The sequence below is a fragment of the Saccostrea echinata genome, unplaced genomic scaffold (assembly GCF_033153115.1).
Source record: "Saccostrea echinata isolate AGI-Se365-2 ecotype Australia unplaced genomic scaffold, CSIRO_AGI_Sech_v1 ptg000056l, whole genome shotgun sequence".
Taxonomy (NCBI): Eukaryota; Metazoa; Mollusca; class Bivalvia; order Ostreida; family Ostreidae; genus Saccostrea; species Saccostrea echinata.
In genome coordinates, this window is record NW_026889805.1 from 8,433,779 (window position 1) to 8,565,000 (window position 131,222).

General features: G+C 34.3%; 8 protein-coding genes, 2 long non-coding RNA genes and 1 pseudogene across 10 annotated transcripts in view; 6 read left to right on the forward strand and 5 right to left on the reverse strand.

Moving 5' to 3' along the window:
- The first annotated feature begins 2,984 nt into the window (after positions 1-2,984).
- On the forward strand, positions 2,985-8,732 carry LOC133173354 (uncharacterized). The gene is made up of 4 exons (XR_009719029.1): positions 2,985-3,190; positions 3,378-3,535; positions 4,919-5,100; positions 8,697-8,732. It is a non-coding gene; the product is annotated as an uncharacterized LOC133173354 (long non-coding RNA).
- Positions 8,733-8,740: 8 nt separating this feature from the next.
- LOC133173355 (uncharacterized) lies at positions 8,741-11,505 on the forward strand. The gene is made up of 4 exons (XR_009719030.1): positions 8,741-8,804; positions 9,102-9,156; positions 10,072-10,131; positions 11,407-11,505. It is a non-coding gene; the product is annotated as an uncharacterized LOC133173355 (long non-coding RNA).
- A 685-nt stretch (positions 11,506-12,190) lies between these two features.
- LOC133173585 (uncharacterized) lies at positions 12,191-15,504 on the forward strand. Its single transcript, XM_061308564.1, has 6 exons — positions 12,191-12,223; positions 12,830-12,891; positions 13,112-13,232; positions 13,756-13,820; positions 14,371-14,451; positions 14,669-15,504. Exons 1-6 carry the CDS (start codon positions 12,191-12,193, stop codon positions 14,802-14,804), a joined length of 498 nt encoding a protein of 165 aa, XP_061164548.1. The 3' UTR covers positions 14,805-15,504.
- Positions 15,505-19,086: 3,582 nt separating this feature from the next.
- On the forward strand, positions 19,087-19,790 carry LOC133173421 (nanos homolog 3-like). Its single transcript, XM_061308403.1, has one exon. It carries the CDS (start codon positions 19,200-19,202, stop codon positions 19,641-19,643), a length of 444 nt encoding a protein of 147 aa, XP_061164387.1. The 5' UTR covers positions 19,087-19,199; the 3' UTR covers positions 19,644-19,790.
- A 3,890-nt stretch (positions 19,791-23,680) lies between these two features.
- On the reverse strand, positions 23,681-33,732 carry LOC133173253 (E3 ubiquitin-protein ligase RNF14-like). The gene is made up of 7 exons (XM_061308233.1): positions 33,630-33,732; positions 31,148-31,331; positions 30,021-30,157; positions 29,466-29,915; positions 28,697-28,925; positions 28,169-28,341; positions 23,681-25,839 (listed from the first exon to the last, which is right to left on the reverse strand). Exons 2-7 carry the CDS (start codon positions 31,317-31,319, stop codon positions 25,651-25,653), a joined length of 1,350 nt encoding a protein of 449 aa, XP_061164217.1. The 5' UTR covers positions 31,320-31,331; positions 33,630-33,732; the 3' UTR covers positions 23,681-25,650.
- A 321-nt stretch (positions 33,733-34,053) lies between these two features.
- LOC133173755 (protein unc-50 homolog) lies at positions 34,054-40,674 on the forward strand. Its single transcript, XM_061308778.1, has 8 exons — positions 34,054-34,150; positions 34,334-34,584; positions 35,648-35,673; positions 37,972-38,037; positions 38,591-38,711; positions 39,528-39,667; positions 39,829-39,927; positions 40,061-40,674. The coding sequence occupies exons 2-8, from the start codon at positions 34,376-34,378 to the stop codon at positions 40,195-40,197; spliced, it is 798 nt and encodes a 265-aa protein (XP_061164762.1). The 5' UTR covers positions 34,054-34,150; positions 34,334-34,375; the 3' UTR covers positions 40,198-40,674.
- Positions 40,675-44,413: 3,739 nt separating this feature from the next.
- Positions 44,414-55,709, reverse strand: LOC133173970 (protein mono-ADP-ribosyltransferase PARP15-like). Its single transcript, XM_061309029.1, has 11 exons — positions 55,634-55,709; positions 53,713-53,813; positions 49,260-49,487; positions 48,659-48,880; positions 48,501-48,546; positions 48,134-48,216; positions 47,551-47,787; positions 46,546-46,770; positions 46,326-46,469; positions 45,646-46,159; positions 44,414-45,164 (listed from the first exon to the last, which is right to left on the reverse strand). The coding sequence occupies exons 1-11, from the start codon at positions 55,707-55,709 to the stop codon at positions 44,896-44,898; spliced, it is 2,145 nt and encodes a 714-aa protein (XP_061165013.1). The 3' UTR covers positions 44,414-44,895.
- A 6,444-nt stretch (positions 55,710-62,153) lies between these two features.
- LOC133173586 (uncharacterized) lies at positions 62,154-63,693 on the reverse strand. Its single transcript, XM_061308565.1, has 2 exons — positions 63,174-63,693; positions 62,154-62,510 (listed from the first exon to the last, which is right to left on the reverse strand). Exons 1-2 carry the CDS (start codon positions 63,691-63,693, stop codon positions 62,242-62,244), a joined length of 789 nt encoding a protein of 262 aa, XP_061164549.1. The 3' UTR covers positions 62,154-62,241.
- An 11,267-nt stretch (positions 63,694-74,960) lies between these two features.
- On the reverse strand, positions 74,961-81,873 carry LOC133173969 (protein mono-ADP-ribosyltransferase PARP15-like). The gene is made up of 8 exons (XM_061309028.1): positions 81,735-81,873; positions 78,566-78,896; positions 78,189-78,471; positions 77,959-78,047; positions 77,633-77,872; positions 77,281-77,511; positions 76,407-77,115; positions 74,961-75,287 (listed from the first exon to the last, which is right to left on the reverse strand). The coding sequence occupies exons 1-8, from the start codon at positions 81,869-81,871 to the stop codon at positions 75,025-75,027; spliced, it is 2,283 nt and encodes a 760-aa protein (XP_061165012.1). The 5' UTR covers positions 81,872-81,873; the 3' UTR covers positions 74,961-75,024.
- Positions 81,874-93,082: 11,209 nt separating this feature from the next.
- Positions 93,083-105,104, reverse strand: LOC133173967 (protein mono-ADP-ribosyltransferase PARP15-like; annotated as a pseudogene).
- A 14,535-nt stretch (positions 105,105-119,639) lies between these two features.
- LOC133173587 (uncharacterized) overlaps positions 119,640-131,222 on the forward strand; it is a 39,356-nt gene continuing 27,773 nt past the window's right edge. Inside the window, exons 1-7 of the mRNA XM_061308567.1 lie at positions 119,640-119,838; positions 123,227-123,281; positions 123,429-123,496; positions 126,445-126,608; positions 127,608-127,805; positions 128,144-128,416; positions 130,834-131,097. Coding sequence (XP_061164551.1) covers positions 119,813-119,838; positions 123,227-123,281; positions 123,429-123,496; positions 126,445-126,608; positions 127,608-127,805; positions 128,144-128,416; positions 130,834-131,097 — 1,048 coding nt within the window. The 5' untranslated portion in view covers positions 119,640-119,812. The remainder of the gene's footprint in view (positions 119,839-123,226; positions 123,282-123,428; positions 123,497-126,444; positions 126,609-127,607; positions 127,806-128,143; positions 128,417-130,833; positions 131,098-131,222) is intronic.

A 131,222-nucleotide genomic window follows, 5' to 3' on the forward strand; every position in this document is an offset into this window, starting at 1 on the left:
GCCGATGGTAGAGTGTATGGACCGAAGGTAGAGAGTGTATGAGCCGATGGTAGAGAGTACGTGTTCAATGAGGATTCTAAAGGCACATATACATGATATATACAGCAATGATTTACATCAGACTGCATGAGTTAACAAGAGACTGGGTCGATCACGTGGTAAATATGGTCTGGGAACAGAAAATATCACATTGTTGATTGTTAAAAAAAAATCTGTTGACTGTCAATCTGTATTTTTTTTAAACCTCAATTAAAGAGTGATAGCGCATTTGATAGGCATTTCGCCTACTCTAATAGTGATTTCTGAATCACATTTTTTTAACCAAAAGTTTGCCATACAATCTTAGTTTATTTAAACAATAAAATGCTTTCTATGGTTGATAGTACGGAAATAAATGTTGCAGCCATTGCAGAAAAAAATGCATAACCCGCGTGAACTACTAACAAACAAAGTAAGACATTTTATTGTTTATATTTATATTTGTACCAATAATCATTTTAAGTAGGATTTATTACATGAAATATTGTACTATTAATTTGTACGGCATTGTATGTTTCATAGATGGAAGAACCACTGCTTAAGAATTATGCAGAAGTGACGCGCTTAGCTGTGTTCACTGCCTGGTAAACGGCAATGATTTTCTTAAGAAATAAAGGATAAAATATTCAGGGGATATAAATATACATGTGTTAACTCAAATTACACAATAATGATTTGTAAATGTAAATAGCTCCCGTATATAATAAATATGAAAATCATCGAGTTTGTATGGAGTATATAGTAAATACTGAGGCATCTACCTAAACGATGACAAACTGTGACCCCCCCCCCCCCCAAAAAAAAAAAAAAATTAATTATTTTATTTGGGTATGACTGCACTTCATTACATTAAGATAATTTTGGTTAGAGATGGTCTTCATATTCAAAATGATGAAAATCTATGTTCAATTTTCCTTCTCGTTTTATTTTAAGACTTACCAATCTGTCTTAAATTTCTCATCTAGACATAAATGATCTCGGGCGTAGTGGTATGTTTGCTGGAATGTAAATGTGATGATTCAGAGTTCGAGCCCAATATTTTCATTAATGCCTTTTTAGATTTTTTTCTTTGTGTGTCTTTTCTACGTCTTTTTTATTATATTTAATAATGAACATAATTTCAAAGAAGTTTTGATATACAGGATAAATTAACACTTTGAAAATATCTCGGAAAAAGACAATTCTATACTATTTCATTAAACTTAGCAAATTCATAATTACTTGTTTTATTTTCAATGATTTTCTAAGCCTTTTGTCTCGAAATTAGAGTAATTAGTTCATCATGTAAAATGAATGTTATAATTAGACATAGTTGCACCTATGAAGATGTAACACTCGTCCATAAATTAGTTGATCCTGAATGGAAAAAGCATATCTATAAATAGAAACGGATGATTTTCTTTTAAATTTTTGAGTCTGCCGTGTGCTATGGCTCTTTGCTGAGCTATTAGCCGTAAGCTGCTAACAGGCTCTACCCCCTGCATTTCAAAAGTAGAGACTCCAGAGTCAGCTTTTTACACTAAACCTGCTCGTGAGAATATTTGTGTATCCTTAGTTGAAGGGGGATTCAAATTTGTTCAAAACTATGTTGGATGTAATAAAAACACTTCTTCTTAAGAACCACGGGGCCAAAAGAGATGAAACTTAAGTGAACGCTTCATGACGTAGTGTAGATCAAGTTTATTTAAATTACGCCCCCGGGGATAGGATAGGGCCACAACAGGATCAAATTCTAGCATGGAAATAATTATGTAGAAAATGTCTTTAAATTGGAATTTCCTCCGGAGCAGCGGGACCATGATTAGTAATATTTTGAAATATGCAAACATCCCCAGGTAGTGAAAATTCAAGCTTGATTAAATTATGCCTGCTGGGGTTAGGGTGGGGCCACAATAGAGGATCAAAATTTTACATGGGAAATATATATGAAAAATTGCTGTAAATCTTCTTCTCAAGAACAGTAGGACCATGATTATATAGTGATATTAATATATGCAAGCATTCCCAGGTAGGCCTATTGCAGATTTAAGTGTACTCGAGTCATGCCCCCCCCCCCCCCCATCAAAGTTCTATACTGGAGTAATAGAAAAAGATCGTTTTAATGATTTCTTTTACAGAACAGGAGGACGGTAATTATAGTCATATTACTACAAAAAGATTTTTAAATTGTGTAGATTTTCAGTTTGTTCAAATCATGGCCCAGGGGGTAGGATGGCATCTAGCTGCAATAATGTAGCCCTCTCCGATTTTTTTTTAATCTGATATTTTCAGGAGAGGGCTACAATTCCACTGCATCTCCGTAATGGTGCAAATATATTTTTTAGATACGGGCGACTGCAGGCAAAATAAATTGTTTTTGCATTCAACTTACTTCCAATGAGACGGAATTTTTATTCACTATCAACATCATAGCCCTTTATACGCGAAAACCAAGTAAAATAAATCTGCGTGTATACCAGTCGTTCTCCTCAGCTGCCATGACAGTTCTCGCGTGATGCACTGAGACTTGCGCTTGAAATTTAGAATCACTTGATAAAGTAAATGTCGGTGTTGATAAATGTTTGTGTTGTATGATATCACTAAACATCGATAAATAATAGCATTCCATGGGATATTTTTTCATAAACAGTGATATTTATGCTTAAAATAAGGGAAATCCTCAACTATCCGCTCCCCTAGATCCCGTATTCTCATTGGTTGTCCCAAAATAAAATCGATCAAGGTCAGTAAACATGGCGGATAAATTCAAGTTGTGATGTTGACATACACGAAAAATAACCGATATACGGATTGTTCTGTATATTTTTGGATCAGTTCATGTCTTGCATAACTACATTTTATGAGTTCAGGTAAGATATGTTAATAAAATACCCACTTACTGATAATTTGAGCCGAAATCTGTGCGGTAGTGAATCACTCCCGCACTTGCACCATTACGGAGATCCTAAGGGTAGAGTCTATAACATAACCCAGTCACGGATTCCGGGAAAATTATTTCCGGTATGGTTTTCAAATGTACAATTTGCTTTAACACCGAACCCGATTGTATTTTTCGTGACACTGTTTGGAAATCCAAGTAAGGAAAGTTCGAGGTATTGAATGCCGTTATCCTTTCATCTCAGCAACTGTATGAAATGGATGAAGAAACAAGGTAGGAATGTTGTATGAAGATAATTATGATATAGTGAATATGCGGTATTCAAGAAATTCTCAACACCTGGATAAAGTTTTGTTAAGGTATAATCACTGATAATAACAGGATTCAAAGAGAGAGGGTGCCAAATTTAGTCTAGTGTTAACATTTTTTTATTATTATTATTATTTTTTCTTATCCATAGTGACACTTGGAAAGATCTGTTCGATGTAAGATCAACATCACTATCTGGGTATGTGACATCTTCCACAAAATTGGACAAGTTGTTATAGGAGTATGATTATGCAACTTCCTCTAGGTTCCGTTGTTTAAAAAGTTCCAAACAATTTGGAAAGGATGTTGGTAAGGTCTTGTTGCGATATTTTATTTTTAAATGCAACTTTAGCAAAATAATTGGGTAGACTTTACTTTACCGGTCCCCAGATCCGCAAGATCCGTGTGCTCATTGCACTATGACATAAGATTTACGTCACTCAACTGATTAGGGTTGTTTTTGCACATTTTTCGACTGGTTAGGGTTAGTCTTGCACCCACCTGAAAAATTAGGGTTAGTCCTTGCATAAGTTTTCGACTGATTAGAGTTAGTCTCGCATCCATCCGAGAGATTAGGGTTAGTCCTTGCACATGGGATAGTCTAGCATGGTTTAGCATCCGCCTTGGAGATTTGGGGTAGTCCTCGCATACCATCAGAGAGATTAGGGTCAGTGTCTTGTTCTTTTAGATTAATTAAGAAATTCAGTTGCATCTGTATTTTTTGCAAGATCTTTATTCAGCTTCAACGACATCTTGTTGGTTTGTTTACATGAAAAAAAATGGCTAAGTAAGAAAGAAATGGCACTAAGCATGCGCCGCACGCGCTTCGTTCACAATTATTTTTTTGTCTCCTTTTCACTGAATAAATAATATTTATTACTTTTTTCAGAGAACGAGGTTAAAAACTTCGTTTAAAAACGAAGTTTTAAACTAAACTTTTAACCGTAGAATTCGATTTTGGGGTCAAAAAGGCTTAAAACCTCATATTTTATTTTTTTTTCAATCGCTCACGCGATCTCATATATACTGAAGTCGCCTACGGTGACACTATAGTTTAGCACGTTTTTCTGGGGACCGGTAAAGTCGTTCCAAATAATTTCTTGAATCTTCTCATTATTGTAACCATTTTAAGCTCACCTGAACCATAGACTCATGGTGTCGGGTGGTTACATTTTGATTCCATGTTTGACCTGCATGGTTACGACCTATCAAGTGGTTTTGATCTGCTCACAGGTAAGTACATGGGTAGCTGTATATTGATAACGTAATAGCTTTTAAATTAATAATTAAAATATCCATTGTCGATAAAAAAAATCCTATGTAGACAAAAACAAAATGTGAAACTGTTGCAAGTGTTAATTAATTGCTTCAGAACGAAACCACTTGTGTCGAACATGGATTTATGTCGAAACCACGCGGGTCGAACAAGTAATAGGAAGGTAACCATCCCCATTCTAGGCTTAGTTGAGCTTATGTGATTGAAATTTGTCCATTGTCTATGTTGTTGGTGTTTTGGATGTTGTAAACATTTTAAAAACTTCTCAACTTATTCTCCAGAAAAGTTGTCATGAGAAGTTGAACTTAGAAACTTTTTTATGTATTTGTTCAAAGTAACACCCCCCCCTCCCCCCTTATCAGATTCACATTTGTTAATATCAATTTACACTGAAAATTCTTTTGCGATTACTGTAGATGTAGGAGAGATTGATAAATCCCATATCAGATTTGTGGACACACAGGAAAATGCTGAACCCCATATAGAATATGATGCTATCCCTTTCATTATTATGGGCAAAAAAATCTTGGAATGTCACCAGGGATATGACAGAGACAAACGAAACAACCAAAAGAAACAAAACAAAGCAAGAAAAGATGTAAGTATGCATTATTTATTCTACTTCTAATAAACTAATAATGAGGCAAAGATGAGGACTGAGAAGGATAACCCACTGTCTAGGGTTTCACATTACATTTTATGAGAACTAGACCAGTTGGGCTACGGTATATCCATTCTCTGGGGAACAACATAACCCAGTCACTGAGGAACATAACCAGTCACTGTTTAACATAACCCAGTCACTGAACAACATAACCCAGTCACTGAACAACATAACCCAGTCACTGTTTAACATAACCCAGTCACTGTTTAACATAACCCGTCACTGTTTAACAACCCAGTCACTGAGGAACATAACCCAGTCACTATACAACATAACCCAGTCACTGTTTAACATTACCCAGTCACTGTTTAACATAACCCAGTCACTGTTCAACATAACCCAGTCACTGTTCAACATAACCCAGTCACTGTTTAACATAACCCAGTCACTGTTTAATATAACCCAGTCACTGAACAACATAACCTAGTCACTGTTTAACATAACCCAGTCACTGAACAACATAACTTAGTCACTGTTTAACATAACCCAGTCACTGAACAACATAACCTAGTCACTGTTTAACATAACCCAGTCACTGAACAACATAACCTAGTCACTGTTTAACATAACCCAGTCACTGTTCAACATAACCCAGTCACTGAACAACATAACCCAGTCACTAAGGAACATAACCCAGTCACTGTTCAACATAACCCAGTCACTGTTTAACATAACCAAGTCACTGAACATCATAACCATGTCACTGAACAGCATAACCCAGTCGTAGAGGAACATAACAAAGTCACCGAACAACATAACCCAGTCACTGTTTAACATAACCCAGTCACTGTTTAACATAACCCAGTCACTGAGGAACATAACCCAGTCACTGTTTAATATAACCCAGTCACTGAGGAACATAACCCAGTCACTATACAACATAACCCAGTCATCCTTTAACATAACCCAGTCACTGAACAACATAACCCAGTCACTAAGGAACATAACCCAGTCACTGTTCAACATAACCCAGTCACTGTTTAACATTACCCAGTCACTGAGGAACATAACCCAGTCACTATACAACATAACCAAGTCATCTTTTAACATAACCCACTCACTAAACAACATAACTCAGTCACTGTTTAACCTAACCCAGTCACAGAGGAACATAACAAAGTCACGGAACAACATAACCAAGTCACCAAACAACATAACCCAGTCACTGTTTAACATAACCAAGTCACTGTTCAACATAACCTAGTCACTGAACAACATACCCAGTCACTGAACATCATAACCATGTCACTGAACAGCATAACCCAGTCACAGAGGAACATAACAAAGTCACCGAACAACATAACCAAGTCACCGAACAACATAACCTAGTCACTGTTTAACATAACCCAGTCATCGTTCAACATAACCCAGTCACTGTTCAACATAACTCAGTCACTGTTTAACCTAACCCAGTCACTGAGGAACATAACCCAGTCACTGGGGAACATAACCCAGTCACTGAACAACATAACCCAGTCACTGTTTAACATAACCCAGTCACTGTTCAACATAACCCAGTCACTGAACAACATAACCCAGTCACTGAGGATCATAACCCAGTCACTGTTCAACATTAGCCAGTCACTTAACAACATAACCCAGTCACTGAGGAACATAACCCAGTCACTGAGGAACATAACCCAGTCACTGTTCAACATAACCCAGTCAATGAACAACATAACCCAGTCACTGAACAACATAACCCAGTCACTGAACAACATAACCCAGTCACTGTTCAACATAACCCAGTCACTGTTTAACATTACCCAGTCACTGTTTAACATAACCCAGTCACTGTTTAACATTACCCAGTCACTGTTTAACATAACCCAGTCACTGTTCAACATAACCCAGTCACTGTTCAACATAACCCAGTCACTGTTTAACATAACCAAGTCACTGTTTAATATAACCCAGTCACTGAACAACATAACCTAGTCACTGTTTAACATAACCCAGTCACTGAACAACATAACCTAGTCACTGTTTAACATAACCCAGTCACTGAACAACATAACCCAGTCACTAAGGAACATAACTCAGTCACTGTTCAACATAACCCAATCACTGTTTAACATAACCAAGTCACTGAATATCATAACCATGTCACTGAACAGCATAACCCAGTCACAGAGGAACATAACAAAGTCACCGAACAACATAACCAAGTCACCAAACAACATAACCCAGTCACTGTTTAACATAACCCAGTCACTGAGGAACATAACCCAGTCACTGTTCAACATAACCCAGTCATCCTTTAACATAACCCAGTCACTGAACAACATAACTCAGTCAATAAACAACATAACCCAGTCACTGTTCAACATAACCCAGTCACTGTTTAACATTACCCAGTCACTGAGGAACATAACCCAGTCACTGTTCAACATAACCCAGTCACTGTTCAACATAACTCAGTCACTGTTTAACCTAACCCAGTCACTGAGGAACATAACCCAGTCACTGGGGAACATAACCCAGTCACTGAACAACATAACCCAGTCACTGTTTAACATAACCCAGTCACTGTTCAACATAACCCAGTCACTGAACAACATAACCCAGTCACTGAGGATCATAACCCAGTCACTGTTTAACATAACCCAGTCACTGTTCAACATAACCCAGTCACTGAGGATCATAACCCAGTCACTGTTTAATATAACCCAATCACTGTTTAACATAACCAAGTCACTGAATATCATAACCATGTCACTGAACAGCATAACCCAGTCACAGAGGAACATAACAAAGTCACCGAACAACATAACCAAGTCACCAAACAACATAACCCAGTCACTGTTTAACATAACCCAGTCACTGAGGAACATAACCCAGTCACTGTTCAACATAACCCAGTCATTCTTTAACATAACCCAGTCACTGAACAACATAACTCAGTCAATAAACAACATAACCCAGTCACTGTTCAACATAACCCAGTCACTGTTTAACATTACCCAGTCACTGAGGAACATAACCCAGTCACTGTTCAACATAACCCAGTCACTGTTCAACATAACTCAGTCACTGTTTAACCTAACCCAGTCACTGAGGAACATAACCCAGTCACTGGGGAACATAACCCAGTCACTGAACAACATAACCCAGTCACTGTTTAACATAACCCAGTCACTGTTCAACATAACCCAGTCACTGAACAACATAACCCAGTCACTGAGGATCATAACCCAGTCACTGTTTAACATAACCCAGTCACTGTTCAACATAACCCAGTCACTGAGGATCATAACCCAGTCACTGTTTAATATAACCCAGTCACTGAGGAACATAACCCAGTCACTGTTCAACATAACCCAGTCACTGTTCAACATAACCCAGTCACTGAACAACAAAACCCAGTCACTGTTTAACATAACCCAGTCACTAAACAACATAACCCAGTCACTGAACAACATAACCCAGTCACTGAACAACATAACCCAGTCACTGTTTAACATAACCCAGTCACTGAACAACATAACCCAGTCACTGCACCTTTATCTCAGCTTAGCTCTTTTTTGTAGTCTGACCACACATATAGACAAAAGCGTAGATTGGTGCTAAACAGCAAGAAGAAAGCTTGTCCTGTTCGAATAAAGATTCGTCATGTTGTGAAGTTTTCAAGTTATTTGGTATGTATTAATTTGTATTATAGACTCACTAAAAATTGTATCGATAAATGTAATATGTAAATATGTTCAGTGTTTATGTGTTGATGTACGTTATGCTGTTTAATATTTTAAATAAATACAAGACACAATTTACTTTTATATAATTTAAAGCTTTCAAGTAAAGAAAACACACCTCATCATCAAAGGAAACTGGTTAAGAATCTTATTATTATTAGATAATTATTAGAAGCATGTGTACATACAGTTTTATTTTGTCATTTCATTTTTGTAGGTAAATATGTTTTTCTTTTATTTTAGATATATGCCTTGTTCAAAGGTGAGGCATTTGGGAGAGAGTTCTACAGTTCTTACAGTAAGTATACACAGTTATAAGAGAAAGCAATTCCCTTTGATTATGTAGAGCTAGGTTTAATAAATTTTTTTTTAATTGATAAACAAATCTGTGTTTTAGGAGGGAAATGAGGTTTACCCATTATAATATCTTTCATCCAAATATTTTTTTTTCATCAAAAGCTGACAAATAGAAAACTGCCAAAAATATTTTCTTCAGACCTTTTAACAATATAAGCAGAGGGGGAAAAAAATAGAATATTATTTGATCTTTGATATAAAAATGGCCTATGAACTTTTTAAGCAGAACTTTGGACTTATAGTCACAGAACAAAACATATACGAGTAAACAGTTGTAGTAACTCAGGCAGTAATGAAAGATGCTGTCAACACATACTATCAGAAAACAGCCGGTTTGTCAGATTGCTTCTTTAGTTAAATTTTGTAAGTACCTCGATAACAGGCTAATGCAAAACTTCAAGAGAGATTAATCCCTTGTATATTTAATGAATGAAAATCCAGTGTATCGATGCAAGCAGATCCACTTTTATTTTTTTAGCAGATTATCAAAATTAATGAAACTTGAGATTGTTAAGACATTTTGACGATATGATCCATATTCTGTAAGGTGATACCATATATATAACATATAATGCCATATTTACACATATATCTATATAAAAATTGCTACAGCTGTATATGTACATTTAGAAAATTATTGTGTTAATGAGTGTAGTGTAAATTTAAGAGTGCAGTGCTGTTTTTTTTGTTGTTTTTTTTTGCTTTTGTTTTTGTTTTTTTTTTTTTTTACATCTAGTCATTTTATAATTTTACTGGACAACCCTTGTATTTTGGTCATAGCAATATAGATGATACAAATGAAAATTCTTATTAAATGTACTAGTCATTAATTCATCATATTTTTTCCACTAAACAGAAAGCTTCAGAACAGATATCAGAATGCAATGCCTGGTTGCACAAGAGTGTAAAAGCTGAAGTGAGTATAATAATAATAATTAATATACATGCAATTCACACCTTTAGTATATAAACGCATTCCAATGTCTTTCTGGTTACTTTCCATGTCACCTGACCCATTAAATATCTGATGAAACAAATTCTTCTGGTGTCCATCATACTATTTTTAAACTATTTACATTATAAAAATAAAACATTATTATGATGTTTTAGGGTAACACATTAAATTGATATCCTGTGAAAACCATTGTTGTCTGATGCAAAGCTGAGGTCGGTCATCAATGGTTTTCAAGGGATAACAATCTCACATGTTACCCTAAAAACATATTATTAGCTCACCTGAGCTGAAAGCTCAAGTGAGCTCTTCTGATCACCCGTTGTCCGTCTGTTAATTTTTCACATTTTCATCTTCTTCTCAAGAACCACTGGGCCAATTTTAACCAAAGTTGGTACAAAGCATCCTTTGGTGAAGGGGAAATTAAATTGTTAAAATCAGGGGCAAACCCCCTTACAAGGGGAGATAATCAAGAAAAGGCAAAAATAGGATGGGGTCATTAAAAAATCTTCTTAAGAACCACTGGGCCAGAAAAGCTTAAACTCATGTGGAATCATGCTGGAGTAGTGTAGATTCTAAATTGTTAAAATCATGATCCCCGGGGTAAGAGTTGGGCCACAATAGGAATCAAATTTTTACATTGAAATATATATGAAAAAATCCTTGGAGATCTCCTTTTCAAGAACCACTGGGCCAGATATGCTGAAATTTATGTGGAAGCATCCTGGAGTAGTGAAGATTACAAATTGTTAAAATCATACTCCTGGGGGTAGGGTGTGGCCACAATAGGTATAACATTGGGGAAAGTCTGGTGAAGAACAGCAGGGCCAAAGTTACTCAGGTGAGTGTTGTGGTCCATGGGCCTCCAGTTTTTATAATGTAAATAGTTTAAAGATATCATGATGGACACCAGGCAGTAATGGTTTTCAAGGGATAACCTTAAAAATTTAAATATTTTCCTTTGTTATACCAAATCTATTTAGAATAAAGCATTTAAAAAAAGAACCCACAGTAAACCGTACGGGTATACATTCTGCCCAATTTTGCACTGTTACCCGTCGTCATGCAATGTCACCGTTGCTATGTAATGTTACGTGGAGGGCATAGTTTACACATGCGGTAGGGTAGCAGTACTTTTTAACAAATGTTTTTAAACCAATCAAATTTGACTTAACATAAAAGTATAACAATAAGGTTTGTCTATATTGTTCATGAAAAATTAACATTTTTTGTTTATAGACTGAACAGTCCATGAAACTGGTTAACATTTTGTGCGAATGGCCAAGGATGGATCTTCCCATAAACAAGGGAACAGGAAACATACAAGGCTACAATATAGCAACGATGGTAATTTTTAGTATCTGTTGCATGCATGGTTATCTAACAGCCCTGGGTTCAGAATTTAATTCTGTCTTATTTATCACTCAATTTTACTGTTTATTTCACACAATTATATGGTGTGATCTGACTTCATACATGTGACAGAACTGAAAAATCACAACTGGAGATTTGAAAATTTTCAGCTGGAGTTTGGGTCTCAAAGCTGGAGATTTTTTATCGACATTTTTTCAAATCGCAAAAGACCATCCAACCCCCAAAATTCAGGAAAAAATACCTTCTCCCCGTTTATTACTTTACAAATTTTATTTTATAAAGTTGTTGTCAAGTTTTAAGAAAAATATGGTAAAGTTTTTATTCAAATGAAGTGAAATTGAGTATTCAAAATGAAATCAACTCATTTCCTAGTAAATTAATTAAGAGTTAACAGCATCATTAAAACATTGGATAAAATTTTATTTTTGATTTAGTAATTGATATATCAACTAGTAAGTGAAGTAAAACATAGCTAGGTTTTATGTAACAAATTCTATGTCAGTAATTTGTTTTTAAATAGAATATGTACAGATGAAAAAAAAGTACCCTCTAAAAAAATAAACAAATTAGAGTCAGGTATATTTTAGCAACACCCTGTAGTGTGATCTATTTTTAACTAGAGTGTGACCTACATTATAACTATCTTTTAATGACCAAAGCAGCATTAGAAGATGGCAACTGGGTATTTTAGCAACTAATTACAATGTTTTGCATTCAGTAATAAACATCAATGGTCTTTTATCAAGTTGATATATCACTAATTTTTACAACATAATTATACGACCTCATGTTGATTCCAACGAAGCCTACCGCTGTGAAAATTTAATGCACTGGCGTTGTTATCTCAATTTCTTTTCATTCTGAGCAATTAAATGAAACACGATCAAAAAAATATTGCAAATAATACTTAATTTGAAGAATTTTAAAACACGGAAGATTTAAAAATTAATCGGGAGGGGCGGAAGGGGGGTGAAATATCGGGAGATTTTGTCTCCCGCCGGAAGAATCACATGTATGTGACTTTCTGATCAGTTTTCTGAATCCATATCAACACTTTCTGAAACTGACTCAATCTTCAGGTCAAGTTAGAGAAATTTATTAAGAATTGATGTTTAGATATATAAACAGCATGATATATAAATAAGAGCTCAACAATGAAGATTATAGTTAAAAAGGGGATAGTATAGCCTGCTCTAAGTGATTAGTAATAGTTCTATAACACTACCTGTTTATGGCAGAGAGATTTTCAGGAGAAAAATTGCCTATAATTATTTAAAAATTTTAACAGTTTGCAAAAGACATCAAAACAAAGCTGAAGGAAATATTGGAAATAGAAGAGGGTGATAAGAGGTAAATAATAAACATTGAAAGCAGCCTATTTACTTTTAAATTGTCTTCATTAAATTTATGGGCAATAAAATGATATTCCATTTATTGGAAATTAAAGAGATTTTATGGTATGTCTTTCATAGTTTAACACTGTTTCATGCACTTTGGTTTACAAGATGTACCGTAACAACTGGTTAAAATTAAATTAACTTGATCGAGTGTTATAATATTCCTTTTACAGGTGTTATGAACCACACTGGGGACATCTGCGATGGATTGACAGGAATGACTTGACCAACCATAATGTGATGAATAACTCTGTGAAAGGAATGGAAGAAAGAAATAAACTTTTTCATAAAGAGGTAACATCCATATGTACTCTCTCTAGATTTTAATGTATAAGCATACAATGTATTTTACAAGGCTAGTCCTGCATATTCTTGCTCATGTGCAGGTGTTGTTACGGATATTGATTTATAACATGATTGTTTTCTTTTTTCTTTCTCTACTCATGATATATATATATATATATATATATATATATATATATATATACATGTATTTATATATATATATATATATATATATATATATATATATATATATATATATATATACAGTTGAACTTTGGTATCTCGAACACGGATATCTCGAATCTTATGGATATGTCGAAGTGTGATTTGGAAGTCCCAAACACTTAATATTTTAAGTATTTTACCCCCAATATCTCGAACCCTCAGATATCTCGAAGTTTATTCTCGGTCCCATTGAGTTGGAGATAATGAGGTTTGACTGTATATATATATGCGTGAGTGTGTGGGTGTGTATGTGTGTGTGTTAGAGAAGGAAACAAGTTTATTTGCCTATTTTTTTCCCTCCCAATAGAGATGGGCTGAAATGAGTGCTCTTGTTTTAGAAGAATTTGGCTTGTTTAAACCAAAAACAATCATGTAAATTTATACCTCAATTTAATTTGCTATTCTATATTATATAGCTATATAAACTTACCACGGAAGATGAATCTTAACCTGTCACCTTTAGAGTTTTGTGAATATTTAACTCTTGGAGTGAAGTAAATTGTCATCAAGACTTCATATAAGTCCGACTAAGATTTATAAATAAATTTCTAGACATACATCATCAGTACATCTGCTTACTAAGGATTGATTTCAAGAGGTAGACATAATGTACCCATTAAAGAATATTGTATGTACTGTAAAAAAAATTTTTTTTTTTGGTGATAACTTTATTTTTGCATATTAGCGAGACTGTTTGTAGGGGAAAATTTCATTCACACATAATATTCCTCTTATAAAGATTATATAGGGCAGACACCAAAAGTTGTGAAAATTTTGTTTTGCTTGTAAATATCAAATAAAAGAAGCACACATTTTGCACCAAGCTAATTCCACTCACCCTTTTCAACAAATTAAAGACGACTTAGTCATGTTCAGCATTCTTCATTGTACTTTTTTAATAAAAAAAATTTGTCGATTTTAGTGGTCTCTTCAGTCCTCCAGGATATTACCTTAGTTTGAAAAACTGCAATAATGGAAAGCTTATGGCAACACTGGAAGATGAGTATGATATTTTTTTATTCATCCTTGTTGAAGAAAATGGAGAGGCATATTGTGTAATGTCAGTCAGGGGTTATTTTTGTAACTAAATTGTTAACTTTTAAAGTAAACCATATGTCTCTTCATATCCATAATTTAATCATAATTCACGTCTGATTTTTTCTTGATTTGATTGATCTCCATAGACAACTTTATTCTTAATTATTTTCATTCTCTTTTAGGACAGGACAGAGATTGAATGAAGGAGTTAGATACTTTAAGGATGTATTGCTTGTAGAAGCAAGAATCATTATCGCTTCTGTTGTCAAGAACATAACATATAGAGAAGCTGAAGAACTTCTCTATCCATTGAAATAACAAATTTATGTTCCGGTTGATTGAGTTTGCAAATTTGATATATATTGGAATATTTCAATTGTGATAGCATTGCAAAAGATGTTCTACATCAATTGCTATATGACATGTTGAACAATATTTGTTTGCAGATTCTTTACAGTTATTATATATCACCATCTGATGAAATATTGTTATAATGTAAAATGGACTCTGTCAGGGCTCATGATCAATTGTACTTGTTTACTCTAGATGAACTCATAAACTCTAATAATTGTGATTTCATTCAAATCAAATCCACACCAGACCAAGCTGTTTTATCATTAATTCCTACTAGAAACATTAGTTTAAATGTAGGAAAAATTTGATAAAATTTGATGTAATTTGACTTTGAAAATATCTATTAAAGTTTTGTTTTTCTGACAAGTGAAATGAATTTCACATGCAGAATTCATACCATTGGATTTGGGTGTAATTTAAAAGGAACACTTGTGCAGCCACGCATTATTTCTTAAATAGTGCCTGTAATACATTTGTATGGTCTTAATATTGTGTGGCCATTTTTTTCCCCTAGGATTAATTGATCTACGTTATTTTTATCTTTAAGTTCCTCAGTGACTAAACCCAATTTGTATAAAAATTGGGAGCAGAGCTCTAGTAAAAGGCTTAACATTAGTTTATGTTTCAAATAATGATTGTGTCAAATAAATTATTTTCCTTACCACTTTCGTATATATGCCTTATATATGGTCCAAATTATGCACATTAATTCATATTCAATGCTTGGGTTATGTTTCTCAGTGACTGGGTTATGTTGTTCAGTGACTGGGTTATGTTCCTCAGTGACTGGGTTATGTTGTTGAGTGACTGGGTTATGCTGTTGAGAGACTGGGTTATGTTGAACAGTGACTGGGTTATGTTGAACAGTGACTGGGTTATGTTGTCCTGTGACTTGGTTATGTTGTTCTGTGACTGGGTTATGTTGTTCTGTGACCGGGTTATGCTGTTCTGTGACTGGGTTATGTTTCTCTGTGACTGGGTATGTTCCTCAGTGACATGGTTATGTTGTTCAGTGACTGGGTTATGTTGTACAGTGACTGGGTTATGTTATACAGTGACTGGCTTATGTTAAACAGTGACTGGGTTATGTTGTATAGTGACTGGGTTATGTTGTATAGTGACTGGGTTATGTTCCTCGGTGACTGGCTTATGTTAAACAGTGACATGGTTATGTTGTTCAGTGACTGGGTTATGTTAAACAGTGGCTGGGTTATGTGGAACGGTGACTGGGTTATGTTGTTCAGTGACTGGGTTATGTTAAACAGTGACTGGGTTATGTTGTTCAGTGACTGGGTTATGTGCCTCGGTGACTGGCTTATGTTAAACAGTGACATGGTTATGTTGTTCAGTGACTGGGTTATGTTAAACTGTGGCTGGGTTATGTGGAACAGTGACTGGGTTATGTTAAACAGTGACTGGGTTATGTTGTTCAGTGACATGGTTATGTTGAACAGTGACTGGGTTATGTTGTCCTGTGACTTGGTTATGTTGTTCTGTGACTGGGTTATGTTGTTCTGTGACCGGGTTATGCTGTTCTGTGACTGGGTTATGTTTCTCTGTGACTGGGTATGTTCCTCAGTGACATGGTTATGTTGTTCAGTGACTGGGTTATGTTGTACAGTGACTGGGTTATGTTATACAGTGACTGGCTTATGTTAAACAGTGACTGGGTTATGTTGTATAGTGACTGGGTTATGTTGTATAGTGACTGGGTTATGTTAAACAGTGACTGGGTTATGTTGTTCAGTGACAGGGTTATGTTTAACAGTGACTGGGTTATGTTAAACAGTGACTGTGTTATGTTCCTCAGTGACTGGGTTATGTTCCTCAGTGACTGGGTTATGTTGAACAGTGACTGGGTTTTGTTGTTCAGTGACTGGGTTATGTTTCTCTGTGACTAGGTTATGTTCTCTGTGACTAGGTTATGTTGAACTGTGATTTGGTTTTGTTGTACAGTAAATGGGTTATGTTTCTCAGTGACTGGGTAATGTTGTTCAAAAACTAAGTTATGTTTTTCAGTGTCTGGGTTATGTTGTACAGTGACTGGGTTATGTTTCTCTCTGGGTTATGTTGTTGAGAGACTGGGTTATGATGTTGAGAGACTGGGTTATGTTGCTCGGTGACTTGGTAATGATTTTCAGTGACTGGGTTATGTTATTCACGGACTGGGATTTGGTTCTCAGTAACTGGGTTATATTTTTCAGTGACCCGGTTATGCTGTTGAGAGACTGGGTTATGTTGAACTGTGACTGGGTTTTGTTGTACAGTGACTGGGTTATGTTGTTCAGTGACTGGGTTATGTTAAACAGTGACTGGGTTTTGTTGTACAGTGACTGGGTAATGTTGTTCAGTGACTGGGTTTTGTTAAACAGTGACTTGGTTTTGTTAAACAGTGACTGGGTTATGCTGTTTCATTTAAACTTGCAATTGAGAAAGAAAAAGAAAAAAAGAGAAAGAAAAGCTAGAACAGTGCAGTTTAGAGGGATTCACTTGTAACATATTGAAGTGATTGCCCCCCCCCCCCCCCCAAAAAAAAATTAAAATATAACAACCCATTTTTGCCAGAAAGTTTTATAGTCAGTAAGTTTTTTATCATCTTTTACAGTGTATTTCAAAGCTAAAATGGGATTTAAATAAATATAGAAAACCATGAATATCTACTAAATTATGTGTGTTCATTATCTCACAGTTGAACAGTGAATTGGTTATGTTATTGATTGGGTATAATATGTTGAACAGTGACTAGGTTAGGCTTTCCAATGACTGAGTAAAGTTTCGCAGTGACTAGGTTATGTTGTTCAAAGACTAGATAAAATTGGTTTGTAACTGGGAAATTTTTTTCTGTGACCTAATGGCTATAAACCAGGGTCATATTAAAGAATCATCACTTCTTGTAAAACTGCAAGTCAACAAATTAGGGATTTTTGTTTTTTCACTGTATGTGATTGTCTTTATGGGCGGGATTCCTTTTACCCTCGGAAGATTAGCGTAAGAAATAATTATTGAGAAAGACAAGTCTTTTCTGCTGTGCATACACTAGATGGCATACACACATGCTAACTAGGTCACTAGTTCTACCAGTGGCTAAACGCAATCTATTAATTTATCATGTTATAACTATTAAATACCCTAACCTTCGTGAAAGTCGTTCATTCGCCTGAATGTCTTAATATTAAGACTCCGATTATGGCTATTGATCGTATTATTTACCACACACCATAGTGTTTACAAAACTATATTGCATCGGGATCGAATATGCGTTATATTACAAAAAACCATACCGGAAATAATTTTCCCGAAAACCGTGACTGGGTTATGTTATAGACTCTACCGATCCTAAGGAGTTGTAGCCCTCCCCCCCCCCCCCCCCCCAAAAAAAAAAAAGAAAAGAAAAAAATCGGAGAGGGCTACATTATTGCAGCTAGATGGCATCATAATAGGGATAGTTTGTGAGTAGGCTACTGTGTTGAAATTGACACATGAATATCTACTTCCCTATTATACTCCATTTTGAAGCCTTTATCGTCAGCATTTTGGTCTACCAACCGACAGAAACAAAACGTCTCTTTGCCTTTATTGTAAAAAATATAATGTTGACCTACTTAACATGTCTAAGTTGACTGATAGTTTTTTGCCTACTCTTTTCAACAGGCTTCGTAAAACTGAGATGAGCTCAATTTTGATCTCAGTCTCACCTTTACCAAAGGAATTAATAGTAGAAAAGTGAGACCGAGATCAAATGTGAGCTCGTCTAAGTTTTCTTGCCCCGGAGCCTGGTCTCACATTGTGAAAGCTAGATTGGATTCTAGACGTGATTTAACCATATTTACGTTGGCAGCACATTTTATAAGGGTTTATTATCAATGTAAGGCAATGGCTTAACACCTTTGTAGTTTGTTTCGGAGCATAAATCATTATAACTGTCTTGAATTTTGTTTAACTTCATATCCCTTTCAAATGGAGTCCCTGAACCAACCTCAATCATCAAACTAATTAATCTTTGACTGATAAAAGAAATGAATATAGAAGTAACATTCTGTTGTTGTTGTTTGTTTGTTTGTTATTGTTGTTTTTTTTTAAATTAAACATTAAAATTTAATTATGACTCGCTGAAATTAACTTATCCATTGCTCGCGAGAGTATTTGTCCCCTCCTTGAAACGTTATACAATCGGTCTGCTGCTGAAGTCAACATCTATATTTGGAATCAAGGGCAACAGGTCACAGCGATTTTGTCAGCTAACATCAAAGACCTATGTTTTGGTTCCCACGATCAAGCTAGAATGAAACTGAAGAAATCGGTCTGTGGTAGGGGGATTCGCTCAACATTCAAGGTAAAGGCACGAACCCGGATGGTAAAATGGATAATCAAGTCAGTACCGAAAATGTCAATCGCTTGATTGAACTCATGAATGCTTCGACTTTTTGTGTAGGAACAAGTCAGACGCCAACAGTGGAAAATGAACCTATTAAGGATGTCCCTGAGAGCAGCGCTTGGAACTATCTACCACGACTTCGAGGTAGTCATGTGTATTTTAAAGGCTGTAATTTTTGTAAGAAGAACGGAGAACCTCGTCAAGTTTATTATGGTCATCAACTACGGGATGAGTTTGGACGTGTGACATGTCCGGTGTTATTCCGTTACGTCTGTCCATGGTGCGGTGCCACAGGAGAATACGCCCACACAGTGAGTTACTGCCCCTCCAATCCGTACCGTAGGTCTACGGTACTGACGTCACGTACTCCACGGAAAAGCTGTGGTTGTTTAAGAAACTGTCAACATCACTACAACCGGAAACACTAGGAGGAATAGCAACAACGAAGGAAAAAAGTGAACAAATTTTAGTGAGCGCATGTTGCCGATAGTAATTCTTGTATCATGGAAGAGAAACGACAATCCAGTACATGTACTTTGCTTGGTATTTTTTTTTTTTTTACAGTAGTCGAATTTTTGTAGTGTTACGTATTTTTTTCATCAGTAGTGTATTTATTGTTGAAAATTTGGCTTTATTTATAATGATCTATTCTAAAATTGAATTAAATGTAATATCGTCCGCTAGTTTGGTGTTAAATATATTTTATTAAATTTATTTTGTCTATTGCTCTTTCAAACACAGACACAGGTGCTTGGGGACGGGACCCCTCTCCCACCCCCGACAATTGAAAAATCCAAAATATAACCGAAAACTAACCTTTTATAACAAATTCACACTCTCTGATACTAGTTCTCTTTTAGTATCAGATTGTATCAATATTGTAAAGCTTTGTGAATGTGTCATAGAAAAATATTTTATATTAAAAAGTTGAAGAACCCTGTGATAAACAGAGGAGGGGGGGGGGGTCCCAAGCACCTGTGAAAGCAGATGGTGTAATATTAAAAGACTGGAAATTATGAAGCTGAGGAATGAGATGTTGAAAGTAGAAAAGAAGTAAAACCCACTAAAAGAACTTTTAAGAAGTTTGCTTTGTGCAACGTTTGTCTCTCTCGTCTTCTGGCTCCAGGGCCAAAAAACTTAGACGAGCCCACTTTTGATCTCGGTCTCACTTTTACAAAAGGAATATGTAGTGAAAAAGTGAGACTGAGATCACAAGTAAGCTCATCTAAGTTTTATGTTCCCGGGGCCCGATGCAAACTCACCTGACCACATTGGCTAGGAAAAAGCAGAAATCAATATGGGAAAGATTGAATATATGTGATCATAAGTACCCCCCCCCCCAACACACACCCACCCTTGTGGAAAGGGGGCATGATTTGTTCACACTTGAATCTACATTGATTGAGAATGAAGTCCATATTTCTTTGACAAATAATGGCTTTTCGAAGATTTTTTCTCTATTGTAGCCCTGCCCTACCCCCGGGGAACATGGTATGAACAAACTTGAATCTACATTACCTGAGGATGCTTCTGAATTAATATGTCTACTTATGGATTTGCTTTTATGAAGAATTTTTTTTAAAGAAATTTCCTATATATTTCCATGTAAAACTTTGATTACCAATTGTGTCCCCACCCTATCCCAAAAGGGGAGGGTCATGATTCAAAAAATTTAAATCAACATTATCTGAGGATGCTTCCATATAAATATATAACACAGCCACTTATTTCGATAATAAATTTTTTAACCCATAGTATATACATGTAATAATCACACAAGGTATCCAGCTCCGAATTACATGGAGTACCCCCTCCCGAGAATCGGACTCATTTACACTTTCAGAGGAAAAGTATTGGCAAACTGTTTATTACCATTGTCTTCTACGATAATTTATCTACACAACCATGCATGGCATGCTGTCTTTATTTTCTTCCATCTCCGTAAACCTAAAACGTAAAACAAGAGGGGGGGGGGGGTCAAATTTAAGTCGTCTGTAAGATTTCTTCGGGGAGATTTTCTTATGGAAACTATTGGTTTAAATAAACATTGAAATAACATACGTTCATCAGTAAAATACATGTATATGGGAGATGCACAAACTTCAATAAATGAACGATCCCGGATCTTTTCAATTTCATTTTTTCATTTTAGACGAGATTAGAAAATCATACCAAGTAAAAATTGATAAAAATATTATAAAATGTTAATTAAACCTCCTCCCCGTTTGTTGGGGAGAAGTTTTCAAATTAGGCTAACGGAGAAAGTTGCAAAATTTCTTTTGGGTCTTAGTCGTTAAGTCCAGTTAGGGAAGAGGTCCTTTCCACAAGCACCTGTGATTACTGCCACTAAATTGCCTCTCAATATTTCTGGAAGTGATTGGAGAGTGTTAAATAGCATATTTACGCACTTTATAATATTGCTATAGCAGTAGTACTTGCTTGAATGATTACCGATATCTTCAAATCTTTAAAGAGATGTCACTCAAGACAAAATATTAGCTAAATACGAAACCCAATTAGGATCAATCTATGGAGGGAAAAATTAAAAGGCGTTAAAACGCCTTTCGAAAAAGGCGTAATAACGCAAACAACAGGCCCAGGGGCCACATCGCTCACCTAAGCACTCTGGCTAGGAAAAAGCAGAAAGCAGTTCAGTCTTGAAAAGCTTGTTCTCGTGGGGGTTCATGATTTGAACAAAATTTGAATCGTACATTACCTGAAGATGCTTCCAGTTAAATTATGGCTTTGCTGTTCTAGAAAAGAAAATTCTTAAAGATTTTTTCCTATGTATTCCTATGTAAAACTTTGATAGCCCATTGTGGCCCCTCCCTACCCCAGGGGGTCATGATTTGAAAAAAATGAATCTACACTATCTGAGGATGCTTCCATATTAAATATGACCAATCATGGATTTACTGTTCTTGAGAGGAAGTTTTTTAAAGATTTTTCCTGTATATTTCTATGTAAAACTTTGATCACCCATTGTGGCCCCACCCTAACCCCGGGGGTCATGATTTGAACAAATTGGAATCTACACTACCTGAGGATGCTTCCACATAAGTTTCATATTTTCAAGCCCAGTGGTTCTTGAGAAGAAGATTTTTAAATGATGCCATTAATTTTTCACGAATTCATAATTATCTCCCCTTGGAAGAAGGCTTGGCCCTTCATTTGAACAAACTTGAATCCCCTTTACCCAAGGACATTGGCTTAGTGGTTCTTGAGAAGAAGATGATAATGTGAAAAGTTGACAGCAACGATGACAGACACCGGACAAATTTCGATCAGAAAAGCTCACTTGAGCCTTTGGCTCAGGTGAGCTAAAAAGGCGTAATAATGCAAAGAAAGGCAAAATAATGCAAAAAAGGCGTAATCACCTTTCCAAAATGCTTTATGACGCCTTTTATTTTCAATACATGACAAACTTAGCCCATCCCAGTGGCTGAAATCTTACCCTTTGGGACATGAATTTCACAACTTATTATAGGGCTAACTTTTCAAAAAATTATTTAAACAGCTCATGATTAGATTTCTTGGAAAAAAAGATTTTTAAAATGCGTAATATATTTTCAATGTTCGGTAAAACTTTTTTTAAACACAATAATTTGCCAAAGTTTCACCATACTGCAACAAAATGTTCACAGACCAACCAGTCAATAAATGAATTTTTATATTTAAGCTATAGCAAGACTATTCTCCCAAAAAGTGGGGTGGGGCCTGTTTGAAAAGGTCTTATATCCAAAAATGAAAAGGTGTTATTTTAAAATAATAAATATATGAAAGGTTGAATCAAAGCCATCTTTATTTATGCAATATTGAAAAGTATTTTCTATTTTCCTGTACATTTCGCAGACAACTGTTTGCATGGCCATTGGGTAGGCAAACTATTTGCATGGGTATAATGAGCAATTAGCCTTCAACCAAATTTGTGAAATCTATGACAGTTGGTAGAGGTGTCTGGCATCAGAGAAGGACTAAGTTTTTTAACATTAAAAATATATTACATATTTAAAAACCTTTTTTCCTGAAAATCTAATTACAATATGTTTAAATTATTTTTTGAGAAATTAGCCCTATATCTAATTGTGAAATTCATGTCCCAAGGATAAGATTTCAGCCCCCAGGGTGGGCTACGTTAGTTATGTATTGAGAATAAAAGGCGTAATAACGCAAGATCTTGTCTCAAAGGTCAAAGTCGCTGTTGCTAAATCTCTCCTTATGCAATATAGCTTTAAGTTCAAGGTCATCATGTATTTTGAGCTTAACAATGGAATGACTAATGCTTTTTCCAAATTGTAATGCATTTTTTCTGCTTTGTGTGTGCGTTTTTTTTTAAAATAGAAACTTTGAGCCTATATTGTTTTCCCAGAAGATGTCTGTCACGCTTTCTTTTCATTGCTTCCCCTTCCATTTTTAAAGGCATGTGGTGCAATGTAAATATAACAATAGCCATGACTTCCTTTTGATCACATATGGATTTAATGGAACAAAATTTGTAAACAACATATAATTAAATACTCTATTCATGTCATGATTTTCATAAAATCACACAAAATTGATTGATTGATTACAAGTTATATAGGACTTTATACTGAAACAGCAGTATTTCTGCCATCTTCGGCAAGAAATCACAAAATTAACGTGTAATTAGAAACATGACGGCAGAGATAACAGATACTCCTACTTGTATTTTCAAATATGGAAAAGAGGAAAAATTCAGAAATTAAAATAATTTAAAAATGATAAATCCATACTGTAAATTCATTCTCAATCAATAAATATACAATATTTTAATCACAGAGACACAAGTTGATTTCAATAAGATTATTGCTAAGTATCTTTTTTTTTATATCTATACATAACATACATGTATACATAGTATTCACTCTGGATTATCAATAACACACACATTCGGCAGTATAATGGCATTTTCAAAAACAAAACTAGGAATTCATCACAGAGATAATGGTAGGCTGGTAGTCACTGGTTGTCACATTTTGATAATTCATTCTTCTTTATAAAAAAAAGAAGAAAAAAAGCCATGACACAAAGAAAATGAAAGGCATTGATTTTGTGCTTGTAAAGGAAGGCAACAACCATAAACTTCACATATCACAAAACACAGCATTCCCTCCCATAGTATGATTTAAAAATTATGAACTATCTAATATAACATTGATATAATAATGTTAGGAACAATAAAGGCTTGTTTATACCTTTGATCTTGACATTTTACTTGCCACTTAAAATCTCTGTACCCAATAAACTAACATATTAAAATTAAATGGCAATGCATTTTTTCTCCAGTTGCATCAAATTCTATCACCCATAAATTCTCAGCTTTCTAAATTTGGCCACCTAGCATTTCTGCATAAAGTATATGAATGATTAGTTCAAATATTAAAGTACATAATTAAATTGTGTCCAAAGTATTTAATTAATCTATCACTGTCTCTGATCTTAAAACTTTTGATTTTATCTTTACTATGATCGATCATCTGACCTCTCTTCAAATCTCTACTGAAAGAAAAGGGTTGAAAAGTCAAAAAGGATCTTTTAATAACTGTCCTAAATAAAGCTGAAACTTTTCAATGTCTGTGACCTTCACCTTTGACCGTAAAATCCATAGAATTCCTCCCCTAGCTACTCTCCATCTTAGACTGGAAGGTCGCATAGGACTCTAAAATTGTGTTGACAACATTTTTGAAACTTTCTTTTGTCTTTGACCTTAAAGTCTTCTTTCTCTGGATATTCCTAGCACCTCAGTGCTGAGACAGGCAAGTCATATGGTATTTTCTGTTCCATCCAATTACTCTGTCAAGGTTCACACATAATGTGCACAAACAGGCCAGTCCTATGATAATTTTGGTTGTAATGCACCATTTGATTGGACAGAAAAATTTGTTTCTATCTCATAACCTGTTTTTCCTACATCACAATAATTTATATCAAAAATATATCAATCCGCTTGATGTTACAGTTAAAATTTATACAACATGTAGGCATTTTTGAAGGGAAAATTTTCTTATTCTTTACACTTAATGATAGAAAACTGAATTATAAGGAATCAATTTCATAGCTTCCCAAGTTATACTTGTATAACCTTGGTTGGAGCAGTTTATGCTTTTTTTTAAAACCCCTTTGTGGTTTATAAAGCGTAAACTGCCCCAACCCAGGTTATACAGTATAACTTGGGTAGCTATTAAATTTATTCCTTAATTGTTTTGTGCTTTGTTGTGATGTCATATTAAGAGTACTATATAACAAAATTCAGCTACACATTGACAGATAAACTAGGCTGGTCAGTTGATATGAACTCTAGGAAGCCGAACAACCAATTGTTACTTAGCACTGTTAATCATGGCTAGTGGCAATCTGATAAATATTCTTATGATTTCTTCTCATTTCTGCTTTTACATCTATCAACAATCATTACTACAGCCACATTAGGTCATCATCATCATCACCAAAATCATTCATTCCCTCAAATAATTTGTTTCTACAAGGGCTATCCGCTGTGTTATAGTGTCTGTATGGATTGGTTCGGGGCAGTGATTGTTCACACAACCAGCAAAAATAGGCTCGACACTTCATACACGTCATCTTGTTACAGCCATCAATTTTCTACAAAACAAAATACATTTAATAGTACAATTCTCTTTTCTGCTTGAACTTTCAGTAAGGCGTGACATTCTTGGCGATACATAATTAGCGTCTCTCAAATGGTAACCTAGATTCTCATTGGTTAAGAAATTAATAACATTAGCAAGTTTAGACTGTTGTTAACAAACGACAAGGTGACATAAGCCACACCTCTTTACTGTAAGAAATGATGTCATTGGTACTTTACGTCACGTGTTGATGTCTAACCCATTTTTATCCCATTTGTATTTCTCCCGTGAATGAAAAACTGTGTAAATTTCAGTATTGATGAGCTAATCTGGCAACCAATGAGAATCTATAAGGTCACTATCTGAGAGAAGGTAATTATCTATAGCCGAGAATGACACGCCTTACTGAAAGTTCAAGCAGAAAAGAGAATTGTACTAATTTGCTGACCAGTCTTTAATATAACCTCAGGTACTTGTAAAACTAGACCTTTATATATGTACAAAACAGTATAATGATTAAAATACCTATAGATACTACATGTACCTATAGTATTTTACCACACAATATGAGGTAGAAAAACAGGTAATCAAAGGTTACGAAGCTCACCTCGACGAATGTTATCTATAAGTAAGGCAAATCTCACATCATAATTTTTTTCTAGTTAGTGTGCATCCCAAGATCAATATCCATGCAAGTTTGGTTTAAGTAGGACTTATAGTTACTTGGAAATAGACCTGCTCAAAAAACTTATAACCTGTTTACTACCCAAAAAATTTTGGAAGTCTGGAAGTTTTCATCCTTAGATGCACCATCTATGCAAGTTTAATCATAACAGGCCATAATATTATATAGCTACTCCAAAAACATTACCCTGGTCACTCATCTGGAAAATGTATGTCAGATTTAGAATCCAGAGCAAGTCTTGAAGTGTCCATCCCTAGATACATCACCCATGCTAATTTGGTTAAAATATGGCTGAATTCCACTCTTGTGGAAAATCTAGGTCAGATCCAGGATCCAAAGAGGTTTGTTAGTGTACATCCCTAGATGCATCATCCATGCAAGTTTGGTACAGGTAGGGCTTATAGTTACTTGGGAATGGACCTGCTCCAAAAACTTTAACCTGGTCACTCATCTGGAAAATCTGATCCAGGATCTGAAGCAGGTTTGTTAGTGTACATCCCTAGATGCATCATCCATGCAAGTTTGGTCCAGGTAGGGCTTATAGTTACTTGGGAATGGACCTGCTCCAAAAACTTTAACCTGGTCACTCATCTGAAAAATGTAGGTCAGATCCAGCAGAGGTTAGCTAAAAATGTGTGGAGTTGAGTACAGTAAAACACACTTATAGTGAACATCATCGTCTCAAGCCACGATCCAGAGTACGCGTATATATCTCTCACCTACCTGTGACTGCTTGATCATAAAAGTGCCGTAATCTTGAATATTTATGCCTCTATGTTGTGACGTCATGTTCAGCCAATGACATTATTTGTTTCCATCACAATTGAAATCAACAATTGACATCAACAGTATACAAGAAATGTTTCGTATACTGCGATTGGGTACTGAAAAGTCGCGTCAAAGTTCATCATCCGACTTTGCTTTACTCGCATTGGCCAATATTCTAATGAGCTGCGAAATATTCTCTTCTGATTCGACTTAGGCCAGAATGGGAGAGGATCGTACATTTTGGTCGTGGTTTGCGACAATGAGTGAAAATGCTTATAATGAAATGAGGATTACAGTGAAGTGATTTTCATTCCCCACTACTTGTATATTGTACACTAAATAGATATAATGAATTACACTCATAATGAAGCAAAATCATCCCTCCCTGGCACTTTGTTATAAGCGTGTTTTACTGTACCTTGTTCCTTATGCAGAAAAGAATCTAGTATACTATGGACCTATTTATGTTTCCTTACAAAAAGTAAATAGATTGATAGTCAGGATGTGACAATTATGCTGCTTTTCTCATTTTTGATTCTTTATATCATATTTGCCTTCCCAACATGTAGCCCTTCAATATTTTGGATCTTGGATCTCATTGCAGAAACATTTTGATTTGACAAAATATAGCTCTAATATTCCTGACACTTCATGATTTTTCCTTCTGTGTAAAGCTTGAGACCCCATTTCTTGTCCACAATATCTCAAAATTCTTCCATACACTTTGAACCCCATTTACCAAGAATTACTCTTTTTTCTAAGTTTGACTGAAATGTCAACTGAGAAGACTTAAATGAGCAGTTAAAATTTTTAAAAATAAACAAAAGAAAACTGATAAGCTTAACTGATAGTTGGTTAAAAAGGTCCCAAACCATAAACTAGAGCTCACCTGAATATTTGCTCCACAGCTTGGACAGTTCTTAGAGAACTCGTCCAACCATTCCTTTGTCAAACTTTCTGCTATCGCTGCCTCTATCGTCTTCTTCCCATATCGCTTCTCCAGTAACTTTTTGGTTTCTTCATCAGCATTTGTGTACTCATCTCTCAGTTTTCGCAATCCATCTGTGAAATCAGTGCAGGTTAAAATGTTTTTTAAAGTAAATAATCTTAATACAAATTGTTTGATAAATTAAAAGTACATACATGTATGTCACAATTCAAACTGAAGAATCATATTACATGACAACTGCTTAGTACTTGTGTTTATGATATTAGAAATCATGCAAGAATTCTCAACTACATTTCTTCTATACAATCAAATGCAACAATTTCCTACTCTGATGGTATATCTTGCCCTAGGGCCATAAAACTTAGACGAACTCACTTTTGATTTCAGTCTCATTTTTCCACTATAAATTCCTTTGATAAAAGTTTGACTGAGAACAAAAGTGAGCCTTGTATCCATCAATATAAATACCTGATTTGACTTTACAGGGAGACAATCCATGATAAACTAGCTGACAAAGGACACAGAAGACATATCCGCAGGAGGGGCAGTTACCAAAGTTACTCTCCTTGTCCACTGATACTGGATATTGACATGAGGGGCGGGGGCAGTACATCAAATCCACCATCTGGTCCAGGCTGGTCATCAACAACAACTCATCATATTTAGCAAACACCTGTTTAGTAACCAGCTCCTGTACCTTGAAACAAGATTTACATCTACTGCAACGGTTACCTGTTCCTTGTTATGACTTGGATTTACAAAATTTGGATTCATATAAGATTTACATATAACCATATCAAGATCATTTAATTGATTCATGAAAGAATTTCTCTTCCCACTTTCTTTGCCATTATATCATTATCAGGGCTCTCACATCACTTTTTGGGACTGGGGCCGGGACCGTAAAAATTGGGAAAATTAGCGACCTTTTGGGTAATTTTGGGAAAATCATAACTAGACATTATGCATTAAATTCATGATATATTGAGTTTCTGGTGGTGGTTATCAACTAAATTTCTGTTTCGTAATGCAGAGAAATATGAATTACAAGTTCAGTAACTATATATCTTACTAAATGTTCTTTAATATTTGGGGAAGTGACAGATTGGGAAAATAAACACATTCAATTTGGAAAAAATGTGCCTTTTTTGATTGGGAATGGGGCCTTTGAACGGCCCCAAATATAGAGAATCGAGAGCCCTGAATTATTGTATTCATGATTCAAATTTATTCTTACCTGACAAGGATGGGCTTGTGACTCACATTTATCATACGGACAGTTCAAACCCTTAACATTGCCATCACTTATCTGCACAGTGAAGTACTCCCTCATACAAGTCTTACAGAAAACATGCCCGCACTCAATAAATTTTATACACTGGGAACCTAATTTCTCTCCAAAGCATACTTGGCAAGAAAAGAAGGATTTATCAAACTCCAGCTGTAATGCTTGTTTATTGTAATCCAGTATCACAGGAAGAAGGCGATCAAAGGAAGCAATGTCCTGAATGGCTCTAGCGTCTAAACTAGAGTCTCGTCGACTTGTGTCATTGGAAATAATCAGTGGATTTTCTAGTCCTAAAAAACTGAAGGAATCGTCTAAGAGGAAGCTTGTCCAAGTGAACAGAACAACTGATCCCTTGTTTTCCTGCCATAGTTCATCAAGCTTTGAACACAATGAAGATAACTACAATGCAAAATAGGTACATGTATTCTTTTGGAAGAAAACTTGTCTCATACCTTAAGAGTTTACAGAGAGGTATATGTAATTAAAGTTGTAGTAAAATCTGACCTGTTTCCTGTTGAGCCACTTGCAGGACAGAGAAAACTGAGGTGGGCTATCACTGGGGTAGTCAGCAGATAGCTGAAAGTCTAATATCAGGGGAGGTAGGTGCTGTACTCTGTGGAATTCCTCAGCTTTAATTTCATCTGAAATTTTAAAATAAAACCTTTGAGATGAGATTGAGTGTATCTGGGGGATATGATTTGTTACATAAAGAGTGAATTAAACACCAGAATGGTTTTTGAAGATCTACACATAGTTTTTCTTAAATGATATGGAGCATGTCATTTACTAGAGACACAGTGCTTCTTTTAATCATTGTTCTCCAAGGGGAATACCAGACCTTTATTTGACAGATCTTTAAAGTAAACATGTTAAAATGCTGGTGATCAATGCAAAATATAAATACTGTTATCTAGTAAAACATGTCAAGAATCAGTTATAAATGTTTTATTTTATTTCAAGTTCAAAAAAATATTTATGAAAATAAAACAAATATTTCAAATAATAATTTTTCAAAATGTATGGATAAAATATTTTAATTGCAGGCTTGTACCCTTTGCCTTTGTTTGCCTAATAAAGAGACAATATGTCATTATTTCAGTTATTGCAGCAAAAATCCTGTCCCTTGACCTTGGACCATTTACCCCCAAAAATATACTTCTTTCCTGGCCCTCCCCCCCCCCCCCCCCCCCCCATTTATACACTACATATGAAACCTGTAGATTAAAAAAAATGTCCATGCTATTGCAACTCACTGGTAATATAAATAATATAAGCTTTACTTGAGTAAGTGATCCTAAACCAAATGTATTCCACTTGCCTTTCTCCACCTATGTAGTATGAACTCAATGTCAGAGATTAAAAAAATTTGCAAGTTTTCATATAAAAGTATATGATACTGATAATTATTTTGACTACTGACCTTGACTTTTGACCAAGTGACCTTAAAAACTATAGATATTTTCTTACGGCCATCCCCTACTTATCTAGTAAATATTCTGTAGACTGAAATGTATTCAAGTCACCAAGTCACGATGAAGTGTTGATGGACGGACAGACAGAAAGACTAAGTGATTACTATATGACACCCATATCATGAGGCTTGGCTTTAATGTGTATCCACTCTTACATACCATTTGTTTTATCAATGATCACAGCCAACTGAAAGTTTTCTGGAAGGTGTAAACTTGCAGAAAACTGGCCCCCACAATCACTGTCATCTTGTACTAGTGAAATCACTGTCTCATCAAATATGCTGGATAGAGCAAGGAGTTCATCTTCCTGTTGTTCTTTATTGTCTGTCATTACACATCAACTCTATAGATAAGAAAACATTTAATATAAAAAGAAAACAAGAAATATTTAAGAAACATTACAAAAAGGGTCAACTTTAAAATTCAAAATGTTTGCACAGAAAAAAAAAAGAGTTCACCTAGTCAGGGGCAAACATAATTCTAAGTTTGATCTCTATCAGACCTTGATATTATTAGGGGTAATTTACTTCTTAGAGGGTACCAGTGTACCAAGTTTGATGCTTGTCAAGCAAATGGTTCTCAAAATACTCAGATTTTAGCATCTTCCAATTCTATGACCTTTACCTTTGATCTTGTGGCCAGAAAATCAACAGGGGACATCTAATCCTTAGGTGGAACCAGTGTAGAAAGTTTTATGTTTGTCAAGCAAGAGGTTCTTAAGATAATATTGGCAATCAATATCTTCTTATGTTTAGTTTGACCCTTAATCTTTGACCTTGTGACCTCATAATTAATCGGGCTTTTCTATTCCCTATGGAGAATAAATGTACGAAGTTTGAAGTCAGTTAATCAAAGGCTTCTCAAATATTTAATGGAGAATATCTCCTAATGGAAAAACAGTGTATAAAGTTTAATGTCTGTCAAGCAAAAGGCTCTCAAGATATTGAGCAGTCAATATCTTTGTATGTCTTGTTTGACCCTTGACTTTAACTTAGTGACTCAGAGTCAATATTAAGGTCATCTACTGCTAGAGGGGAACCAATGTACCAAGTCTGATGTCAATCAAGCAAAGAGATCTGAAGATACTAGTATTACCAGAGACATATAAAAACCTATTACAATGGACACTATGTTCTTATGTCAATTTGACCTTGACCTTTTTTGCTAACTCAAAATTAGTAGGGGTCATGCATTTACTCCTTTGGCTGAACCAGTGTATTAAGTTTGATGTCTGTCAATCAAAGGGTTCCCAAGATACTGAGCAATCATTTACTCCTTTGGCTGAACTAGTGTATTAAGTTTGATGTCTGTCAACCAAAGGGTCCCCAAGATATTGAGCAATCAATATATTTGTATGTCTAGTTTGAACATTGACCTTTGATTTTGTGACCTCAGAATCAAAATGGCTTATCTATTTTCTTTAGGGGAAACGAGTGTACTAAGTTTGATGTCAATCAAGCAAATGAATCTGAAGATATTGAGTGGACAATATCTTTCTATGTCTTGAATGGTTTGACCCTTGATATTTGACCTTCTGATCAAACAAAAGGCCCATGGGCCTTAACAGTCACCTGAGTATCATGAGTTTTTCAAGATATATGACCAATTTAGGTCCACCTGGAACTGGCTTAAACATATCACATACATTTTACGGTTTCATGAGAACTATCTAATCATTTCTCAAATTTATGCAGCTTGCCCCCTGTAAATTCAAGAGTAAATGAAATAATAGATTTTAATGTATAACACCCCTCAAACAACTTTTGAAGATTTTTTCCTATTCCTACATAAGACTAGATTCCCAGTTGTGGCCCACTCTCCCCACTACCATGATTAGAACAAACTTAAATCTGCATTGCCAGAGGTAGTCTGAAATATCTGATGTTTCCTGGCTTTTTTACGATTTGATATTTTACGTGCCAGGAAAACGTCAGAACCGGCGCCATTATGAAAACTGGAAATTTTGCCATCTGCAACCAGAGTTCATTTTCGATACTTGCGAACAGAATTAAATGCCGAACTCACAATTTATCAACAGCACAATGCTTCAAGTACTCACCAATATCGATGAAAAGAAAACATTACATCACATTTTGACACAGGAATTGCAAAATTTTAAAATGAACGAAATGAAAACAAATCTCGACTGTCAGAAAAAATGTTTTCATCGGATTGTGTATTTTATATACGAACCATAAAAACAATGTTGGTGAGTACTAAAAGTACTAAAGGTACTGTACTATTGATAAGTTGTGGGTTTGACATTTAATTCGGTTCGCAAGTTTCGAAAATCAACACGAGAATGCCATATTCCCAGTTTTCATAATGGCACCAGTTCTGACGTTTTCCTGGCACGTAAAATATCAAATCGTTTAAAAAGCCAGGAAAACGTCAGATATTTCGGACTATGCCAGAGGATGATGGCATATCATGAGCGTGTTGTTCTCAAGAAGAGGAATTTTAAAGATTTTTCCTATATATATGCCAGTGTAAATATCAATATATCAAACCCTCACATGGTGTTAAAGTATAAACTTTGAACTTCATCTCATAAACTCTAATATGATATAACTTCTGATACCAATGGCCTTAATGGGCTTCCATAGTATACATTTCATAACATTATGGTATAAATACATACCTGAAGGCTGATAAGAGTAGATCTTCTGAATCTTATTTCGTTGTTTTCTTTATTTTTCCTGGAAAAATTACAAGGGAATCTTGTAGTAATTAGAAATCAAAAAATAATCGTGTTTCTAAAAGTTTCGGAGATGTTCTGCAATAGTTCAAACACTGAAGTAATCCAGACTATTCTAATCTGCAAATATATGTGGAAGTTATAATTCCGAAATGAAAAGTTGTCATTTTTTGTTTGTCTATAATTATCAAAAAATAAATAAAAAAAGGAATGCAATCCAAAGTAAGGCATTTGGATAACCAGTCCTTACTCCCCCCCCCCCCCCCCCAAAAAAAAAACAAAGTTCATTCAACAAAATTTACAATTCAAACACCTTATCAACGTAGATCATATTGACACATGCGCAGGTTTGACGCTTCCGAGACTGCAGAGAAAAATGATAAAAGCTGACAGATTTATACAGTTACGCTAGGATAATCTTTGGCACTTAACCACTAAGAAACATTTGTAAACAAAATTTACAGGTATGCTTTTACACAATATTGATAAAATTAAATAGCTTAAATGTCTTCCTTCATTTTTTCGAGCCCTACAATTCTAATTTCTAGTTCAGTTTTTCGATCAACAATCAAACTCTTAAAGAAAAACTTATGTGCATTATAAAGTATTTAGAATCAGTGATGTTCATTGTTTCTGCTTGATTGTAGAGCCACGGATAAAAAATTTCAGGATACTTGATCATCATAGCAATGAGTAACTACACAAGAATGTCTCCCCCAAGCTCCCCAACATCATCCACGTTCAGAAATGGAGACCCAGCACAGAGCAAACAAGAAGCCAGACTGACAGCTACAGCCAAACGACACAAATATCTCCGACGGATATTGAAATTTAAACAGATGGATTTTGAATATGCAGTGTGGCAAATGATTTATCTCTTCATATCACCCCAGAAAGTGTACATAATTTTATTATTTAATTATTTTTCATTATCATTGCAAGTTATCTAATTGGCTTAAACTAGATCACATGTTCAAGTATACAACATCTTAATATATTGATGGTGTGACCGTTGGGGAGAGAGAAGTGTGTATTCATTACTAGACGCTGATTCATTTTTAACTTAGATCTGCTCATGAAGAGCATAAACTGCGAGGTCAATATTCTTTCTCCAAGGTCTATATATATCTGTGGATTGTACCAAATCAAAAGGCTATATTTGATACTACTGTTTTACTAGACATGTAAGGAAACCTGAGTTTAACTTTTTGAATAGTTTTTATACTTTGACATGACATGATAAGACTAAATGCACTGCAGACAGAGTACTTTGCCATAATTTGAATGGTTTCCAGTAATGAAAAGAAAAGGATGGTTATACACTTAATGTGGGTATATTTAGTTATATAAGATTATTACTGTGATTGAATCAAATATACCTGGTAAGTTCAGGTCTTGAGACTCTGAAAAAAATCAGATTGCAATGAATGTTGTTTCCAAGTGTAAGTTTTCTTAATTATAGGGAAAAAAAAAAAAAGGAAATAATTTACCCGCCTTTGAATTGAACGTACATATATCTACTGTATTCAGGGTTATTTTCGCCCTTTCACACTTACAAAAAATTTTACCCTGTTTTAAATTTGACCAGTAGCAATTCTGTTTAAGAAATTATACTGTGTTCTTTGAATTCGTCCCATTTTAAATTTGCCCAACTGTGAGTAGGGCGAAAATAAAACGGGGGCAAAAATTTCCCTGTATACAGTATATGCACGTTGAATCAAAATACTTGAATATTTAGTTGTGTTTTCCTTATTTTATTTTTAGCAATGATTTGAATTTGCAAAATTTAGAAATATAAAAATTAACACCATTTTGTCCAAAATTTGTAAAAATAAATTGATGTAAAATTTCCAAATTTACGATAGTTACCAGTTAATATCTAATACAGCTAATGTTTGTATAGAGGTACATTTCTATATTTATATACATGTACTATAATTGTTGAAAATTCTTTATTTTAGATACAGAAATTTCCAATACAGAAAATGTAAGTCAATTTCTTGTTAGTAAATATTCAGAATAAAAGTTAACAATATGTGGAAAAAGATTAAACAACGTTTAAAATCTTCATATTTGCAAGTACACTTAGTGCACATTCAAGTTTTAGGAAGTTATGGGTTCTAAGGTCAAGCGGTTGCAAGAACATATTATAATTGAAAGTTTTTAAAAGGAAAATTAAAAAAAAAAAATGAAGAACACCAAGATTCTTATGCTGTCAGATGGAATCGTCATTATATAATTTTGTGAGTCCTCTGACATACATGTAGTTTGATGTTATAAAAAGACATTTCTTTAGAGAGATGGATTCATTTGTCAGCTCAAGAGAAAGAGAGAGCTACATGGCATAGGTGAGCTTTGTTGCTCATGGAATCATGTTTAGGTTCCCCAGCATTTGAGGACATACTGTTTTGGCATGCTGTCTGGTCACCTACCGATAGTTGTCTGTCAAAGATTTGTGTCAGGTTCCTAACTTCAGAACCTGTTTTTGGAATGTTTTCAGATTGTCTTAGTTCACTTAAACCAAGAGCTCAAGTGAGCTTTTTTGATCGAAGGGTGTCCAATGTCCACCTGTCATGTTTGTAAACTTTTCATATTTTCAGCAACTTCTCAAGAACCATTGGACCAATTTCAAACAAATTTGCCACAACATATCCTTGTGTAAATGGGTTTTAAGTAGTTTCAAATGAAGGGCTACACCCTCTTTCAAGGGAAGATAATTAAAAATTAGTGAAAATTTAATGGCATCTTTTAAAATCTTCTTCTCAATAACAACTGTGCCAGAAAAGGTGAAACTTATGTGTTAGCTTCATTACAATGTGTAAATTCAATTTTTTTTTTAGATCAAGACCTATGGGGGTAGGGTGGGAACACAATAGGTGATCAAAGTTTTACATAGGAATATATAGGGAAAATCTTCAAAATAATCTTCTTCTCAAGAACAGCAAAGTCATGATTATTCATATTTATATGGAAGGATCCTCAGATATTGTAGATTCAAGTTTGTTCAAATCATGAACCTGTGGGGTAGGGTGGAGCCACAATGGGCAATCAAAGTTTTACATAGGCATATATAATATAGGAATCATCTTTAAAAATCTGCTTTTCAAGAACAGCAAAGCCATGATAAGTCATATTTATATGGAAGCATCCTCAGGTTGTGTAGATTCAAGTTTCTTCAAACCACAACTGACGGGGGAAAAGTGAAGCCACAACTGGAGATCAAAGTTTTACATCAGAATATATAGGAAAAAAATCTTTAAAAAACTATCTTCTGAAAAGCATCAAAGCCCTGATAAGTCATATTTATATGGAAGCATCCTCAGAATGTAGATGGAAGTTTGTTCAAATCATGACCCTTGGGAATGGAAGGGCCACAATGAATGAATGGCCAATCAAAGTTTTACATACCCCAGTAGTAATATTAGGGAAGAATCTTTAAAAAATCATCTTCTCAAAAACAGCAAAGCCATGGTTAGTCATATTTATATAGAAGAAGGTAGTGTGGATTCAAATTTTGTTCAATTCATGACCTCAAGAGGTAGGGTGGGGCCATAATATCTAATCAAAGTTTTATAGGAATGATAGGGGGAAAATCTGCCAATGGAGAAGAGAAGGGTCATAGTAACTCGGGTGAGCAATGTGACCGATGGACCTCTCTTGTTAAAATAGTTTCAAGCTTGTGTATTATATTGTTGCTCATGACTTGGAGTATGTCTATCTTGTTTCAAAATCAAAACTTGAGTACAGTGTTGCTGACGGCCAGGTGTCACACGATTTTTTCCCAACATTCTATCTTCTAGGTCAATACAAGGAAATACTGAATATGGCCAGGTCATAACTCTTGAACCCTTAATTGGATTAAATTCAAACAAGTATATTGTTACAGATGGTCTAAAGGTATTTCATGATCTTTATTCAATTTTCATGGCCATCCCTTGAAGTTCAAGGTCAGGTCTTCAAAGAAATGTAGTGCTTTCTGGGATCCAGCATTGAAATAGGAAAAACATCTATTCTTGTAAGATTAGAAAAAAATTTAGTTTAAACTTGAATATGTTGTTGTTAAAATACAAAGGTGTGCCATGACTATAATTCTAGGACATATCGCAAATGTTAAGGTTACTTTATATTCATTGGTTGTATAATGCTAATCAGGGAATGGGATATGACAGAAGAGGGGGTGTCAATTTTTGACCTGAAAGATTATGTATTGTTTAATTTGATATCATACCAGTATTCCTATCCTATATATTTACAAGTATGTGTTTTGAACACATGTATTTGATAGATACAAAAGATCAGTGGGCCAGAGATGATCCAGCATTTTTAGTGCTACTTAGTTTTTGGCTGGTGGGTAAGTTACTTTCATGGACATGCATGAATGTTATTCCATTTTTGATATCAATATGTGTTTATATTACTGATAGCAAAATATAAAAGAAACATAAACTTTGTCCAAACACTTCAATTAATTTCCTACTTCTGTGTTAGTAAATGATAGATGAGTATTTCTAGGGAAGGCAATTCTTTTTTTTTCTTTAATAATAATGGATGAATTTAAAAGTAGTTTGGTTGTGAAAATAATTTACTAAATTAATTGTAAATTTAAATCTTGCATCTTAAAAACTCATCCATAAGCAATGAAAAAAAAATCATAGTTTGTTTCATTCAAATCATGTATTTAATATATATTTTACTTAATTTGGCTTGAGCAAGACTTGTCTAATGATTCACCTGTAATTCATTAAATGACATGTATTGTGCATCAAAATATATAACAATTTCTTCAAGACTGTGGTTTTAAAGTGGAATTGCTATTATAAAGATTAAAAGTACACATTATGCAGGTGTATATTCAGACAAACAAAAAATCTAATTTACATAAAAATGTTTTGGTTCTGTTGCAGTGTCATCCATTGGATTTTCTTTCACACTTGGCATCCATTTCTCTGGATTCTTGAAACTGATTTTATGGGTAGTGTTTGTGGATTGCATAGGAGTTGGGTTACTAATAGCAACTATTTTCTGGTATTAATCAATAAGGAATTTTCATTTGTATAAAGATAATTACTGTGAAATCACTAATTTTCATGGGGATATAATTAACATTGTTTTAGTGGTATGAAAATTAAAACTTCATAATGCAGTATATGTATGATATTTCTTCTATATAAACTACAGAGGCAAATCCCCCTTGAACCAGTTTTTTTTTTTTTTTTTTTTTTTTTTTTCAAACAAGGAAAAATATTATCCCATGATAATAAAAGTGATTTTGCAGTATATTGACATGAATACTTCTCAGGTCCAACTTGAAAAGAACAGTAATTGCTATATATGTCATATAGGGTGAATTCACCATGCATTGGACACGTACCTTGCTTCAGACAATTGTAAGCAATAATTTTGCATCCAACCTGAATTTCTCTGTGTTTTGACTTGTTTCTGCCTTAAATTCGAAGATTTAAACTTTTTAATGATGCCAATGTTTATTATTATGTGATATAAATACCATAATAGTGACTGTGGTGACATCATGCGTGACATCATAAAAAGGGAGTAACTAGATTTTTTTATTTATTTTTTTTAATTTATTTATAGGTTTGTCTCTCTTTCATTAGACTTCAAGGGAACGTGTCCGTCTTGAGTGAATTTTGTTGATAATTTGATAGAAAATTTCAAGAAATGTCTAATTTTGTATTACATCTATAGGGATTTAAATATGGGGTGGTCACATTATCCAATCCTATGAAGCACAAAGTAGGTAGATTTGATCACATACCAACCCGTATCAAGTAGTACCTTATTTCTTTAGTAATGTATAATTTTTCCAATCTGTTATTTCAGGTTATTCACCAATAAGTACATGATACAGGCCCCTCCGCGGGGTCAGGATGTGGAGTGGGGATATGCCTTTGATGTTCATCTTAATGCTTTCTTTCCTTTACTCATGATTCTACATTTGTTTCAGTTGGTTTTTCTTGGTTGTAAGTATTACAACATTAATCATTGTATGTGCTCTGCTTCTTCAATAAATTCCAGATCTTAGTAAATGTATTTTCTTTACCTCTACTAAAGTTTTTCTTAAAGATAGGATATTTAAGAAAATGAACCACATCTTATCCCATTTTGCTTTAATTTATTTCAGTAATTAATGGAGATAGTTATCTTGGGTTGTTGTTTGGAAACACATTGTGGCTGGTGGCCTTGACCTATTACATTTACATAACCTTTCTGGGATACAGTGGTAAGATGTGTTAAAAACATCATCTGTTTCTTTAAAATCATCTAATAATTTTTTTGTATCATCCAGAAAAAATGGCCAGCAATTCTTCTTGATAAAATTTCACAATTCTAATTTTTGTGTTTGTTTATTTTAGCACTACCATACCTAAAGAATACCAGGAACTTGTTATTTCCATGTATTGGTGTCATATTAGTGTATGTTCTCTCTCTAATATTCAGCTGGAACTTCAGTAGAGGACTGTGTAACTTTTACAAATTTCGAGTCATGTAGTACTTCCACATAAACCATATGATTTGCCTGATCTGTGACATTCAGACTCATTTTCCCCTCAAGGAGTAACTGTTAAGTTGTGTGTGTGGTACATGCGTTGGGACAAGAGGGAAAAGAATGATACACTGCAAAGAATGTCAAACCAGTGGAAATCTAATACGGTCCAAGCACCTGTTTTATATTTTTAAATTGTGATCTGTACATAATATGCTTGTTATTTAGCCGCTGTTTGTTATATTTATTGACTGTGGTCTTATGAGTTTCATTATATGACATCATCTTTACTATTTTACATACTGTATATGATGAGTTGTGTAGCCAACCCATTGATAATTTGTCCACTAACTCAAGCAGCCAATTATGTATGCAAGTCCCAACTGGGTCCAAAAACTTAACAACATATAGACAGTTGCTTGTGTGTTTAAAAATGATGTAGAAAATGTCTTGATTATAAATAAATGACCAGACAATCTCATACATACGGTAGTTTGATGTATTTCTAAATAATTGTGTTGTTCTTTTAAAATCAGGAGTTTACCGAGAACTGAGAAGTACATTGAAAGCATTTCTTTGCACTTAGGTATTTCAAACCACCAGATGTAATATTAGTTGTCCAGGTTCATCAAGGGATGTGGGGGGATATGTCCCTGGATGTATTCCGTATGCCCTGAAGCCAAGGACGACAGTTGTACGGAAATTGACACTTGGCTTGTTAAACAATCAAAACTTTTAGATCCCAATAGAAACGAGCAAATTCAAAGAATTGTGTTGGAATGCAATTATTGATGGCATGTTGTAGCTGTTTTGTTTGTGTTTCCTGCCAAATATGAATGTCATATTTTCCCTCACTCAGAAAGCTATCACCAATGTTAACATTTTTCACAATTAGGTTAAACTTCAAGGTCAAGGTTACGAGGTTAAAAAATCAAAGCACTCTTGTCACAGGTAATGCACATGTCAAATATGAACGCCCTATCTTCTCTATTCAGAAGTTACAACCAATATTAATCAAATTTGAAGGTTTTGGAGTCAAAAACTACCGAAATTAGAATTAAAGCCCTATTTATTCTCATTCAAAAGTGGCAAATACTTTTAAAATAATATGGTAAAAAATTAATGCAAGAAATATCAACAATTTTCATAAACAATACAGTTAGTATTTCATCATTTTCAAAGACTAACGCAATTTTTTAAGTTAGAATACAAGAAAATACCTTTAATTCTCTTTTCTTACAAGAATTATCTAAGTTACATTTTCAAATTTTTAATAGGTTTCATATCTTTACTGTGTCACTTAAAAACATTTTTTGTCATTTGATAAGCACAAATAAACCTTACAAGATGGACAATGCATGGAAGTTTCATAACTTGGAATCTCTTTTTCAAATAAAGGCTTTGGCATTACAATCGTTCCATTCATCTAATTTATGTGATATTCATTTGCTCATCTTCGCTAGACATTAAGGATTTCTATTTGGTACTCTTCTCACAAACCCTTGGCCCATCATGCTATCAGAAGTCAGGATTGTTTATGTCACATGATCTCGAATCACAGCTTGCATCACTGACAGAAATAAAGAGCGTTTTTAAACATTGAAGTATCTGAATAATAATTAACATGCAGGTAGATTTACTTAATATTTAGTTTGCAAGTCTAAATCATTCTGCAATATAGATTCCAGATTACATTATGTGTACATCATCTTAAAGTTGGATGATGACATAGCTATTTAAGGAATGGAATGTTATCTTACGAATCAGTTTACATGGATTTTTCATTACCAAGACTAAAATTCAAGAAATATACTGAAAGAAGATATCATCATGAACAATAGCAATTGCTGATTGGTTAAATAATGTCAATAAACTATCATAAGTCGACAAAAACAAAAATCCTGACTTATGAAAGCAAGATAACTCCAATCACAACTCGACCCCCCACCCCCCCCCCCCAAAAAAAAGAAAGAAAGAAAGAAAAACGACTTGATAGCAAGATGGGCCAAGGGTTTGTGAGAATAGAAGCCCATCAGAAACCTTTGACTGGCGAATTTGGCATTTGCTAACAATGTTTTATGAGAAACATTTGTCTTGGTCATTTCAGGCCCGTAGGAAGCAATTTCAGTTTGGGGGGAGGTGGGGCACAGCCATACATTTTCAGTTGAGGGGGCACCATCAAAAAGCAAATAAAAGGGTCATCAGACGTTTTTATTGAAGGGACACAAGCATAAAATATCTATGTTTACTATAGCAATCTATACATCGGCAAAATTATGGGGGGGGGGGGGGGGGCACGGCCCCCCCGTGCCCCCCCCCCGGTTCCTACGGCCATGCATTTAATCCAATAATATTTTGATTATGCAAGTAATTCAAGCTGTCCAAAATTTTGAAGTACAATTTGCAAACTAGCTTTCATGTGTTCTAATTTCTTTTTTTTTTTTTTTAAAAAAAGGAATTTACATTTAACCATAATATCAAATAAAGGAGATGGGTGAACAAGGCGTGCAGAATGCCTATAGCTTCAGATATATAAAAATCATTTTCAATTTGTGAATTCAGCATTTAAAGTAAAGTTCTCATTATTAACATTTATGAAATTATGATAAAAAAAACTTTTCTGAGGAAAATTTTCTCTGCAACAATTTTTTTGTTATTAAAAAATAATGTGGTACTCGCGGGGTTCTAACCCTAGCAATAAAAATTCTGAGTAACATTTTCCTTTAAGACTAACGCGCTTTTTTTTTTCTCTCTCTCTCTCTCTTTTTAAGACCAACGCACTAACCACTACGCTACAACCACTCTTGATGAATATGGGCATTTTAATCATGTCTGTGATATGTACCTTGACTAAATGAACTTCAAGTACAGTGTATTTCTCGGAAAGATACGAATGTTGTGTCATAAAAGTGTATTTTTTATGTAAAGTGGGTCTTTGCTCCATGTTTTTGTTAATCATAAAATGTACGTTTTTACACAAACTTTAAGGATAAACTTTCAAAAAAATAGACCCACTCATATCGAAAAAATTGTGTTATGGTATGAGAAAATGATCCTTTCTGTCCGCTTTAGTGCGTGTATGTTTGTTATATCATAGGCAAATATTTTCAATTTTTGTGAATGTTTTGCAAATTGTGGAGATTTTACATGAAGTATACTTTACTGTTAGATGATATATCGAAGAAAATTTTGTTATAATGGAGATTTAATTTTCCACCTTCATGTTTGTCGCACTATAGGCACTTCGCTCACCTTGTTCGCCCATCTTCTTTAAAAAAAAACCCAGTAATTTCCACCAATGCAACTATTCTGATGTATGAAGGATATTTATTAGCAAATTGAACTGACAGACCCACAGCTCCCATACATTTACTGTAATTTCACGAAATCGGGGGAAATAATACAGTTACATGTAGGTCGTATTTCAAACAGAACTGCGTCAAATAGGCCTACATCTTCATTTTGATTACAATAAATTCTGACTTTATTACACCGATGAATCAATTTGATGAAAAATGCACTAAAATTTCTATTTATTTATTTTCATTTTATTTTTATTAGTTATTTAATTATTATTTTATTTTTTACTTTATTTTTTTTTTTTTTTTTTTTTTGAAATCAATTTATTTGCTTTGAAGACTAAAATAAAAATGATCACTTTTTCAGCTTTGAATATCTTGTGCTTTCCTAGGATGCTTAATTGTGAAAGTAATTTTTGAAATGCTAAATTTTGTTTGCGACCATTTGATGCTTTGCATCAATTTTACTTGTCATTTTATTGCCTGTTTGAATAGTTGCTTTAAGGCATTTATGTAGCATATTTTAAGTGAGATGTTTGATACCAGCAGGGTTTTGATTATTTCACACAGATTTTACACTGAAAGTTCTTTTTTCCTGACTGGACTGATACAATATCATTTATGTTTTTGATAGTAAGTCTATAATAAATCTAATAATTTCTTAATTTTTTAGGAGGGTCTCTAAAACTCTTTTAATTTCTGTAGGCACTGGTGAATCACCATGGTTAAAGCTGAAAAGAGGCATCAACATTGATCTAAATGAAGCATTTATGTGCATCAAAAATACCCCATTAGGGAGAACTTCCAAATTTGTAACCTGACCCAGTATAGAATGATTATTTTAAAAGTATGCCAAGTTTTTTTTGTCAGATAGATAAGGAGTAAACTTGGATCAGATAAAAAAAAAACAATTTATTGTGGTACATATGAGCTAGATCGTATTCTTTAAAACAAAGTATTGTTCATTGTTTAAACAGTAATTGATACATAATTTACATTCACAATAACTTAATACACTCAAGCGTTTGTCTTTGCAGTTACAATATTATACTTGGTATAAAGATGAGGTTTCATAGATGATAAAATGCCTCTACATCATTTAGGCAATTGAAATCATATATTGTACAAGTCACACGGTTATTTAATGAAATTCAGAAATATTTTTGACCAAAAAATATTTAAAGGTATATGTCACTTGTTCTCATGTAAATGATTTAGTTCTAATGCTAGATGCGAATTTGAATTTGTTTAACGTTATGTCTCAGAATTTTACAATTTTTTTGGCAAATATCTTTGGACAAATTGAGACGCCCTGGACCCCCCTCCAACCCTCACTCTCAAGTCAATTCGCTAATAAATTCATGTCTCGAAATTGGGGGTAGTTTTTCTTTTAATCTGTTTTCTGTTACACTCTTACATAAGTGATGAGGTATTCCGGGTAGTTCTGGTAGTGGTGATACGTAACAAACTCTCGGAATATCCAGACTCCATCACCGACCACGCTATCACAGCGCTGAAACTCGGAATGTTCACAGGAATCGGACTCGCAGCCAGACTGAAAGCATGGGGGCCTGTGAAGTTTATGTTTAGCTGTCTTGGATAAATGAATTTTACCAAGGCATGATCTCACAAGAAACATTTTCTTTTCGTCTTTCGTCCTTTCTGTTTTGGAATCTGAGGGAAAAAAAGAATTGTGTTCGAGTAATATACTAGCAATAAACTATACTATTTCAAATAACCCTCTAAAGAGATGATAGTTTGCATGGTAAAAATTATGCCTATAATATTTGAAAATACCCCTTTTATGAGGTGGATACATGCTAGATATATCGACTTCATTTGCAGGACTCGAAGTGTGAGGTCGATATGATTGTCTGTGAAATTGATATATCTATGAAGGAACCAAATTTAAGGGCAAAATGTTGCATTATTTTCTTTGGGACAAATAAGAGAAAAACAAAGTCATTATAGAATCTAATAGATTTTGTATGTTTTTAATGATATTCACCTTGATTGTCTGACTGAATTCTCCCGATCTTAGTTTTAGTAAAGTCGACAAATATATAAATTAGCACTGATAAAGAGTTAAGAAATAAGATTTATTGAATTACTTAAAAAAATAAAATACTACAGTAATCTTTTCTCTTTTTTGTACCTGTGTACTGATCTGCTTTTGTTGAGCTCTCGGCAAGATACATTCCCTGACCAAACATGCCCTTTTCCCCAGCCATGCGGAAATCCAAACCCTGGGAGAGGATTTTATTATAAGTATCAGCCTTGGTTCCGTGGAAGAGAAAATGCTCATTTATTTCAGGATACAATTCACTTTTAAGGACGGAATCATCTGCCGAATTTGCTGTCGTTGAAATGTTTCCAGAACTTTGAGGAATTTTGTCTAACTGTTCGAACACTCCTATATCGCCGGCCTTATGGAATAACCGTGCTCGAAAATGTGAATAGTTTTCATATAAGTCGATGTTTTCCAGTCGCTGAACCTTTAAAACTTTTAGACCAGTGTAGTTTAAGTTGGATAATCCAACGGCGTCTCTGCCATGACCTACTTTTTGTTGCTGCCAGGTGGATAATATTAATTTCTCCACAGCTTTATGTGTTGTAGAATCCACATCTACCAGCTTATGATAACCCTCGTCACACTCAGTCTTCCACAGCTTCAACAGAATAGAAAAATCTTATGGTATTGGAGACTAGCTTTTCATCTTATACTTGTGCACTGTAGAATAACTGGTGCCTAAATAATTTAAGAAATTACACATAGGTATACTATTACATTTGTAAGTTTTTATTAGTGCATATTCCCTCCGCTAGTAATACCACCTTGATTGACTTGTCCGAGGTAAACTCTGTCCAGTAATTCGGTGGACGGAGGTCTTTGTGGTACTGCTGACGACAAAAGTCAGGCGTCCAGCGCTCAGGCTCAGCCGACGCACCTTGATATCCGATAGACTCGTCTTCAAATGCCTAAAAGAATCTAGCATTAAATCTGAAGTTTCAGAAAAAAGCAAACATCAGAAGTTACACGTCTTGTTTGACGTACCTTTGCTAATTCTTTATGTTGCTCTCCGTAAATCACTATGTTGATCTGTTTAACTGAAGACGAAGTGTGGGTTTTGGAGAACTCGTCTATTCCACTTAATATCCCCTGGGCCGTTGTCTGAGAGGGATAGTGTCTGTAGCGGCTACCAAGAGCTGGAAAGGCCACAGATTCCAGGTTGTCTTTATCTGCCGCTTCTAGGCATTTGATAACAATGTCTTTAATATTCTGGAGAAGATCATGAAAACTACAATTCTTTGTTTATCCTAGGATTAATGAACAAGAATCAATCAAAATACAATAGCTTGGGCTTAAAAATACAACCAGAAGTACCCTAAAATCCAAGGTAAAAATTTTCTCTTCTTTGTCCAAATCGAAACGAAGTCGTATTAATCTCTCAGCTGGGAAAAATGTGTTTATAGCAAGTATGGTTTCAATGAACACGAGCTTTAAACAGAATCATCTTTAAGAAGTACTTGTAAACATTGATAAAAAAATATTTGGACAACACATTTTATGGATACGATGAAGCAATTTTGAATTTAAATGGACTATGCCCCAGAAAAAAAATGCTTCCCAATGCTCAAATGAACAATTTTATTATAGTAAGTGAATCGATGACAGGTATTTGCTTTGGAAGAGTTATGAGTTCAACGTTTTCCTTAAATTAAAATTTTGTCTGCAGAAAACTTATGAACTATAAATAGAAATAGTCATGTACGTAGAGGACGTTTTTCCAAGAAGGCGAGGGGGAGGGGGGCACAAAGATGAAGAGACAAAAGAACTTCCAGCTTTGTTTTTGCTTGCTATACTTTATAATTCATTTTCAACACACGTACATTTTGTTATAGTTTTATATGAATGGGTAGTTAAAGAAACGAATCCAATCCAATCCAATCCAACGTCCCTTATTCCCCGTTTGAGCTTTTCAAATCTTAAGGGGTCCTCTGTGACTGAATCAAATACACGTGTAATAATTCATGCTTATAATATTGCTCATTGTATGACCTTTTTGGATGCGTTGTTACTACTCTTCTTGTGTGAAGGCACACATGCATGACATATTTTCTTGCACTTCAGATTTCCGGCGGATGTGACGACAACGTTGCCCTCAGCCAGTCCAGATGGATAATTCACTCTACACTCGTTTTTAAGCTGTTGACCGGCGGCGGTGGCTATTGCTTTAGACAGCGTCCCTGTGTCCAAGTTTAAACTCTTGCCCACACTATTCACGATCATGTCCACCTATGAAAAACGACACAATTGGTTAGAAATACATATTGTTTATTTTGTCCCAGCACATTTGCAAAATAATTTTGCCCCTTCTAAAAATCACACAAATAGTTGTGATAAGAGAGATGGCTCCATCTTTTTTTAAATTCACCGAGGACAAGGATGAAAATGAAACAGGCAAAAATTTTGCTGTGTACAGTATTCAATTTACAAACAGCATGAGGCTAGATAAACGGGAAAAATTCTTTAATGACATGTGAAATGATAACGTTGATTTGACTCCTGTAAAGGCTTTGTATCCTTTAGACTTAGGCATGGCTTTTCTTTGATGTTGACATTGCTTTGCCACTCTACTAACCTGTTCCTCCTCTAGTTTGTCTATTTTGATCATAACAGAGACCTGGTTTATCTTTATTCGACACACCTCTTTTCTTTCGATCTCTGTAGAAAACAAAAACAGTTTGTCATTTAATGGGCTATGGATGATTCCCTCAGCTATCAACATTTTTATAAAGACCGTTACACGTACTAGCATACCAACTGACCTCGAAACACTGCTGAACCAAAAATGTCAAGTTTTGAAAATTCTTAAGGTTTTTATGTAACGAGTTTTTGAAAAATCTTTAATAAATTTCAAATTCTGAACGTTTTATACACGCCTGTTACTAGGGTGGAGGGTTTTAAATTTCCTTATTTACATACACTTAAGTGTACATTTGTATCACCTGTATTTACGTTAAGATCCCAAAACTTGACAGCATCGACAAATGCCTGCAAGGAGAACGGAACCAAATGAAACAAAAATTAAGAAAACAAACATATTACGGTTCAGTTATTAGGTATGGAGAATTTACGATAATTTTAAATTTTATAATTTATTGACCTTCAGCGTTTCAGTGTCCTCAGGATGTATGACAAAATGGGCCTCTTTAAGTTTTGTATCGGGATTGGCGTCTATATACCGTCCCACAGCTCGACACGCGTTTCTTGCCGCCACTTGCTTTGGAAACTTGAGAAATCCAGTGGTCAGGCCCGGTAAAGCAATGGTGGAGAATCCTCGGGTATCCATCTCTGCCAGACATTTAGAAATAAACTGCATATGTACCTATAATACAAGATTGTAGGTAGTTTTAAAATGTATAAATTACTAGTTATATTGCAAGTGTATAAACCTTTTCAAAAATACATTCTCACTGAGTTATTTGTATAAAGTGTTGTATTTGTGGAGGGCGTATAATTCTAAAACATGAATCTTTCTTCAAGTAAGTACATTTGTAAGTGACTTAATCCCCATCGCCTTCAGTAATCGAGACTTTCATGAAAAGAAGCTAAATAATCTTTAAAAATGAAAATTTGCTTGTAAATCCTTTCATATTAATTTTAAAGTGTATTATACCGAAAATATTGACTGTGTTAATCAATGTCAAAGATGCAAAGGGAGTGGATAATGGAATACTGGGGAAAAATAGTAAAATTTTGTGAACCTTCTCAGCATCAGATGTCCCATATTTTAGAAGAGTGCCATGACAGACAATTTTGCACTTCAGATTCCCTGGCCCTGTTACAGCTATTTCCTGCTGGGTAATTCCTTTTGGGTATTTCTGGTCACATTCCTTCTGAAGCTCCTCCCCTGCAGCTTCTAACAACGCCCGAGAACCTCGACCGGAGGTCAATTTCAACTTCGACGACGTACTGTTCACTATCACGTCAACCTGTAGACGAAATACTTTTTTTTTTTAAATATATTAATGAAAAGTCTGATTCATGAACAGGAGATGGGCAAAAAGCCTATAGCTTTAGATATATAAAAATTATATTCTATTTGCCAATTTATTATTTAAAGTAAAGATATTATTATTGAAAGGATGACTGCACTTAAGGACATGCGAAATTTGCGACAGAATAAACTTTTAAAACAAGCATTTTTCTTTTCATTCCAAGAATGGTCAACGACAGGGGTCATCACAATTTCTTGAATCTCCGTTTGATAATGAGGACGCCCACTTTTTAACTGACTTTATACATAGTCCGCGCATGTTTGTCTATTGTTCTACGTTTATGCGCTCATGGTTAAAAAGAGAAAAAACTGCTTCTTCTTACATTCGCTTACTGTGTTGTAACAGGTCGGGTACACTACCTTATAAGGAAGACAATTTTCAACACGTGACGATGTCTTCGTCACACCCGTTCTCCAATCATTTGAATGAGTCCCAAAGCATGACAGTTCTACTACGTGTTTACGATTAAATAGCGACACGTGGTTTTCGTCGGTTTACTGCATATTATTTACTTCGTCACCGGAAAAACCGTAGAGCTTCTTTTTCACTTTATAAGGCCAAAATTGAAAGATTATATTTCAAAGACACTGCTCCATGCTAACATTTAATATTGGAGTTGTTTTAGATGATTAATAGTTGCTTCAAATACCGTACAAACGCTTTAACGTTTGCATGTACATAAAAACTTTTTGATAATATTGAGGGGTTAAATAATAATTGCGCACCTTGTACTGCTGTCTAAAACTATGTTCACGTCTATCACGTGGGGAAAAAAACCCTCAACGCTTTACCGTCACGGTAGCACCTACGTCTCTTTGGACAATGGTTTAGGTCGATGTATTATAAGTTGATATAAGGCTTCCTAAAAGGAAATTTTGTAAATGTGAGCAAGGAAATGAAAGATTATACATCATTTTAAATATTTCTTTCATAAATCTCAAAAAAGAATTAAAAATGAGTTTCCAAGGGACAATTCATGTTGCCCTTTATTTTCAACACAACTGAGTACTTGTAGTAGCCCACAATGCATTGCAACTCATTCAGTGGGTAAAGTAAACAGATAGCTAATTTACATGCAAATTTATGCTGACGTCAGAAAATCTAGTGGTCTCGACCTGTGTAACCAAGGATTGTGACATGTTGAATATTATAATTCACCACGTGATTTCTTACCTCAGGTAACTTTGTGAATACTAAATTCCGTCACGTGACTCGTAAGGTAGCATGTTTTGTGCTAACTAGGACATAGTGTTCGAATACGTTAAGTCACCTGGCATTGATATACAATCTGCTTTAATTACATTGACGTGCTCATATTGTTAATTTCGTTTTGAAACCTTTGTCAGAAGTATATTTGTACCATATAGAATGGAGAGAGAGATTGGAAAGAGTGATCACGTTCTTTTTTTCAAACATGTCATTGTTATTTGTCAAGTTTAATTTTAGACCCATTCTTAAAATGTTAGCTCCACCTCTCATGCATATCTATGTTCAATCAAGGGCAGGGTAAGTGTAAAGTCACTATATTTGGAAAGCAGTAAGGACAAAAACATTGAATTATTCCTTTGTATCACAGTCTAAAATCATTTTAAGATTTAAATTTGGTTCCAGATTGACAGAATTCTTTCATAAACATACAAAAGTGAAATGATGTTTAGATATAAAAGCAACAGAAGCAACCGAAAAAGACCCCAAAACAAACGTTAAGTGCAGTCATCCTTAATAAAGTTATGACAAAGAAAACTTTTCTAGGGAATTTTTTTCTCAGCAAAAATTTTTCTATAATAATTAAAAAAAAATTAATGTGGGTTTTCTTGGGGTACGAACTCAAGCAACAAAAATCCCGAGTCTCATTTTTCTTTGAGACTAACAAGTAAATCACTTCGTTACATACCTTGTGACAAATGGTGGCATTTAGATCATGTTTATGATGACCCGTGACTATATGGATTTCAAATATTTCTCGGAAAGATAAGAATGTTGTGTCATAAAAGTATATTTTTAAGGTGTAGTGGGTCTTTGCTCCATGTTTTTTGTTCATCAAACAATGTATATTTTAACCCATACTTTGAGGATAAACATTTAAAATAAAATGGAGGGAAGACCCACTCGTGTTATAGTGTGAATAATCATTTTTGTCCTCTTTAATTGGTGTGGGATGCTATTTCATATAGAAGAATAATTTTAACCTTTGTGAGATTTTTGGAAATTATGGAGCTTACGTTAATGTTAGATGAAATATCAAAGAGAAATTTGTTGTAGTTGAGATAAAATTTTTCACCTTTTTATTTCTAACACCATACGCATTTTGCTCCCCTTGTCCGCCCATCTTCTTTCTTTAATATGAACTTTGCGTTTTTCTTACTTTCATCTAAATATAGTTACACGCACACGATTTTTATGAGACAATTACTTGTATGAAAAGGTTAAGATAAGAAAATGAAATATATGGCGATAACGAACAGTATTCAAGCTCAAAAGTCCATCAAACATTACAAAACAGGAGCAGAGCAAATACGGACCTCCAAAACATCAGCTAGAGGTGGGATCAGTTGCCATGGAGGAGTGAGCATCCCCTGCCGACCGGTCACACCCGCCGTGTGCTCCTTGTCATGATCGGGAAATAACGGGAAAATCCGTCGACAATTCAGTGTGTAAATAATGGCCTAACAATTAGTATGAAAAACGTCAGTCAGCATTTGACTCAATGATAAATTGTATTTGCTGACAAGGTCATTGTATCGACCATAGAACCTACGAAATGATGACTTTAAACGAGACAGCTGATATTCTTGTTTCATCAACTTGTTTGTCAATAATTTACCTCGTTTTAGAAATAGTACATACGTAGAGCACGCTCTTGCGGATCGAATCAACTGAGAGATATACACCCCGTATGCAGATGATGAAGGTATATTGATGCAAAAGTAAGGGAAGTTGACGATTGAAAAATTAAAGTCATCACGTTTATCATAAAGCTTGGTTATTAGATTACCATTAACGTCTTTTTCAAGTAAATTATCCAAATATGAAAGATGTGTCAGACTCCGTGGTATCTTTTACATCAAGCTCACCGGGATATATCGTATCGACATAAGACTGGAAATAACCATTGTTAATTGACAATACGTCGTCGATATATCTAAATGTCGAGTTGAAGACCACAGCAAGTGTTTTCTTCTTTTCACGTTTTAGGACAAATTATGCTTCATATGAATACAAAAAGCTCTGCTAATAACGGGGCGCAATTGGCACCCATAGCAATTCCAATAGATTGTTGGAAGACCTGGTCTCCAAAAACCACATAGATATTGTCAATCAGAAACTCATGCATCTTTTCAATATCAACTTCAGAGTACTGTGTGTACAATCAGAATGTTTTTTAACGAAATAATTTTGCAAATGACCAATGACAAGGTAGGTTAATTTACGAGTTCCATTTTTATTGAAAAAGCAGCTGTCAATGATATCAAAAAGCCTGGACTTTAATTTATCGTGGGAACGGTTGTGTATAAAGTTGAAAAGTCGTAAGTTTTTAAGCTGTTGATTTTGGTAAAATCTTGTGATTTCAAATTTTCCAAAAGTTCCTTGAAATTTTAAGTATCCACATCTGATTTACACCACTTCTCGAATATATATTGTTGCACAGTACTCTTGAAGTTTCTCCTTCACTACTGTTAATATCTTAGTGAGAAATAAAGGAATAGGCTTGGTTGAACATTTACTGGAACCTGCTATGTATCTTTGTAAGGATTTTTATGAATTTTCGGAATCCAATACAGATATGGTAATTCAAATTCATTTTATGATGTAAAAACGTACATTATCATAAACCCATCACTATGCTTGGTTGTCTCGACATCAATAATTTCTTTCAAAGCTGGTACAGAGATACCAAAAAAAAATTACAGTGTAAAAATAAAGTTATTGACAAATAATGTAATTTCGGTTTAACAGTAATAGTTATTTAGAAAATATGGTCTTTTTAAGTGATAATGTAACAATTTTACATACTTGAAGAGAGGATATAATCAATATGTGTGTACACTTCGAAAAAAATAACAATAGGCCATGATACATTACTGATGTTGTCAAAAACCAGAAAATAGATAGGAATTGATATACAATGTACAAAAGTATCAGTGGAATACATTGTTACCTTTTCTTTCTCAATAGCACCTTTGAAAACTGATACTTTGACTGTCTTGTAATCTGTAAAACATTCGGCCTCAGATTGAAGATCGGCACTTTCCTCGTCATCTTAAAAATAACATCAAAATATTTTTTTAAAAATCTTAATCTCAAAAAAAAAATCTTTTTTTTTAAACGATTTATTTAGTTATTTGTAAAGTTCTGTAATGAAAAAGGTGAAGATTTAAATATCTACAAACAATGCAAATCTGTGAACAGGGCATAAAACACGACCCCTAGAAATTCCAGAGATGGGATCAGGTGCCTATAAGGAGTAAGCATCCCCTGTTGATCGGTGTCACATCCACCGTGATCCCGTTGCATTGATCAGATAGACGAAATATTCCGAAGTAAAATGTAGTATAAAAACCAAGGCCTGACAATCGATATGAAACACGTTAGCCAAAATACGACCCAATGTTAGGTTATATTTGTTAAGAGGGCTGGGTGGTTGTGGCCATTTTCAGACTATATTGATCTCTTTTAGAAGAAGAGCTCCATATGAAGATATACAAAAATGATCAAATTTTAAAACTAAAATGTATGAAATTTTTCTTTGCCAAATGATACTTCACAGCTTAAGATATCATATCTAAAAAATTAAGTTATATTTGATGGTTAATTTGTTGACCCCCAGCCTCCTTAACAAGTTCATTGTAACGACCATAGAATTTACGAAATGCTGATTTTAAACGAGGTTGTTGAAATACCTGTAACATCAACTTATCTGCCAGTGGCTTGCCTCGTTTTAAAAATTGATCGTAGGGAGCATGATCTTAAGTATCAAATAAGTTTGGGAGACGTAAACATATGCAGATGATAGCGGAATATTACTACATAAATAAGGAAAGTTGACAATGGAAAAGTCATCTCGTTTGTCATACAATTCAGTTGTTAGTTGGCCCTTGTCGCCGTTTATAGTCAGTTAAACATCTAAACAATGAAATAGATGTGAACTCTGAGGCCTTTTTTTAAAGTTTACTGGGATATATCAACATATGGTGAAAGTAACTATTGTTATTTTATAAAACGTCGTCGATATATCTAGTCGAGTTGAAGGCCACATTAAGTGTTTTCCTTATTATCATGTAGAAGATTTTGAATAAAATTCTGCTTCGTACGAATACAAAAACAAGTCGGCTAATAAAGGAGCATAACGTAATTCCATTTATATTGAAGAAACATGCAGTTGTCTATGGTATCAAAAAGCCTCGTTTTAAATTTATCATGAAAAATGGTTTAATGAAGTGTAGAAAAGTCGTAAGTTTTGATTTTATTGACTTATTAAGAAAAAAAATTGGTGAATTTAAATTTTCTAAAAGGTCATTGAGGTTTTGAGTATCCACATTTGATTTATACCACTTCTAGAATATGCTGTAGCACAGTACGTCTGGAATTTCTCCCTTACATCGGTTATTATTTTGTAAAGAATAAAGATAGGGCTTGGTAGTGAATATTGTCATATTTAGAGGATATGAAGCGAGAAACACGATGTAAATCGAAGGGTTATACCATGGGTGAGTCTGTAGCTCTTGTATTTCTGTCCGATTTCCTACGGAACTACTGTTCTAGCTGCAACTGTATGTTTATTTTGAACAATATATAATGTATAATTGTGGTTTAACTATAATTTTCAATTAGATTGAGTTAACTTTCCTAAGAATGAAATTATCTTGGGTGAGCGTTGTGGCCCACTGACCCCTTGTTTTGAAGTAAAGAAGAAATCAACCAAAAAATTAATAAAGCAATACCATTTACATTTTATGAGTTTAAAAATAGAACTTGTGAGATATTTTTTAATAGAAAGTTTAAAAACGATCCCTTCGTTAAATATACAAAATACGTAAAAAGTATTCAAATTACGTAACTATCAAATGAATTATTCCTACCTTCGCCTGTTTCGTACAATAGAGAATCTTCTGAATGTAACGAGAGGGAATCCAACGAAATTTCTTTGTCTGACATTTTTCATTAAAGAGAAAGTAGAGTTTCTAAGCAGGTATTTCCTATCATGTTTATATTTATCTATAGAAGCCTATAATGGACATTGTTAATATTTCAGGAGACCGTTAAACACCACTTTGTACGTCCACAATGAAATTAAATAAATACAGAACACGGCATAAAATTCTAAACGCAAAATTTGAAAATTAACATTTCAAAATCCCAAATCAAGGTCATCACAGAAAATTTCATTAAAAACCCTTAGTACAAAATTATAATCTTATTTAGCCATCCAATACTGAACGCCAACGTTCTGATTTATCTGTGGATAGTGTTAGAAGAAGAAAAAAACCCAGCCACAATATACTGCAGATTCCAAAATATACGCGAGGAATTTATTATCGAGTATTTTCGCGAGAAGAAACACTCGCAAAGAAATAATAATCACTTATATTCTTTTTATGCTGATATACATTTAAAAAAAAAAACTTGAAAAACAGTCCAATTGCGAATTCAAGTTCTCACAATTTGACGTCTACGAGTCATTTCGCGATATTTAGTACTCGCGTGAAATAAGTATAATTCAGTTTTGTGATACATATATTTTTCCTTACTAATTTCAATGAAATTTAAAACCTTATCTACAAAAGTGATGTTTACCGATTTCTATATTTAAAAATCAAGGTAAGTAAACGGATAAAGTCTTGTACTGACATGTACATGTATTTGTTAATTTTCCAATTTCAGTAAACGAGAAAAGAGCTAAACACATTTGACAAACTTTGTCAGTCCTAAGAACGGGTTCGCAATGTTGTGGGAGCAGGTGTGATTTCCTTATCTCTAAATTATAAAGAGTCATAGCTGCCTTACCGAGACACGGCCGACTCAAGATATTTTAAAAAAGGAATCAAATGTTTCTATAGATATACACCTTTTCAATTCAAGATCAATCATTTGTGGACGAGTGTTATATTTTCATAGTTGCAGGTATGTCTTATAATGATCATCATGTTCATTACTCTAATTTCGAGACAAAAGATTAAAGAAGTCAGTAAAAGTAATCAAATGAATATGCAAAATTTAATGAAATACGTGTAGTTCAGAAATGTCGCTTCCCGAGATACTTTAAAAGTGTAACATGTATATATAACTTTTTGAAATTATGTTTATTATAAAGTATAATAAAGAGAGCACAGAAAAGGTACACAAAGAAAAAAAATAAAAAAGACAGAAATGGAAAATGTTGGGATCGAAATCGGGAGCACCACATTTACGTTCTAACAATCATACCATGTGCCACGATACCAATGATGGGGAATAGATAAATTTTAGACAGATTGCTAAATATTAAAGTAATATAAGAAAAATTGAATATATATTTTCATCAATTCCGATATGAAGATCACGATTAATCAAAATTAATTATCTAAATGTAATGAAATGCAGTCATTTCCAAATAAAGTTATTCAAATGATGTTTTTCTGCTTAAGGGTGGTCTTAGACAACAGTTTGTCATCCTTTAGGTAGATACCTCAATATTTACTTTACTGTAAAAGTGGTTAAATTGAAGGGTTGAAAGTTTGACGATTTCGGTATATTAGAAAAATAGCGGGTGCAAACTTTGACGATCTACTAGTATTTCGTAGTGCTATTTAACAGTGATGTGAAAGTTGATGAGTGGAAACTTTGACGACTATTAGAAATTCGCCAATATCGTCAACGTTTCCTCATCGTCAAAGTTTCCACTTTTACAGTATACACCAAAGAAACTCAATGATCTTCATTTTTTATCATTTACACAAGGAACTATTAATATTTTAGTATCATTATTGTGTAATTCGAGTTTACACACGTATAAACTAAGATTGTATGGCAAACTTATGGTTAGAAAATGTGTTTAAGAAATCACTTCTAGAGAAGGTAAAAACCTATCAAATGTGCTAAGGCTCTTTAATATCACGGACGTGACCTCTTTTATTAGAGGCGTATCCGGAAAAGCATACGTTATGAATGCGTTTATGGATACCTATTTCAGAAAAAAGTGTCTTATGAAAGAGGCCATGCGCCAGAATACAAGAAAGGAGCAGTCTGTATGGTTAAATTAATAGAAAAGAAAGAGACACATTTTATGCTTGCAATACATTTATGACCCTTAGAGAGATCCATAAGTTTGACTGACTGAGTCAATGAATCATTTTCATTAAAAATTGATTTAAACTTGACAAGTAATTTTAAAGTAACAATGTACTTCGAATGAATTTTAAGCGTGTAAGAAAGAGAGTCATAGCTGCCTTGCCGATTCAAGAATTTAAAAAGGAATTCACCCCTTTCTATTTATAGATATACCTCAACCTATGTGAAGTGTTATATTTTCATAGGTGCAACTATGTCATATAACAATCATTTTACATGTTCATTACTCTAATTTGGAGACAAAAGGCTTAAAACAATCAGTAGGAATTAAACAAATAGGTATGAATTTGCAAAATTCAATGAAATCGTGTAGAACGTCTTTTCCCAAGATATTTTCAAAGTGTAATGTGTATATTGATTGATTGTATGTTGTTTTACGTCCCATTCGAGAATTTTTCACTCATATAGAGACGTCACCATATACAGGTGAAGGGCTTCAAATTTTGACCTTTACTCGGCACTCAGGGCCATTGAGCAGTGAGGGATCTTTATCGTGCCAACGCCTGCCGTGACACGGGGCCTCGGTTTTTAAGGTCTCATCCGAAGGACCCGGAACTTTCACTTCAAAGTGCCGAGCGCATGGCGAAGGAACAGTTGCTACCCATTTTATCGACTTAGGTCTGTCGCGGCCGAGATTCGAACTCACGACCTCCCGATCACGGAGCGAGCGCTCTACCGACTGAGCTACCGTGAACGGTACGTAATGTGTATATTAGAACTTTTTGAAACTATGTTTATTATTAAAGTAATAAAGAAAACGTTGAAAAAAATACATAATAATAAGGCATATATACCGGTATATGGAAAATGTTGGTCTCGAACTCGGAATCATTACATTTACATTCCAGCAATCAGACCACTGCGCTACGAGATCACTGACAGCGAAATGATAAATTTAAAACAGATTCTTTTTTAAAAAAAATTATATGAGAAAGAAACTGAATATGTATTTTCATCATTTTCAATATGAAGACCACCTTTAACCAGAATAATCTAAATGTAATTAGATACAGTCATGCCCAAAATAAGATTATTCAAATGCTCATCTTTGCTAGCCATGGGTTTCTGATCCCTTACTCTTCTCAGAAACCCTTGGCCTATCGTGCTATCAAAAATTAGGATTGTTTACGTCACATGATCTCGAATCTCGAATCACAGCTTGCAGCATTGATAGGTATAAAAATAAAAAGTAAATATCTGAAGAATAATTAACAGCAGATAAGCTCATTAGTTAGAAAGTTAGCAATTCTATATCTGCGATATAGATTCCAGATAAAATTATGCGCACATCATCTTCAATTGAATGATAGCTATTAAAGAATTGAATGTTACCAATGAATTATTGTTTACATGGGTTTTTCATTGCCAAGACTATAGAGTCAAGAAATATCCTGATTGAAGATATTGTAATTTTTTATTATAGCACTTGCTGACTGGTCAAATGATGTCAATAAACTCCAATCACAACTAGAGAAAAATCCTGACTTTTGATAGAAAGATAGGCCAAGGATTTGTGATAAGAATAGCGAATCCCTTGGCTGGTGAAAGCAGTATTTACTAGCCATGGTTGATGAGAAACATTTTAGTTGGTCTTTTAATGCAATAATTGACAACGCGAGTAATTAAAAAAAAAAACAAGACGTGTTTGTGAAACACTGATGCCCATTTATGGCATCTTATAGTGAAGGATAAACTTTCTCGAATGCAAATCAAATATGTTGGTACCCAAAGTAAGGTCTTGTCTCGAGGAATATACCTGTGAAATATGGAAGCCCTAGCAGCAACCATTGAATAGATATGGAAAAGTTTTTCAAAAGAAAGTCAAACATCAAGGTAAAGATAAAATGGTCAAAATTAATGGTGCCCAAGGAGATATCTTCTCACAAGAAATACGCATGTGAAATATGAGAGCCCTAGCACCAACCGTTCAAAAGTTATGGCCAAGGTTAAAGTTTTTCAAAAGTAGGTCAAACTCCAAGATCAAAGGGTCAAAGTTGTTGGTATCATAAGTAAGGTATTGTCACAAGGATTACATATGTGAGGTATGAAAGTCTTAGCACCAACTATTCAAAAGTTATGCCAAGGTTATAGTTTTCAAAGTAGGTCAAACTCCAAGGTCAAGGTTAATGGGCTATAATTGTTGGTATCCAAAGAAATGTCTTTTCAAAAGAAACAAGCATTCTGAGAGTATTGCATGAGCAATACTAGTCCCCTACCGGCAGGTGTAATCTGGTTCTGTTCCCGTTAAGAATTGAAAATGCCATAATTCCGTCAAAAATTAATGAAGCGGGACGAAATGCAAACTTGATCTATAACTAATCGAGGTAAAGCCACATACCAAAAATCAGCTCAATATCTACAAGCGTTTAGAAGAAAATTGCGGAAAACCCGTAAAAATTGAAAAGGCCGTAATTCCGTCAAAAATCAATGAAGCGGAACGAAATGCAAACTTGATCTGTAACTCATCAAGATACACTCACATACCAAAAATCAGCTCAATATCTGCAAGCGTTTAGGAAAAAAGTGCGGAAAACCAAGTGGGACAGACTGACAGACAGACAGAGGGACAGACAGACAGACAGACAGACGGACAGACAGACAGACAGACAGACAGACAGACGGACGGACAGACTCAGAGGAAACCTATAGTCCCCTCCGGTTTCACCGGTAGGGGACTAATAAAGTTGTGAAGTATGAAAGCCCTAGCTCCAACCGTTCAAAAGTTATGGCCAAGGTTAAACTATTTCAAAAGTAGGTTAAACTCCAAGATCAAGGTCAAAGGGTCAAAGTTGTTGGTATCCAAAGTAAGGTCTTATCTCAAGGATTACACAAGTAAAGTATGAAAGTTTTACCACCAACTATTCAAAAGTTATGACCAAGGTTAAAGTTTTCTGAAAGTAGATCAAATTCCAAGGTCAATAGGCTAAAATTGTTGGTATCCAAAGAAAGGTCTTGTACCAAGAAATACACATGTGAAGTATGAAGGCTCTAGCACCAACCGTTCAAAAATTATGGCCAAGGTTAATGTTGGTTAAAGTTTTGCAAAACTGGGTCAAACTCCAAGGTCAAGTTCAAAAGGTCAAATATGATGGTACCCGAAAAAAAGTCTTGTCACAAGGAACACACATGTGATATTTGAAAGTCATAGCTCCAACCAATCAAAAGTTAGGGGCAATGTTAAAGTTTTTGCGGACAAACAAATAAACAGACAAACAGACAGATAGACAGACAGACGGACGGACAGGGAAAAAACTATGTACCCCCGAATCTTCGATTACGGGGGCATAAAAAAAATCAAGCTGTCCAAAATTTTATGTACAATTTGCAAACTAGTTTTCTTGTGTTCTAATATCTTTTAAAAAAGAATCACAACTATATCAAGTAAATAAAAAAAAACAGTGTACTTTCTACAAGTGCAACTACGTTCCAATTTATGAAGGATATTTACTAGCAAGTGAATTGACAGATCCATTGCTACCATACATTTGTTACATTAAAAGTTTAAATCTAAAGTTTAAACTTATCTATAACTATCTAGATAGTTATAGATAAGTTTAAACTTTAGATTTAAACTTTTAATGTAACACGTTTACTATAAGATCTGGCTAATAAAGGTTTTTAAATTTCTTTCCTCTCTCAAGTTAACCTGAATTTTAATGAAAAATCACAAAACAGGTCTGTCTGAACAATGATGTAAAATTACGTAACAGTAACTACTATACGATCTTTTTGTTAAAAAAAGAAATCCATTTTCTGTTGCCATGAAAATTCACTTAATTTAATCACAAGATTTTTGGGGTAAAAATTCTCTGCCAAGTGTTAAAGGGGTACAATAAAGACCTTAGCATGTCATCTTGAGAAAAAAAAAACCCAAACATAATATATGACAATATTCAATGCAAAAATGTTTAGTCAAGCAGTTAAAAATGTGGGTTTATTCTACCCAAATATACAAATCCACAAATATTGCAAGCTGAATTCCACATCAGACTGACTTAGTCTTCCCGAAAATGTTGAATACCAGATACAAGCTGAATTCCACATCAGACTGACTTAGTCTTCCCGAAAATGTTGAATATCAGATACATCGTCACTGAAGATAAAGTCCTCAAACAAATAACTTCTACATGTACTTCTTCAACAATGTACATTAAGAGTCAGTTAAGTCAAACAATGTTGTATTTAAAATGTATTTCAAATAATTTTGTTTCTAAGTAGAATTTAAAATGTTGTCTAATTAGTAAAATAACAAAATAAATTCCTCATAAATATAAACTGCCACATGCTGGGGTCTTCATAAACAATAAAACAACAACTTGAACTAAAAACTAAAACAACAAAAACAATGTACAATACTGCATTACACTCTAATGCAAGTGATGAGGTATTCCGGGTAGTTCTGGTAGTGATGGTACGTAACAAACTCTCGGAATAACCAGGCTCCATCACCGACCACGCTATCACAGCGCTGAAACTCGGAATGTTCACAGGAATCGGACTCACAGCCAGACTGAAAGCATGGAGGTCTTCGAAGTTCTGGTTTAGGATGCCTTGCTACATGCATTTTACCAAGGCAAGATCGAACCAAAAACATTTTCTTCTCGCCTTTCGTTCTGTCGTCTATGTGATCTGAAACCAGAGCTCTAATAAGCAACCAGAACTCTGCCCGTCACGAATTACTAGTATCCGAGGAAAATTTGGGCATTTTGGCTTGAAACACATCTGTTTTAAGTTTGGAATTTTCTAGACAGGTAGTATGAATGTTTATAGATAAAAAAAAAAAATCCCAAACCGCAGCATAATAGGGTGAATTCAGTTATGCATTTTGAACATTTCAACTTATTTTTTCTACGTAGTATAAGCGACATCGTCTTCATCTTAAAGTCGAAAAGAGTAACAATTTACTCTTTATCGCAAATTTTGATACAACTACTATAAGTTTTCCATTTTTACTACTGCTTGCAACTCAAGTTGATCATTAATCAATTCAATGGGATTTAATTAAATCAGATAAAAAGTAAAGGTGGAAAAGCAATTGAAGATTCGTTTACAGGCGATCAGACACTTTACCAAACATAGAAGTTCTTTTGTTTTCAAAAAGTATATTTTAATTTAGAACAAAAAGGATAAAAGTAAGGAGATAATACAAGCGGTTTTAAGTGAAAAAATATTATATACAGAAAATAAATGCAAGGATAAAAACTTTTAAAAGTTATCTAATCTTTGTTTAATTTGCAAAAAATACTTTATTTCTATAATAACAGATTTACGATTTCTTTAACTGTGATGTACCTGTGTACTGATCTGCCTTTGTTGGACTCTCGGCAAGATACATCCCCTGACCAAACATGCCTTTATTATCAGCCATAGTGATATCGAAACCATTCGAAAGAATACTTCTGTATGTTTCGGCCTTTGTTCCGTGAAAAAGAAAGTGTTCGTTAGCTTCTTCTGGGTACTGATCGCTTCTCAGGAGGGGATCACTTCCCATTATTTCCGAAGTGAGTACATCTATCAAACTCAGTGAAAATTCATCCAGCTGTTTGAAAACTCCATTTCTTCCTGCCTTCTGAAAAAGGTACGCCCGAAAGTAGGAATATTTTTCGTACAAATTAATGTTTTCCAGCCTCTCCACTTTTAAAACCTTTATACTAGAGTATTTGAGGTCTGACAATCCCTTGGCATCTCTACCATGTCCCACTATTTGTGGTACCCACGTGGATAAGACTAGTTTCTCTACAGCTTGTCGTGTCGGAATATCAACGTCAACCAGTCTGGCTTCTAGTTTCACCTTCATCTCTGTTGTCCTCATATACCATAACTGTAATGAATAACACGCAACAGAAAATCTCTTTAAATGCAATAAGAACAGGTACAGTTTTAATGGAAGATTTCCTGTACAACAAAAAAACTATGCAAATTTATTAAATATAATAAAAATTAGATAATAAGTTCAACCCTACTCATCGCCTAATTTAGTCACCCATTTCATACAAAACAGTGGCTAAGTATGTTTTTATGGCTTATCCTTTTTTAACACCTTTTTTCCATGCACGACATTAAAAATTGTTAAACTAATTTATGCTGGCCCCTTTCTCTATTTCCCTCATTATTTTTTATCTTGATAGAAACGGTTAATTTGCTTACAACCTTGATAGTTCTGTCCGCTGTAAATGTTGTCCAGTATTCCGGAGGTCGAGGTTTTTTGAGGGACAATTCACGACAAAATTCACGTATTATATGGCTAGCAGCAGCTTTCTGGAATTTTCTGCATTCTTCTCTAAATGCCTGTAAAACATGTTGGAATTTAAGTGTTTTTTTAACAACTCTCTCTCTCTCTCTCTCTCTCTCTCTCTGTGTGTGTGTGTGTGTGTGTGTGTGTGACAACCCAAGGTTAACTTACATATGCTATTTCTGAGTATCGTCCATCAGGTTCTGGTATTACCACTGTTACATTCATATTGGTATTATGAGTTCTTGAAAAACCATCCAACGCTTCGCATATCGCATTTGACACAATCTTAGGTGGTGGATTGTAATCGGACTTGTTCAGTATAAAGACAATGGAACTCATTTTTGTCCTATTCGCCTCAGTCAAACAACTGAACACTGCCTCACCAACATCCTAGAATGAAAAAAGTAATTTAAAAGAACAAAAATTAATTCAACAATTTGATTTCAAAACCGTTCGTTATATCTTCATGTACAAGTAATAACATGGACATTAAGGATTACAAAATAAAGCAAAACAATGAAGAGCGAGTGAATGAGGAAAGGAAATTTAAGTTACGTATTGTTAGAACATTGCCTCACCTTCTTTACAATACGCGGATCAGTTCTGCATTGTAACATATAGGTATGGCAAATTTTATTCTCATCCAAATGTTTGGAGTAAATAACCTCCATATCTCCGTCTGACACCAAGGAGAGATGTTCAATATCATTACTGACATGTTTGGTTCGAGTTGTAGCATCAATGGAAGCTGACCCCACAAAGTTGACAACCATGTCGAATTTAGCTTTTTCATCTTCTACTATGCCAACTTTCACCAATATTGCAGCTGCACACTCTTCTACTGATATCTGCATATATATATATATATATATATATATATATATATATATATATATATATATATATATATATATATATATATATATATATATATATATATATATATATACATATTACAGATCAAAATTGATTTACTTTATGTCAAAGACAAGTACAGAAGTAGAGACAGATTAGAGTAGATTCACAGTTGTACCTGCTTTCTGGTCGAGATCTAATGTGTTGACAACATCGGCAAATACCTATTAGTATACACATAGAGAATAATATTTACATCCACTGAATATCTTCTCCTTAATTTCTTAAGAAGCCATTTCTTTTTATCAATCAGTAAAGCGCAATAAGCATATCATCTGTTAAGATTTCCTAAGCAGTGGCTCTTCCATCAATGAAACGTATAATTACGAACATATCAATAATACTATATTTAATCTACTTAATCCTACTCTAGATTTTTTGTACAGATATAAATATTAACAATAAAATTGCCTTCTTTGTTTGTAAGTATGGGGATTAACGTTGCAGCTATTGCTGCTTACGCGGGTTAAGCATTATTTCTGCAACAGCTGCAACTTTAATTCCAATACTAACAACCGAAGAAAGCATTTTATTGACGTAAATCACATAGACTTGATCGGGAAATATTAAACAGAAAAATCCGTGGACAATTCAGTGTGTAAATAACGGCCTAACAATCAGCATGAAAAACATCAGCAAGACTTAATATAGACTGTATTTGCTGACAAGGTCAATGTATCGACCAAAGAACTTACGAAATGATGACTTTAAACGAGACTGCTGATATTATTGTTTGTCAATAAATTACCTCATTTTAGAAATTGTTCATACGTAGAGCATGCTCTTGCGTATCGAATATACATATTCAGGTGATAAGGGTATATTGCTGCATAAATAAGGAAAGTTGACGATTGAAAAGTTAAAGTCATCTCGTTTTTCATAAACTTTGTTGTTAGATTACCATTAACGTCTTTTTCTAGTAAAATATCCAAATATGAAACAGATGTGTCAGACTCTGTGGTATCTTTTATTTCAAGCTCACTGGGATATATCGTGTCGACATATGAATGGAAATAACTATTGTTAATTGATAATACGTCGTCGATATATTTAAAGGCCACAGCAAGAAATTTCTTTTTTCATGTATAAGATTTTGAATAAATTCTGCTTTATTTGAATACAAAAACAGGTCTGCTAACAACGGGACGCAATTGGTAGCCTTGGGAATTCCAACTGATTGTTGGAGGACCTGGTCTCCAAAAACCACATAGATATTGTCAATCAGAAACTCAAGCATCTTTTTAATGTCAACTTCAAAGTACTTACATGTATATGTGTACAGTCAGAATAATTTTGCAAATGACCAATGACAAAGGTAAGTTAATTTACGAGTTCTATTTTTATTGAAAAAGCAGCTGTCAAAAAGCCTGGACTTTAATTTATCGTGGGGAATGTTAGTATACAGAGTTGAAAAGGCATAAGTTTTTAATTTATTGATTTTGGTAAAATTTTGTGATTTCAAATTTTCCAAAAGTTCCTTTGAATTTTTAAGTATCCCACCTCTGATTTATGTATTGTTGCACAGTACTACTGAAGTTTCTCTTTCACTGCTGTTAATATTTTAGTAAGGAGTAAAGAGAGAAGCTTGGTAGAACATTTACTGGAACCCACTGTGTATCTTTGTTTGTAAGGATTTTTGTGAAGTTTCAGAAGCCAATGTAAATATGATAATGTATACATTCTCAGGTTTTATACAGAATCTGGTAAAGCAGTATACACTGTATTACTTAATATTATACGAACTGATTACTTGAATAGTTATGGTGTCGCTGTGGTGTATAACAAAGTGAACCTTTTTAAGGTTTGTCTTGGGATTTGCGTCTATATAACTCTTCACGGCTCGACACGCGTTTCTTGCCGCCAGATCCCTAGGGAACTTCAGGAATCCCGTAGTCAGTGCTGGGAGGGCTATGGTGGAGAATCCATGTCTATCCAGCTCCATCAGACAGTTGGAAATAAACTGCATATGTATCTGCCAGAAAAAGAGTTGGAGTAATATCATTGATTAATATATTATGGAAAAGTGTTGTAACCATAGAGAGAAACTAACCTCTTCTGCAAGATTATCCCCGTATTTTACAAGGGAGCCATGACAAATGATTTTGCTTTTAAGTTTCCCAGGTCCTGGATAGCTACGTCGCCCTTTCTGACTCCTGAGGGATATTTTTCATCACACTCACCTTGAATCTCTCTTCCTGCAGCTTCTAACAATGCTCGAGAACACTGCCCGAACGTTAGTTTCAAGTTTTCTGATGTACTGTTCACTATCACGTCAACCTAACATAGAATTAAGAAATTAAATAAAACTTACCTTTAAAGTTTAATTATGTGGAACTCTCTATAGAATGTTGGGTATTACGTGAGATATGCAAGCCTACTCCAAGATCATTCACGCCAATATGTAATATCCCCCCTCCTTTTTTAACAGAATTTGCCCCCCAATTACGTCACACTTAAAGGGGGACTTAATAAATGAAAGATGGCAAAGTTAAATAATACATTGCCAATATCGCTGAACAGTTGATATGAGGATGATTAAATAAATGTTTTCCTATTTCTGAACTTCAACAATTTCCTATTATTACTTTGTAGAAAACTCTACCCGATAATCAGAAACTGTATCCTAAATAGACTTGGCCACTTTTTTTTGCTTCCAAGTTCATAAAAAATTACCAAGATTTACCAGCAATAAGTTATGTTTATTGTTGAAAATTGTTGGTCAAGTTTTCCGATACGGACATCTGAATTTGTCCAATGCTAGTAATTCCTCAAATCTTTTGCTGTCATGGTACTTTTCGCTGTTAAGGAAAGGTTTTGCCGATTTCCTTTGTAACGGGCGGGTCGAACTTTTCTTTCCTGTCGAAAAGCCTAACCAATTGAAGTATTATATTGAATTATAAGCGTTACTGGCACAGATTTGCCTTGAATTTAGGACGTACAAAGCCCTTCCATTCTTGGAGAATTTTTTAAAAAAATATATTCCCAAAATAAATACAGTTTTACTCTAATTTTATCATGTAATAATTACATTTCCAAATATTTTTCCATAAGATTCTTTGCAAATTAGAAAAAGTTCATGTTCTCTTGAACTACCGTGGGGTGAGTAAGAATATTTCCAGTGCGATGTGATTGAAGTCAAAAAATAGTGTAACCTTTTTTTTTCAAAAATGATCGTTAAATGAAAAAATATGTGGCAAGTCATCAGAAAAATAATGTAAAAATAAGATATGAATTTAATTTTTGAGAATTCAGGAGGTACATGGACTACAACGTATCACGCCTGGATATTTATCATGAAGCCTAACGCGCTTCATGAAATATACAGGCGTGAAGCGCCGTAGTTCATGTCCTCATGAACAAAAACATGAAGGTAAGTCCACACTTTCCCCAGATTCTGAGTATTCTTTGGCCTTATTGTTGCTTCAACGCAGAGATTTAAGTCGCTGGGAAATGTAAAACTTGTGATCTTTGAGTATGATTGCACACCTCAAGTGATCCTTATGACTTTAAAATAATGAAGGAGAATTAAAAGTTTGCCTCTACAAGCCAACTCTAAAGAATCAATAAATTATGCTTATGGAATTCAATAAAAGACGTAAATACACCAGGTTAATGATATAGAAGTTTTTTTTTAAAAAGGAATTGGCAAAGAAAAAATCTGCTACATACGTCTTCCCTTTCTAATGCACCTTTAAAGACTGCGAATTTTATGTCTTTGTACATAATTCTTCCAACCTCCTCTGTCTTGCTGAGACGATCTAAATTTATAATAACAAGAAAATAATTTACATACGATTCTCATATAACATAACACAACCATTCAACGAATTTAATAGGGGACATGAAATTTGTATGTAATTAGCTCAGATGGTTTTTTTTCAATCCTTTTACCCCTGTTCCCATTTAGAACACAATTACATCTGTAACACACAAACCTAGATTTATTTTTCAAAAACAAAGTTTACGCGGACAATCTTTATCCGCTTTTTCCTTCTTGTTGATATACAATGGATCAAGTTAATCCGGACGCTTCACCTTCCGGAATTTTTTTTCCTCGAACAGAATCAAAATTTATGTCTACCAATTATAAAATATTTGTTTCAGTAATCTAGATGCTTCATAAATCTGAATGATTTGTTTGGAAACACAACATCCTGATTAATACGTCTCTGATAAGGCTTCACTGTATTTCATGTTTTGAATCTTACTAAACGAAAAACAGTTATCAATGATGTATAACTCAAACCTTATTTCATACTATCGACTATACTTTAACATCTCTTAATCAAGTAGAATAGAATGCTTTGATAACTTAAACAAAGTGGCGATTAATTTACCCATAGCATAAATATAACCTTAAAAAACAAAACAAAAAACAAACAAACAAACAAAAACAAAACACACACTCACACACACACACACACAGAAAAACAAACAAACAAACAGACAAAAAATAGCACAGTTTTATTATTCGACCGAATGCCTTTTGCCTTTCGTAATTCCGCAGTGTGTTTAACTTTAAATCTCTGAATTGAAGATGGTATTTCATTATTATTAGAATTTGACAGTAAGTCGAATGTTGACTGACAAATTGATGCAAATTGTTATGCCATTATTGTTGTCTATACGGATTTTTTCCCTTTCCCCGATCATGAAAAGATGTACAAGGCAGATGTGACCTGTCGACAGGGAATGCTTACCCCTCCATGGCACCTGATCCCATCTGATGTTTTTTAGAGGATTGCGTTTGCTCTGCTCCCAGTTTGTATTGTTGTCTGACGCCGTCAGACAGTACTAGATTTAGCCAAGGCTTGTTGGTCAAGTCCTTGTGATAACTTGACCTTGGAAACTTCATACTACATGTACCTTAAATACCAATTGGAGAGCATAAGGAGTAATGGAAACATACCAAACACCCAAACAAGCCAGAGCATTGGATCTGATGTCATCATTATCATATACATTACAGGTTACAACACATTTGGCTATTCTCGAATGCATCATTCGTGTCCAGCAAAACAGCAGGAATGAAGCTGGTCAGGTCAACACTTGTAGAATATCTTTATCGGGTTAACTAATGGACGTTTATTTTCAATGCGCCATACTAAGTCTCTCTTCTTTTAGAATTTTTAAAAATCTACACATATTCATACATTGCAGACGTTTGAAATCAAAGTGAAAGATAGATGTTGAACATTCTTTTGCTAAAATGCAAAGATGGTAGCTCATTTGTAACATGTTTATTATTTTTTTAAATAAAACATTTCATAATTACCAAAACTGTTAACCAATTGATGTTTATATTTTTATTTATTGTAACTTTTTCTTTCAAAGGAACCGATTATATCTTCATATCCATGGACAGGCTTGTTGGAAGAAATTTCAAGGGGAGGGGGGTGCACAACAATTAAAAAAATCAGTTTAGGGGGGCACTATCAAGGAAAAATTCCTAATCGATCATTAAAAAAAAATTAAGGCCGTATTATATATATAAACTTATAAATATAATTTAGGAGACACAAGTTAAGTAGCTACGGTGCCCGAACCCCCCCCCCCCCCCCGGTCCCAACGGCAATGAAAAAAAAATAAATTACAAGTAATAAAGTGTATAGAACAAATTCATGCCTAAGTTTTATTTCATGTTGATGCGACTGAATGAATTTTTCTTATTTCTCAGCAAAAGAATAATTTCTGGACTCAGAGTCATGTTGATTACACTGGATTTAACATTTCTTGATACTTTGCGTAATAATAAATTTGGATCACTGCTAGGTAAATATATGCGTTGACCTATAGAGCCGATATTGGTTTCAGTCTTTAGAAAAAGCTTATCGATGTCCGTTCCGTTCTAGTCAACTGTGTGTTCATCTGATCCTATATCGGTATTTACAGATACATCCTTTGTATGAGGGTCTTTACTTGATGCCTGGGTAATGGCAACGGGGCGTAAAACCTTAACTGACCTTACCACATTCTTTTCTAATCTGTAAATCTTCCTCCTGCATTTTTGACATAACATGTCGCCAATGCACACAATTTTCCCGAGGAATGAATTTATCTACTCTGCATAGCGCAGTATCTCTCCCAATGGCACAACAGTACTATTATCCAGAGATGCTCTTGAAAGATAAACACAGCAATTTTTTGCTCGGCATGATCTTTTTTTTCGTGACACCTGCAGTATCGAGTAACACAAAGTGAATGATACGTGTCCTCGAACAAAGTGTGCTTATATACACTGGGGTATAGTTCCGGTTGATTGCGTTTAGTTAAAAGAGAATTTATGATCTGCATTTCCATAAAGGTCTTTTATATCAACAGCAAACATACATTTAAGGAAGAAAATAGAAGTGAAATGCAAAAGCCTGTAATAAATAAAAATTAAATTCGTGTTTATACAGGTGAAAAATTTGAAAAAATAAAAGTGTGCCAACAAGTGGATTCGAACCAGGACAATAAAAATGTCCATTGTGAGTCTGCGGTCTTTCTCTCTGAGCTATACTGACTATGAAGACGTACGTCATCAATATAATCCAGTAAGCTAGAAATAGGTTCTTGCATTTTTTGTAGGTTTTTTATGAATTTCGACCCTAGGGCAGGGGTGCCCCTAAAAGAATTTTGTTTTAAATCATTCTTTAGATCAAAATCTATCAACATTTCATAATTTAATTTAGGGGCAGGCCTGCCCTGAAGGACTTCCATGCCAAAATTCACTCAAAAATTAGTACTTTAACGGACAAAATACTGTTTTGACCAACTTTGGAGGTTAATTTCAAGATGCAAATTAAAAAAATTAGGTTCAAAATGCAAATTTGAAAAATTTAGACAAATATACGATAGAAAACAACTAAAGAACATTGATTTTTAAATGTGACTTTTCCCGGAAAATTGTTCTCTCCTATAGATCAAATCTTTTGTTATATAGAATACATCCTTTGCTCTCAAGTCAGACAAGCTTTTAAGAAAGCTAATACTTGTTCCAATTTACTTTTGAGCTAGTTGATGTTCGTTATCTTCATATTTCATTCATAGATAATATTACTGACGCAATTGATAATAACAGTATCAAAGAAAAACAACTGCAAAGTTGAAAATGTTGAAATCTGAACTAATACTTAAGAAATCAGGATATACTTTACTTAAAAGCTTATTTTTCAAACTTCAGGCGCCAAAGTTAAAAGGAGGCATCATAGTACAAATGCAATTTTATGAACAGAAGTCGGAGATATTACGTTTTAGATGTGCATAAATGAAGACACCGCCAAAGTTACCTGTTACTTTGTATACTGTAAGCCTTACCTTTCTTGATAAGGTAGCGTAAATAAGGGGCGTAATCAGTGGGTAGTGGTTGAAGGTAGAAGGGAGACAATAATCCTCTCCGCAAAGACAGCGATTCTCCTAATAATGTTTGACGAGACATATTGTGTAGCACTGTTTATCAATCAATAAAATTGGAACTGTGAATAAATATGAATATGTAAATTATTTCGTATGTCTTCCTTCCTTGATCATATGTATATCTACATGAAACTGTTTGAGGGAGAAATCTATGTTTCTGAATATTTATAGAGTGCTCTTTCATAACGTTCCTAGTTTGTTCATCGTTTAACCATGATTTTTTTTACTATTTTGTAAGAATTCGGAAACAAGGAGCCATATCTTATACAAAAGATTATTTGACTAACCAATAGAATGACATTTTTTATATACTATATCAAATCATATTAGATTTATTACCTTTTTGTAGAAAAATAATACATAACAGAACTAATACTAATATACTAATATACTAATAGCAATGTTCTACCAAGCACCTATTATTACTCCTCAAAAAATATAAACTGCTGTGAAGGAGATACTTCAGATGAACTGCACAACATACTCGTATTCAAGAAGTGGTGTAAATGAAATGTGGATTCTAAAAGAACTTCTACGAATCTAAAAGATTTAAAATCACAATCATTTTCAAAAGGCAGTAACATCAAAACGTTTGATTTTCCCAACACTTTATTCCATTCCATTACAACCATTCTTGATGATAAATTAAAAATTAGGCTTCTTGATATCAAAGACAACTGCTTCGTCAAGAAAAATGGAACTGGAAAAATGGTTGTGATTGGTCTTTACAAAACTACTTTGTCTAACTCTACACTCTAGATCTCTGAGTAAATTAAAGATATTAGAAAGAGACTACATGTATTTACATTCAGTTTTGAGTGTGCACCTTAGTACTTAGTAAACGATACTATTTCGTCCCTAAATATACATCATTCAAAATTCTGCAATGTTCTTACCAAGTCTGTATTTTTATGCCCCCGTATCGAAGATTCGGGGGATATATAGGTTTTGCCCTGTCCGTCTGTTTATCTGTTTGTCCGCAAAAAAATTTAACATTGCTCATAACTTTTGATTGGTTGGAGCTATAGCTTTCATATTTCACATGTGTATTTCTTGTGGCAAGGCCTTTCTTTTGGTACCATCATATTTGACTTTGACCTTTGACTTTGATCCAGTTTTACAAAATTTTTCCCAACTTTAACCTTGGCCATAACTCTTGAACAGTTAGTGCGAGGCCTTTCATACTTCACATGTGAAATCCTTGTGACAAGACCTTCCTTTAGATGCCAACATTTTGATCCTTTGACCTTGACCTAGGAGTTTGACATACTTTTGAAAAACTTTAACCTTGGCTATAACTTATGAACAGTTGGTGCCAGGGTTTTCATACTTTACATATGTAATTCTTGTGACAAGACCTTCCTTTGGATACCAACAACTTTGACCCTTTGACCTTGGAGTTTGAACTACTTTTGGAAAACTTTAACCTTGGCCATGTCTTTTGAACAGTTGGTGCTAGGGCTTTCATATTTTACACGTGTATTTTTTGTGAGAAGACCTTCCTTTAGATAACAACAATTATAGTCCATTGACCTTGACCTTGGAGTTTAACCTACTTTTGGAAAACTTTAACCTTGGACATTACTTTTTAACAGTTGATGCTAGGGCTTTCATACTTCGCATATGTAATCCTTGTGACAAGACCTTCCTTTGGATACCAACAACTTTGACCCTTTGACTTTGACCTTGGAGTTTGACCTACTTTTGGAAAACTTTAACCTTGGCCATGTCTTTTGAACAGTTGGTGCTAGGGCTTTCATATTTTACACGTGTATTTTTTGTGAGAAGACCTTCCTTTAGATAACAACAATTATAGTCCATTGACCTTGACCGTGGAGTTTGACCTACTTTTGGAAAACTTTAACCTTGGACATTACTTTTTAACAGTTGATGCTAGGGCTTTCATACTTCACATATATCATCCTTGTGACAAGACCTTCCTTTGGATACCAACAACTTTGACCCTTTGACATTGGAGTTCGACCTACTTTTGAAAAACTTTAACCTTGGCCATGTCTTTTGAACGGTTGGTGCTAGGACTTTCATATTTCACGTGTATTTTAACTATTTTTTGTGAGAAGGCCTTTCCTTGGGCACCATTAATTTTGTACCATTTGACCTTGATGTTTGATTTACTTTTGAAAAAACTTTAACCTTTTCCATATCTTTTCAATGGTTGCTGCTAGGACTTTCGTATCTCACAGATATATTCCTCGGGACAAGACCTTACTTTGGGTACCAACATATTTGATTGAGAAAGTTTAACCTTCGCTATAAGTGCCATACGAGGGCATCAGTTTTTCACAAACACTTCTTGTTTTAATTAGGTAATCGTCTGAACTCGTTCTATTCCTACTTGACGCCATACTCATAATTCTTCTGTAAGTGTCGCTTAAAACGGCATTCAATAACTTTTTTTGTGAAACAAGAACAGACTTTCTATATACTATCTTAGTTTGGATCGACATTGTGAGTAGCTGCAGGAAACTTCAGTTTTCTTTTACAGACAGTGTCTCATTGAACAGAATCAATTTTCATTTTCAATTTATTGTAAACACATTTCTGGATGTAAAAATAAAATAGTATGGTAAAATTTTATACACGTACGTAGGTGATGAGATACTCCGGGTATGCCTGACGCTTGTCAAAGACAATGAATTCCCGGAACAACCAGTTCCCGTCTGCGACAACAGAATCATAAAAGTCTTTAGGTTTGTGAGTAGTGCAGTTGTCTTTTCTACATTTCTTGCAAGGTGCTCGTCTGTGCGCTACAGGGAAGTCATACAGGCATATATCTCCCAAACACATGCGCACTAGCAGCATCTGATGTGGAATTTTCTTTCTGTTTTCTTTCTTGTCTACACAAAAATATCAAAATTACATATTAATTCATCAATGGTATATTTCAAACAATGTTTATCCTGCAATAACAAAAAGAGAAATAGCGTTCACAAACAAGAAGCCAATGGGCCTCAACGCTCACCTTAGTTACTACGCCCCTGCTGTTCATTCGTATGTAAAAATTTGATATCATTTTGTGGCCCCGCCCTACCACCGGAGTCATGATTTTAACAAATGTGAATCTACACTACCTGCGAATGCTTACTTATAAATAAAACTAATCATGCCTTGCTGTTCTTAAGAAGATTTTTAAAGATTATATATATATATATATATATATATATATATATATATATATATATATATATATATATGTGTGTGTGTGTGTGTGTGTGTGTGTGTGTGTGTGTGTGTGTGTGTGTGAGAGGGTGTGTGTGTGTGTGTGTGTAACTTTGATCTCTTATTTTGGCCCCATCTTATCCCCCGGGTCATGATTTGATTAATTTTGAATCCAAACTTTCTCAGGAAGCCTTCATTTAAGTATCATCTTTTCTTATCCAGTGGTTCTTGAGAAGAAGATTTTTAATATTTTCTTAATTATTTCATCTCCTCAAGAAGCTTTTAAATAAGTTTCAGCTTTTCTGACCCAGAGGTTCTTGAGAAGAAGTTTTTAAACATTTTTCTTATATGTTTTATGTAAAACTTTCATCCCCTGTTGTGGCCCCACTCTAACCCCGGGGGTCGTGATTTGAAACATTCAGAATCTACACTTCCTCAGAAAGGCTTCACATGTTTCATCTTTTCTGGTCCAGTCGTACTTGAGAAGAAGATTTTTTTATTGAACCCATCCTATTTTTACTTTTTCGTGATTATCTCCCCTTGGAAGCGGGCTTAGGCCTTCATTTGAAAAATTTAGAATCCACTTTACCCAAACATATTTTGTGACAACTTTGGTTTAAATTGGCCAGGTGGTTCTGGATTACAGACGGACGGACAACGGGTGATCAGAAACGCTCATTTGAGCTTTCAGCTCAGGTGAGCTGAAAACGAATGACAAACAAAAGACACGCCAACAAGGTAAAATAATAAGCTGATCATATTCTACGTGGAATGATAGTAGGACAAAAGATACGCACCTACGTATTGATCAGCTTTTGTTGAACTCTCGGCGCCGTACGCCCCCTGTCCAAACATAGCAGTACTTCTTGACATTCTACAATCTAATCCTTGCGTCAGAACAGAATCTAATGTATCTGCTAATGTCCCGTGAAAAACGTAATGCTCATTAATTTCTGGATAAATGTCTGAAAGATAAGTAGTACTCGTTTTGTCCGATTTTAGAATAGAGGTAGTTTTGATTTCGCCAGATGATTTTGGAAGAGTTCCTAAAGGAAATGGACTCCCTCTTGATCTTGCATTGTCAAAAAACCTTTGTCTTTCCTGGACATAACTCTCATATAAGTCTAGATTTTCCACACGTTCTACTTTGGTAACCCGAATATTGTTATAGAAAAGCATATCTAAGCCCCTTGCATCTGCTCCCTTTCCTACATTGTGAGATTCCCAAGTTTTCTCTACAATTTTAACAACCAGATACATTGTAGTCTGATCAACACTGACAAGACTGTACGGATGTTGTCTGCTCCGTCGTTTACAGACCTTGATCTTCTCACCTCCTTTAAAATCTGTCCAATAGGACGGGACACACAGCTCCTCCTCGTACATCATGGAGAACCAGTCACGTGACCCCCGTACTGGTGGAGGTTTGGGTTTGGGTTCAATTATTATTGGGACCTTATTTTTCATCTTCGGAGGAACTATCTTAATTATTTCTCTGCCAAATGCCTGCACATACAAAAGGAATAGCTGATTTTGAATAACAATTCGTTTCTAGTATACAACTTTATCGTTCATTCTATCCAATAATTAAATATGTGATGCAATAGAATACAAGAAAAAAGTGATATTTTAATTGAAAAGTTTCAATCCCTATGCGATTTTTCAACATACCTTCCATATATTTACAAACTCTGAATCTGCTATGTCCACTACTACATAAACGGTATCTATATTTCCATTCTTATTGGCTGTGTTGTATTCTTTGATAGAAGAAAAGATTTCCATGGCTGATATCCTCGGAGGAAATTTAAAGTCTCCAACACCAAGTGTTGGAATTGCAATGGTTTTAAAACCATCTTCTTGTAACTTCATTAGAGAAACTTCAACCATCAGTACCAGTGCCTTTAAATAAGATATATGTTTTGTTTTACAATATTTAAGATCGTCAAAGGAGATTTAGGACTGACTGCAAGTTGATTGAAAAGAGGAGAGTCGAACTGGAGAAAGTCATTTAGTACTTAACCTGCTGGTTTTGATCGCGTTCTTTAACAGTATACGTTGGCAAGGCCCCAAAGTAAATTTTTTTTACATTTTGAATTTTATGACTTCCACTGGATACTACGTCGCCTATGTCTATCCCCACCGGGAACGCTTTGGTGAATTCCCTTTCTATACCTGAACCACCAGCCTTTAAGATCGCTTTAGACGAGCTCGTCGACCCAGGCTTTCCATATGGAGGTATTGCGTCAACAATGACATCAACCTAAGAGTAAAGAATTAGTGAAGATAATCTGAATAAGTGTAAAACAAACTATGGATGGATTTCTGTTTTCTATAAGGGCAAAATACCTTCTGTTCCACCAGACATCCAGCCACAAGCTTCACCGTCAGATTTTCAAGAGAACATTCAATATCTTTCAGTTTGGTAGGTAAAATTCCTGTAGAGATTCATACATAATTATCATGATTTCCTTTTCTAATGATGAAAAAAAAATCCAGATATTTAAAGAAAGATATGGACATTCAACATTTTAGACTATATGTACATGTAACCTTAAATGAAAAAAAAAATCAAATACCTTGTGAAGTTGGCTTTTCGTATATGGAATATAAATGACGATTAAATTCATTTTCGAATTCTTCAAACGTTTTTGTATCCTTAGGAAATATAACGAAGCGTATATCTGTAACATTTGTTGATTTATGCCTCATTTCAAAGTCTTTTACACATTGGAGCAGTCGACAAACAACAATTTTAGCAGGAAACTGTAGAAAACCTGTGCCCAGTGCAGGAAAGGCTATTGAATTAATATGTAAGTGATCTCCCCTCTCAAGACACTTGGTTACAAGATCTGTAAGGGTCTGAAGTTAAAACAATATAAATTTACTAGCAATATCATTGGATGCATCTGACATCTTAAATGTCATATTCTGGTACATTTAGGTAATTACCTACTTGTTCTACAGAATTGCTTTCTTCGGCTCTCCAATACTTCAGACATCCATGGAATACATATCCACAATACAAGTCTCCGCCTCCAGTTTCTGCCAGTTCTCCAAACTTAATTCCGTCTGGATATTTCCTCTTGCACTCCTCTTGAATAGAGCGTCCAGTTTTTTCTAACATTGCCAACGAGGCGTTTCCCGCGTCCAGTGTTAACGTTTGCGAAGTACTGTTGACAATGGCGTCAACCTCCTCTTCATAAACTAGCCCTTTCTTCAAAGTGACTTTCACTCGTCCAAACCGTGCTTGGCATTCCTTTGGCTTTGCAGATGGAAGGCGTTTCCTGTTTAATAAACTAGATACCCGCTCATCTGAATATATATTTCTTTAGTTAATGAGGGTAATTTTCAATAAGATGTATGAGAAGCCAGCTTGGTATTTACTGCCATTATTCATATCGATGACATTGATCACCTATGCAATTGATAGATAACATCGCCTATTCGATAGTTGGTATAAAAATTAGTGATATTACCTATTCAAATAGTGATAACAATTCAAATTGTTGGTATATTTTCGTGGGGTCAAATTTTCGTCATAAAAAGAAAAAATTACACATTCAAGGGGATTTATTTCGTGATTTAAGGAGAAGCACTGTTTTGCAGTAAGAAAATTTAACAATACCTACTGCCAAATTATTTTAGGGTCAATCGAAATCAAGTTTTTATCTGTAAGATGGGGCCCCAAGATTATAAACTGAGAACAGACTTAAGTCAAAAGTTTGATTTTTTAATATTTTTAGTTTCATTTAACGTATTAGATTAAAAATTTGGAATTGTGCATAACGCTTCAATTCAAACATATGATGGAAATTCTATTTTATAATCAGAATTATTTCCAAAGTTATATCGATTTCAAATTTTGACTTATGTCTGTTCTCAGTTTATGGTCTTGGGGCCGGATTGTTACACAGACCCTTTTTGTGTGCATATATAACAAACGATCAGGGTCCCCCTTCTCTTTATGTCAAAAATGAGAGTTTTTACAGCGGATCTTCAGTTCATTTGATCAATTAATGCCAAATGTTACTCAAATTATGTTCAAAAAGTCCTGAGAATTTTTTATCATCTTTAAAAAAATGTTGTTTCAGAGTAAAGAGATGAGTATCATCCTTTTTGAAAAATTTTAAAAAACATAAAATTGTTCTCGGGAAGCCATTAAAATTTCATCTTTTACTTTGCACTGAGGCTAGATTGTCTTGAAGAAGAAACATTTCATTATTTGATGTTGTAAGAATTAAATGCAAATAGATGATACCACTCATTCGAATACTGTAAGTGATAACGCCAATTTAAAATGAATAGGTGATACATGTATCACCAATTCAAATAAGTTTTATCATAGATTCAATTCGAATAGGTGATATCACCTATTTATTACGAATAGGTGATATCACCAATTGGAATACGTTATATCACATTCATATTGTTGATAATACCTATTCAATTTGAATACTAAGTGATATCACTTTTTAGAATAGGTGATATGACTTAATGGCAGTGAGTACTAAAAAGGTGTATTATAAAGATGGCATAAAAACACTGCAAAAAATTCTAAATGCAAGAATGAATTTTGATGCATTTTTATCGTGTTGGCTTCAGAAAAGATTACTTCTGAAAATAGTTTTGAGATATAGAATCTATATTGCTGTCCTTCTTTGAACACAGACCTCAGTTTGAAAAGAAGCCTAGTCACACCTCTCATCAAGCTATATTAGGATGGAAACATCAAAATGGTACATAAATTAATAATAGCTTTTTTCAATTTTTTTTACATAACGTGGTCTGTCTTTCAAATTTCTTTAAAAGAAATTCCATGTTCACATCCTCATCAACACAAGCGATGAAGAATAATATTTTAGTCATATTCTGAACTGCCTTAAACTAAAATAAGGAAATAAACCCTAAAGAAACTTTGTCAATTTCTTTTTTGAATGAAGTAAAGGAACAGTTAAAATGTAAATATAAATAGTTTATTTCTGTTTTTAAAATTCATGAGGATGTGACCTAATGCTTTTCATCAATGCATACTTTTTTTTTTATAAAGGCCTTTCGTGCTTTATGTAATTTGCCTGAAAAAAAGTATCAGGTCCTATATTCATAATTATTATGCTTCCTGTCAGTTTGTCTCTATATAATCAATACCCAACTATTTTCGCATAGTGTTCTAAGGATTTATATAGCGTAAGCATACTATGCCGAAATAGTGCACGGCTGTCTTTTCTAGAGAAAATGTAATTAGCACCCACGCTGGGGATCGAACTCACGATCTGGAGAACGTCAGTCCAACGCGTTACCGATTACGCCACAAACACCGCTACTTTACGGAATGTATTTTCAAGTATATAAACGTAGTTTTTATACATTTGTCACAAAACAAGAAATAAATGAATATAATTTCTAAAAGACTGATATTATTGATAAGGATCTTACAGATAAATTCTCTAACAAATAATCGAATTTATCAGTAACCAAAATTGCAACGTAACATGAACTGGTTCTTCGGAGTCAATAAAACGCTTTTTGATATAACGCTTGATTAAAGAATGTTCAAGAAAATTTTCATTTAGATTTAACGTCTGCAAACAGGTTTGGGATTGAGAATTTAATTAAATTGTCGTATACAAACAACAGTCAGCATAATAATTATAATAGTGTTATTATTTGGATGTACTATGCCGAAATAGTAGTCAGGGTTTGACAAATAGTGCACTCGCCTCCGGCTCGTGCACCATGTGTCAAACCCTGACTACTATTTCGGCATAGTACATCCAAATAATAACACTATTATATAATTAATGCAATATATCCCTATCATACATGGATTTTCAGCCAAGTTTTAATTCAAAGTCGGACGCCGAGGAGGTCAAAAAGGTTTTAGGACTGTCAATTGATGTACTATATATATATATATATATATATATATATATATATATATATATATATATATATATATATATATATATATATATATATATATATATATATATATATATATCATAAATTGAAATACGTGTTATTTTAGCTTTCCTAATTCTTTTTCTTTTTTTCCAAAAAAGCATTACAGTGACAAAGAAAATAAAAAATACAAGGTAGCATCGATTGTACATTTGAGTACTCACTTCCTTTTTCCAAGTAAGCCAGGTAGAAAACTACTTTTCAGGTCATCATCCTCGTCAAGAGGTGGCGCTTTTGAGGTTCCGTCGTCTGCTTCTAACAGATTTCCAGACGATGCTGATCTTGTTATTCTTCGCGCCATTTTATCATATACACTAGAAGAGTTTGAAATAAAACGAAATCTTAAGCACTGAATTTTAAAATCTGATCCAAGGATATTTTTTAAATACATAAACTCTTTTCCAAAGATGATTTTTAGCAGTTAGAAAAGCCACAGGTTTCTATCAGAGGATTGAAATACACGTGCAGTGTTGTTACTGTGAAATAACTTTTTCATAAGGGTTTAATTTTCCTTGTTTTTGTGATATGAAGATACCTACGAATCCCCCAAGTAATGTTAAACGAAATCAAATCACCTCCAACCAGTCATTCTTCCTCAAATAACGAATATATGATCCCACGAAAGTAAGTGATTTTACTGTATGAAGAGGATGGGCGAACAAGTCGAATGAAGTGCCTATGAAATAGCATACACACACCAAAGAAGGCAAAAGAACCATTTTCTCATACTATAACACGCTTTTTCGATATGAGTGGGTCTTCGCACAATTCCTCAAAGTTTGCGTAAAGATATACATTTTTTAGTTGAAAAAAAAAACATGAAACAAAGACCCACTATATTTTAAGAACACACTTTTATGACACAACATTCTCATCTTTCCGAGAAATATTTTAAGTCCATTTAGTCAAGGGTCATATCACAAACATGATTTAAATGCTATTCTTCATCAAGAGTTGTGTAACGTAGTTTTTAGCGTGTTAGTCTCAAAGGAAAATGATACCAGATATTTTTATTGCTAGGGTTCGATCCCCACGAAAACCACATTATATTTTAATAACAGAATAATTTTTGCCGAGAGAGTTTTCCTCGAAGGTTTTGCTTATCATAATTTCATAAATTTCAATAATAAGAACCTTACTCTAAATGATAATTTAACAAAGAGAATATGATTTTTATATATTTGAAGCTATAGGCATTCTGCACGCCTTGTTCACCTATCTTCTTTTTGTACTTCTGTTACATTCAAGTCTTAGCATTCAGAGGTTTCAAAACAACTTTAATAATCTTTACAACCTGTATGAGATTGTATCCACAGATTCAAATTTCAAAGGCAGTAGTACTAAAACTGACTGTACTTCATATGAAAATATTTCGATGGCACATAATACATGTACTTGAATAGCATTGACTAACTGGGTGCAGAGTGCAGTTTCAGATATTGCATGAAAATTGCTAAAACTTATATTTGTTTTTCCGAGGATACGCATTTCAGAACAAATAATCAGTGTTAAAAATTTACCTGCTATTCACCTGCGTCTAAACACAAAATATCTACTTCTAGATGAAAAAATGGTTGGAATATGTTGGTTGAACGTCAAATAAGTACGCGCCATTTTATCATATACACTAGAAGAGACAAGTCAGATAATAAATGTTTCCAAATTACCTTGTCAGTCTTCCTCTAGGTGTGAAAAGCTGGCGGAGAATTTAAGCAAAAGTGGATGAAAATTTCCACGAAGGGAAGTTCCGAAACGCGTTTAAAAATACCTACTACCAAATCGATCATCTGGTTAAGTTTATTGAAATTTAGACATTTAAACCTGATATAAATAACTTAAGCAAGTTAAAACATATTCTCCCACACAGGCAGGCATGCATGCATCAATAAAGATAATGAAATGAGGGGCCATTCCTTTACCACTGATCATAGCAAGAATGTTAACCGACTCACATTAATCAGGGAAAAAATATACTTACTGTAGATCATGAAAAATCATTTCCTCATTCAAGAAAATACATTCTTGATATTTTACAAAATAATATATGCAATTCGTAAACAGAACCATGTCAAGATGAATTAACTAAAAAAGCGTTTAATTCAATCAACTAAATAAGCGTTTATCCTTTCAATTACAATCAAGTTCACGACCAATCTCTTGGGTTTTATTTTCTTAAATTTATGCAAGTTCCTTTGCAAGAACTGCTAGAAATATGTATGTATACATAGATTTGTCTATCTATACTTCCTGCCATTAAATGTGCCCAGGTCGACATAACTAAATCAATCCGTCAATGGCCATGACCTACACGTGTGAGATTACCTTGATTTCAAGTTTTCTCTAAAAGGTAAGTCACCATGTGATAATTGTGTCCAGACATGAACCGTGGAGGTGACTTCAGCTTTTTTATCGTCAACTTTCTTATCAGTGTAGTAAAATTCCGCTGTCACCTGCATAAGCTGTTTATTCGAAACCCAAGATCATGCTCCGATTTACGATCATTTTTTAAACCGAGATCGTACTGACAGATAAGTTGGTGATAGAGGGATTTCGACAACCTCCTTTAAAGTCAGCATGTCGTAAATTCTTTGGTCGTTCTTATGACCTTGTTCACAAATATAATCATTCAGCCTTTACCATACCTTGTCCTTTTATGATCTGATATAAGAATTCTCAGCGGAAAAACATGCCATCCTTTTTTGAACTTGAATACAGTGTACTTTGATATGGGCCATATTGCTCTCTCTCTCTTTATCCTTCACTTCTACCAATACTTGAAGATATGCTTTCAGTAAAATAGAGCTAAGACCCACTCATATATATGGGGAAAATTGTGTTGCAGTACGCTTTTTCAGCACAAATTTTCTGACCAGTTTCGTGGATTTAGAAAATTCAAACATCCACAACATCTTATACCATTTTTCATGTGAAAATTTTAGAAATCCTGAGTTTGAGACAAATAATTTGACAGGGAAAATAACACGCAGAATAAAGATGTGGAAACATTTGAACATACTCAAAGTATTTCGCATTCAAACTAAGGTTCTTAAAAATTAGATATACAATTCAACTTCTTTGAGTTGTACATGTACATGTATATACATGTACATGCAAAGTGCAAAATGTACAGAAAATCCTACCTTGATTACGTAAGTGAAATAAAACAAATAAAAGAAAAATATTTTCTAAATTAAACTATGATTATATGATCAAGAAATAAATATGTTCATTCAGATGTAAAAGAAGTGCATGTTTTAAACGTATCTGGTTTTTTTTTTAAACCTTGTTTTCTTTTCCTAAATTTTCATTATCGGCCGCAGCAGCCGTTGTGTTAGGAAGTACACCTGGGGGAAATGAGGTTATTTTCCAGTCTCGGTAGTTAAGTTCTTTATTGATAGCATGCATAAAAGTTATGAATAAACAAGAGGCCCAAGGGCCTTAACGGTCACCTGAGTACAACAATTTAGAGAATCCATAAACTGATAAATGAAGCTTTGCATGTTGCCCAAAAGCAAGAAAAATAGTATGAATAAGATCATCAAAATACTGTAATTGGTCTAGTATCTATCTGTCCCCCCATTTATCACTATTACCATGCAGAATATTAACAAAATATCTATTTTTAACCCCATATTATTGCCTCTAACATTGGCCTCTCTGGGCCTTTGAAGAACATTTAAAAGATAAATTATTTTTGTCTCATTTTTATTCATCTATTATTTCCAAATTTACCTGATCATTAAAACTACGAAAGTACTTTTATATTATACAATAAATATTCTTACATAGTTCTCTTATTCTATTAACCTTTCAAATACATTATTTAGTGATTAATTATCAAAGGTGAATGGCAAAGGGGAATAACTTCGCTCAGTAGAATACAAATTCATAGAGCCCTGACCAGGACCAGAACACTTGACTAAATGGTCCAGATGTTCAAAATTTTGGTGAAAATACCCTTGCTTACTAAAATTTTTACTTTGTTTGCTTCCAATATGCCCTGGAACAGAGAAGATTTTCAAAGAAATAATGCATTTTCACTACAGATTTAACACAATCCTAACCTGACACCAGAACTCATGACAATTTACAAATTTGGAAAAGGTACCCTCATCATCATAACTATGCAAGAAGTGAAAATTTGCAAAGAATTCACACATTTTTACTAAATTATCAATAGCCCCCAATTTTGTAAGAAGCACCCTTGCTCATCATAACTATGCACTTTGTGTATCTGCTCAATACCCTAGATTCGGGATTCTTTATAATAATAGAATTAAAGCATTTTCAGTATATTACTATACAAATAAAGCCCCAATCTTCCACCAGAACATCTGACCCAGGGGTCATGAAACTCACAATTCTGGAAGAAGCAGCCCTTGCTCATCATATCTATACACTTATATTCTTTGCTTTATAATCAGGAGTAGAAAAATTAATTTGAAAGAAATTATTCATTTTCACAATATAATCAATAGAGCCCCCACCCCCCTTTACCAGAACCCCCGACCCTGGGGCCATGGATTTCAAAATTTTGGAAAAGGCACTATTGCTCATCATAGCTATGTACATGTACTTAGATAGATTATTTATTACCCAGGAGCAGAGAAGAAGATTTTCAAAGATTTAATGTACTTTCACTATATAATCAATAGAGCCCCACCCTAACACCAGAACCCTTGACCCTGGAGCCTTGAAATTCACAATTTTGGAAGAGGCACTCTAATTGCTCATCATAACTATGTACTTAGTTAATTTAATACCCAGGAGCAGAGAAGAAGATTTTCAAAGAAATAATGCTTTTTCACTATGAGATCTATATAGCCCCACACTAGCACCTGAACCCCTGACCCTGGGGCCATGAAATTCACAATTTTGGTAGAGGGCTCAATGCTTCTTACAATCATGCCAACAGTTTGACTGCTTGATGTCCAGGAAATTAGAAAAAGATTTTTAAAGATTGCATTAATTTTGGTGGTTTTAGCCCAACCCCTCAGGCCCCAGGGGGGCAGGGACCATGAAATTCATAATTTTTGTTCCCCTTCACACATAGATGCTATATGCCAAAATTGGTTGAAATTGGTTCAGCGGTTTCAGCGAAGAAGCTGAAAATGTTCAAATGTTAACGGACAACTGACGACGACAGACAAAAACGGATAGCAATAGGTCACCTTAGTCACTCAGGTGACCTAAAAAATTAAAATTGTTTTATGTTCATATGTTTTAATAATTGACAGTTATGAGTTTAAGTTTTTTGTCATTTTAACCAGATATATTTATATATGACTTTACGAAAAATTTACCCAAGAAGTGCTCCCGAGAATGGGAGTGTGTAATGTTTAAAGTAACTCGATACAAGTTTCCGGATTATTACAAAAGAGAAAAAGTACTACATTTTGTCTTGAATATGCTACAGCTGCAAATAACACACCAATATTTTTTCGACATTTCACATTTTTTGAGATGTCCATCATCTGCAGACATCATCACGTGACATAGATCATTGGTATCATGATCATCATGTGAAAACTTTGAGGCCGATTTGACGCTGTGCATCAATACATATTTTCTTGTCAATATTGTTTCTGCTTCAAGGCAAAATTGAAATAAATATCAAAGTGTTTATACATGATAATAAAGTTTACAGTTTGCTCTTTAAGCTCTATGCATGGCTCTGAGCAGATAAATATGTTCTAAAGACATGACTGCCATTTTTTATCAGGTGAGAAAATGGAAAGGAAAAACGTCCTTAACTGTAAATGAACTATCATATATATGGCATTTGTATTTAATCTTCCTTCTTTAAATTTGTGAATTACAAATAAAACAAAGAAAGATAATGATATCATTAATTAATATGTTAAAAAGTTTAATAGTGTATATAAATATCAGATTTCTTTCTGTATTTGTCTGTAGATAAATGTCTAGTTGATGGAAATTTTATGAAGCTGAATGACTTCAACCTCCGTATTTATTAGTTGCCCAGTCATTTTGTCAATTCCACACACTGTGATTTTTGCCTCACCAAATTTGAAGGATACACGCACTGCATGTTCAGTTCCATCCAGTGGGCCTGATAAATTTATTTTTACTATACCAATACACTCACAGCCTTCATCTGTAACACTCTGTACATCTCGCTTATCAGTTCGATAAAATTTTAACTGTAAATTTTGGCTATGTTACTAGGAGCAAAGAATTCTCTTTCAACTGTTTTTCCAACTTCCACAGTATCTTTAATAGTGACAAGTTCATCAAAAATTCCAGTACAGTAAGACGTACCGTTTATTAATTTTTTGCTACACGATCAGAGGCTAACCAAAACCGCAGGACTTCAACTCCATATGTGAAGGGACAAATTCTAGATTTGATAAGGTTTTCATTATGCCCAAAAATAACAGCTCCTTTTAGCACTGCTAGTCCTGCATCGGCAGGAATTATCACCTCATAGTCACTGAACCGTTCCTTAAATTGTTTTTGGATAATTTCAGAATCAGAAAATCCCCCTACAAGCACTATGTCCTGAACATTGCTACCATTGCTACCATTCTTTATAAGTTTATCCATTCTTTATAAGTTCATCTTAAAAACTCATCCATTAGCAATGAAAAAAAATCATAGTTTGTTTCATTCTAATTATGTATTTAATATATATTTTACTTAATTTGGCTTGAACAAGACTTGTCTAATGATTCACCTGTAATTCATCAATAGACATGTATTGTGCATCAAAATATAGTACAATTTCTTCAAGACAGAAGACACTGGTTTTAAAGCGGAATTCCTATTATTAAGATTAAAAATACACATTATGCAGGTGTATATTCAGACAAAAAAAAATCTAATTTACATAAAAATGTTTTGGTTCTGTTGCAGTGTCATCCATTGGATTTTCTTTCACATTTGGCATCCATTTCTCTGGATTCCTGAAACTGATTTTATGGATGGTGTTTGTGGATTGCATAGGAGTTGGGTTACTAATAGCAACTATTTTCTGGTATTAATCAATAAGGAATTTTTATTTGTATAAAAATAATTACTGTGAAATAACTAATTTTCATTGGGATATAATTTACATTGTTTTAGTGGTATGAAAATTAAAACGTCATACTGCAGTATATGTATGATATTTCTCCTATATAAACTACAGAAGCAAATCCCCTTAAACCAGTATTTTTGTTTCAAACAAGGAAACATATTATCACACTATAATAAAAGTGATTTTACAGTATATTGACATGAAAACTTCTCAAGTCCAACTTGAAAAAGAACAGCAATTGATATATATATATATATATATATATATATATATATATATATATATATATATATATATATATATATATATATAAATATATATATAAATATAAATATATATATATATATATATATATATATATATATATATATATATATATATATATATATATATATATATACATTTCCAATGTCTTTGTCCGAGATAAAATTACAAATTGAAAAAATACTTTATTTCTACATCAATCTACTGGTGTATCGATAGGCGCGGTTAAAAAAAAATCAAGTGCTGGGTGGGACAAATAGAGACAGAAGCGTGTCTATTAGCTAGGGAATTTGCAGAATCAGGAGCATGTAGATATAAGGAATAACCGTCAGATTTTTTGGTTTCATGACGATGATCAATCGATTGGCTTGCGTGATAATTTTATGCATAAACGCCTTCGGCGTTTGATGTATTTCAAAAAATAATAACTGTGTTGTTCTTTTAAAATCAGGAGTTTACCGAGAACTGAGAAGTACATTTAAAGCACTTCTTTGCACTTAAGGTATTTCAAACCACCAGATGTAATATTAGTTGTCCAGGTTCATCAAAGGATATGGGGGATATATCCCTGGTTGTATTCCGTATGCCATGAAGCCAAGGAGGACAGTTGTACGGAAATTGACACGTAGCTTGTTAAACAATCAAAACTTTTATTTTAGATCCCAATAGAAAGAAGCAAATTCAAAGAATTGTGTTCCCCTGCTTTGTGTGTTAGTGGTTGGGGTGCAATTATTGATGGCATTTTGTAACTGTTTTGTTTGTGTTTCCTGCCAAATATGAATACCCCATTCCCTCATTCAAAAGTTATCACCAATGTGAAAATTTTTCACAATTAGGTTAAACTTCAATGTCAAGGTTACGAGGTTAAAAAATCATAGCACATTCGGAAACTCTTGTCACAGGTAATGCACATGTCAAATATGAACACCCTATCTTCTCTATTCAGAAGTTACAACCAATATTAATCAAATTTGAAGGTTTTGGAGTCAAAAATTACTGAAATTAGAATTAAAGCCCTATTTATTCTCAGTCAAAAGTGGCAAATACTTACAGTTAAGTATTTCATCATTTTCAAAGACTAACGCAATATTTTTAGTTAGAATACAAGAAAATACCTATAATTTTTTTTTCTTACAAGAATTATCTAAGTTGCATTTTCAAATTTTTAATAGGTTTCATATCTTTACTGTGTCACTTAAAAACATTTTTTCTCATTTGATAAGCACAAATAAACCTCACAAGATGGACAATGCATGGAAGTTTCATAACTTGGAATCTCTTTTTTCAAATGAAGGCTTTGGCATTACAATCGTTCCATTCATCTAATTTATTTGACATTCATTTGCTCATCTTCGCTGGACAAGGATTTCTATTTGGTACTCTTCTCACAAACCCTTGGCCCATCATGCTATCAGAAGTCAGGATTGTTTGTCACATGATCTCGAATCACAGCTTGCTTCACTGACAGAAATACAGAGCATTTTTAAACATTGAAGTATCTGAATAATAATTAACAAGCGGGTAGGTTTACTTAATATTTAGTTTGCAAGTCTATATCTGCAATGTAGATTCCAGATTAGATTATGTGAACATCATCTTAACGTTGGATGATGACATAGCTATTTAAAGAATGGAATGTTATCTTACGAATCAGTTTACATGGATTTTTCATTACCAAGACTAAAATTCAAGAAATATACTGAAAGAAGATATCATCATGTACTATAGCAATTGCTGATTGGTTAAATAATGTCAATAAACTATCATAAGTCGACAAAAACAAAAATCCTGACTTATGAAAGCAAGATAACTCCAATCACAACTCGACACCCCCCACCCCCGTAAAAAAAAGAAAGAAAGAAAAACGACTTTTGATAGCAAGATGGGCCAAGGGTTTGTGAGAATAGAAGCCCATCAGAAACCTTTGACTGGCGAATTTGGCATTTGCTAACAATGTTTTATGAGAAACATTTGTCTTGGTCATTTCAGTCCCGTAGGAAGCAATTTCAGTTGGGGGGGGGGGGGGGGGGAAGCCATGCATTTTCAGTTTTTCAGTTGAGGGGACACAATCAACTACCAAAGATTTCTTGACACGCAAAAAAAAAGGTCATCAGACGTTTTTATTGAAGGGGCACAAGCATAAAGTATCTATGTTTTCAATAGCAATCTATATATCGGCAAAATTATGGGGGGGGGGGGGGAGGCACGGCCCCCCGTGCCCCCCCCCTGGTTCCTACGGCCATGCATTTAATCCAATAATATTTTGATTATGCAAGTAATTCAAGCTGTCCAAAATTTGAAGTACAATTTGTAAACTAGCTTTCATGTGTTCTAATTTCTTTAAAAAAAAAAGGAATTTACATTCAACCATAATATCAAATAAAGGAGATGGGTGAACAAGGCGTGCAGAATGCCTATAGCTTCAGATATATAAAAATCATATTTAATTTGTGAATTCAGCATTTAGAGTAAAGTTCTTATTATTAACATTTATGAAATTATGAAAAGAAAAAAATTCTGAGGAAAATTTTCTCTGCAACAATTTTTCTGTCATTAAAAAATAATGTGGTACTCGCGGGGTTCGAACCCTAGCAATAAAATTCTAAGTAACATTTTCCTTTAAGACTAACGCGCTTTTTTTCCTCTCTCTCTCTCTTTTTAAAACCAACGCGCTAACCACTACGCTACAACCACTCTTGATGAATAGAGGCATTTTAATCATGTTTGTGATATGTACCTTGACTAAATGGACTTCAAGTATTTTCGGAAAGATACGAATGTTGTGTCATAAAAGTGTATTTTTTAGGTAAAGTGGGTCTTTGCTCCATGTTTTTCTTAATCATAAAATGTACGTTTTTACACAAACTTTAAGGATAAACATTCAAAAAAAAATGGAGCGAAGACCCACTCATATCGAAAAATTTTGCTATGGTATGAGAAAATGATCCTTTTTGTCCGCTTTAGTGCGTGTATGTTATATCTTAGGCAAATATTTTCAATCTTTGTGAATGTTTTGCAAATTGTGAAGATTTTACATGAAGTATACTTTACTGTTAGATGATATATCGAAGGAAATTTGTTTAAATGGAGATTTAATTTTTCACCTTCATGTTTGTCGCACTATAGGCACTTCGCTCGCCTTGTTCGCCCATCTTCTTTACAAAAAAAAACCCAGTAATTTCCACCAGTGCAACTATTCTGATGTATGAAGGATATTTATTAGCAAATTGAACTGACAGGCCCACAGCTCCCATACATTTACTGTAATTTCACGAAATCGGGGGAAATAATACAGTTACATGTAGGTCGTATTTCAAACAGACCTGCGTCAAATAGGCCTACATCTTCATTTTGATTACAATAAATTCTGATTTTCTTACACCGATGAATCATTTTGATGAAAAATACACTAAAATTTCTATTTTTTATTTTTCATTTTATTTTTGTTAGTTATTTAATTATTTTTTATTTTTTACTTTATTTTTTTTTAAATCTATTTATTTGCTTTGAAGACTGAAATAAAAATGATCACTTTTTCAGCTTTGAATATCTTATTCTTTCCTAGGATGCTTAATTGTGAAAGTAATTTTTGAAATGCTAAATTTTGTTTGCGACCGATTTCATGCTTTGCATCAATTTTACTTGTCATTCTATTGCCTGTTTGAATAGTTGCTTTAAGGCATTTAAGTAGCATATTTTAAGTGAGATGTTTGATACCAGCAGGGTTTTGATTATTTCACACAGATTTTACACTGAAAGTTCTTTTTTTCTGACTGGACTGATACAATATCATTTATGTTTTTGATAGTAAGTCTATAATAAATCTAATAATTTCTTAATTTTTTAGGAGGGTCAATAAAACTCTTTTAATTTCTGTAGGGACTGGTGAATCACCATGGTTAAAGCTGAAAAGAGGCATCAACATTGATCTAAATGAAGCATTTATGTGCATCAAAAATACCCCATTAGGGAGAACTTCCAAATTTGTAACCTGACCCACTATAGAATGATTATTTTAAAAGTATGCCAAGTTTTTTTTTTGTCAGATAGATAAGGAGTAAACTTGGATCAGATAAAAAAAAAAACAATTTATTGTGGCACATATGAGCTAGATCGTATTCTTTAAAACAAAGTATTGTTCATTGTTTAAACAGTAATTGATATATAATTTACATTCACAATAACTTAATACACTCAAGCGTTTGTCTTTGCAATTACAATGTTATACTTGGTATAAAGATGAGGTTTCATAGATGATAAAATGCCTCTACATCATTTAGGCAATTGAAATTATATATTGTACAAGTCACACAGTTATTTAATGAAATTCAGAAATATTTTTGACCAAAAAATATTTAAAGGTATATATCACTTGTTCTCATGTAAATGATTTAGTTGTAATGCTATGAATGTAATGAATTTGTTTAACGTTATGTCTCAGAATTTTACAATGTTTTTGGCAAATATCTTTGGACAAATTGAGACGCCCTGGACCCCCCTCCTCCAACCCTCACTCTCAAGTCAATTCGCTAATAAATTCATATCTCGAAAGTGGGAGTAGTTTTTCTTTTAATCTGTTTTCTGTTACACTCTCACATAAGTGATGAGGTATTCCGGGTAGTTCTGGTAGTGATGATATGTAACAAACTCTCGGAATATCCAGACTCCATCACCGACCACGCTATCACAGCGCTGAAACTCGGAATGTTCACAGGAATCGGACTCGCAGCCAGACTGAAAGCATGGGGGCCTGTGAAGTTTATGTTTAGCTGTCTTGGATAAATGAATTTTACCAAGGCATGATCTCACAAGAAACATTTTCTTTTCGTCTTTCGTTCTTTCTGTTTTGGAATCTGAGGGAAAAAAAGAATTGTGTTCGAGTAATATACTAGCAATAAACTATACTATTTCAAATAACCCTCTAAAGAGATGATAGTTTGCATGGTAAAAATTATGCCTATATTATTTGAAAATATCCCTTTTATGAGGTGGATACATACTAGAAATATCGACTTCATTTGCATGACTCGAAGTGTGAGGTCGATATGATTGTCTGTGAAATTGATATATCTATGAAGGGGCCAAATTTAAGGGCAAAATGTTGTATTATTTTCTTTGGGACAAATAAGTCATTATAGAATCTAATAGCTTGTGTATGTTTTTAATGATATTCACCTTCATTGTCTGACTGAATTTTCCCGATCTTATTTTTAGTAAAGTCGACAAATATATAAATTAGCACTGATATAGAGTTTATTGAATTACTTTAAAAAAAATAAAATACTATAGTAATCTTTTCTCTTTTTTGTACCTGTGTACTGATCTGCTTTTGTTGAGCTCTCGGCAAGATACATTCCCTGACCAAACATGCCCTTTTCCCCAGCCATGCGGAAATCCAAACCCTGGGAGAGGATTTTATTATAAGTATCAGCCTTGGTTCCGTGGAAGAGAAAATGCTCATTTATTTCAGGATACAATTCACTTTTAAGGACGGAATCATCTGCCGAATTTGCTGTCGTTGATATGTTTCCGGAACTTTGAGGAATTTTGTCTAACTGTTCGAACACTCCTATATCGCCTGCCTTGTGAAATAACCGTGCTCGAAAATGTGAATAGTTTTCATATAAGTCGATGTTTTCCAGTCGCTGTACCTTTAAAACTTTAAGGCCAGTGTAGTTTAAATTGGATAATCCAATGGCGTCTCTGCCATGACCTACTTTTTGTTGCTGCCAGGTGGATAATATTAATTTCTCCACAGCTTTATGTGTTGTAAAGTCCACATCTACCAGCTTATGATAACCCTCGTCACACTCAGTCTTCCATAGCTTCAACAGAATAAAAAATCTTATGGTAATGGAGACTAGCTTTTTATCTTATGCTTGTGCACTGTAGAATAACTGGTACCTAAATAATTTAAGAAATTACACATAAGTATACTATTACATTTGTAAGTTTTCATTAGTGCATATTCCCTCCAAGCGCTAGTAATACCACCTTCATTGACTTGTCCGAGGTAAACTCTGTCCAGTAATTCGGTGGACGGAGGTCTTTGTGGTACTGCTGGCGACAGAAGTCAAGCGTCCAGCGCTCAGGCTCAGACGACGCACCTTGATATCCGATAGACTCGTCTTCAAATGCCTAAAAGAATCTAGCATTAAATCTGAAGTTTCAGAAAAAAAGCAAACATCAGAAGTTAGATGTTGGCTACCTTCTTGTTTGACGTACCTTTGCTAATTCTTTATGTTGCTCTCCGTAAATCACTATGTTGATCTGTTTAACCGAAGATGAAGTGTGGGTTTTGGAGAAATCGTCTATTCCACTTAATATCCGTTGGGCCGATGTCTGAGAAGGATAGTGTCTGTAGCAGCTACCAAGAGCTGGGAAGGCCACAGATTCCAGGTTGTCTTTATCTGCCGCTTCTAGGCACTTGATAACAATGTCTTTGATATTCTGGAGAAGATCATGAAAACTACAATTCTTTGTTTATCCTAGGATTAAGGAACAAGAATCAATCGAAATACAATAGCTTGGGCTTAAAAATACATGTACAACCAGAAGTACCCTAAAATCCAAGTTAAAAAAGTTTCTCTTCTTTGTCCAAATCGAAACGAAGTCGTATTACTCTCTCAGCTGAGAAAAATGTGTTTATAGCAAGTATGGTTTCAATAAACATGAGCTTTAAACTAAGCCATCTATAATAAGTACTAGTAAACAGTGATAAAACAGTTGAAACCTTATTTGGACAACACATTTTATAAATGCGACGAAGCAATTTTGAATTTAAATGGACTTTGCCCCAGAAAAAACTCCTTCCCAATGCTCAAATGAACAATTCCTATATAGTGAATTGATGACAGATACTAGTTTTTGCTTGGGAAGAATTATGGGTTCAACGTTTTCTTAAATTAAAGTTCTGTCTGCAGAAAACATGAACTATAAATAGAAATGGCCATGCACGTACAGGACGTTTTTCCAAGAAGGCGAGGGGGAAGGGGGGGGGGGGCAAAGATGAAGAGACCAAAGAACTTCCAGCTTTGTTTTTGCTTGCTATAGTGTAATAATTCATTTTCAACGCAGTACATTTTGTTATAGTTTTATATGAATAGTAAAGAAGCGAATCCAACCCAATCCAACGTCCCTTATGAGCTTTTCAATTCTTCAGGGGTCCTCTGTGATCAAATCAAATATACATGTGTAACATTTTATGCTTATAATATTGCTCATTGTATGACCTTTTTGGATGTGTTGTTACTACTCTTCTTGTTTGAAGGCATACATGCATGACATATTTTCTTGCACTTCAGATTTCCGGCGGATGTGACGACAACGTTGCCCTCAGCCACCCCAGATGGATAATTCACTCTACACTCTCTTTAACCTGTTGACCGGCGGCGGCGGCTATTGCTTTAGACAGCGTCCCTGTGTCCAAGTTTAAATTCTTGCCCACACTATTCACGATCATGTCCACCTTTGAAAAACGACACAATTGTTCAGAAATACATATTGTTTATTTTGTCCCAGCACATTTGCAAAATAATTTTGCCCCTTCTAAAAATCACACAGAAACAGTTGTGGTAGGAGAGATCGTTGTATTTTTTTTAAATTTGCCGAGGACGAGGATGAAAATGAAACAGGGGCAAAAATTTTGCTGTGTAGGGCTACAGTTTTCAATTTGCTAACATGAGACTAGATAAACGGGGGAAAATCTTTGATGACAAGTGAAATGATGACGTTGATTTGACTCCTCTAAGGGATTTGTATCCTTTAGACTTAGGCATGGCTTTTCTTTGATGTTGACATTGCTTTGCTACTCTACTAACCTGTTCCTCCTCTAGTTTGTCTATTTTGATCATAACAGAGACCTGGTTTATCTTTAGTCGACACAACTCTTTTCTTTCGATCTCTGTCGAAAACAAAAAAAAGGTTTGTCATTTAATGGGCTAAGGATGATTCCCTCAGCTATCAACATTTTTATAAATACCGTTACACGTACTAGTATACCAACTGACCACGAAACACTGCTGAACCAAAAAATGTCAAGTTTTAAAAATTTCTGAGGTTTTCAAGTAACGGTTTTTTGAAATATCTTTAATAAATTTCAAATTCTGAACGTTTTATATAGGCCTGTTACTAGGGTGGAGGGTATTAAATTTACTTATTTACATACACTTAAGTGTACATTTGTATTACCTGTATTTATGTTAAGATCCCAAAACTTTACAGCATCGACAAATGCCTGCAAGAAGAATGGAACCAAATGAAACAAAAATTAAGAAAACAAATATGTTACGGTTCAGTTATTAGGTATGGAGAATTTACGATAATTTTAAATTTTATAATTTATTGACCTTCAGCGTTTCAGTGTCCTCAGGATGTATGATAAAATGGACCTCTTTAAGTTTTGTATCGGGATTGGCGTCTATATACCGTCCTACAGCTCGACACGCATTTCTTGCCGCCACTTGCTTTGGAAACTTGAGAAATCCAGTGGTCAGGCCCGGTAAAGCAATGGTGGAGAATTCTCGGCTATCCATCTCTCCTAGACATTTAGAAATAAACTGCATATGTACCTATAATACAAGATTGTAGGTAGAGTTTTAAAAAGTATAAATTACTAGTAATATTGCAAGTGTATAAACCTTTTCAAAAATACATTCTCACTGAGTTATTTGTATAAAGTGTTGTACATATATTTGTGGAGGGCGTATAATTCTAAAACATGAATACTTTCTTCAAGTAAGTACATTTGTAAGTGACTTAATCCTCATCGCCTTCAGTTATCGAGACTTTCATGAAAAGAAGCTAAATATAATCTTTAAAAATGAAAATTTGCTTGTAAATCCTTTCATATTAATTTTGAAGTGTATTATACCGAAAACATTGACTGTGTTAATCAATGTCATAGATGCAAAGGGAGTGGTAAATGGAATACTGGGGGAAAATAGTAAAATTTTGTGAACCTTCTCAGCATCAGATGTCCCATATTTTAGAAGAGTGCCATGACACAATTTTGCACTTCAGATTCCCTGGACCTGTTACTGCTATTTCCTGCTGGATAATTCCTTTAGGATATTTCTGGTCGCATTCCTTCTGAAGCTCCTCCCCTGCAGCTTCTAACAACGCCCGAGAACCTCGACCGGATGTCAATTTCAACTTCGACGACGTACTGTTCACTATCACGTCAACCTGTAGACGAAATACCTTTTTTGAAATATATTAACGAAAAGTCTGCTTCATGAACTAAGGAGATGGGCAAAAAGCCTATAGCTTTCGATGTATAAAAATTAAATTCCATTTGCCAATTTATTATTTAAAGTAAAGTTATTATTATTATTGAAAGGATGACTGCACTTAAGGACATGCGAAATATGCGACAAAATAAACTTTCAAAACAAGCATTTTTCTTTTCATTCCAAGAATGGTCAACGGCAGGACAATTTCTTGAATCTCCGTTCGATAACGAGGACACCCACCTTTTAACTGACTTTATACATAGTCCGCGCATGTTTGTCTATTTGTTCTACGTCTAACAGTAGTTGTATATTTGCATAAATAATAATGCGTCAAAAGGAGATTGATAGACAAACATGCGCTCATGGTTAAAAAGATAAAAAAAAACTCTTTCTTCTTACAATCGCTTACTGTGTTGTAACCAAGGATTGTGACATGTTGAATATTATAATTCACCACGTGATTTCTTACCTCAGGTAACTTTGTGAATACTAAATTCCGTCACGTGACTCGTAAGGTAGCATGTTTTGTGCTAACTAGGACATAGTGTTCGAAAACGTTAAGCCACCTGGCATTGACATAAAATCTGCTTTAATTACATTGACGTGCTCATATTGTTAATTTCGTTTTGAAACCTTTTTTCAAAAGTGTATTTGTGCCATACAGAATGGAGACGGAGATTGGAAAGAGTGATCACGTTCTTTTTTTCAAACATGTCATTGTTATTTATCAAGTCTAATTTTAGACCCTTCTTAAAATGTTAGCTCCACCTCTCATGCATATATAATGTTCAATCAAGGGCAGGTAAGTGTAAAGTCACTATATTTGGAAAGCAATAAGGACAAAAAACATTAAATTATTTCATTGTATCACAGTCTAAAATCATTTTAAGATTTAAATTTGGTTCCAATTTGACAGGATTCTTTCATAAAAATACAAAGGTGAAATAGTGTTTAGATATAAAAGCAACAGGAGCAACCGAAAAAGACCCCAAAACAAACGTTAAGTGCAGTCATCCTTAATAAATTTATGACAAAGAAAACTTTTCTAGGGAAATTTTTTCTCGGCAAAAATTTTTCTATAATAATTTAAAAAAAAATTAATGTGGGTTTTCTTGGGGTACGATCTCAAGCAATAAAAATCCCGAGTCTCATTTTTTCCTTGAGACTAACACGTTAATCACTTCGCTACATACCTTGTGACAAATGGTGGCATTTAAATCATGTTTATGATGACCCTTGACTACATGGATTTCAAATATTTCTCGGAAAGATAAGAATGTTGTGTCATAAAAGTATATTTTTAAGGTGTAGTGGGTCTTTGCTCCATGTTTTTTTTTTTAATCAAACAATGTATATTTTAACGCATACTTTGAGGATAAACATTTAAAAAAAAAATGGAGGGAAGACCCACTCGTGTTATAGTGTGAATAATCATTTTTGTCCTCTTTGGTGTGTGGATGCTATTTCATATAGAAGAATAATTTTAACTTTTGTGAGATTTTTGCAAATTGTGGAGCTTAAGTTAATGTAAGATGAAATATCAAAGAGAAATTTGTTGTAAGCAACAAAGAATAATTTTAACTTTTGTGAGATTTTTCAAATTGTGGAGCTTACGTAAATGTTAGATGAAATATCAATGAGAAATTTGTTGTAAGCAACAAGTTATTTCTAACACCATACGCATTTTGCTCCCCTTGTTCGCCCATCTTCTTTCTTTCATATGAACTTTGAATTTTTTAGCTCACCTGAGCTGAAAGCTCAAGCGAGCTTTTCTGATCACATTTTGTCCGTCGTCCGTCTGTCTGTCTGTCTGTCCGTCCGTCTGTAAACTTTTCACATTTTTGACTTCTTCTCCAGAACCACTGGGCCAATTTCAACCAAACTTGCCATGAAGCATCCTTGGGTAGTGTAGATTTAAGTTTGTTCAAATGAGGGGTCACGTCCTCTTTCAAGGGGAGATAATTAGGAATTAGTGAAAACATAATGGCATCATTTAAAAATCTTCTCAAGAACCACTGGGCCAGGAAAGATGAAACTTATGTGGAAACATCCTCAGGTAGTGTAGATTCAAGTTTTTTTCAAATCATGACCCCGGGGCTAGGGTGGGGCCACAATGGGGGATCAAAGTTTTACATAGAAATATATAGGAAAATATCTTTAAAAATCTTCTTCTGAAGAACAGCAAAGCCATGATTGGTCATATTTATATGGAAGCATCCTCAGGTAGTGTAGATTCAAGTTTGTTCAAATCATGACCCTCGGGGGTAGGGTGGGGCCACAATGGGGGATCAAAGCTTTACATAGGAATATATAGGAAAATATCTTTAAAAATCTTCTTCTTAAGAACAGCAAAGCCATAATTGATCATATTTATATGGAAGCATCCTCAGGTAGTGTAGATTCAAGTTTGTTCAAATCATGACCCCCGGGGGTAGGGTGGGGCCACAATGGGGGATCAAAGTTTTATATAGAAATATATAGGAAAATATCTTTAAAAATCTTCTTCTTAAGAACAGCAAAGCCATGATTGATCATATTTATATGGAAGCATCCTCAGGTAGTGTAGATTCAAATTTGTTCAAATCATGACCCCCGGGCGTAGGGTGGGGCCACAATGGGGGATCAAAGTTTTACATAGGAATATATAGGAATATCTTTAAAAATCTTCTTCTTAAGAACAGCAAAGCCATGATTGGTCATATTTATTTGGAAGCATCCTCAGGTAGTGTAGATTCAAGTTTGTTCAAATCATGACCCCCGGGGGTAGGGTGGGGCCACAATGAGGGATCAAAGTTTTACATAGACACTGTTCAGATTTCAATACGTGTAATAAATTACAATTATCTGCCTGATAAGAGATATGATTATAATCTTTGATACAATGTAAACAAATATTTCCATAGAGAATTTTCCTAGGTAATTTTAAAACTGTTTTCCTGATAATGAATACAAATTATGTACAACACGAGATAATTTACACATTTATTCTGAAATTAAGCCCTTTACAATATTAATTACAGATTAATTCTATCGGACATTCATTCAATGATCAATTAATTTTATTTTGATAAATATGCTATTCACGCCTTTTAGATATTCTTAGATTTCATTTGTTGCCCTCGATTCTAGATCCCATCGTATCTATAACTTATAAAAGCTATGAAAGTACGTTTTGTATTATACATAAAGTATTATTGTACAATTCTTTACAACACCTTACTCAAAACCAAATACATGTAATTTAGAAGATTTATAAGATAAGAAAGTAGTGAAAGAAATCAGTCTATCGAAATTGATCGCTAGTAATTAAACAGGGATAATCAGAGCACTATTCTAATCAAAATTCATTAAGCACAGTACTTCTTTTTATGAAATCTGAAAAACACCGAATATTCGAATCTTAAATTCATATTCGAATATCAACTCATCGAATGAATATTCGAATGTTTGAATATTCGTTGCCATCCCTAGAAATAACCATTCTTAATTTAAAATACGTCTTCGATATATCTAAATGTCGAGTTGAAGGCCAAAGCAAGTGTTTTCTTCCTTTCACGTATAAGATTTTGGACAAATTCTGCTTCATATGAACACAAAAAAAGGTCTGCTAATAACGGGGCGCAATTGGTACCCATAGTAATTCCAATAGATTGTTGGAAGACCTGGTCTCCAAAAACCACATAGATATTGTCAATCAGAAACTCAAGCATCTTTTTAATGTCAACTTCAGAGTACTTGTGTGTACAATCAGAATGTTTTTTAACAAAATAATTTTGCAAATGACCAATGACAAGGTAAGTAAATTTACGAGTTCCATTTTTATTGAAAAAGCAGCTGTCAATGATATCAAAAAGCCTGGACTTTAATTTATCGTGGGGAATGGTTGTGTAAAAAGTTGAAAAGTCGTACATTTTTAAGTTGTTGATTTTGGTAAAATCTTGTGATTTCAAATTTTCCAAAAGTTCCTTGGAATTTTTTAGTATCCACATCTGATTTACACCACTTCTCGAATATATTGTTGCACAGTACTCTTGAAGTTTCTCCTTCACTGCTGTTAATATCTTAGTGAGGAGTAAAGAAAGAGGCTTGGTTGAACATTTACTGGAACCTGCTATGTATCTTTGTTTGTAAGGATTTTTATGAAGTTTCGGAATCCAATATAAGATATGGTAATTCAAATGAATTTTTATGATGTAAAAACGTACATTATCATAAACCCCTCACTATGCTTGGTTGTCTCGACATCAATAATTTCTATTTTCAAAGCTGGTATAGAGATACCAAAAAAAGCTTACAGTGTAAAAATAAAGTTATTCACAAATAATGTAATATAGGTTTAACAGTAATACTTATTTAGAAAATATGGTCTTTTTAAGTGATAATATAACAATGTTACATACTTGAAGAGAGGATATAATCAATATGTGTGTACACTTCGAAAAATATAATAGGCCATGATACATTACTGATGTTGTCAAAAACCAGAAAATAGATAGAAATTGATATACAATGGACTAAAGTATTAGTGGAATACAATGTTACCCTTTCTTTCTCGATAGCACCTTTGAAAACTGATACTTTGACTGTCTTGTAATCTGTAAAACATTCGGCCTCAGATGGAAGATCGGCACTTTCCTCGTCATCTTAAAAATAACATCAAAATATTTTTAAAAAAATCTTAATCGCAATTTTTTTTAAAATTTGTTTAAACGATTTATTTAATTATTTGTAAAGTTCTGTAATGAAAAAAAGGTGAAGTTTTAAAAATCTACAAACAATACAAATCTGTGAGCAGGGCATAAAACACGACCCCTAGAAATTCCAAAGGTGGGATCAGGTGCCTATAAGGAGTAAGCATCCCCTGTTGATCGGTGTCACATCCACTGTGAGCCCGTTGTATTGATCAGATAGTCGAAACATTCCGAAGTCAAATGTAGTATAAAAACCAAGGCCTGGTAATCGGTATGAAACACGTTAGCCAAAATACGACCCAATGTTAGGTTTTATTTGTTATCAAGGTCAATGTAACGACCATAGAATTTACGAAATGATGATTTTAAACGAGATTGTTGAAATACCTGTAACATCAACTTATCTGCCAGTGATCGTATGGAGCATGTTCTTGAGTATCAAATAAGTTGGGAGACGTAAACATTTGCAGATGATAGCGGAATATTACTACATAAATAAGGAAAGTTGACAATGGAAAAGCTGAAGTCATCTCTTTTGTCATACAATTCATATGTTGTTAATTGATAAAACGTCGTTGATATATCTAGTCGAGTTGAAGGCCACTGCAAGTGTTTTCTTCCTCCCATGTAGAAGTTTTTGAATAAATTCTGCTTCATATGAATACAAAAACAAGTCGGCTAATAAAAGAGCACAACTTCCATTTATATTACATGTAATTTATCATGAGAAATGGTTTTTTGAAGTGTAGAAAAGTCGTAAGTTTTTATTTTATTGATTTTAGAAAAAAAAATTGCGATTTTAAATTTTCTAAAAGTTCATTGGGGTTTTAAGTATCCACATTTGATTTACACCACTTCTAGAATATGCTGTAGCACAGTACCTCCGGAGTTAAGATCCCTTACACAGGTGGAGGAATCTACCTTATATGGATATTGTTGTCATTGCGCACAGCGGTGTTTACAGCGAACAATGGTCCAATCCAATGAATGAGCCGAAAAGCATGATGGTCTACTACATGTTTATATTTTACTACAAACACGTGAATCAGGCAAATTTAGGACCGATTTCAAATGACTGCGGGAAAGTCAACTAATAATTATTTTTAATGTTTTTATGAAAAATACGAAGAATAGGTACTAATTAAGATATCCCATGCTCACATTAATAAACAAAGTAAATTTTCCGTGTTAAATAGTACGTTGAAATACCGTTCACAAAGTCTTCACACGTAAATAAGAATCCATTTTTTTATATCTTGATATTCGTAAATTTGCCATGCTACTGGTGTTATTCGTTGTCGCTTTGTTATTTGTTTACTAGAAATTAAAAGTTAATGCATTTATGGAAAACTTAAGTTTATTGCTGTGTGTCATTTATTTTACACAGTGTTAAATCTCATTGATCAATGAACATGTATCGAGTAGCATACATATCGAAGTTGTATACATAGTAAACAATGACAATACGTGAGTACACCTCACAGTCGATTGTTTTGGACCAGGGAATAGTCACGTGAAATTCATATTCACTGATAGTACAGCACTGGAAAAGCTGTCAAGCAACTAACGGACTTGTACAATGGAGTGTAGAAAACCCAGATTTTACCGTTGTAAAACATTTGTATGTAAATGTGAGCATGGAGTTCGTAGATAATGATGTATATATTGTATTAAGTGTGTAAAATGCTTGGATAAATGCATCATGTCTTTCCGAGAGCGATTAGAAAAACTGGCCTTTTCGAAAAAAATTTGTAGTAACCCATAATGCAACTCATTTAGCTGATTGGTCGGTTTGTCAGTCACGTTGGTGCCTCATTTAGCGTAAATTTATTCTGACGTCACAGAAAATAGTTTCCTCGACCTGTTACAGTGGTTATTATTTTGTAAGGAATAAAGATAGGGCTTGGTAGTAAATATTGTCATATTTAGAGGATAGGAAGCTAGAAACACAATGTAAATCGAAGGTTTATACCAGGGTGAGTCTGTAGCTCTTAAATGTCTGTCTGATTTTTTACAGAACTACTGTTCTGCAACTGTATATAGCATTGCTACGGTTTATTTTGAACAATATATAATGCATAATTGTGGTTTAATTATAATTTTCACTTAAATTGAGTTAACTTTCCTAAGAATGAAATTATTATTATTATGAAACGATTCCTTCTTTAAATATACAAAATATGTAAAAAGAAATATTCAAATTACGTAACTATCAATTGAATTATTCCTACCTTCGCCTGTTTCGTACAATAGAGAATCTTCTGAATGTAACGAGAGGGAATCCAACGAAATTTCTTTGTCTGACATTTTTCATTAAAGAGAAAGTAGAGTTTCTAAGCGGGTATTTCGAGTGGGGTCTGTCAGCTAACATCCGCAACTGTACTCGGCAGTGCTGGTACCGGACATCCATGACTGTACCTGCTCACTAATATCAAAAACGGAATGTCAGAGCAAGATTTTCCGGATTGTTCAACATATTAAACTATATGTTGTTAATTAAGTATGGATTGTTTTTTAATGAAAAATACGAAATGTGTTAATATGGAGGAAAGAAAATTTCTGATTTTAAATAAATCTACTTTATGGAAGGCTGTAATCGCCAAAACGGTAACGATAACTGGCTTAGTGAATATATCGCGGAAAATATATGTAAACTTGACTATGCCTAAATTTTGTATTTTTTGTTTTCTATGACTGTATACCTGTGCCTGATATACACCATCTGCGACTGTACCTGTGCCGTACATACACACTACCACTGACTCAACCCGCGCTTGATTAATAACATCCACGACAAAAAATTCTGTCAGTCATTCTACGATAAATGGACCAATTCAGAGTAAAAAAACATGAAAAAAATAATTGTTTCAAATAGCAAAATCAACATCATGATTCTTTAAAGGACCTATCAATGAACTTGAAAACAAAGAATTGTCCACAAATCTTGTATCGTTAACTTCTTACAACAATTTCAAGATACCATTGATTTTAAGGTAATGTTACGGAAGTTAATGCTTGATCAAGCCTTATTATTTTTTAAATAAAGCTGAATTTGACCAACTTTTCGTTTCTGATGTTCAGTAAAGAACGCTCAAGTATGATTCATGAAGTCTCGCATGAATCCGAAATTAAATTAAATTTTCGGGAAAAATATCGTTACGGAAGTTAATCGTTACGGAAGTTAATTCCCAGTAATAAAAGTTAAAATTCTCTTCAATAGTTAAAATCAAAGGTTGTTTTAGGATATTAAACGAAAGTATGAAGCATTTCGCCCCCAAAATAATCAAAAATTTTATACCTTAAATGCAAAGACTTTCCTGAATTACCGTTACGGAAGTTAAATTTTTAAGAGAGACAACTGTTTTTGTCTAATTCATTTTGTTATGTCGAAAATGTAATCGTGTAAAAAAGCTGACTTGCAACTAGAATCGATGATATAAGGTTCCGTGGTCACTTTCAGATAAGTTTCAGTTCTTTTTGAAATCTGCATTCTATGCGTGAAATTTGAAACAAAATCGTTACGGAAGTTAATCGATTTTAAGCGACATGCTTAGAAATTCGCATGAAAGGAGATCTATGCATTTCTTTGCGAGAAGTGGTTTGACTTCTTTTTATATAGGATAAAAGACATTTTTTGACATTCATTGCACTCTATTCGGAACGATTTTACGGCTGAAAATTTCATCTTGAAATTTGTATATAAATGAAGCGACATTAAGATTTGCAGTGGAATACGTTTTTCAAAATTACATTATGTTCATGTTAAAACTTTAACTGCATATATATCGGTGAATATTTACAAAACCATGTGTGTATTTTAAGTCTTAGAATTGAAATTGACCTTTAAATTTATAATTAAGATATTACAACGGTAAATTTGCAAGCGACATAAAAAAATCTTTATTGGTCATGTTTTTGTAGAATGACTGCTGTGGATTTTCTCCGATTTAAATTTAGACTGAATTCAATCAAAGCGCAATTAACGCTAATCTTTATATTACCCATGACAGTGATACCGAGACAAACGATGTCAGCAGTGATTAGGGAAGGATCCAAAACTTTTACAAATTTGAATTTAAAGCTTTATGTTCAGAGTACAATATGAGCCAGGTCTTTAATTTTTTTTGGGGGGGTGGGTGGGTGGGGGAGGGGGGGAGGGGGCTGGGGGCATGATTTCAATATCCTTCGTGCTCAATAATAATGATGAATTTAAAATGAAACTTGCTAGTATAATTATAGAAAATATACGAGTAAACAATAAACAAAGTAAAATAAAAAAGGAAATTAAAATAAATATTGGAATTAATTTGTAATCCTTAATTTTATGTTAGAAAGTATAAGTACGTCACAATATTATTAATTTCACCCATTTCACTGATCACGCAAGTGGTGTCAATGAAAAGCACAGGTTTTTTTCCCATAAATATACATTTGTATGTCTTACGATATATACGGGTGGAATGGGCTAATCCACCCGTTTTCAATGTGTTATATATATACATCTCAAGTGCACCCCAGGAAGTAGCCTCCTATGCCCTGCATGAAAAAGAATAGTTCCTGACCAAAAACCTTTATTTATTTACAAAGTACATAAAATTTACTAGGCACAGGTATCAAAGTTGTAAAAAAAAAAAGGCTGAAAGACCCCCCCCCCCCCAAAAAAAAAAAATTCTCAAAAGAAATAAAAATTAATTTTATATGCATGGAACAATTAACATCTTGACTGGTCGATAACCGTGGTGTGATACCTGGAATACGTAGGGTATGGTATTAAAATAATTGCTCATATTAAAGGAAATTAATGCTATAATTATCGATAACATCCGAAGAAAATATTTGTATAAGTAAATATTCTTATTAGATCCGCCTCTCTAAGATTCTGCAATCAATTGTCTGGAATCAATCTATAGGGAATATCGGTGAATAGCGTTAATAGCACCTTTATTGTGTTCAGCTCAAAGAAAATCGTAAGGAATTTCTTGGGATGCAACATCCACAACTGTACCTGTCCTGACAACTCTAGAAATTTTACACCATGACTGTGCCGGTTTCTGATTGACAACATCCACGACTGTACCTGTCTAGTACACACACTTTATTCTACATCCATGACTGTGCCTGTGCTTATAAACAACATCCATGGCTGTACCTGTCCAGTACACACACTTTATTCTACATCCATGACTGTACCTGTGCCTTATAAACAACATCCACGACTGTATCTGTCCAGTACACACACTTTATTCTACATCCACGACTGTACCTGTCCAGTACACACACTTTATTCTACATCCATGACTGTGCCTGTGCTTATAAACAACATCCATGGCTGTACCTGTCTAGTACACACACTTTATTCTACATCCACGACTGTACCTGTCCAGTACACACACTTTATTCTACATCCATGACTGTGCCTGTGCTTATAAACAACATCCATGGCTGTACCTGTCCAGTACACACACTTTATTCTAGATCCCTGACTGTACCTGTGCCTTATAAACAACATCCACGACTGTACCTGTCCAGTACACACACTTATTCTACATCCATGACTGAACCTGTGCCTTATAAACAACATCCATGACTGTACCTGTGCAGTATACACATCTAACTCTACATCCCTGACTGTATCTGTGCCTTATAAACAACATCCACGACTGCACATGTCCAGTATACACATCTAACTCTACATCCCTGACTGTATCTGTGCCTTATAAACAACATCCACGACTGTACCTGTCCAGGACACACACTTTATTCTACATCCATGACTGTGCCTGTGCTTATAAACAACATCCATGGCTGTACCTGTCTAGTACACACACTTTATTCTACATCCACGACTGTACCTGTCCAGTACACACACTTTATTCTACATCCATGACTGTGCCTGTGCTTATAAACAACATCCATGGCTGTACCTGTCCAGTACACACACTTTATTCTAGATCCCTGACTGTACCTGTGCCTTATAAACAACATCCACGACTGTACCTGTCCAGTACACACACTTATTCTACATCCATGACTGAACCTGTGCCTTATAAACAACATCCATGACTGTACCTGTGCAGTATACACATCTAACTCTACATCCCTGACTGTATCTGTGCCTTATAAACAACATCCACGACTGCACATGTCCAGTATACACATCTAACTCTACATCCCTGACTGTATCTGTGCCTTATAAACAGCATCCGCGACTGCACCTGTCCAGTATACACATTTAACTCTACATCCCTGACTGTACCTGTGCCTTATAAACAACATACACGACTGTACCTGTGCATATATACATACTTTATTCTACATCCCTGACTGTACCTGTGCCTTATAAACAACATCCATGACTGTACCTGTGCAGTACACACATTTTATTCTACATCCCTGACTGTACCTGTGCCTTATAAACAACATCCACAACTGTATCTGTCCAGTGCACACATCTTACTCTACATCCATGACTTTACCTGTGCCTTATAAACAACATCCACGACTGTACATGTGCATATATACATACTTTATTCAACATCCCTGACTGTACCTGTGCCTTATAAACAACATCCACGACTGTACCTGTCCAGTACACACACTTTATTCTACATCCATGACTGTACCTGTGCCTTAAAAACAACATCCATGACTGTACCTGTCCAGTACACACACTTTATTCTACATCCATGACTGTACCTGTGCCTTATAAACAACATCCACGACTGTACCTGTCCAGTACACACACTTTATTCTACATCCATGACTTTACCTGTGCCTTATAAACAACATCCACAGCTGTACCTGCGTATGACACACACTACATCTATGACTGTACGTATGCCTTATAATCAAGATTTACACACAATAAACTTCTCAGCGTTTAAGAGGTACGTATTGTATACTGTATTTGGACCATCCTACCATAAAAAACAACAATATTTAAACAATTTTATTTCACTCACAAATTTTGATCTTTAAGTGTGTACTTTACTCTTAAAATTTGACCATGAAAATCAATTAGAATCAAGTTCGAGACACAATTAATCATCAGTGTACAGGTGGAAAACTCAAAGCTATAAGTCAACATATAGCCAATTACTATTATTAATTTTAATTAATTTTAATAAACGTTTGTCGTATACGTTTGACGTATAATCAGTTGTAAACTATGATAATAATACCCCGCAACTTTGGGGTTGGCACAGAAGATGGTGTAAAAATGTTTTCATAGTTGAAAACATTTTAGGATGGAACAGTGCATTTTATCGTGTTAACAAAGAAAGACCTATCGAAAATAATTATTGCAGTACATGTAATACTACATGTATCTACACTTCACAATTCAATGTTTAAATGGCATCCAAAAGAAATAAAAAAAAACAAGAAGTCTGTGAGCCAATGCTCACTAGTAATACCCCCGCTTTGACGTGAATGTACACAAGTTCAGTTATGGACAGACACAAGAATGAACAAGAAGTTGACATCAGATTCGTACAAAAATGAATCCCACAATATGGCATGCCTAAACAAAGAGTGTGCTAAAATTTCAAGCATCTGCGATGGGTAGTTGCTGGGAAAACTGTGACGAAAATTTTGTTACGGACAGACAGACAGACACACAGACAGACGGACAGACAGACAGACGGACAGCCAGACAGACACACAAGGGTAAAACAGTATACCCCCCACTCCTTCGGAGCGGGGGTATAATAACCCAATATGAAACATGACTTAAACAGGAGGGGGAAATGAGGAAAAAGTTGGATTTTTTTTTCATGTGCTTAAGAGCCCTCTATACACTGCACACTAAAGAGTTCTAATTTTGTGGTACATTTATGCAAATAGAGTAATCTGCCCTTTCAACAAGAACAAGCATTCTGAGAGTATTGCATTAGCAATACTAGTCCCCTACCGGCAAGTGTAATCTGGTTCCCGTTAAAAATTGAAAATGTCATAATTCCGTCAAAAATCAATGAAGCGGAACGAAATGCAAACTTCTTCTATAACTCATCAAGGTAAAGTCACATACCAAAAATCAGTTCAATATCTGCAAACGTTTAGAAAAAAATGCGGAAAATCCTGAAAAAATGAAAAGGTCGTAATTCCGTCAAAAAGCACTGAAGCGGAACGAAATGCAAACTTGATCTGTAACTCATCAAGATACACTCACATGCTAAAATCAGCTCATCAATATCTGCAAGCGTTTAGAAAAAAAGTGCGAAAACCAAGTGGGACAGACAGACAGACAGATGGACAGACGGACGGACAGACTCAGAGGAAACCTATAGTCCCCTCCGGTTTCACCGGTAGGGGACTAATAAAATAAATTGAAACCGGAGAGGACGATAGGTTTCCTCTGAGTCTGTCCGTCCGTCTGTCTGTCAAACTGTCCGCCTAGCTGTCCCTCTGTCACTCTGTCCCACTTGGTTTTCCGCACTTTTTTCTAAACGCTTGCAAATATTATGCTGATTTTGGTATGTTAGTGTGTATTGATGAGTTACAGATCAAGTTTTTAATTTCGTTCTGCTTCATTGATTTTTGAGGGAATTACAATCTTTTTAATTTTTAAGGGTTTTCCACACTTTTTTCCCAAACGTTTGCAGATATTGAGTTGATTTTTGGTATGTGAGTGTATCTTGATGAGTCACAGATCAAGTTTGCATTATGTTCCGCTTCAATGATTTTTTGACAGAATTACAGCATTTTCAATTTTTAATGGGAACCAGATTACACTTGCCGGTAGTGGACTAGTATTGTTAATGCAGAAAGCTTGTCTCAATAGCTTTAATACGCATGCTTGAATACTGAGTAAACCATATGATAGCAAGAATGATAGTAAAATTCTGCCACCTATCGCAGAGTTAATTTAGAAAGTTGACATATTGAAATGATTTTTTTCATATTTCATATTTATATACCGAATATTTATGTGAATTTTATCAAAAAACATAACTTATTTGGGAAAACAAAGAGAGATAAGTCTATAATTTTGGTACAACTTCATCTCTATAGAAATCAATGGAAAATATTTTTATCCCCCCCCCCCCCCTCACTGAAACAACAATTTCTTTTAAAGTATTATGAATTGTTATTTCACAAATTCAAATTTATACCAATTGTTTCTTGTTTCAGTGGAGTGGGTTGTTGGGGAGGGGGGGGGGTTGATGAGGGTGTAGAACATATGTTTACAGACTAAAAGCAGCAAAAATAGTCATTTTATTGCCAATGAATCTAATATGTCAGTTGACTTTTACATACGTTAAACATACGGAGAGATTTGATGGTTATTTATCCATTTCCATGAGTATTTGAAAATCTGGATCACTTGTTATGTTTAAAGCCCGATTTCAATTTATAAAATTGTCTAACTCTTCCCCCTCTTTATGAGAAGAGTTTTAAATGAGCAGTTAACTTTTTGAGACTGGTTTTAAAATAATTAATCCATTACTTATAAACTCTTCTACAATAATAATAAAACTTGGCAGAAGTTGTAAAGGCGAGGATGGAGTATATCGAAAGAAGGAGTATTTCCTCTTAAAAAAAGACTAAATCCCAAGCTTTCTTGCAGGCATATGATTCAATTTTTTTGACGGGGTGGGGGTTGCATTGGGGGTGGGGGTTCGGGTCACAAACGACGAAAGAACAAACTTTTAGTAGAGCCTTGAGTAACTTTTCTTGGATGTTGTTAATAACGTAAAGATGCAGTCATGGAAGTAGAATAAAGTGTGTGCACTGAACAGGTACAGTCGTGAATGTTGTTTTTAAGGCACAGGTACTGTCAGGGATGTAGAATAAAGTATGTATATATGCACAGGTACAGTCGTGGATGTTGTTTATAAGGCACAGGTACAGTCAGGGATGTAGAATAAAGTGTGTGTACTGGACAGGTACAGTCATGGATGTTGTTTATAAGGCACAGGTACAGTCATGGATGTTGTTTATAATGCACAGGTACAGTCATGGATGTAGAATAAAGTGTGTGTACTGGACAGGTACAGTCATGGATGTTGTTTATAATGCATAGGTACAGTCATGGATGTAGAACAAAGTGTGTGTACTGGACAGATACAGTCGTGGATGTTGTTTATAAGACACAGGTACAGTCATGGATGTAGAATAAAGTGTGTGTCCTGGACAGGTACAGTCATGAATGTTGTTTATAAGCACAGGTACTGTCAAGGATGTAGAATAAAGTGTGTGTACTGGACAGGTACAGTCGTGGATGTTGTTTATAAGGCACAGGTATAGTCGTGGATGTAGAGTAAGATGTGTATACTGCACAGGTACAGTCTTGGATGTTGTTTATAAGGCACAGGTACAGTCATGGATGTAGAATAAAGTGTGTGTACTGGACAGGTACAGTCAGGGATGTTGTTTATAAGGCACAGGTACAGTCAGGGATATTGTTTATAATGCACAGGTACAGTCATGGATGTAGAATAAAGTGTGTGTACTGGACAGGTACAGTCATGGATGTTGTTTATAATGCACAGGTACAGTCATGGATGTAGAATAAAGTGTGTGTACTGGACAGGTACAGTCATGGATGTTGTTTATAATGCACAGATACAGTTATGGATGTAGAATAAAGTGTGTGTCCTGGACAGGTACAGTCGTGGATGTTGTTTATAAGGCACAGGTACAGTCATGGATGTAGAATAAAGTGTGTGTACTGGACAGGTACAGTCATGGATGTTGTTTATAAGGCACAGGTACAGTCATGGATGTAGAATAAAGTGTGTGTCCTGGACAGGTACAGTCGTGGATGTTGTTTATAAGCACAGGTACAGTCAGGGATGTAGAATAAAGTGTGTGTCCTGGACAGGTACAGTCGTGGATGTTGTTTATAAGCACAGGTACAGTCAGGGATGTAGAATAAAGTGTGTGTACTGGACAGGTACAGTCGTGTATGTTGTTTATAAGGCACAGGTACAGTCAGGGATGTTGTTTATAAGGCACAGGTACAGTCAGGGATATTGTTTATAAGGCACAGGTACAGTCACGGATGTTGTTTATAAGGCACAGGTACAGTCAGGGATATTGTTTATAAGGCACAGGTACAGTCAGGGATGTTGTTTATAAGCACTGGTACAGTCATGGATGTAGAATAAAGTGTGTGTACTAGACAGGTACAGTCGTGGATGTTGTCAATCAGGTACCGGTACAGTCATGGTGTAAAATTTCTAGAGTTGTCTGGACAGTTCAGCAGAATCTTAGAGAGGTGGATCTAATAAAAATATTTACTTATACAAATATTTTCTTCGGATGTTATCGATAATTATAGCATTAATTTCCTTTAATATGAGCAATTATTTTAATACCATACCCTACGTATTCCATGTATCACACCACGGTTATCGACCAGTCAAGATGTTAATTGTTTCATGCATATGAAATTAATTTTTATTTCTTTTGAGAATTTTTTTTTTTTTTTTTTTTTGGGGGGGGGGGGGTCTTCCAGCCTATTTTTACAACTTTGATACCTGTGCCTAGTAAATTTTATGTACTTTGTAAATAAATAAAGGTTTTTTGTCAGGAACTATTCTTTTTCATGCAGGGCATAGGAGGCTACTTCCTGGGGTGCACTTGAGATGTTTATATATATAACACATTGAAAACGGGTGGATTAGCCCATTCCACCCATAAATATCGTAAGACATATATTTATGGGAAAAAAACCTGTGCTTTTCATTGACACCTCTTGCGTGTTCAATGAAATGGGTGAAATTAATAATATTGTGACGTACTTATACTTTCTAACATAAAATTGAGGATTACAAATTAATTCCAATATTTATTTTAATTTCCTTTTTTATTTTACTTTGTCTATTGTTTACTCGTATATTTTCTATAATTATACTAGCATGTTTCATTTTAAATTCATCATTGTTATTGAGCACGTAGGATATTGAAATCATGCCCCCAGCCCCCCCCCCCCCCCCCAAAAAAAAAAAAAAAAAATTAAAGACCTGGCTCATATTGTACTCTGAACATAAAGCTTTAAATTTAAATTTGTAAAAGTTTTGGATCCTTCCCTAATCACTGCTGACATCGTTTGTCTCGGTATCACTGTCATGGGTAATATAAAAATTAGCGTTAATTGCGCTTTGATTGAATTCAGTCTAAATCTTAATCGGAGAAAATCCACAGAATTTTTTGTTGTGGATGTTATTAATCAAGCGCGGGTTAAGTTAATCAAGCGCGGGTTGAGTCAGTGGTAGTGTGTATGTACGGCACAGGTACAGTCGCAGATGTTGTATATCAGGCACAGGTATACAGTCATAGATATACAAAATGTACGCTGTAGTAAATGTTACTTTTTAGAGATAATAGCGATCTATGCAATGGATTTAGGCATAGTCAAGCTTACACATATATTTTCCGCGATATATTCACTAAGCTAGTTATTGTTACCGTTTTGGCGATTACAGCCTTCCATAAAGTAGATTAATTATTAACACATTTTGTATGTTTCATTTAAAAAAACAATCCATACTTAATTAACAACATACAGTTTAATACGTTGAACAATCCGGAAAATCTTGCTCTGACATTCCGTTTTTAATATTAGTGAGCAGGTACGTCATGGATGTCCGGTACCAGCATTGCCGAGTACAGTTGCGGATGATAGCTGACAGCCACTGTTGGGTATTTCCTATCATGTTTATATTTATCTATAGAAGCCTGTAATGGACACTGTTAATATTTCAAAAGACCTTTTAACACTACATACGTCCACAATGAAATTAAATAAATACAGAACACGGCATAAAATTCTAAACGCAAAATTTGAAAATTAACATTTCAAAATCCCAAATCAAGGTCATCACAGAAAATTTCATTAAAAACCCTTAGTACAAAATTATAATCTTATTTAGCCATCCAATACTGAACGCAAACGTTCTGATTTATCTATGGATAGTGTTATTCTCTTTAGAGAAGTGGACAGGCTTTCGCCTTCAAAGCCTGTCCACTTCTCTAAAGAGAATATGGATATTGGTAGAACACAGGCACTTGTTTCTGTAATAAATTTTTAACCCAGAGTATAATAATAGCACAAGGTTTCCAACTCCGAATTACATGGAGTACCCCCCTCCCCCAGAATAGCATTCATTTACACTTTCAGAGGAAATGCACTGGCAAACTGTTTACACCTATGTCTTCTACGATAATTTATCTATACACAACCATATATGGCATGCTTGTCTTTATTTTCTTTCATCTCCGTAAACAGCGTCAAAACTCTGCTCGACGAGTGGAAAAGTCGACTTCAACCATGAAATGGTATGTGCTAATCCCGGGCAGAGATTTTGTGTTTCTAAAATTACATCGGATAAATATCGTAATGTTTGCAGGGAAAATCAGACTTAAACAAATTCTATTTATTCACTTCAATATTTAAACACTGGAATTGAATTTTTAAACCCATTCCTTTTTTTACTTTTGCTCTCTGCCCGGGATTTCCTCTGAAAGTGTAAATGAATGCAATTCTGGGGGAGGGGGGTACTCCATGTAGTTCGGAGTTGGATACCTTGTGTTATTATTATACTCTGGGTTAAAAAATTGCCTGTGTGATAGAAAAAGAAAAAAAACCCAGCCACAATACACAGTAGATTCCAAAATATACGCGAGGAATTTATGTCTTAGTATAAGTATCAAGTATGTCTTATAATGATCATCGTGTTCATTTCTCTAATTTCGAGACAAACGATTAAGGAAATCAGTAAAAGTAATCAAATGAATATGCAAAATTTAATGAAATACGTGTAGTTCAGAAATGTCGCTTCCCGAGATTAACTTTCAAAGTGTAACATGTATATATAACTGTCTGAAATTATGTTTATTATAAAGCATAATAAAGAGAGCACAGAAAAGGTACACAAAGGAAAAAAAATAAAAAAGACAGAAATGGAAAATGTTGGGATCGAAATCGGGAGCACCACATTTACGTTCTAACAATCATACCATGTGCCACGATATCAATGATGGGGAATAGATAAATTTTAGACAGATTGCTAATATGAGAAGAAAAATTGAATATATATTTTCATCATTTCCGATATGAAGATCATGATTAACCAAAATTAATTATCTAAATGTAATGAAGTGCAGTCATTTCAAAATAAAGTTATTCAAATGATGTTTTTCTGCTTAAGGGTGGTCTTAGACAATAGTTTGTCATCCTTTTGTCATACCTCAATATTTACTTTACTGTAAAGGTGGTTAAATTGAAGGGTTGAAAGTTTGACGATTTCGGTATATTAGAAAAATAGCGAGTGGAAACTTTGACGATTATTAGAAATTCGTCAATATCGTCAACGTTTCCTCATCGTCAAAGTTTCCACTTTTACAGTGTACACCAAAGAAACTCAATGATCTTCATTTTTTATCATTTACACAAGGAACTATTAACATTTAAATATCATTATTGTGTAATTCGAGTTTACACATGTATAAACTAAGATTGTATGGCAAACTCATGGTTAGAAAATGTGTTTAAGAAATCACTTCTAGAGGAGGTAAAAACCTATCAAATGTGCTAAGGCTCTTTAATATCACGGACGTGACCTTTTTTATTAGAGGCGTATCCGGAAAAGCATACGTTATGAATGCGTTTATGGATACCTATTTCAGAGAAAAAGTGTCTTGTTAAAGAGGTCATGCGCCAGAATATAAGAAAGGAGCAGTCTGTATGGTTAAATTAATAGAACAGAAAGAGACACATTTTAAGCTTGCAATACATTTATGACCCTTAGAGAGCTCCATAAGTTTGACTGACTGAGTCAGTGAATCATTTTCATTAAAAATTGATTTAAACTTGACAAGTAATTTTAAAGTTACAATGTACTTCGAATGATTTTTAAGCGTGTAAGAAAGAGTCATAGCTGCCTTGCCGACGACAAGCACGATTCAAGAATTTAAAAAGGAATTCACCCCTTTCTATTTATAGATATACCTTTCTTAAATCTGCATTTTGCTTATTTTAAAGAAACCATTTAAGATATATTTATGTAATCTTATGCACTTATACATAATTATGTGAGAATTTATCATCTATATCCAACTTTTTAGATTTCAATTTCAATTTTAAAGAAACTCTTCAAGATATTCTCATCAAATTTCATACACTAATACAAATTTTTATGTTGCATTACTAATATACCCTCGGCGGGGCATTCGTGTCCTATGGACATATTTCTAGTTGATACTTTCAAATTATTACCTTGCATAGATGATACAAATTTTTAATGGATGTATTAATTTAACTTTCTTCTTCTTTGATTATTTTGAAACATTAACATTTTTCAAGAGATAACAGTAACAGATTTTAGAAAAGAACAACAATTCATAATTTTCCTTTAAATTATGATTTAGTCTGCATTGGTTATTTCATTTAGTTCATAAATACTAAATATAGTTCATAAATACTAAATATAATGAAAGATTAAAAGACAGAACTTGGCTTATCGCCTGTGTTCTAATAATCTGTACCCTTAAATTTTAATATATAATGAGGTGAGGAAATGTAACATACACTTTGAAATATTGGGCCTAATAATCTGTTATAATTTTTTTTGCTTGGTACAAAAGATTTAAATGCATCTAAAATTGTCATTATGCACAGTCTAATTCACTTCTTCTTTCCTCAGAGTAGAAAAACAAACTAAAAATTTAACCAAAATTGAGTCATGCCCCTTTTCTATAGTTACTGTATTGTTAGATTTTTTACCCCATTTATTTTGTACATTCAAGAGTTTATTTATAATAAGAAAATTCTCTTGCAATTGGTTTGATGTTTAATGATAAATTGACTGGACTTATTTACAATTTTACATGCAGCTGTTGTCATTGTTGGAGCCATGGACAGAGGGTTCTAGATTTCTGGTACCTCAGCCAACAGCAGCTCCTAATTTTGACTTTGTGCTGCAAAATGAAGTAGACATGAGGGGATATATTGACCAAGGCTCTCACATGAGACAAGGGGTATCAAGGAGCAATTAAATCCTCCAAATACCACCTCCATTTCTTCTACTTAAATACTGAGAGAGTGTGCATTATTTTAGACCAATATCGTACATATATGTCTGACTTATCCCTGTTTTATATAAGAACACTTGAAGACAGGATGATTACCCCTGTCACTGTCTCTTGTCTCCTCCATGACCATCATATCCATCTAATCCACCCTTTGCCATCAGTCCTACCTCAATCCCTCTATGACACACCACCTTATGTCCATCTAACCCCCACCCCCACCCCCATCCCACCCCTGCTATAAGTTACACCCTAATCCCTCTGTAATGCATCATCTGATATCCATCTTATCTCCCCCCCCCCCCCCCAACCATGCTATCAGTCCCACCTCAATCCCACTATGACACACAATCTTATCCCCCTACCCTGCCATCCCATCTCAATCCCTCTGTGATGCACCATCTTATATCCATCCTTACCCCCCCCCCCCCCCCACCACCATGCTATCAATTCCACCTCAATTCCTCTGTGACGCACCAACTTATATCCATCTATTCCCCTCCTACAATTCCCTTTTTGCAAACCTCAAAATTTTACATAAAATCCATTTATCACTGACCTAAAACAAGCATATCCTATAACTATGTTACATATTTTGTCAGAACAGGAAAATCTTTTTTATTGAATTTGTATTGTCTTGGCAACTTATATGAAATAACAGTGTTTGATTGTCAGCTAGACCTTCAAACTTTGCTTTTGCTATGAGCACAAATGCAAATTTGTTGCTATATTTTGCTGTGTTGATTTGACCTTAAAAAATAATTTTCTCTGTTTTTGTTTTTTTCAATACAAGGAATATAATTTCCAGAGCTCTGTTTCCTTGTCGGGGGTCAGCTGAACTGAGAGTCATGAACAGGAAGACATGATATCATGCAGTGTCAAAGTGACTAGTTTATTGAGGGATACATAGCTGACTGAGGGGTGTACCTCTGTTTATCCTCAGAAAGACCCCGGGAGGCACATGGATTGTAACAGATAGCATGTACATGCATTCAGAGCCGCTTATGTAAGTACATGCAGTAGTGCATGTGTACTGTATTGTATTCTGTTGATGTATTTGTTTTCATTGTATTGATATCTGTTATTGTTTTATGTTTATTGTCAGTACATGTGTACTTCCCTCATTTCTGTCCAGAGATGGGGGAAGTTTCAGAAATATTGTTCTGTTTAAAAATACATAAATTTGTGATTTTATGTTCCTTGTGACAAATCTTATTATACTTGCATTTTTCATGAAGGTATCTGTACATTATTCGTTTCCCAGTCTGTCCTTTTGTCAGTGGCACCAATATGCAGATACATGAAAACAATTTGAATTTCACTTTCAACCCCAGGGCCTAGATTAGTGTGATTAAAAAAATTAGCTTGTCATTGCAGCTCATCATAATTTCCCAAAACATATCGATATAAATTTGATAAGCCATGTAATAGATGCACAAGAAAGCTTTTAGAATTTTGGTCTCTTCTCTAGGACTTCCAAGGAATTTAAAATAGTGTGGTTTGTCATGAAGGTTTAATTACCATTAAAACTCTTCCTACAATTTTGGAAGTTGAAAATTTTGCTCTATATTGGAATAGTTGTGCTGTGGTTGGAGATATGCAACAGTGCTTTGAATCACTTGCGACCCAGATTTTTTGGAGGAATGATCGTATAAATAAAGTTTCCAAGCAAGTTTATTTATTAGTAGCTATTTTTAAAATAGTGTTAAGTTTTGCATGTACTATGCCTAAATAGTAGTCAGGGTTAGACAACCCTGACAACTGTTTAGGCATAGTATACACAAAATGCAACATCTTTGTTATTATTATGCTGACTGTTGTCTAAATACTACAATTTAGTATGCTTACGCTATATACTAAGGGAAAATTGTTTATATTGAGACAAACTTAAGGAAGCATAATAATATTCTTTTGTTCAGCATACTTGCATTGAGGATAACATTAAGGATGCATACTTGTAATCATAATTCAGATTTTACATGTGACCTACAAGGGTCTGGATGGCATTGGACATTTCAGTGGATTGAGAGGGCATTTAGCAGAAAAAAAATGGACGTTTGAGCGGAAAATTTCTGGACATTTTAGTGGAAGATTTATAAGACATATTAGCAGAATTTTAGAATATAAAGATGTGAATATTTTAGTGGATAGTTAAGTAGAATTATATATAGTCAGAGCTGTGGAAAACTTTTTCAGATAGCCAGTCATTTGGACCGACAAGAAGACAAAATAAGCCTGTCGGAAGTGATTTTTGCCGGTCCGAAATAGCAAGTCACAAAATTAAAAAAAAAAAAAGCATAACTTTTTTTAACTTAATTACACATCTATTTAATTAATAATAATACAAAATTCAATCTCCATTTCCAAGTCCTCTTCCTTTTTCTGCATTTATAACAATTAATACTAGATTTCATTTGGGCAGGTGACAATTCTCATTCAGCATAGTAAACGTAATTTCTTTTGAAACATAAATGCGTTTTGGAATTATATTAACCTAGAAAATGAGTCTAAAAATTGAAGAAATTCTGTGCATCGATAATAAAGGTATCAACATGATCGATGAAAAAACGAAATCCGGGACAGTCAGAAGTACTAGATTTACCGCTTTCCCCAACGGTGTTTGAATTCTTTCAGTCGAAGCTTGTCTGTATCTGTTTCTTTATGTTTTCTACCTAATTCTGCCACACTTGTAAATTTAATAGGTCACAAGACCATGCTGGTTTTGCTTTCATTTACAGCCTCGATCTCATGTAAAGAAAAAGAATTACGCAATCGTATATAAGGTATGATAATTAAGCTGGGAAGTGCACCAATGATAAATGGAAAACAAAAAAACCTTTATAACCCAAAAAGGGGCCGGTCATTTGGACCGACATTGATAGCATTTTTACCGGTCACAGGCATTTTTTGCCGGTTTTGCTGGCATGACTGGTAGTTTTCCACAGCCCTGAATATACCCATTCTTAGCCAGCAAAGTCTGCCCCCCCCCCCCCAACTTAACCCAACCCAACCCAATGGGGAAGTGGAAGTAGAATTTAAGAAATCTTTGCAGGTGGCTTGCTAAGTGTCATTTACTGACTGAAAAAGGGCAATGGTTTTCTTAAGAAATAAAGGAAATAATATTCAGTGGATGTAAATATATGCCCATTCACACCTTTTGAATTCAGCTAAAATGTTCATTAATTTTTACAGGTAACTTTTTTTTCTTCCGCTAAAATGTCCTATGAATCTTTGAAATTTGCTGAAATGTCTTAGGAATCTTTCACCATTCACACCTTTTGCAATTCCTCTGAAATGTCCTTTAATTGCCCAGTCTAGATGAGTGAATACCATAAATTGAAGTTTTTGAAGTACTTCCATTTACTAATGCCCACAGCTTTATTCATTAAACAAACTTGCATGCACAGATGTCACTATTGTTGCTCAAATTTTGCATGCAAATGAGACATATTTTCCAGATGGAAGATTGAAGTTATATAAACTGAACATTGACATTGGCCTGCGATTTCATCCAAGCTTGTTAAAAGTTTAAACAAGCGAAGGGCTACAACCCTTCAGATATAATTTAGAAAGCATAAAATAGGATGGGATCATTTAAAAAAATCTTCCCAAGAAACTAAAGAGAGGAATCTTTTTATGAAACCTTCCTAAATGTAGGTACCGGGTAGATACATGTTTGTTCAAATCATGAACATGTCCTACCCCATGGGTCATGATTTGCATAATCCTGAATCCACTAAGGATGCTTCAATATAAATATGACCAATCATGGCTTTGCTGTTCTTGAGAAGAAGATTTTTAAAGAGTTTTCCTTTGTATTCCTATGTTAAACTTTGATTGCCCATTTACATTGTGGCCCCACCTTACCCCCAGGGGTTATGATTTGAAAAATTTGAATCTACACTACCTGAGGATGCTTAAAATTAATATGAACAATTATGGCTTTGCAGTTCTTGAGAAGATTTTTAAAAGATTTTTTGTATGTATTCCTTTATTAAACTTTGAATGCCTATTGTTGTCCCACCCTACCCCCGGGGGTCATGATTTGAACAAACTTGAATCAACATTATCCGAGGATGTCTCCACATATTTCATCTTTTCTGGCCCAGTGGTTCTTGAGAAGAAGATTTCTAAAAGATGCCATTAATTTTTCACTAAATTTGTAATTATCTCCCTTGGAAGAGGTGTGGTCCTTCATTTGAATAAACTGAAAAATCCCTTTACCTAAGGATACTTTGTGGTAAGTGGTTGAATGTAATTGGCCCAGTAGTTCTTGAGAAGAAGTGGAAAATGTGAAAAGTTTAAGACAAATGGACAGACAGCTAGACTGACAAAGAGTGTTAATTTTATTTTCTGTATTTATTTCATACATAAACAATTGTTTAATATTTTAGAACACCGTCGAGAAGAGTTATAATGAAAATGATGATTGGATTGCTGCTGGCAATGGTAATTTTTTCTTTTGGAACAGTTTGATGCTGACAATGATATTTTTTTTTCTTTAATATTTTACCTGTCCTATTTTAATTATCCTTTAAAGAAGATGCACTTTACAATTTGTGTTAAATTTTAAATGTGCATATATTTCTTTATAAGGTCTTAACAACAGAAGCAGATCCCAGAGTAAAGCGTTATCAAGTGGCTACAGGCGAGACTGGGAGATAGTAAGTCATCAGTACTGTAATACTTCTGTCTTTGAGTTGGTCAATCACTTGTTCAGCCTAGATTATAAATCAATTGTTCAGTTTGTGAGATAGTATATATCATTTTTAGAGTTCCATGAAGATATGACATGCAGTTGGTCACCTGATCAGATCCTATAATGCCCAAAGGGTGTTATCATAGTAGATTTGATCATGTACCGACTGAATGTCATATCTTAATGAAACTCTAAAAATGATATATATCTTATTTCCGATATTTCTGTTTTGATTTCTTCAGTACTTATATATGGCAAGAAAGTCTGATCATGTGACCAACTTCATGTCAATGAAAAATATTCACATTCAGTGTTGATTTTCTTTATGAAATCCATTGAAAATCTGCAACATTCAGTACCCTATAACAGACAAGAAACCTTGTCACCACGCGGTAGAACACACACTGAGAACTATATGCATTTTCTTTAATCTGAAACATCAAAATGTGTATTGTTTTGGCTCAATTTAAATAAAAACACCTACCGTATTAAATTACTGGTATCATAGAAATATAACAACTGTGCATTTAAAATTAATTTGTCATTTTTTGTATTTGCATTATTTAACTTTTCACGTCACAGTGGCTAACTTTCCACATCACAATGGCTCTTACATCTATTAAGCACACCTTTTCTGAAGGCGCCAAATTCCTAAAAAAAAGATTAACAAAATAAACAATTATGAAAAGAGAAATTGGAGAATGTAAATATATTAATGTAAGTGTTGAATTCTTATTTTTGGATGTTGTCGGTCAATAGCAGCACATGTCTGTTCCAACAAATTATCATACCATGCTAACACGTGTTATTCAATTTGTCAGTACAGCCAGGTGCTGTTATAGGACTGATGGCATCCCAAAGTAAGAATTCAATGCTTAAATAAAACATATTCAGCTCTGTTTTGATTTCATTGTATTGCAAATGTGAACAATCCCCCTTTATGTCTTTATGAATTTCTTTGTTGTTATACTCACTGAATGTCAATGAATCACAAATTTTGACTGGAGGATACTTATAAAATGTAGATATCAAGACATATATGTATGAGATCTTAAAGGATGCGTATGAAAAAGTGGTTGTGAACTTGATTCTTGCCCATTTTCACAAGGACAAGGCAACATTAATTGATATGCATGATAAAGGTGGAATATGTTTCAGAGAGCATGTCGAAATACAATAATACTCAGGTGACTGTTAAGGCCCTTGGGCCTCTTGTTAGTTATAATCCCAACTTCCTTAATGAAAATGCATATTAGATCACAGAGAAAAGTTAATGCATTGTTCTCTAATTAATTGTTGCTAGTGTTAATTTCCTTTTTTCCATTATTAACAACATTTTTCAGGAACCAAAGCACTGTAAATACATTAAGTGTAATTGTTTGGTTGATTAATGTCATGGACTTAAACTTTCCAGCAGAATGTTTGTTTACACATTTTCAAAGAAAGTAAAAAACAAAGGAAAAAATCACTAATAATCTGTAAATTCCCAGGAGTTGAAAGGAAATGATGACATTTACTGGATGATATAGAGGAAAGCTAATTTACATGTTATTGCTCTATATACATGTATATTATTATAACAACAACTTGATAAGATTGATTGACCATAGTTTATAAGGTCTCATTGGAAAGATCCTAAACTTTCACTTCTAATGCTAAAATGGAGATGGAACAGTCACTATTACCTATATTTATGTCGCGGTGCAACATATGAGAATTGAACCGGGGCCTCACAATCACAAGGCAAACACCCTACCACTAGGCTACCTTGACAGGTTTAGAAGAGCTCATAACATTGAATTGCCAGGTGTATATCATCAGGTCAAATGAAATGTATCAAGCTTGATCTGATGGTCAACCTCTGTAAATGTGACCTGATCCAGCTCTTTGGAGCAAATTACTGTAAAGATAATTATGATTAAAAAAAATTATTTACCCCTCTATTAATAGTTTATAAAACCTCAAATTTTAACAAGCAATTATACAACATTTATTTATTTATATAACCCCAAAAAATTGAATTAAATGAATTTTTTTATATGCAAGAAAAAAGATTTATGTACATGTAGTACATATGTACCATATACCACGCACTTTATCCATTTCACAAAGTGGAGATATGGATCCAGGAAATCACAGTCGGTGATTTGGAAAGACAGATCACATTCACCATCACATGATTTTGAAAACTCAACAGTTAGATAAAATGACACACTTGTTGGTATGTCGAATTAAAAAACTTTACCAGCAGTCGCTCAATAAAGGGTCAAGTCTGAGCTTATGTGTTAGAAAAGAAGAGAATGGCAGACAAATTTTTTTTCTAACATTTTTAATAAATGAACACATGGCATCTCTTGAAACATTTTCATGGATGAAATGAAATTGTATTTGTGTGCCATCTTCATTGAAGTTTTATTGTTTGAATTCTCACCACCAACAACATACTAGTACATAATCCTTCAATCTAAACACAACTAATTATTACACATTGATACAATCTCAAATTGTGCTACAATTTAAAACTAGATTATATTCACAAATGGCAAAACCTTTTGAAAAATTGAAATATCTGGCCCTGGGATCATGAAACATCTTAAGCTTAAGTTAAAATCTTTATGTTCTCTTTAGTTTTTTGTAAAAGTCAATCTGCACAAAATTAAAATATTTTTCAATATTGCTATACAAAAGTGTTGTTGTCTGCAACTTTAGAGATAAATTCAATAATTAGTAAACATTTTACAGGTGATTGAAAAATTTGACTTTAGTTTAAGTTTGTTTCATGATCCTGGGGCCAGGTTTGAACAGCTCTTTATAAAGATGCCATATTTTTTAATGTGAAGTTGTTCAGAGCTGAAATAAAATATTTTAAGGAGTGAATTACAGAGAATAAAATGGAAATATTTTAATTTTCAGCATAGGAAGGACAAATCCTGGAGACACCTTTATTTGTCACTATTATGTTCATGGAATGAAGTATGAAATTTCTGATCACTGTGAGAACCAGAATAAAGAAGGGATTGTTGTGAAGGGAGAAAAGTTGTATCCTTGGTGTTATCCAGGCACAGGCTTGTTTCCTTGTAAGTAGACATATACCATCATTGTTACAGGTAAAAACAAAACCCAGTGTTACTATAGCAATACCACTCCCCTACTAGGACCAATAAATCCCAACAATGTATACTTTACATTAGGGTTGATCTTTGACTATTTTATGAAAAAGGTGAAGATAACAAACAGTGATCAATCTAAAAAAATCTGCAAGCAATACAAATCTGTGAACAGAGCATAAAACATGGACCCCTGGGAACTCCAGAGGCGGGATCAGGTGCATAGGAGGAGTAAGCATCCCCTGTTGACCAGTCACACCCACTGTGAGCCCTATGTATTGATCAGGGAGATGAATTAGTATTCCATAGTCATGTTCAGTGTAAAATAAAGACCTAGCAATTGGTATGAAATATATCAGCCAAAATATGACACAATGATAGGTTATATTTGTTCACAAGATCATTATGATGACCATGATGTATTGATCAGGGAGATGAATTACATTCCATAGTCATGTTCAGATGTTCAGTGTAAAACAAAGACCTAGCAAGTGGTATGAAATATATCAGCCATAATATGACCCAATGATAGGTTATATTTATTCACAAGATCATTACAATGACCATAGAATTTATGAAATTGCTGACATTAAACAAGGATGCTGAAATCCCTATAACGTCAACTTATCTGTCAGTAGCCTGCCTTGGTTTAAAAATTAATCATACTCAGAGCATGCTGTGATATGAATTGTAATATGCAATATTTTTCCAATGAAATGGAAGTAACATTCAAATAACCCAAAATATTCTTAAAATAATAATGGACTATAATTCACTTTTGGATAAGGGTTGTACAAATAAATTAAAGAATAAATACCTACAACAAAAGTGTTCTGATTAGCAACTTTATATCGTTATTAAAAACAACTTTATATTCATTACTTAGCAATATATGATTGTGAGAAGTAAACTTAACCAGTTTGTAACTAATTTAGTTCTTTGATACAAAGCATATATCTTTGCTTTAAGCATGTGGTTCCCTACCTGAAATAAGATATGGCTACTGGATGTGTCCTAAGAATGTATGGAAAGACTCTGTAGAGGTATATGCTGTGTGTGCCGCCAAGTGTTTACGGGGATACCACCTGGAGGGGGACATTGTTGTACGGTGTCCTGAGTCTTTGACATGGAACAACTTTACTTCTCCAAAGTGCATTCCAGATCATGGTTAGATCTTCAAAGATTAGTATTTTGTTCTTTATTCCATATTTATTGTAAGAGGTTAAAATTCTAAAGAAATAAATTTCTTCAGGAAGTTTTAAACAGAAATAAATTTCTTCAGGCCATGATTTGCAAACTCTACATCAAGCCTCAATATATAACTAAATCTTTTGAGAATTAAGTTATGGACTATAATTTCATCACTACATTAAAAGTTTCATTTATCCACAAATTTATTTGTCAAGAAGGTAGAAGTGACATATTTGTGGTCCATGATGCTCTCATTTTCATGTAATATTTAAGGTGTGTGTGCAGTTTATTGTACAAAGTGATTTCTTCCATAGATCCTCCTGAGAGGCCTGGACATGTTCATGTTCAAGTGCTGAACACCACTGCTGTAAATGTGAGCTGGACATCACCAGTAAATGACACATCTATCATTGGTTACAAAGTCCATATCACATGTGATGATAATTACAATCTGTCACTGAACTGTACATTGAATTCACTCATCATATCTAAATTAGAGGTGCTGAAGAATTACACCATCACAGTCACTGCTTTTAACCAGTACAAGGCTAGTCTGCAAAGTGATCCAGTTTATGTAGAATTAACAGGTTTGTTTTCATTATTTAGAAAGTTAATCTATTGGCTGAATTTGTGAATTTCACAACCACTACTTTTGAGTCAGAGAGGATAAAAACGCTGATTTTTTTTCTTTTGCTTTTGCAAAAAATATCTCCTATCCCAGTTGTATCTTTAACCCTCACTAGGGGACCTTGATGATTTGACCTTTGGACATGACAGTGTTTCATGATCTCCTTGCCCATTGACCTAATCTTCTGGGAACCTTGAGACATGACTTTGACACATATTTATTTGACTGATAATAATATATGAGCCTGAATCCATACCAATTAAGAATTCAAGAATTTATTATCAAGGCACTATTTTTTGACAGACCGATAGGAAGATGGAGTCCTAAACCAGATCAGGTATTCATACAAATTTCAATTGGAATAAGAAAAACTAGCTGGTTTTAGCTTTTTTAGCCCACATCAATGAAGTTTAGTGTCTGCGTCTGTGTTGGCGTCCCAGGTTAAAGATTTTGGAGCAGATTTCTTTTCAAGTACTTCTATGCGTTATATTGATCAGAAATGAAAAGTTGATGTTTTTAGTATGTTTCATTGTAGTCCCAGGTTTCAGTTGCTGCATTTTTAGCCAAAGAATGACCAGGTTAATATTTTTGGAGCAGGTTAAAGTTTCTGGAGCAGATTAAAGTTTTTGGAGCAGGTCTCATTTCCAAGTAACAATAAGCCATATATTGACCAAACTTGCAGGGATTATACATCTAAGAATGCACACTACCAGACTTGCTTTGGATGCTTGATCTGACCTACATTTTCTGGATGAGTGACCAGGTTAAAGTTCTGGAGCAGTTTCATTCAAAAGTAACTATAAGCAAGATGTTGACCAAACATGCATGGATGATACACCTAAGGAATCACACTAACAGACTTGCTTCAGGTGCTGGATTTGACCTAAATTTTCTGGATGATTGACCAAGTTAAAGTTTTTGGAGCCAGTTCATTCCAGTGTAGCTTCAAGACCTCCCTAGATCAATCTTGCATGGATGATGCATCAATCGATAATTACTCTTAATCTTGCTTCAGATGGTGGATTTGACCTATAATTTCTTGTTGAATGATCAGTTTAATATTTTAGAGCAGGCTCATTCCAGTGTAACTTCAAGCCCTTTCTGCACCAAACTTGCTTGGATTTTGCATCTAAGGATGTACACTATCAGACTTGCATCAGGTGCTGGATTTGACTTTCATTTTCTGGATGAGTGACCAGAATAAACTTTTTTCAGCGGGTTCATCCCAGTGTAAATTTGAGCCCTACCTGGAGCAAACTTTGACGAATGCTGCATCTAGGGATGCACACTACCAGACTTGCTTCAGATACTGGATTTGACTTATATTTCTGGGTAAGTGAGCAAGTTAGGGGTCTTGGAGCAGTTTCATTTCAGTTTAATTTAAAACCCTTCATAGAGCAGAAATGCATTGATGATACATCTAGGGATGCACACTACCAGACTTACTTTAGATGCTGGATGTGAAATAGGCTTTCTGTATGATTGACCAGGTTAAGCTTTTTGAGCAGGTCCATTTCCAAGTAATAATAGCCTGCCTGGACCAAACATGTATGGATGATGCATCAAGGGATGCACACTAATGGACTGCTTGTGCTAGTTCTGACCTGCATTTTCTAGATGAATGACCAGGTTAAGTTTTAAGGACAAGTCCATTCCCAAGTAACTGCAAGCTATTCCTGGACCAAAATTATATAAATGTTGCATCTAGGGCTGTACACTTCTAAATAATTAGTTTAGTGTGGGACTTTGCCTTACTTAAAGATAACAGTCATTGAGGTTATCCTGTAATCTCTGATTACCTATGTTTAGAATTTTAGAGAAGTACAGAGAATATGAAAAAAGTGTGAGTAAAGTGAACATGGACATTTCAAGAGAAAATAGAGATTTTACTTAATTTATAAATATTTATATTTTTGTAAAAATACAAACTGCCTTTTGGAAATGAGATCAAAAATGTCTTGTCTTTCGTAGTTTGCATGCAGGGAGACTCCCCATTCTATATATTTTCTTTAACTACTTCAATGTAAAATATAGATAAAAATGAAATTATAGAGTGATTATGAAATAACAAGACCAGAAAACTGTAATATATTTTCAGCATTCATATTTAAAATCTAACATACAATATTGTTGAACTGTGACCAGCATTCATCCAGGGATTGCGTCCAGTTGTTCCATATATCTATTGTTTGACTTAAGTACTATTTAAAATAAAATATTTCAATAAGGGACCACTTAATTTTTAATTTTTTGTCAGTCTTATCAAGGCGAATAAGACTACTTTTGTTTTGTGACCAGCGGATCTTCTTTTGAATGAAGAGTATTGATGTATAATTAGTTTAGTCCCAATACAAGTCTGTTGTTTTGATTTTACAGATTCTTGCCAATTGTACAACATGAGCTTCATCACCAATATACCCCATAAAGTAATAGTGTATTGGAATGCAACAAGAGAGTGCCAGGATAGGAACCTCATACTTACAATGGCTAATGAACATGGTCAGAGAAATACAAAATATTTGAAGAAAAACACCAGTTTCCTTGTCTTCCATCAGATTGGCCTTGACACAGATTACAGAGTTTATATATTTATAGAAGAGAAGGAGGTTATCTCTGGAACATTTAAATCTGCAACCATGAGTACGTAGTATATACTGTATAGTAAAGAAAAGGATCTAAAAAATGTAAATTTTTAGCTCACCTGGGCCGAAGGCTTAAGGGAGCTTTTCTAATAACATTTTGTCAGGCTTCCATCTATCTGTCCG

Bases quoted from the DNA above. Each gene is read 5' to 3' on its own strand.
- LOC133173755 (XM_061308778.1), top strand. From the start codon at position 34,376: ATGAGTAACTACACAAGAATGTCTCCCCCAAGCTCCCCAACATCATCC. The intron at 35,674-37,971 runs GTAAGTCAATTT...TGTATTTGATAG, and splicing joins AAATTTCCAATACAGAAAAT to ATACAAAAGATCAGTGGGCC. The intron at 38,712-39,527 runs GTATTAATCAAT...CTGTTATTTCAG, and splicing joins CTAATAGCAACTATTTTCTG to GTTATTCACCAATAAGTACA.
- LOC133173586 (XM_061308565.1), bottom strand. From the start codon at position 63,693: ATGAGGACAACAGAGATGAAGGTGAAACTAGAAGCCAGACTGGTTGAC. The intron at 62,511-63,173 runs GTACATCACAGT...CTCTGGTTTCAG, and splicing joins AAAGGCAGATCAGTACACAG to ATCACATAGACGACAGAACG.
- LOC133173421 (XM_061308403.1), top strand. From the start codon at position 19,200: ATGGATAATCAAGTCAGTACCGAAAATGTCAATCGCTTGATTGAACTC.
- LOC133173253 (XM_061308233.1), bottom strand. From the start codon at position 31,319: ATGACAGACAATAAAGAACAACAGGAAGATGAACTCCTTGCTCTATCC. The intron at 28,926-29,465 runs GTAAGAATAAAT...TCTTGTTTCAAG, and splicing joins CACAAGCCCATCCTTGTCAG to GTACAGGAGCTGGTTACTAA. The intron at 25,840-28,168 runs GTGAGCTCTAGT...TTTGTTTTGTAG, and splicing joins GCTGTGGAGCAAATATTCAG to AAAATTGATGGCTGTAACAA.
- LOC133173969 (XM_061309028.1), bottom strand. From the start codon at position 81,871: ATGGCGCGAAGAATAACAAGATCAGCATCGTCTGGAAATCTGTTAGAA. The intron at 78,472-78,565 runs GTAGGTAATTAC...TTTTAACTTCAG, and splicing joins AAAGCAATTCTGTAGAACAA to ACCCTTACAGATCTTGTAAC. The intron at 77,873-77,958 runs GTATTTTGCCCT...CTTTACTCTTAG, and splicing joins GATGTCTGGTGGAACAGAAG to GTTGATGTCATTGTTGACGC.
- LOC133173970 (XM_061309029.1), bottom strand. From the start codon at position 55,709: ATGTCAGACAAAGAAATTTCGTTGGATTCCCTCTCGTTACATTCAGAA. The intron at 53,814-55,633 runs GTAGGAATAATT...GTTATTTTTAAG, and splicing joins ATTGTACGAAACAGGCGAAG to ATGACGAGGAAAGTGCCGAT. The intron at 46,160-46,325 runs GTGGTATTACTA...ATTCTGTTGAAG, and splicing joins CCTCGGACAAGTCAATCAAG to CTGTGGAAGACTGAGTGTGA.
- LOC133173585 (XM_061308564.1), top strand. From the start codon at position 12,191: ATGACCAAAGCAGCATTAGAAGATGGCAACTGG. The intron at 13,821-14,370 runs GTAAATTTATAC...TGTCGATTTTAG, and splicing joins TTTAAACCAAAAACAATCAT to TGGTCTCTTCAGTCCTCCAG. The intron at 14,452-14,668 runs GTATGATATTTT...ATTCTCTTTTAG, and splicing joins ATGGCAACACTGGAAGATGA to GACAGGACAGAGATTGAATG.